The sequence below is a fragment of the Papio anubis genome, chromosome 1 (assembly GCF_008728515.1).
Source record: "Papio anubis isolate 15944 chromosome 1, Panubis1.0, whole genome shotgun sequence".
Lineage (NCBI taxonomy): Eukaryota > Metazoa > Chordata > Mammalia > Primates > Cercopithecidae > Papio > Papio anubis.
In genome coordinates, this window is record NC_044976.1 from 191,534,741 (window position 1) to 191,656,636 (window position 121,896).

At 39.3% G+C, this 121,896-nt stretch overlaps 2 protein-coding genes and 1 long non-coding RNA gene across 3 annotated transcripts; 2 read left to right on the plus strand and 1 right to left on the minus strand.

Annotated features, from left to right (window-relative positions):
- The first annotated feature begins 3,185 nt into the window (after window positions 1-3,185).
- Window positions 3,186-46,413, plus strand: SELP (selectin P). The gene is made up of 17 exons (XM_003893533.4): window positions 3,186-4,646; window positions 15,567-15,657; window positions 17,375-17,761; window positions 21,070-21,177; window positions 21,649-21,834; window positions 22,365-22,550; window positions 23,097-23,282; window positions 25,050-25,235; window positions 27,613-27,798; window positions 31,550-31,735; window positions 37,800-37,985; window positions 38,841-39,050; window positions 40,095-40,280; window positions 41,247-41,366; window positions 43,510-43,540; window positions 44,792-44,847; window positions 45,433-46,413. Exons 1-16 carry the CDS (start codon window positions 4,644-4,646, stop codon window positions 44,844-44,846), a joined length of 2,493 nt encoding a protein of 830 aa, XP_003893582.2. The 5' UTR covers window positions 3,186-4,643; the 3' UTR covers window position 44,847; window positions 45,433-46,413.
- Window positions 46,414-48,434: 2,021 nt separating this feature from the next.
- F5 (coagulation factor V) lies at window positions 48,435-120,644 on the plus strand. Its single transcript, XM_021930714.2, has 25 exons — window positions 48,435-48,830; window positions 52,575-52,666; window positions 62,905-63,027; window positions 74,329-74,541; window positions 75,788-75,931; window positions 78,205-78,426; window positions 79,671-79,836; window positions 82,294-82,471; window positions 84,228-84,327; window positions 84,708-84,922; window positions 88,079-88,229; window positions 90,170-90,382; window positions 91,572-93,885; window positions 97,785-97,959; window positions 103,511-103,747; window positions 104,719-104,929; window positions 106,444-106,623; window positions 108,725-108,841; window positions 109,840-109,911; window positions 110,847-110,950; window positions 111,401-111,556; window positions 114,129-114,273; window positions 116,302-116,453; window positions 119,232-119,414; window positions 120,348-120,644. Exons 1-25 carry the CDS (start codon window positions 48,673-48,675, stop codon window positions 120,492-120,494), a joined length of 6,168 nt encoding a protein of 2,055 aa, XP_021786406.2. The 5' UTR covers window positions 48,435-48,672; the 3' UTR covers window positions 120,495-120,644.
- LOC110741892 lies at window positions 74,314-84,429 on the minus strand. Its single transcript, XR_002518894.2, has 3 exons — window positions 84,292-84,429; window positions 74,695-74,777; window positions 74,314-74,401 (listed from the first exon to the last, which is right to left on the minus strand). It is a non-coding gene; the product is annotated as an uncharacterized LOC110741892 (long non-coding RNA).
- Window positions 120,645-121,896: the final 1,252 nt, after the last annotated feature.

Below are 121,896 nucleotides of genomic sequence, written 5' to 3' on the forward strand. Positions count from 1 at the left end.
GCTGCCTCAGCCTCCCCAGTAGCTGGGATTACAGGCATGTGCCACTATCCCTGGCTAATTTTTTTGTATTTTTAGTAGAGATGGGGTTTCACCTATGTTTGTCAGGCTGGTGTCGACTCCTGACCTTAGGTGATCCACCCACCTTGGCCTCCCGAAGTGCTGGGATTATAAGCATGAGCCACTGTGCCTGGCTGAATGTTAGCTCTCTTTATGCTGTCCCATAAATCCTATAGGCTTTCATCATTTCTTTTCATTCTTTTTTTCTCCTCTCACTGTATATTTTCAAAAACCTGTCATCAGTTCACAGATTCTTTCTTCTGCTTGATCAAGTCTGCTATTGATGACTTCTACTGCATTTCTCACTTCATTCATTATATTTTTCAGCTCCAACTTTTTTTATGATTTTAATCTTTCTGTTACATTTCTTATGCTGTCCATTTATTGTTTCTCTGATTTCACCAAATTGTTTCTCTGTGTCTGCTTCAAAGTCACTGAGCTTCTTTAAAAGCAATTATTTTGAATCCCTTATCAGGCCATTTGTAGTACTCCATTTCTTTTGGGTCAGCTACTGGGAAATTATTGTGTTTCTTAGGTGGTGATATTTTAATTTGGGTTTTCATGTTTCTTGCTGCCTTACACTGATGTCTGAGCATCTGGTGGATCTGCCCCAATTTCAGGCTGTATGGGCTGACTTTGGTGGATAAATACCATCTTATGTAGGATAATGCAAGGATGCTGGCTGGGTGGGATGCAAAAGTTCTAACTTCAGTGGGGGCAAAGCTGTGTGGTCTCCATGCAGATCTGTCAGCTGAGGTTGGTGTCGGTGAACACTACAGGGATCCTTAGAAGCCAACACTGTGGGTATCTATAGTGGCAAAGAGGCTGTTGAGGTTTTCAGTGGTGACAAGTCCTCCGTATCTCTTTTTTTCCCCACGTGGGAAGTTGTGACTGAAGAAATTCCTCTTGGAACTAGGTCTAACTTGCAGGCCTGCTTATGGTGGTGGTGGCACTGGTGTCTGATGAATAGTGCCCATGGAGTGGTCAAGAGTCAAGGCCTGAAACATGGGCATGCATGGAGGGACCACAGCACCAGATTCAATGGTAGCAATGGCACCAGTGCCCAAGGCACAGGCATACTTACTATCACATTGACAATGGTGTGTAAAGTGCAGGTACATATAAAGCAACTGAGGAGCAAGGGACTTTACTGCACATATATGCAGAGCTACAGTGGCTCCAGGATCCAGGGTGTGGGTTAGCTCTCCTTGTTGGCTGAGCTGGTGACTGGAGCATGGACAGGCACAGAGAAACCTTGATTCTGGGACTGGGACCCAGGGTGTGTACTAGCTCACTGTAATGGTGGCTCTGGTGTTGGAGGTGTGGGTGTGTGTAGCGCAGCCTCAGAGCCAGGGTCTGGAGCACAGGCGTGCACATACTACAGTAGCTCTGGAGTCAAGAATAGGGGTTAGCTTTCTACAGTGGCTGAACTGGTGTCCGGAGCAAAGACTTTCACAGAGAGAACTTGGTTTGGGGTCCCACGGTGAGATCTAGTTCACAACAGCAGTGACTCCAGTGTCTGAGACATGAGTAGGTGCACTACAGCCACAGAGCCACAGTCCGGAGTGTGAATACCTGCAGAGCAGCCACAACTTTTGGGGATCAGGGAAACACATAGAGTTGCAAGAGGTGGCAACCCTGGCCCCAGTCCTGGGGCAGTACAATAGCTGCTTCTTGGTGAGGGGGTTTGGGGGGTGGTGCAACTGTGTCTCCCTTTCTAGCATCCTGCTGTGGGGATGGCTGTTGGTTACCTTAGTGACAAAAGATGCCAGTGTCCTCTGTGGAGCAGGACACTGGGGGCCACAGTGGCTCTTACCACATGACTGACACTGATAGCCTACAACTTTCTTTATTCCTAGATATCTCCTGGTGTCTCATATAGGCCAGTCTCACTAGTGATTCTTCTACATGGATATTGTTTTCTTTTCTCCATTTTGTTGTTCCAAATTCTTTAACAGGCTCTTGAGCCCCACCCCGCAACTCCCCACCCTCTTGAGGGCTATTTTGATTTGTGTATAGCTGTCTATATTTGTTTTTTCTTGGGGCATAAGGCTGACATCTCCTACTCCACTATCTTGCTAATGTCACCTCCATAGGAATCTTTTTTTTTTTTTTATATTCACTAAAATTTAACAACATCAACTTAAAAACATATTACCAGTTGCACTTATTAATATGAAACTTATTATCAACAAGAACCTATCAGGTTGGGCATGGGGGCGCATGCCTGTAATCCCAACATTTTGGGAGGCTGAGGTGAAAGGATCACTTGAGCCCAGGAATTCAAGACCAGCCTGGGAAATATAGTGAGACCCTATCTCTAGAGATTTTTTTTTTTAATTAGCCAGGAGTGATGGTACACATCTGTAGTCCCAGCTACTCAGGAGGCTGAGGTGGGAGAACTGCTTGAGCCCATGAGGTCAAGGCTGCAGAAAGCAGTTATCATGCCACTGCACTTCAGCCTAAGGACATAGAGTGAGACCCTGTCTGAAAGAAATTAAAAAAAAAAAAAGAGAACCTACTAGTCTACATACCACCCTTCCTCATCTCCATCTGAGACTATATATATATATATATATATATATATATTTTTTTTTTTAACATGAGGCAATGCCAAAAAGAGGGGCTGGTGAGTGAAAGTAAGAACAGAAAGACATGGAGGCAAGTCTTGTAGAATAATAGCCAACACTTAAACTTACACTTACAGCATGCTAAGTATTGTTCCAAACACTTTAAATTCATTTAATTGTCCTTACACGTCTATGTGTTTGGTGATTATTAACCTTATTATTCACATTGCTGAGTGTATTAGTCTGTTCTCATGCTGCTGATGAAGACATACCCAAGACTGGGTAATTTATTTAAAAAAAAGAGGTTTAATGGACTCACAGTTCCACATGGCTGGGGAGGCCTCACAATCATGGCAGAAAGCAAAAGATACGTCTTACATGACAGCAGGGAAGAGAGAGAAATGAGAACCAAACAAAAGGGGTTTCCCCTTATAAAACCATCAGATCTCGTGAGACTTATTCATTACCATGAGAACAGTATGAGGGAACCACCCCCATGATTCCATTATCTCCTACCAGGTCCCTCCCACAACCTGTGGGAATTATGGGAGCTACAATTCAAGATGAGATTTGGGTGGAGACACAGCAAAACCACATCACTGAGGAAACTGAGTCATAGGGAGATTAGTAACGCCCAACACAGCTGGTAGGTGGTGGAGCTAGGCAGTCTGACTCTGGCGTCTGGACTCTGAACTGCATCATGCTGCCAAGAAGTTCCTCAGTTTTTCATCTCTCTAAGCTTCCCTTATTCCCCTACAGTCATTCCTTCAACAGCATCTCCTTCACAATCTTTTCTACTTCTACTATATAATTAATTTCTTCTTCTTGGTACCAAATTCCAAAGTGCAAATGCAGCCTCACATGCCCTAATTCATCTTTACCTTTAGACTTTCTTCCAATGTTTCTACTTCATTCCCTTTTAAATTTATCCATGAGATGCCTATTTACAAGCTGTAACCATCATGAAGTGAATGAAGAATAATACCTACTACTACACAATAGAATTCCGAGAGTATAAATAGGAGTTATGGCTTTCTGACTTGATACTAAATACTTGATACTTGATTTTGCTGTCTGAGATCTAATCTGAAAAGTAGTAATAATCGCTAACATTTGTTGAGTGTCAATTGTGGGCCAGGTGTCATTTCAATCACTCTCTACATATTAACTAATTTGATTCTACAACAACCCGGTGAGACAAATTTTGTTATTCTATTTTACAGTTGAGGAAACAGAGGCATAGAGAGTTTAAGTAATTTGCCCAGTGGATAGCCAGAGGCGGAGCCAGGATGGGTCTCAGGCTGTTTAACAGCATAGCTCAAGTCTTAACTACTATGCCAACAGCTTTTTGGTCCTACATATTCCATGGGAAGAGGAAAATAAAAAGGTATCTATTTGTATACCTTTTTATTTCTGATATAAGAAGCAGAATTTCTTTCATGTGACCTATGTCTATTTAATACGTCATTTTGAAACTTACCAGTAAACGTCCCCAAGTGCCAGAAAACCGTTAGTGGCTTTTTCCTTTTCTCTCTAATTTTTATTGTGCTACTATTTTTGCTCCTTTCCCTCAGAAGGCTGCTGGAATAGTAAACATTCACTGACATTTCACGACAACTGGAAAATGGGCACTGGAAAATCACATTATGATTAATTCAAAGCATATTTTCCAAATGTACGACTTTAAATTGGGGCTTATATCATAATCAAAGGAAACCTTTGTGTATGTACTGTTACCATGTTGCTCAGCACAGGAGTGATTCACCTTGCCCTGTCTCCAGACCATCTCCCATGGAAGGGGGTGACCCCTTTGCCTCTTGGCAACCACTGTTTCTAAGCTGCCAACATCACCCTCGCATTATCAGCATTCTAACTTCATGGGAAGGGCTGTGGTGAGTTTCTGGAATGTGAATAGGAAGTTGTTTTTCTAAACAGCCTGACACTGAGGGGAGGCAGTGAGACTATAAGAAGTCCGGGTTGGGCGGAAGGCAGAAAACCAGCAGAGTCGCAGAGGAGATGGTGAGTTCATTTTTTTTTCTACATGGGAAGTGGTTGAAGTGAGTTGGAGTGGTTTGGGACTAAGTCAGGCAGGTAAAGTTTCAGAAAGTGAGGAACAGCGATAGCCATGGAGTTTTATGTTGAATTGCCTATTAGATTTTGTGAGTGCTTTTAAACTTGCTGTCCACTTTGACCCTCCCAACATCTTTGTGAGTTGAGGTTGCTATTTCTATTTTACAAATAAAGTCATTGTGGCTTACAGAGGCTGTGTTTTATCTAAGCTGCACTGTTAGGCTACATGATGTTGGGATCTGGGTCCTGTCCTCTGGCTCTGCAGCTGCTGTTCCTCCTACTGGAATCTACGGGGGCTCTCTGAGAGTAGATCATGGCAAACCTGTCACCCCATTTTCCAAGACTGCACTTCTGTCTGGGATAAATGATGGAATAAATGGAAGACTGGGCAACTGCCCTGGGACAAGCTTACAATGGAAGAGTTTCTCATCCCCATCCCTCCCATTTCTTTCTGTGAGCCTATGAATCTTCTGGGACTGATCTGGAATATACACATAGTTTCCATTTCTGCCCTAAGTCTCAATCTTGTTAATGACTCAGTTTCTTCTTTTATAAAATGGATATAGTAATAATACTCTATAGTTTTATCATGAGGATTAAATAAGATTTTGCTGAAAAGCATCCAGATCTGAGCCTGACACATAGTAAGTGATTAGTAAATGTTAGCCATTATTGTTACAAGAAAAAGAACAATCTTAGGAATGGTGGGGTTTAGGATTCAGGAAAGATCCAAGGATAGCTAGGCATTTTGAACTCAGCAATGTTATATGCACCTAGATAAAATGCATATGGTTAGGCTACTTCTAATTTTCCCCAGACTTTCCAAGAGTATCCCACGTAGTCCCAGGGTCTGAAATCCTGCAGTCTGTGGCTATGGAGGAAACAGGCAGCTCTCTTGTTTTTGAGCACCTTTCTGTGGGACTCCAGAAAAAAGTACCGCATACATCTGATTCATCCCACTTCTTTGCTTTACTATAGCACACTTTTCAAGTACTTATAATGTGGGGTTCCGTGTTGGGGAAAACAGGAATGAGAGTATGATAAAGAGAAGAGGAAGGAGTTTGAGCCTGTCCTAAGTTTGAACCACAATGACATAAGGATATGAGTTACTTTTGTCTTATCTTTTTGCATGTCATACTTCTGAATTGGTTAACTTAAATAAGCAGTTCTTCCTCTCTTCCTTCTACTCTCCTTGGTATCCTTCTGTATTTCAAAGGTATGAACTTATTGGATCATAGAGTTCTTTGAGATTTTGATGAAAGTTACAACTTGTCTTTCCCAGATGAAAGCAAAAACATCCACATAAACACCAACCTTTAGAGACAACCGCAGGAGGTTCCCAAACCTCCGTGTGGATCCCAGGATCAGAACCCTTCTCGATTGCCTCCTGTGCTCTGTGTTCAGAAGCCCCTCTGTCGGCACCCTGAAACTAGGCTTGAGCTCTACAATGAAGTGCTAAGACCCCAGCCCTGGAATTGTTTTTAGTATATCAAAGACAAGACCTCTTCCTTTCCCTCTGAGCACATTTGGCCCCAAAGATTCAGAAACCTCAAACTGCCAGTGTAAGTTTTGCTTCCAGTTCAGAGAGTGGCTTTAATTAACTTTTAGGACCTGAGAAAATGAGGATAAGGTTTTTCTGGTGGGGTGTTTTCAATCAGATAGATCTCAGAGGAGTAACACCTGACTGGGAACTTCTAGTTAAATTGCATTGATGTTTGTCAAAGTTTTAGCAGGCTACGGCTGGGCGCAGTGGCTCATGCCCGTAATCCCAGCACTTTGGGAGGCTGAGGTGCATGGGTCACTTGAAGTCGGGAGTTCAAGAGCAGCCTGGCCAACAGGGTGAAACACCATCTTTACTAAACGCACAAAAATTAGCTGGGCATGTTGGCATGCGCCTGTAATCCCAGCTACTCAGGAGGCTGAGGCAGGACAATCTCTTGAACCCAGGAGGTGGAGGTGGCGGTGAGCCGAGATCATGCCACTGCACTCCAGCCTGGGTGACAGAGCAAGACTCGTCTCCAAAACAAAACAAAAAGTTTTAGTGGGCTAAGGAGCAGGTCTGGATTATTTTCCATTTATACCTTTTAACCACCTTAGCTATGTGGCTTCTAGTCCTTACTCTTCTTTTCATTACCTGTTTTTCAAAATGCAACTAAAATAGTTCAGACTCTCCTGGGCTGGCCACCAGCTCTTAGAATGTGCATCTTCAGAGATCTTTAAGTAGAAGCTTATTAATCAAATCCTCGAAAATCAAAATGACTTACTACATAAAAAGCTGTGCTTAGAAAAAACCCTGGACCTAACCCTAGAGAGTAGGTACACAGTGGTTTTATAAATGACATTCGTTATATTGTCTTCAAGGTGTCTAATCTCTCTGATTGAAAAGTAAATCTGAAACTTTATGAAGTCAAATGCAGAGCAAATCCTTACTATTTGTAGAGATATAACTCATCTCCGATCCAATAGACTTTTTAAAAAATTTAAGTATGGTACTTTATTTTTAATGCTAATATTTTACTCAAAATAATGGCAATTAGTAGTCTAAATTAAGTATATGCTTGGATTCTAAATGTTGATGTCCTAGGTCCCTTCCTGTCTATATTCATAATTTGCTCTTTGGCTTAGAGACAACCTCTTTTCTCACTGTATTTCTTTTTCCACTCCTAAGCTGGGCTACTCGTATCTGTGCCACACCACTACCACAACCACCATCCAGAAACATAAGGGAACTAATGTATTAGCTGTAATAGCTTGTAACATCTGGGCTTTGCTACCAACAAGTTGTATAGTTCTGCGTCCTCCATGACTCTCATATTCACCTCCCCCATTTGCATTCCCACTGATGCCAGACCAAACCAGTCCCTCTTTAACTCTCACTGGACCATTGCAATAGCCTCTTCTTTTGCAGTGCAATCTCCCTGATTCTAACTCATTTAAAAAAAAAAAAATCGTACCACTCTCACTCCTATAATCTCAGCATTTTTGGAGGCCAACAAAAGAGTTTTGCTTGAGCCCAGGAGCTCCAGGCCAGCCTGGGCAATATAGTGAGACCTTATCTCTACAAAAAATTAGCCGAGTGCGGTGATGCATGCCTGTAGTCCCAGTTACTCAGGAGGCTGAGCTGGGAAGATCACTTGAGCCTGGGAGGTGGAGGTTTCAGTGAACCCAGATCATGCCACTGCATGTTATCCTGGGCAACAGAGCAAGACCCTATCCCCCAGCCCCCCAAAAAAAATCATACCACCATTAAGTGCATGTGTTCATGATACTTCTCTGTTCAGAACCCTGCAATTAGAGCCCTTCTGCCAACTGGTATTTGTGACCCACAAGATCTGGTTTCAAACTACATTTTCAATTAAACTGGAGGACCTCCCAATCTTCAGCAGGCTGGAGTGCAGTAGCGCCATCTCAGCTCACTGCAACCTCTGTCTCCTCGGTTCAAGTGATTCTCCTGTCTCGGCCTCCTGAGTAGCTGGGATTACAGGCATGTGCCACCATGCCCGGCTAATTTTTGTGTTTTTAGTGGAGATGGGGTTTCTCCATGTTGGTAAGGCTGGTCTTAAACTCCTGAACTCAAGTGATCTGCCTGCCTTGGCCTCACCAAGTGTTAGGATTACAGGTGTGAGCCACCCTGCCCAACCTCCCTTGGCTTATCATTGCACTTAGAATAAAATCTCATCCGCTTGTTTTGGATCCCAAAGCCCGATGTGATCTGTCACTACCCGCATCTCATATTTTTCTCTCCATTGCTCATTCCATTCTGGCCACACTAATGTCTTCATGTTCTTTGAACACACTGCAGTTTGCCTCCACCTTAAGGCCTTTGAAATAGCTTTTTCTTCTTCCTTTAATGCTCTTCTTTCTGATTCTCACTGACTGGTTTCTTGTGGTCATTCTTCTCTCCACTTAAACATTATCTCATTAAAGAGGTCTTCCCTGACGTTCCTGACCAACATAGTGACACAGTCATTCTATCACATAAGTTTCATTTCCTACCTAGCGCTTATGGCTATATTCTATTAATATTTTTCATGTTTACTTGCTTAGTACTATTGTGTAGTTATTAGTATTTATTTCATTGTCATATCTACCAATAAAATGTGCATTCTATGAGGACTGGAATTATGTCCGTCTTCACCATTTTATTTGTTCACTTAGATATTATCACTACTGTAAAAGTAATACACTCAGTTATAATTATTATGTATTTTTCCAACATTTTTCTATTTAACATATTTTTATCTTTCAGTCATTCCTCTGCCATTATTCATTCATTCATTTATCCATAAAATGTTTGTTAAGCATTGAGTATGTGCCCTACCATGGCTGGGGATTCAGACCTGAGTGAATAATGGTCCTTGCCCTTGAGAAGCCTCTGTCAGTAGCTTCCTCAGTTGTATACTCACATGTTTGTTGTGCATTTAAATTGTGGACCTTCTGCTCAAGCGAATATTCAGAAACGGAGATGTTGATTAGAGGACATTGGAAACAGATGACCATAAGGAGGTCATCTTTACTTCCCAGTAAAGCAGAAGAATGAGAAGAGAACAGGGCCATGGAAGTGGGAACCTAGAGAAACCCTTACCTCTGCAAGGGAAGGCAGAGGATTGAGGTAGATTCAGAAGACTCAGAAAAGTTTCTCAAACATTAGAGCAGAAGAACAACAGAAGAGCTAAGGGAAGCATTTTAGGCAAAAGGAAGTAGTGGTATTTATTGCTACAGAAAGGTCAAGGAAGATAAGGGTGGAAAGTCTTCATTTGGTTTGGTAATGAGGATGTCAGCAATGAAGTTTGCAGGAACACTTTGCTAGGATGGTGGGGCAGTGGGCTGGAGAGTAAAGGGGAGGCAAGGAAGTTAAGAAAGTTTAGCTATAGAGGAAGGGGAGAAATCGGGCTGATATGGGCAGGAGGACAAAAGGTTAAGGGAAGGACATTGTTTGATTCTGCCTTCTTAAAAGCACAAAACTGTAGTCTACAATGTAGACAAAGAGAACAGCATCTCGTTTCTGTGGCACTATTCTTGCCAACTTTGTAAGCCACCTGAAACGTGGCAAGCCATGGGACACCTACTAGCCTCTGGTACCTCCTTCTATGAAAAGTTAGGTCAAGGCATTTGCTTATTCCACTTTCTCTCTGCTTCTTTCTTTACCCTGCAATCATTATTAGTTTTTTTTGTTTGTTTTGTTTTGTTTTTTGAGAGTCTCACTCTGTCGCCGAGGCTGAAGTGTCTTGGCTCACTGCCACCTCCACCTTATGGGTTCAAGCGATTCTCTTGCCTCAGCCTTGCAAGTAGCTGGGACTACAGACATGCGCCACTATGTCCAACTAATTTTTGCATTTTCAGTGGAGATGAGGTTTTACCACGTTGCCAGGCTGTTCTCGAACTCCTGACCTCAAGCAATCTGCCCACCTTGGCCTCCTACAGTGCTGGGATTACAGGCCTGAGCCACCCCACCCAGCCTAGTTCTTTATTAAAGTAAAATTAAAGATAATCATGGTGCTTAATGAAGGCTTACAGAGGCACAGGATGTTATTCTAATGACCCAGTCTCTGACTCCTTTCCAGCAACTTCCAGTTGAACCAGGCTTCCAGAGCACATCAAAGACTAGCAGAGCATATGGATGCTTCTAGAGAGGAGTTTCCTCTTGTTTTGGTACTTAACTTGCTTAGTGACACAGGACAGAGCAGCATCCTGAAGACTATAATGCAGAGTAGGAGCAGGTGTGACAAGACCTGCCCACCCCAAGCAGGTTTTAGAGGAAGATTGTTACTTGAAGAAGATTTTTAAACATCATCCACTCTCCACACCTCCACACAAAATCCTTGTCAGTTGCCTTACAGTTAACACAGAATCTTGAACTCGGGCCCCATTATACATGGACAGATTTAGTAGGTCATGAACCATCTGAGATTGTCTAAAATACTGCAAGTATGCATATGTTTTGAAGAAGTCTGACCATGGCTTTTATCAGATTTTGAAAATGCATAAGCCCTGGAAGAATAAGAATTACTGTGTTAACCCCATGTACATTCAGGTGAGCAAGCTTGGGCAAATCATTTACACTCATTGAGTCTCAGCGGTGGGGAATGGTGGCCGCCCCATCTTAGGCATTCATGGTCTGAAGACTTACTGCAGAACAGCAGATAAATGCTAAGTTAGCTTGAAAGTGACCTTTATGGTCTCCCACAAGAGACCATAAGAGGTGAATCTTGGTATTTGGTGATGCAAAGAAACAGAAAACTATGTCAGATTAAAGCAGGGGATGCACACTGACTTGCATTTTCCTTTCTTAGATGTTGCGCCCTTATCGGAAGCACTGTACCAGTCCTCTAAAATTTTAAAATGTTTAAAACAAGTTCTCTCGCTCTCTCTCACTTTCTGTTTTGTCTCGTGTGGTACAGAATTTGCTGACGAAATTTTGCTTTAAAAAAGTGTAAACAAACGAACAAACAGGTTAAATGGGAAACATCTCTTTTTGGAAACTTTGTTTAAACCACATCTTATTTAAAAGTTTAAACAAACAAGCCAAAACAGGAAACAGTGGGTAGAGTTGACCACTGTGATGGGAGACTAGGAGACTCGCCGACTCCCTCGCCCCACACACTCTTGTGAGCTGGCTCCAAAGCCAGGGAAATCCCTAGAAATACTCTGTTCAGGGAGAAAACCACTTCCACAGGAAGAGTACCACTAAATTTAAAATCGTTGCACTTGTCCTGCAATCTGCCTGAGTAGAGGCAGAGCCCAGGTTCAGAGACAAGCACTTAGGTCCCTTCATGAAGCCTGCAGAGTTGTGCTCTTCAGCAGCAATATTTTTGCTCCTATACCTTCAAAAATATCCTGGAACACTACGTTACCTCTTACACCTTTCTAAGTGGAAAGCTACAATTTTTTATCCCAAATTTTAAAAGCAAAAGAAGATTGGATTTTCCAATGTATTACAAAAATTAGACTTTAAAAATAAAATTGTTACATAATTTCTTAAAGTTTATCCAATGGAATAAAGTACTAGCGTGATCTGCAATCCTCATCACTTAAAAGACCACAAGCAGGCTCTTAATAATAATAAATTTTATATTATTCATTTTTCTTTCCTTGAATACTTATTTCTATCCCACTTCTACATTATTTAGCCTAAGACAACCCATTTTAAGCTTAAAGTATTTTCTTGATTATTGTACTTCTTTGCACAATAAAAATATAATATAAAATTTTAATTTTCTACAACCATAAGTCTCTATGTGTTAAAATGTTTTTCTATTCTATTGAGTTAGCATGACAGCTACTTTTAGTACACAATTAAATAAACTAAGGTAAATATACTACAAGTTTTGACAAGTAATTTAAACCTTTGTATTTAAATTACTATTGAAGATTGGTCTCTAAGAGAGGAGGAGCTTTCTCGTATTTGTTCATATATCCATAAATGAATATTATTTATCAACAAAATCCGACAAGTTTAGCATCAATATTATTCCCATATTTCATTTTCAAGGATTTAAACACTGAGAAACTTCATTCATATGAATAAGTAAATGGAATTAGAAGTTCTATTGTAGCAATGTCTCAATTCCTTGAAGTCCTTCCAAGTTATATGCCCCAAATTACATAGTGATTTAACATCAAAATTTAGTCAAAGCTGACAACTTGAGTGCTCCCTCAAAGCTGATGAAAGGAAATAAATGGAAATCACCATACTTGAAAAAGGATTTGCTGCAATATCATTTAAAATATTCAAATTCTTAATACCTATACCAATAGTTTGAATCATCTTTGGCATACGAATGTATTTATATCCAAGGGCAAAGCTCTAGAATAAATAAGAAATTAGTAAAAGGTATAATGTTTCTCTTGTAAAGCAGGAGAAAGGTGTATTTTAGGCAAATTGTTTTTAAGAAAGTATATATGTGAAAGTTGAGAATCTGAATATAGATTTAATTAACATTCTCTTTGCTTGTGAAACCCTTGGGAAGTCAGCCTTATCCTGGTTTGAAGATTTCTGCTTCAGCATTTGGAATGGTGCACTTTGAAATGTGGTCGTAAGAACAGTTTGTGACACAATACAATTCAGAGAAAGCAGTGTGGTTAGTTTCGCACTAAGGGATTATCTGTCACTCTACTTTTTGTGCAAATAAACAGCACCATAAATCATAACGTTATGATACTCTCAGTGTTTAATCATAGGTCCTGCAGAGATCCGAAAGCGAAGAAACATAAGAACACAAAAGATGATAACCTATTTACCAAAAGCAAGATTCGAGTCCCAAGGATAGAAAGTTCTAGGGCTTATGAAGCCTGCTCCACTCCTCTCTGCATATCAAGCTATGGTTTGGAGTTAGGAGTTCTACTGAAATTATCTAGTCAGGCTGGTCAAGTGGCATGTTTACTTGATACACTGTCCAGCCATCTTCATCATCCATCATTTTGATGACACCCGCACGGCCCGCTCTCCATATACCATGCATCAATCCATCCACTGGGCACTTGACCCTTTACCGCCGCTTGCCTGGCTGCCATTAATCCGCTCGATCCCCGCGATGTAGCCACCTCTATCGATCAAATCCGCTGGATGAATGCCTTCGGTCATGCGCCATGCAGTCGTCCGATCGCGGATGAATACCGCCCGCCTGCTGCGCACCTGAAATTGCCGCGTCCGTTGCTGGACGTTGCGCTCCGCTGGAAGTCCAGTCCCCGGTCATTATAAATCGGTTTGTCGCCGGACGTTGTGCCGCAGGCTACTGCTGATCCCATGCTTTCAGTCTTTAAAATGGATGGTCGGCGTGCGCTGCGTTAAATCATAAGTTTGTGAATTGCGGACGCATCATTACCGGATCCGTCGTCGGCATCCTGCCGGACGAATCCCGCAAATCCAGCCCATAATCGTCATGCGGGTTTGTTGACCTGCCCACCACCTATTGGCAATCTGCGTATCCGTCAGGGCGTCAAATGATAGGGCGTGAACACGTCTGCCGTCCCGTGCGCACTCACGTCATCAAATCCGCTGGATGACCTGCCGCGCCTGCCTGCCGTACCACATTACCATCCGTGCCTAATCGTCCATCAGGTGAACCTGCGCTTCCACCACCTGACCATATCCCGTATTGCCTTCTCAGAATCAAATCACTGGATCATGACATCCTGCTGATAAATGCATTTCACGTCGTCGCAGATCGCAATTGGCTGTGAACCTGCCACCTGACCCGCAATCCCGTGCACTTTCTCAAATCCATCGGTGGGCGTGACGTGAACCTGACCCACTGCTGTCCGAATGCGCCTAAATCAAATCATGGGCATGACCATGCCACCGCCTGGCGCTGCAACCCATACCACATCGAAATCTGTCATGGGGCATGAGCCACAGAATTTCTGTACTAACTGCACAGTTCAGCGCACTACATCATCCTCACTGGTCTGGGCGACACCTTCTCGCCCGCGTATTACAGACCAAATTGTGGTCTATAGCAATGTGGGATTTCTTTACAGGAGAGATTTTAGGTAGCAGTCTGACTGGGATAGTGACAAAACTGCAAATGCATAGCAAATGCACTGTTTTTATGTCGATGGTAATGTTGGAGTGGCTTTGGAGGGGAACCAATGTAGCAGCTAGGCTTAGTCATGTCACACACTTTACCATCCACAACAGCAATGCAGCATGGATTTAGAAGCCTGGAGGTTAATGAAGGTTAAAAAAAAAAAAAAAAAAAAGAAGTAGAGTGGAAAGAGCTCTTGTTTCAAAGTCAGGCTCTGCTACTGTCATTCTGAATGTGTTATTTAGATGCTCCAAGCTTCAGTATTTTCAAGTGCAACATGAGGAAGTCGCAGAAGATAAGCATCACTAGAACTCAGTTGATATATCCAGGACCAATTTATCCAATAGGTACAGTAGACAGTTTTTTTTTTTTTTTTTTTTTTTTTGAGAAGGAGACTCGCACTGTCGCCCAGGGTGGAGTGCAGTGGTGTGATCTCCACTCACTGCAACCTCCACTTCCCCGGTTCAGGTGATTCTCCTGCCTCCACCTCCTGAGTAGCTGGGAATACAGGCACCCACCACCACATCTGGCTAATTTTTTAAAAATGTACTTTTAGTAGAGACAGGGTTTCACTATGTTGGCCATGCTGGTCTTGAACTCCTGACCTCATGATCCACCCACCTCAGCCTCCCAAAGTGCTGGGATTACAGGCATGAGCCACTGCGCCCGGCCCCAAAAACATTTTAAAAATATTCATAGATTTGATGAAAGCCCAACAGAAGAGAGTTCATGAGAAATAATAGTTGCTATAGATCCAAGGGGAATAAGTTTACTGCATATATTAAGAAATATTAAATATATACATATATATGTATATTAAACATTGAATAGTATTGTAGATGTGTGCAGAAATGAAAAAGCAAGAAGATAAAACAAAGATCAATAATACAAAATAGATGGCATAGCATAACACAATTAGTTGATGCTCTGGACCTCAAAGTATAGGTTAGACATTATTTGTGTGGGTCAGGAAGTTCTCATGTGACTTTCTATAATAATGTTTTATAATAATAATTACAGCCATATGAATGTGTTTAGCTTTCTTCCATACACATTAAAAATGTATCTTAAAATACAAATATTGGTGGCACAAGCTACTCAACAAATATTTGTTGAATGAATGAAGAAATGAACTCTGTCCCCAGCCTTGCTACAGTGTCCATCCAGGGTAGAACTTAGAAGCAGGGCAATGCGAAGCAAGAAGGAAGCAGAAGGCTTGAACCACTATTCCAATGGAAATTGGCACAATTATACTTCAACATAATGATTGTTAACTAGAATGATTTTTGGCCATGTTGGTGGTGTATGGATACTAAAAGGAAGTTTTCTCTTCTGGTTTCAGGCCAGCTGCCAAAAAGCAATCTCGTATCAGAGATTCCAGAGAGCGGTCTTTGGAATTGCCCGACTCCTTTGCTTCAGCGCCCTGATCTCTGGTAAACTTGATGCTAACTTTTTCCTTAGTCCCAAGTAATTAGGGTAGAGCCCAGAGCTATGTGTGAGAACTTTACGGATTGTAGCCAGTTGATTTGAGGCATGGGAAAACTGTCCAGGTGCCGATTGCTGGAAGACAAGTGTATCCAACACCATCAGATTGGTAGAAAGGGCACAGCAAAGAACTTAAAATGATATATCCAGGACCAATTTCTCCATTAGGCATAGTAGACACAGACCCACACAATTTTTAGAGACCCACAAATATGTTTGAATGTCTTTTAGAATTATTTTATTTGAAGTCAAAGAAAATGTTTTAATATATAGTGATATATTCATCTTTGTATCAGTGCAGTTGCAAAATAGAATTTTTAATATGTTAGCACGGAGAAAGAAGCCTACATAGGCAAAGTTGCCTAAAGTCTATGAAAGTCATAATGCAGCCCTGGCTATATTAGAATGAAGTTTTTAAGGCAAAACAATGTCCTGGAAATGTCAGCAAGGGAGGTACAAGCATGACTAACCCTCATGCAGGCAGCAGAGAAGAGGGTTGGATAGAAACAAGCCTCTAAATAAACAGGAAACAAACCCATTTCCAGGTCTGATTGATTGCTTGCTTTGTACACCTCTTCATGCGGGAACTGGCCTCTCCTGCCCCGGGTGGACTCCCACAGGCTATGGTAACAGTGCTGTAGTGCCTTTATACTTTTGAAAGGCACATTCTTTATTTCATTTGGTATCAAAAACACTTGTGAAAAAGGGCTGTTTTGAGCCCTATGTTAATAAGTCAGTATGCAGACATGGAGGAAGTAGAGTAGTTAATAAAAGAGAAACAGCCAAGAAGAATGGAACGACTATAAGACTGCAGATCAGGATATCTGATTTCCTACCCGGGCTCTGCCACAAACCTACTGTGTTTCACTCATTCAACACGTATTTATTGAAGGCCTGTTAAGTGCTAAACTCTAGGCTCAGTGCTAGGGATCCAAAGCTAAAAACAAAACACCATTGGAGATTTACAACCTGGCGGATGTAGGCTGTATCATAGAAACAGACATTACCATACATGGCAATGAGGGCAATGGAGGCAGGGATGAGGTGCTGTGCGAGCCTGGAGGAAGGAACACGGAGTCCATCTGGGAAAGCCATGGAGAGTAGGGGGAGTAAAGTTTACCAGACATAAGAAGAGAGAACAGCCAGGATAGTGGGGAGAACATGTGCAAATTCAAGGAAGTAGGAATTCTGTTTTTCTGAGAAAGTAAATATGGTGGGCAATGAGCCTGGACCAGCTGGTAGGCTCCAGGTCATAAAGCATGTTGTTTTCCACGTGAAGAGGTAGAGCCTGCCCTTAAGACATTTTTGTGTCATTTAATCTGAGCTTGGGCAAATTACTTATGTCTCCTTCTTTTATAAAAGGACAGGAGTAAATTAGATGACTTCCAGGGTCCCTCCCAACTTTGACATCTTATGATTCCAAATCTTTAACATCAAGGATCCTCAGAAGATGACATTTTCCTATTCTGACTTCATTCACACTTTTAAGCAAAAGGTGGAAACCACTCTTTTTCCTTCAAACAACTACATTAGACATAAACTAGTCATGTTTTGGGTATTCATGTTCTGGTCAGAAACACATCTGACTATGCAGAGGCATACTTGGGGTCACAGCTTCTTTTTGGTGAGGGTTGCTAACCTGGCACACACTCTCCTTTACTCTAGAACTAACAAACCAGAAAGAAGTGGCAGCGTGGACTTATCATTACAGCACAAAAGCATACTCATGGAATACTTCCCGCAAATACTGCCAGAATCGCTACACAGACTTAGTGGCCATCCAGAATAAAAAGGAAATTGATTACCTCAATGAGGTCCTACCCTACTACAGCACCTACTACTGGATTGGGATCCGAAAGAGCAATAAGACATGGACCTGGGTGGGAACCAAAAAGGCTCTCACTAAAGAGGCTGAAAACTGGGCTGATAATGAACCTAACAACAAAAGGAACAACGAGGACTGCGTGGAGATCTACATCAAGAGTCCGTCAGCCCCTGGCAAGTGGAATGATGAGCACTGCTTGAAGAAAAAGCATGCATTGTGTTACACAGGTAGGGCCTTCTCTACTTTGAAACTTTTCTGTTTAAAAAACCTGCCTTCTCCGGTTGGCCAAAGTAATCACTGAGTCAACACAAAGGTACAAAGGCAGGGCATGAAATCAAGGAGTGAACTGTTAGTCAGTCAGCATGATTGAGCACCTTGAAGAATATAAGATCAGCATTAGAGAAAACTGGCTGCTTAAAACTAGAGGGAAATTTTAGTATCATCCAGCTCACCTGTCTTATCTTATAACTGATGAAAAGGACACTCACGAGGTTTTAGTTTCTCAAGGCCGTGGAGCAGGACAGAAGCAAAGTGAGGACCTGAAACCAGTCTCCCAAATTTTAGGTCTAGAGCTTTTGTTCACCCCTGTGCCTGGTATAAGAGAGAGTATAAATTGGAAGGGAATTTAGTCCAGCCCCTAGGTGACACAGCTGTAACTAATGCCTACTGAATGTCAGTATGCTTTAGGCATTGTGTTATTAGTTTATTTAGTTCATGTGTCATTTGTTCATTTAATATTAGTCACATTTAGTCCTCATGACAACTCCATCAATCATTTTTCTATTACTCTTACTTTGCTGATGAGGGAAAGGCTCAGAGCTATTAAGTAATCTGCCCAAGTTTCTAAGCTACTTGATGGTGGAGCCAGTTTCACACTCATGCTAATTCCAAAGTTGGTGTTTTTTAGCCATATAAACTACCACATTCTTTGCTCTACATTTTTATGAGACAATTTGAGAATATAACCAAGGATTATAAATGCTTTACAGTTTCTCTTCAACAACAACATACCTTTAGATCCATTGAACTTTGGTGGGAGGGTAGTGCTGGGGAGTGGGCAGGAAAGAAAGAATTGAAGGTGAAATACTTCGAGTGTATTTTAATTGTCAACTTTCCCACTACCAGAGTAAGCAGACATTCCTGAAAGCTTGGTCTTCCTCTAGTCATGAGCCTAGTGTCAGAGCTGATTCCTTCTTTCTGACGTTGCTTCCCTGTCTAGAGGGGCCGGTTCTGTCCTTTGTAGCACATGAACACTGTGTCTAAGGATGGTGTGGACTGCCCTGAGCAGGAAGGTTCTAAGTACTCTGAAGCTTCTTCGATAAATCATCTGCCATACATATTCTGAATTCTTTAGATTTTAAACACCTCTCCCTCAGAAGCCCTCAACAGTACATGTATGGAACAGAATACATAGAATAAAGAAAACCTACATTGCCCGTTTTCTCCCCAAGCCTCCTAGCGGAGGCAAAACATATCCATGAATGCATTATCATATAATCAGATCTACTTTATAAACAATGCATTTATGTATAAATAAATTGATTAATGACCATATATTCATGGATCAGGATGGACATTACCAGGATATTAGCTCATCCTACTGCTCTCCCAGTCAGCTCTCTACCCCTTTCTGGGCTATGCCTCCCTAGAATTATCTCTTATCAGATAACCTAGACTGCCACTAGCTGTTTCAATATGCCACTACTTCCGCTTCTCACCCAGCCTTCAAGATCCATTTCTGCAAGACAGTCTTCCTCAATAAAGCTTACCAAAAAAATTGCAAGATAGAAACAAGATTGAAAATTACTGGCATAAATGATGCCACTCCTCTAACTCGCAACAGTGGTAGACATCACTAATTAATACAACTTTACCTGACACAGATGGGTTTTATGTCCACCAACACAGTACTCTATCTAAGCAGCCACTCCCATTGATGCCATTTTGCCATCTAAGATGTAAAGGATGCAGAGAAGCATCAGTTATCCGTGGGAGATGAGAAATACATATACTGTAATATGAAATTAAGTTTGATTGTTGGAATAATTCTCTACATGTCAGTAATTATTAGACCTCAAAGCATGCTATCAAAAAAAGATGTATTCATTGAATCATCATGAATAAATCATCTTCTCCCTGGAGATCCAAAGGAATAGATAAATTGCTAACCTGTCTATTCAGGAAACTCTGAAATGGGATAGAATACAGAGCATTGTCTGTTTTTTCCCCTGGAGTTCTGAGATCCCAAGGAAGCTATAATTGGGGAAACATTTGTATGCTCCAAGAACACAGGGCAGGCAAGGGTTGCTACTGTAAGGCATTAAGGCATTGGTGGGGTTAAGGTCAGGGAGCAAGGTGAATACGATGTGGACCAAACCTGTATCTATTTAGCTGCTATTACCTCCTACATATTCTCTTTATTTGAACCCTTCCCAGTGTCTCAGTGCAGCTTCACCAAATTCACTGACTGCCATAGGAACTTCTTCCTACAGAACCTTGCTTGGTTTATAGAATTTTAGTATCTCAGAATTGAGAGGAAACATAGAGATCATGTAGCACAGCATATCCACATATGACATGTGGATATCCTTTTGTAATATACTTCCAAGTGAACCAGCATGTGGACAGGGCTTAAGGCAGAGGAAATAATCACCAGAAAACAGTTCAGCCACAGACCTTGCCCCAAATATGACCTCATTAATAAAAACATTCTCAGTGCTTTCAAAGTATCAATTCTAATACTATTCTCATCAAGTGCACATACCCTCAAATACTTTCTTGCAGGAAAGAAACCCTGGCCCTGCTCTATTCTGTCACCTGAGTGGCACTGTCTTGGTGAGGAGGACATGGCAGGTCAGCCATAGTCAGCACTATCTTGGCCTGCTATATTTAGACTCATGAAACATCACCTCATAAGATTGTCGTTTACCATGAGTAGGTCTTAAATATCTCATTTGGCTCCTCCGTTTCTCCACTGTAGGTTTCTGGACATAGATTTGAAGCAAATGAAAGGTGAAAGGGTCTGGGCCCTAACCCTGGGCAAGCTGAGCTCAGAGAAGTAATTTGCCTAAGGTCACACAGCAAGTAGGCAGCATAGCCAGGATTCATATCATACCTGTGTGACCCCATGCCCCACATGTGGTGCCTAACCTCAATGCTGTAATATGTGACATTGGAGCTTCCATAATAAAACAATGCTTGGTTTGAAAACCACAACCCATTTTGTACCACATAGAGTTTCTCTGTCCACACATCTGTCAGTGGCTCCATTTGTCCCTCTGTGTCCACACACAGCAGTACCCTCCTTAGGAAACACTAAATGCCAGTATGAAATGGGAGCCATGCAATACTCCAGCAGACCCCTACAATGCTTTTCACAGGGAACATGTTGGCTCTCTAGAAGATACTGTGGTTCTCTCTTGTCTGGCTAGCTCAGTCCTACCTGAGAGGGGATGAGTCTATGGTCAAAATGAGAATTCAGCCTTTCCTCTCATCGGTGAATGTTCATGACTCTGACCTTTCCATATCTATGCAGCCTCCTGCCAGGACATGTCCTGCAGCAAACAAGGAGAGTGCCTCGAGACCATCGGGAACTACACCTGCTCCTGTTACCCTGGATTCTATGGGCCAGAATGTGAATATGGTGAGGCTTCTATTTTGTTGCTATTATTTTGGTTTTATGCTAGAGATGATGCCAAGAAGTAAATAAAGCATGTTGAAGGCTCTCCAGTGAGAATAGGATGGTACTAACCCCCCTCTATCATCTGTCTTCTCCGCTCAGTGTCCCTAGACATACACTCTAGGTAAAAACATTTTATTCTTGGGAGAAAACATTGACTCATACATCTCAAAAAAGAAAAGGGAAAGGGAAAGGAAGCAAAACCAACAGAACACTTTGAAGCTAATTTTACTTGTTTGAAGTAAAAACTTGTGAAAGAATGACTATTTCCCAAGACGCAGCCAACATAAAGGGACCAAATAGAGATGTATAGCTTGGGTTAGAAGTTTAGAAAATTAGCGTTGAGGGTTACATAAGTAGTTACAGCTTTCAGCAAACCCGACATTGCTGTTAATTCTACATGGAAAATAAAAATCACTATTTTGTCTCCTGCAGTGACAGAGTGTGGAGAACTTGAGCTCCCTCAACACGTGCTTATGAACTGCAGCCACCCTCTGGGAAACTTCTCTTTTAACTCGCAGTGCAGCTTCCACTGTGCTGACGGGTATCAAGTAAATGGGCCCAGCAAGCTGGAATGCTTGGCTTCTGGAATCTGGACACATAAGCCTCCGCAGTGTTTAGGTATGTAGACCTTATTCTTTTCATCCTCACTGACATAGAATTTTGGGGGAGAAGAGGATGGAATGAGCTTTCTTCATTAAAAAATGCGAGCTATAATGACCATCTATGTTAGATGGAAAATTCTGGTTATCACTGTTAACTGTCAACCAGAGTAACATTAATTTCGATTTTCATGGTATTTTTTTACGGGTAGAGTGACTTAGTCAGTTTAATTGTTGATTCTTAGGCCAAAACATTACAAAAGGACCCCTCCCCTTTCCCTTTGTTAATTGTAAAGTAAACAGAGTACAATGATGAGGACTTAGGGGTTCAGTATTATTAATTTGATAATTTTACCTAACTTCTCTACATGAAAAACAAGGGTGTTTAGATCTTTCCAAACAGCTATTGAAAATACCATTTAACCATTCTAGTGCATCACCCTGCCTGCCGCTTTGGGAAGGTGTGACTGCTGCAGAATTTGAAGGCTTCCAAGGTGATGGACAAAATTTGTCCAAGGATCCACCCTATTATTCTGTGGTTGTTTTTAGCTGCCCAGTGCCCACCCCTGAAGATTCCTGAAAGAGGAAACATGACCTGCCTTCATTCTGCAAAAGCATTCCAGCATCAGTCTAGCTGCGGCTTCAGTTGTGAAGAGGGATTTGCATTAGTTGGACCAGAAGTGGTGCAATGCACAGCCTCGGGGGTATGGACAGCCCCAGCCCCAGTGTGTAAAGGTGAGTTTCAGGTAGTTGGGATGTATAATGTCCATTGCACCCAGTCCTCACTTAGTGCATAGATGAAACTGACCAGCTTATGGAGAAGCTGGCCTGAATTGCCAAAATTTAATTCTCTTCCTACCTGCCATTCAGCTAGATTGGGTTCATCTGAGATGAGAAAGCAAAAAAAAAATTCCTTTCTTTCCCCAAACTCACAACCACAGGCAGTTTCAGAATGGCCTGATTCACAGTTTCCACATAAGATCAGAAAGGGTGGCCTCTACATCTGTAAGTGGACACTAGAAGACCTACTGAGACAGGTTGATAGAAGTATAGGGAATAGAGGACATTAAGAATACAGCTTGGAGGAATCTTTGTTTTTAACAGATGCAGGTCACCCTGGGAACCGGTAATCCAAGTCTGGACAAAGATCATTAGGGTCTCTTGACCTTCACATCTTGCTAGCTCCACCTCCATTTCAGAGGTGGTTCCACTATTGCTCTCTATCTGTGCCTTTTCTCCTTTCTCAGTACCTTTCTCTTTATCCTTGGTTATTGTCTCCAGCTGTGCAGTGTCAGCATCTGGAAGCCCCCAGCGAAGGAACCATGGACTGTATTCATCCACTCGCTGCTTTTGCATATGGCTCCAACTGTAAATTTGAGTGCCAGCTCGGCTACAGAGTGAGGGGCTTGGACACGCTCCGTTGCATTGGCTCTGGACACTGGTCTGCACCCTTGCCAACCTGTGAGGGTAGGATTTTTCATTAGCAACCTCCATTCCGTCCAAGAAGGAATCATGGCATGGTAGAGAGGCCAAGGGCTCTTAGTGTCAGGGTGATCTCTTCTAAGTTCTTGCACTGGAGCAAGCTCTTCAACCTCCAGGAACCACGGTTTTCTCATCTGTGAAATGGAGCTGAGAATTGCAAGGTGCTTGTGAGGATTAAGTACAATTAAATAGTATACAATTAAAAGTATACAATTAAATAGCATGTATAAAGTACCTAGCATAGAGCTTCTGCTCTACTGATATATCCGAGGTATAGGACCATGTCCTATACTTGAGAGGGAGTTGGGAGCAGTGGCTAAGGTGGCTAAAGAGAGTGATTCCCTATGTAGTCTTTGAAGGTAGCTTTTGACAAAGAAGCAAAGGAAGGAAAATTGCATTGAAAAAGAGTGTGTGATACAATCCCAGGCAATTACACAATTCCACCAAACAATTCTGTGCAATTGCCTCACACCTTCAGTTTATAAGGCGGACAGTGGTAATGGGAGAATAGGAAATTTATGATGGATTAGTGAATTCCCAGACCTAGATTACAAGCCCAACCCTGCTACTACCTAGTACTTAACACTTCTGAACCTCACTTTTCTTTCCTATAAGGTAAGAGAGAAGAGAGAAGCACTAGAGTTTTTTTTTTTTTTTTTTTTGTTTTTTTTTTGAGACAGAATCTCTCTGTTGCCCAGGCTGGAGTGCAGTGGCATGATCTCAGCTCACTGCAACCTCTGCCTCCCAGGTTCAAGCGATTCTCCTGCCTCAGCCTCCCAAGTAGCTAGGATTACAGGCAAATTTTTGTATTTTTAATAGAGACTAGGGTTTCACCATGTTGGCCAGGTTGGTCTCAAACTCCTGACCGCAAGTGATTCACTCACATCAGCCTCTCAAAGTGCTGGGATTACAGATGTGAGCCACTGTGCCCAGCCAGATTTTTGGTTCTTAAATGCTCTGATTCTGTAAAAACCAGAGGTCAAAGCCCAGAGCAAAGAGGTGGTCTTTACACTTTGAAAAGCCTCGAGAATAGCCTGGAGATAAAATGCTTTATCAAGGAGGAGCATGAGGAAACCAATCTTTATCAGAACTGAGGTCACTCAGGGCTTAATTGTGCTCAGGAATTCACTTTGGCTGCACTCGCTTGGCAACTGAAGTCTGATTACGATGACATCCTGTGTTCTAGAGACAAAGTCCGGTCGCGATCATTTCATAGGACTAGGTAACAGTGTCAACAATAAGCTATGCTAGTCCAGCTTTTTCCTACAAGTCCAGCATTTTCCTGTATATGCTCTTTTCAGATTCAATTTCACAGATAATGTCAATATTTAATGAGCACTTTCAATATACAAAACACTCTGCTCAGCTCCAGAATAAACCTACGAATGACTGAGCCCAACCTCGAGGAGACCATGGTATGATGGGGAAGAATGACAATCATGTATGAACAGCACAAGAACAGAGGCTGTGGGAGCACATTGCAGGGGCTCCTACCCTTGGTTAAGGTGGGAAGGGAGGCCTTCCTAAGGAAAGGGAAGTCTAAGCCAAGACCTGAAGGGCAGGTGAGAGTGAGTCAAGCAAAGAGGAGCATGGGAAGGTGTTCCAGGCAGTCTCTCTTTTGGAAAATGGAGGTTTTAGGGTTCTGAACATACCGAAAATGTGGACAGGAAAGATGTAGCATCCAGAAATTTTTTCTGAGGAAGAACCCAGCTCTTCCATTACCCGGCTTTAGAAGGTATCTTTTCCACTTAGCTATTTCGTGTGAGCCGCTGGAGAGTCCTGTCCACGGAAGCATGGATTGCTCTCCATCCTTGAGAGCGTTTCAGTATGATACCAACTGTAGCTTCCGCTGTGCTGAAGGTTTCATGCTGAGAGGAGCTGATATAGTTCGGTGTGATAACTTGGGACAGTGGACAGCGCCAGCCCCAGTCTGTCAAGGTACTGTAACAGTGGTAACGTTTTTCTGTGTGTCTCAGCTCACTCGAGGCATCAGCATCTGCACTGAGCACTGGCATGCCTTTCTTTATCAGATATTCACTGAGAACCTACTATGTGCCGTGTCCTTTGTGCTTGGGACCAGAGATGAGATGAAATGGTGAGCGAAGTCAGTCTTAGGCACAACATGTCCACTATAGTATAATCAAAGTGAGGGTTGCACTGATTGACACATATAGGGTGCATTGGAATGAAGAAGATGGGACTTGGGGGAAGAAATCATGCATGAGGAATAGCATGGAATGAGGAAGGGTAATGGACAAGTTGTTTAGTTCAGTCCTGTCACTTCCTGTCCTTAAGCTAGTGGTTTAGACTCTCTGAGGCTTAGTATCTTCTGTAAAATTGGGCTACTATTATCTGCTTTACCTACCTGCCTCACTAGTAGTTGTGAATTAGTGTGTGTAAATGCAACTTTAAAACTCTTGTAAGATTTATAGGGAAAATGAATATGATGATATGTTACCTTATAAATCATATGTCTATGGTCTGATTTGACAAAATGATCCTCTTTCAATATGTTAGGTTTCTAATAGTTTGCTCTTATATTAAGGCACTCATGTGGGGGTGGGGTGGTTCACAGAATTATTATTTTTTTATGAGGAGTACCTCACACTAAAGTCATGTTCCAGAAGTGTAATATTGGCATTTTGTGTTTTCATTTACTGAGATATCTGAGCAATTTATGTGACTCCCCTGGGTCTAAGTATACCTTGATTTTAAAATGAGGCAATGGTTTGAAAGCAGGTCTTGAAGAGATGTTTGTGCACCCATGTTCATAGCAGCATTAATCACAACAGTTAAAATGTGGAAGCAACGAAAACGCCCATCAATAGATGAATGGATAAGTGAAAAGTATTCCACATACTTACAATGGAATATTATTCAACCTTAAAAAGGAAGTAAATTCTGACATATACCACAAACATGAATGAACCTTGAAGACATTATGCTAAGTGAAATAAGCCATTACAAAAGGACAAATACTGTATGATTCCACTCATATGAGGAACTTAGAGTGGTCAAAGTTATAGAGACACAAAGTAGAATGGTGGTTGCTAAGGGCTCAGGGGGAGAGGGAAATAGGGAATTGTGGTTTAATGGATATTGAGTTTCAGTTTGAGACGATGAAAAGAGTTTTGGAGATGGATAATGGTGATGGTGGCACAATAATATGAATGTACTTAATACCACTGAGCTGTACACTTAATGTTGGTGACAAGGTAAATGGTAAATTTCATGCTATGTAAATTTTACTGTAATAAAAAAATTGAAAAGCAAAAAAATTAAAAAACAAAAAAAATAAGAAGGCAATAGAATAGATGGCTGTGCACCATGATGCTGAGACCTAGTCTGAGTTATGGAATGCATTGTATATGTCATCTGGGAGAAAAAGACACAGTGAGCTCTTTGACACACTTAAAAGGGATCATAAGGGATTATTCAAGCCATTGTTGTCTCCAGGAAGGTAAATGTCTAATCAAGTAAAGATAGTTGGATATTCTCTTAAGTATCCAGAGATTTGGTCTCAGTAACTCCCTTCATAGGCCTTCTGAATGTTTACCACCCCTGAACTCAGGGTCTGCATGTGATGCAAAGCCTTAATGATATTACTATCTATTACTACTGCTGCTACTATTACCACTGCTACTAATAATAGCAGCTAATGTTCATTGAGCACTTTCCATGATCTCAGTCTAACCCTACGAGGTAGTTACAATTATTACTACCATTTTAAAGACGAGAAGAGACAATGCATGGAATACATGTGCTCTCTTCATATATGGTTATTTATTTTACATCTTTGAGATCACGGTGTATATTACAATTTTTATTCTGCTTCTTTATTTAACATCATACATTGAGACTTCTCTCCTATCTTTCAAGTTAAAGTGTATTATTTTTAGTGACCTTTAACATTTTTTTCATGGATCCACCATCATTAATTTTCCACCCCCAATTAATGGCATTTGTGTTTGTTTTCAATATTCCGCTCTTACAAATAATGTCGTCATAAAAATCTCTGAATAGACTGTTTGGTATGCATCGTGATTACACACTTAGCATAAATCCTTGGGTCCAAAAGCATTATAGCTTAAAAATTATTGATACATGTTGCCAAGATGCTTAACAAAGGTTTAGCATTTCCTACTAAAATCCTTCATGTGCCATTATAATTAAATGACAGTTTTTCTTGTCTTCTATGTTAAACAAGCCCAATTCAGGAATCCCTGTTCTTGACACTAGAAAGAGTTAATGGCTCAAAAATCAATGCGTACATGTGTATTACTGTTTCTTTATTCCTTACTTCCTCACCCCTTAGCTTTGCAGTGCCAGGATCTCCCAGTTCCAAATGAGGCTCAGGTGAACTGCTCCCACCCCTTTGGTGCCTTTAGGTACCAGTCAGTCTGCAGCTTCACCTGCAATGAAGACTTACTCCTGGTGGGAGCGAGTGTGCTACAGTGCTTGGCTACTGGAAACTGGAATTCTGTTCCTCCAGAATGCCAAGGTAAGAATATATTCTTTCTAACATCTTGGAAATCAATTGTAGGCAGTATTTTTAAAGGCTGGATTTTAGAGGTGACAACTATGTAAGATCCACCTTGAAATGGACTGGAAAATTAATAAATACTCTCATCGTCTTGTCCTGTAACCCAAGGATCCCAAATGCAAATGCCTCTGGGGGCTAGGCAGATAACACAAGTGTCAGGATGTCTGGCCATAGGCAGTAGGGCATGGCCCTTGCTGACTCTTTGTCAGGGTCTTTACCCAGACCTGAAGGCTCCTGTCACAAACCAGGTGAACTCTTCTTACCGGGCCAAAAATGGTATCTGGAAAGAAGACCAAGTGGGAAAAAAATTGCTTCAGCGTGGTTGCCCCAAGGCTGGTCTGGCACTTCTAGGGACCACAGGGCATAATGGTAAAATGGGAGGGATAGAATTTATAAGTACCCAGTTGCAAACACTCCAAGACCTGTATAAAATTGGAGAAATATACTTAGAATAGGTGAAGAGTGATAGAAAAAAGAGAAAAACTAATCTGTGTACTGGAGGTTACAGGATTCTCAGAAGAAAGAAATGTGTGGATTCAGTATAAATATTCTATCTGCTTTGTACTTGATATATATATGTATATATATTTCTATAATGTAGAAATTTTGAAATATATATAATGTGTATATATTATTTATATGATGTATAAATATATATTTATATAATGTATATATATTTATATGATGTGTATATATATATATTTTTATATATATATTTTTTGAGACAGAGTCTCACTCTGTCACCCAGGCTGGAGTGCAATGGCACAATCTCGGCCCACTGCAGCCTCTGCCTTCCTGGTTCAAGCAATTCTTCTGTCTCAGCCTCCCGAGTAGCTGGGACTACAGGCGCCTGCCACCATGCCCAGCTAATTTTTGTAGTTTTGGCAGAGATGAGGTTTCACCATGTTAGCTAGGCTGGTCTTGAACTCCTGAGCTCAGGTGATCCGCCTGCCTCGGCCTCCCAGAGTGCTGGGATTACAGGTGCGAGCCACCATGCCCGGACTTGCACTTGCTCTTTAACAAGCCAGTGTGCTCTGTCAGTGTTGCGACATCTTGTATGAACTGGAACCGGTTCTAGTCATCCATGTTTGTGGCTATTGAAGGATAGATGTATATTTTTTATATTCTCCAATCTTCCCTCCAATGTATTCAACTCCTTAGTTAACTTTTGTAGAAAAGGCTGCTTTTTAAACGCAAGATTTTCATTTATAAAAAATCTGCAGAAATATAATAAAGAAATGAAAAAATATCCTCTTAAATACTCCTACCCTAAAATAGACACTGTTACGCTTCTGGTATGAATACTTCCAATATTTTCTCCATCTACTTTTCCCCCTATGCAATTAATATTTTTATGATGTATATACAGTTTTAACAATCAAGTTAAATGGGTAAAAGACTAGACAGTTCTACATTATTTGCCATACCTTTCACTTTGTATATACTTTCAACGTTTGAGTGAAAGCAGGCAGATACACATTTTTTATGAAAAGGAAACCACTCGCTATTCAGGTCACACAAAAGCATAAACACGTACACATACACACACACACACCCCACTGTTAAGCTAGGTCAACAGTAAATGAATGAATGAATGAATAAGTGAACAAACAAATAAACAGCAGAATTGAATGTCCTCCATCCCCAGGCACCAGAGAGGATGGTAAGCCCCTAGACTTAGGGTTGGGTGCACCTTCAGAGCTGGGTCTGGAGAGAACAAGGTGGGGCTGTGACCTTGCCCCTTAAGTGCTCATCCTGGCTATGTTGAAGTCTGGACATATCACAAAGTCCACACAACTTTGGGAAGTTGTGGGAAGAACTGGGAATCCCTGAGGACAGTGATCACAGTGACTGAAACTCTTCCAGGCAAGCCTGGGTGGTGCAGGGCACAGATTACAGTTCATTGCTCCATACTGTCCTGCCTCCGGGTGTTTCACAGCAAGGAGGTTGCCACTCACCGCGGCTTCCTGTGACCTTCCAGTTCCCTTCTGCTTTTAGTTCTTTGTTTACTCTGAACTTTCTCCTCTTGTTGCCGGGTGCACATCAAGTGAAATACCCAAATGTGGGCTGAGCAGGAAGGTACCATGCGGTGTGCAATCCACTAACTGTTGTAATTCTTATCAGACAATTTCCCTTTTTAATGTCCTCCCACCCCTCCACATCTACCCCTGCTGTCAGAACGCAAAGCCACAAAAAGCTGGAAATGGGCTCTGTGGTACCAGCGTCCTCACCCACACCCTTTCCCCCATAAGTCCTTGCAGTTTATAGGCTTGTTGAGTTGTGTTCTCTCCAGCCCCACATACGCGCTTACTACAGAAATACTTTTCAAGTAGAAGAAAAGAACCAGATCTTTGGAGAAGTTGATCAGATTGAAAGGAATGTAGCTAGAGAGGGGAAGGAATGAAGGGAAGAGAAAGGTATAGAAAGTGTTCTTGAAACCTCATGCTGTTTAAGTCAGTGGCTGAAAAATGACCCTAGGACAGCCATACCCCAACTATCTCTGGTATAAAGCCATACACTGCTCAACCAGGTCAAATAGCGACGGAGAAATACCCTAAGGCGTGTGTTCACTTAGTCTTCACTTTTTAATGTCAACACATTGACACATTGAATCTAGGCTTTATTGTTTCAATCACTGGCAGAGGAACATCTTGACAGCTATTAACATTTGCACATGTACCTGTACCCCTGAACCTAAAATGAAAGTTAAAAGAAAAAAAAAATTTCATACAGTGTTTTCATTGTTGATTCTAGTAAAAATCCTGGGAGCTATGTAACGTTATCTTCCTATCTTAAAGGTGAGGCTACTGAGGTTCAGAGAGGTTGAGTGACTTACCAAAAGTTACAGAGCATGACCTCCAATCCAAGCACATCCTCTAGCACCTCAAACTCTATGTGCATAAACTTTGGCAAAGAACTATGAGACCTAATTTAACTGTTTGTAAGTGAATAAGTAGAGTTATTTGTGGCTGGCCACTGTAGGACAAGACTATTGGGAAGAAGTAGAAATTAGCACTTACAAAAAGCCAGTCACATTGTATACCTATTATATGTCCATGATTTTTTCTTTTATTTTAAGTGTAATTTTTGTATCTGATTTAATTAACGATTTTAACTAAGGATTGCTACTGGCAAGGATTATCCTTTTTCCCATTTAGAAGATAAAGCAACTGAGGCTCAGAAAAGTTATTGTATAGTAACAGATTGCTAGTAAGTAACAGAGCTAAAATTTGGACCCAGATTCCACCACTTAGTTGGGAAAGGGGAAGAAAGTATTTTCCTCCATTTCTATGTTTCTACTCACTTGTCATTGTTTTCTGGAAAGGTCATTAGGGGTGTTTCTGAAGAAGGTATCAAGGGAGCAACCACTTCCACTCCTGTCTAGAAGCAACCAAAATGAGTTGCACCACTATCTTCCCAAACAGAGCACCAGCTTCCTTTAAAAATCACCTCTAAAGCTGTCTGTGATTGAGCACTTCAGGATGTCAATCAATCAACTGTAAGCTGCAGCCATTTTACACCTCCGCAACCTCTAACTGGTGATAAAGCATCATGAAATTCAAACAATCACTTTTAGCCAACTACCATTGTTGTATATTAATCACACACACACACACACACATACACACACACACACAGAGTTACAGAGTTCAGGTTGCTGAATTATAAAACGAATCTCTTCTTTTCTCCTCTGCCATGCCCATGATAGCCATTCCCTGCACACCTTTGCTAAGCCCTCAGAATGGAACAATGACCTGTGTCCAACCTCTTGGAAGTTCCAGTTATAAATCCACCTGTCACTTCAACTGTGATGAGGGATTTTCTTTGTCTGGACCAGAAAGATTGGATTGTACTCGATCGGGACGCTGGACAGACTCCCCACCAACGTGTGAAGGTAGGCTGTGGGCCTGTCCTTTCTTATGGCTTTTAAGATGACATCAGAGAATGGAGAATCATCAGGGATTTATATAAAAGTGTTCTTGAGCTGAAGCAAACAACACTCTCCACAACAATGGTAATCTAGATTAAAAAGTTCTCCCTCTCTTGAAATAATATTTTAATAGCTTTAGTTAAATATTGCACAGTTTCAAGAACATCCTGGCCAACATGGTGAAATCCCGTTTCTACTAAAAATACAAAAATTAGCTGGGTGTGGTGGTGCGCGCCTGTAGTCCCAGCTACTCGGGAGGCTGAGGCAGGAGAATCGCTTGAACCTGGAAGGTGGAGGTTGCAGTGAGCTGAGATTGCGCCACTGCACTCCAGCCTGGTGACAGAGCGAGACTCGTCTCAAAAAAAAAAAAAAAAATTGCACACTTTCAGGAAGTGCTTTCATGTCATCATAGCATTTCTGTTTACCACAATTCTAACATGAGGAAAGGCAGTATCATCTCATTTTATAGGTAAGGAAGAGACACAGGGTTAAAGAGGTTAAATAACTCGTCCAGGGTCACACTGTTAGTAAGTGAAAAGGCTCAGCATTATGTCACTGAAAGTTTTACTTCCTTACCGAGTCTTCTTCAGCTACATTCTTCATTTCTTCATTCCTACACTCACCTTCCACTGAGCACTACTAAATCCCAGCCGCAGACCTTATTCAGGGATGGGTGAGATTTAACCCTAGCATAACTATGTGTGCACTTCCCTCCTCTCTCCACTTCTATATTGAATATAAGCTTCTTGAAGGCAGGAGCTGTGCCTTCTTCATCTTTATACCCCCTGCAGCAGCTAGGCAGAATAATAATGGGTGTGTGTGAAAAATGTCTGTTGCATTGAAGCTGATCATTTACCAGTAAAATTTACTCAAATACAAGCTTTGGTAATTTAGTGGAATTCTCAAAGGCAGGGGCCAGATCTTATCTGTCTTTAATTCCCCTGAGATATCTGGCTGGCAAAGTATCTAGTATATTTTATGTTCTAAAATAGAAGTGCACTGAATTAATTAATTCATAGCTCCTGTTTAGTTGCAAAAGGTACTATTGTTCTAATGTATTGTTCAGTGTAGAGTTAGTAATAATGAGACCAGCAATAATTGCTAATAATTATTGCTTAATGTACTACCACCTATTTCGTAAGCATCATCACATTCAATCCACACAAACAACCCTTAAGTTGGTTATTACTATGCCCATTTTAAAGGTGAAGAAACTGAGGCTTTGAGAGGTTAAGTAGCTGGCAAAGGTCTTAAAGCTAGAAGTATGGAGATAGGATGCAAACCCAGGCCTAGTCTGATTATAGGGATAGTGTTTTGACCACTGACCTACACTATCACCCAAGGGCAGAGCTTCTGAACCTGGGGTAAGTCACTTGTGAATTTACTCTTTTCCACTCCACAGATTGCAGCTATAACTGCTGAATGAACTTTAGAAATGGCAGTGCCTGGTGATCAGATGAGACAATATGTTGGTAGAAATCTATTAGTGTTACGTGAAAACAGCTAAAATATTATTTATTCCTTCCTGTGGAATGAGCACTAGATTAATTTCCAAAGACTTGTATTGCTTTCTCTCCAAGTCATGTGCCATTAGGAAAGTCTTGTCACACCCTTAGGCTCCCGTTTTCTCAATTCCAAAAGGAGAGGAGTGGAGAAGACCATCTTTGAGCTTCCTGGCCAAGAATTCTGTAGGGTGAAAGACATAAAATGCTACCATCTGCTGTCAAAAAGATATACTACAAGTTCCCTTATTCCTGAACATTCATAGAGGTTAGCATTTAGGCTTGTGCTTTTTCACTTATTCATTTATTCCTCACTCTCTTATTCATTTATTCCATTGACATTTGTCATAAGTTCTATTTTCCCACATTTTAAAGCTAAAGAATATATTTAAAAACCTTAAAAAATCTCATTCACATTTTAAATCATGTATGCAACCAACAAGGCTGCTAAATCTGTAATCTCTAAAGCCCTTGCTTCCCCCTCACTCCTTTCCAGCCCCTTTTCTCTGCAGGAGGAGGCATTTGCCTCCCACCTTGTGGGCCCAGTCCCCACTCGCTGTCAAGACCCAACCCTGACCATGAACAGCAGCTTTAACCCAGTATGGCCCTCGGAATTATCAACCTTGACTGATCCTGATCTTGAGCCCTGGTTTTTGCACTTGTGTTTCTACTTCATTCTCCAAATTTATGCTCTAAATTTAGGCAAATGGTTCCTCTTATTTTCCTATATGCCCGAATCCATTAATTTTTAACCCTCAACACTGCCCCCTAGAACCCCAATTTTCACAGAGTGTTTTGCAGAGTTCTAGGATACATCAGATGGACTCAGGGGCCTCCAAGTAAGCAGAGGCAGTGTGGCAGGTGGAGTTCTCAAGCTGTCTCTTCAGAGTGCAATGTGAGATTTCATTTTGGGGGATGGTTCTACAGAGAGTTCCACTTTAGTTAGAACACCAGTTCCCTGGGCCCTCTGGGATGTGGCCTCTGCCTAGTTGTTCCTTAGTATCTGCAGGGGGAATTGGTTCCAGGACCCCCTGCAGATACCAGACTCCTCAGATGCTCAAGTCACTTATATAAAATGGCATAATATTTGCATACAACCTACATACATTCTCCTTTATACTTTTAAATCATCTCTAGGTTACTTATAACACCCGATGCAAAGCCTACACATCACTTCTTCGGCATGGATTCAACATACTCAGCACATGGCAAATTCAAGTTTTGCTTTTTGGAACTTTATAGAATTTATCTTTTTCTGAATGTTTTTGATACACGATGAGTTGAATCCATAGATGCAAAATCCTTGGATCCGGAGGGTCGATTATTTTTCAGCCTTGCCTCTGCCTTTGCCCTTTAGGACCTGAAGTCCTTTTCATGAGCCTAAGCAGTGCTTGAGGTTCTTGTACCAACTTTGATGATGCCACCTGCATGACGGATTGCTTGTACACAGTTTCTGTATCCCTCCTGTCCCTGCCTGTTGGACCACTTTCATGATACAGACTGCTGAAGTCCTAACCCCTTCACACTGTCTGTCATGGACCCTCTGGTGACCATGTTTGGCTGTTGAACTCCTAATGTCTGTTTTCACTGTGTGGGGAGGGGTCCTGGTCCCAAGTCCCAACCTCAGCTCTGCTCTTCTGCCTTGTGCCTGCTTAGTCATGTCCTAAAATATGGTGAACTGGTGCCCCCTAAAACTCTGGCCCAGCTGACATCTCCATTTTTTCTTCATTCCCCCAACATTTCTCTGACTCCATGGGGCTTCCTAGTTTTCTTTCTTTCTTTCTTTTTTTTTTTTTTTGAGACAGAGTCTTGCTCTGTGGCCCAGGCTGGAGTGCAGTGGCCGGATTGCCTCAGCCTCCTGAGTAGCTGGGACTACAGGCGCCCGCCACCTCGCCCGGCTAGTTTTTTTTTTGTATTTTTTTAGTAGAGACGGGGTTTCACTGTGTTAGCCAGGATGGTCTCGATCTCCTGACCTCGTGACCCGCCCGTCTCGGCCCCTAGTTTTATTTCTAAAGTTTGAGTTTACAATATTCAACTCAGTTACATTTATTATTTATACTATATCTTCTTTCCAGAAAATTATTGAGAAAACTCTATCAAACTCAAGAAAAATGATATAATAAAAGGAAATAGAGAATTTACTAAATCTATTTGAAATAATATAAATCAATATGTTTATGAATTCAGATACAATCATGTATACCTACTTGATGGACTATAGGAAAACACCAATGAATATCCATATGTAATAGAACTGCCTTGGTAGTCAGCGAAAATCGAGCATTAAGCATGCAATAAATGCAGCCCTTATCTGTTTTCTATTTTTGTAATTACTCAGGAGTTTTTTTTTTTTTGCCAAAGTTTTAGAGTAGGCTTAAGAATATGACCACTTCTCAAAGTTATGCACAAAGGTCATTCCTAGTTATAACCCTTTTCCTCTGCATCTGCACTAATCTCCATTCCAGTAGCATCCTTGATAACTCCACAAATGTCATTCACCCCATGTTTGCTGAGTGCCTACCATATGCCGGATCTGGGTTAGGCTTCCATGTAACTCATCTAGGCTGCCCCTCAAACAGGCAAAACCGCTTCTTTACGTGATCCAGAGCCAAATTCTTAGTATGTAAGGGTCAAGGTTAATTTTTACCTAAGAGGGTTCAGAGACTTTTATAAATACAAAAGTCTGGATATGTAACCTTGGCTGAGCATGACTGACAAGACTGAAACCAAAGCACTATCCCCCAAATGAATTTAATGCTGTAGTAATTCTCATTTTATACTAGGGCCCCCTTCAGTGAATTTTTAAAAACAGTAATTCCTCTTGTTTCTTTTCAAACCAGGTAGGAATACCTTTTAGAATGCATTTAAATTAAATTGTATTCATTACTGTATTCATTCATTTCATAAGTATTTGTAGAACCCCTCCTATGTGTCAGGACCTGTTCTCTGGGATACAGTGTTTCAAGAACTGACAAGGTCCCTGCTTTCCTGCAGCTGACATTATACATATTCTTCAGTTTAAAGTTGTAATTCTGGGAGATTATGAGAAAACTATTTTTGTGAAAACGTTCACAGATGACTTCATGTCTAGGACTTACATCAATAGACATGTTTCAAAAATGTTTAGTAAATTGACTTGACATGTCAGATATGAAGTTGTTAATTACTCAATGATTTGAGAGTACTGAACTGAAATTCACTATGTTACTTTGGCTATTTGAATGGATTCATGCAATAAGAATCCATAATCCTTCAATGAAAAGTACATGGACCAGTATATAAAAGCCAAATACTGTACATCGGTTTTCCATGAGGGAGCACATAGGTCTTGAAGAGGTTTATAAAAATCAAACTAGCTAAGTAAATGAGACTTATCTGACCAAGGTATTGTGTTCAGAATAGCCTTAGATTTAAAGAAAGAATAGTCACTTCATTTGTCAATAACCCAACATTTACTGATAAATAATAGTCTTATGTTAGAGAATCTAATGGGGAGAAAGGAATAATGCTAAGAAAATATGTAACTGCAATAATTTGTAAAAATACTTTTGGGGGGAAATTGTGAATTAAAATTTAATTTCATTTATTCATTCACTTGGCAAGTGGTTACTGAGCACTGCCTCTTGAGATCCTGAGATGGGAATTATGGAAGGCTCAAGGATGAATGATTCTTGGGTTTTAGACACTTTCCATCCAGTAGAAGAGGGAGAGTATGACATGTGACATGGCAGCACATGAGTTCAGACAAAAAGCTGAATAATTCAGAGGAGAAGAGTTCAGGCTGTGGTGATCAGCAGAGTCTTCAGAGAGGTTACGAGTTAAATCCTGGAGGATTAGTGGGATTTTATCCCATGGAAATGGAAAAATTCTCAGGGGAATGTGAGCCAAGAACCAGAAGCAATAACACACAAAGTCACTTCAGGGAATTCCCAGAAACTAATCAATCTTGACCAGGAGGTTTTGAGCTTTCCTGTGTTATCTGGATGGGTGGTATTAAAATACAATAACAAAATAAACCAAAAAAGAATTAGCGAGGAGATTCAAACGGAAGAAATAGTTCGAGGCAGAAAGCAATCATTGCAGTTTTAGGTGTGTTGAATTTGAGGAGATGGCATGATATATGGGAGTAAGTAGTCTCAGGCAAGAGGAAGGGCGGAAATGAAATCCTGGATTGCACCCATTCAAATAAGATAGTGGGAGCTGCGGCAGGCTACAAGATCTCTGAAGCAGAGGGTGTAGAGAAAACAGGGTAACACTGTAAGTTCTTGAGTATTGCTGCCTAAATCTTTGACTTCCTTGTCTTCATGACTTGTACCTATACTCCTCTCTGTAAGCTCACCATCCTCCCACTGCCCTTTGCAACAAATAACCTACAGTATATGTTGTGGAATGCTGCTGCCTAGCAGAACATCTGGAATATAGGTGCTCAATAAATATTTTTTGAATATATAAGTGAATGAACTTTGTGTAACACAGAACTTCTGAATAAACTTGGAGATTGTGACATTCTTAATTTGATACTCTAGCCATCAAGTGCCCAGAACTCTTCGCCCCAGAGCAGGGCAGCCTGGATTGTTCTGACACTCATAGAGGATTCAATGTTGGCTCCACCTGCCATTTCTCTTGTAACAAGGGCTTTAAGCTGGAGGGGCCCAATAATGTGAAATGCACAACTTCTGGAAGATGGTCAGCTACTCCACCAGCCTGCAAAGGTAATAATATGTACTTACTGAGACAGTTCTACTTTTGGAAATTTATTCCACAACCACAAACAATTATCTAGTTCTGATATGTGAACTAGATAATTGTACATATTACCACTATTTGGATTTAGCAAACAGCTGAAGGATTTTAAAACGTCTAAGGAGTGACAGGATATTTTTATGTTCGTGAATAAAAGATACATTGATTCTTAAGCAGGAATTTTGTTTCATGGCTTCTTTTTTTGAAAGAGCTTTGTTGAGCGAACTGAATGGTCTCCATTAATTTATTGCTGAGAGAAACAGAGATAATACTGGGGTAGAGTCACTGGTCCAGTTTTTCAAATTTAGGAATTGAGGCCCAGAAAGGTCAATCATCATCTTCCTGCCACATGGCAAGTTAATGACAAAGCTGGTGGGATCATTCAAATGGAAGAAATAGTTTGAGATAGAAAGCAATCATTGCAGTAAATTTCAACTTTCACATTGACCTTTAGTGAGAGAACAGTACCACTTCCCAGTAAAGCAGGGTTGGGCAGGCAGTTGGCCCATGTATATTTGGCTTTCTGCTGAATTTCTTACATTTCTGTACCATTTTTTGCTTCTTTTTAAAATAGCAATAACAATGACTCCCCTAATTTCTTCTCTTGGCCAGGAGAATGATCTCCTCAAGGATGCTTTTTAATAATTTTCCTCATCTGGTTTTCTATATCTGACACTGATAGTTTTTCTTAACTTCTTTAATAGCTCTTGCTAGAACCTCCCTTGTTATGAAGGGAGTGAAAAGCAGTTATTCCAGATTAGCCTTAACTCTTTACACTTCTTTTAATTGGGAGCTCTCTGAATTGAAACGTTTTCTCACAACAGGCATAGCATCACTTCCTAGTCCAGGGGTGCAATGCCCAGCCCTCACCACACCTGGACAGGGAACCATGCACTGTAGGCATCATCCGGGAACCTTTGGTTTTAATACCACTTGTTACTTTGGCTGCAATGCTGGATTCACACTCATAGGAGACAGCATTCTCAGCTGCAGACCTTCAGGACAATGGACAGCAGTAACTCCAACATGCAGAGGTAAGATGAAAAGGAGAAGGCAATTCTGATGCTGCCTTCCTGCAAGTACTCAAGCTAGCCATTGTGCCTGTATGTTGAAGTCTCACCCAACCACAACCACTACTTCCAAGTGTCATCTCCCCTGTGAAATCCACACCAATCCCAATTAAAAGTAATGTGTCACAGGCACATCACTTCTGCCCTTCCTCATGTCACAAGCTAAAGCTAATACGCAAATACTCAGAGACTTGAAGAAACATTTGCAGATGTCCGAGATGTGTTAGAAAAATAGGTATATTAAATGTAAAACCTGCTATAGAAATTGGTAAATTAAAAGTTGCATATTACATGACCATATAAACATTCCATAGTTTCATAATAATTTGAACCTAAATAAAAATTAAGACATACGTGATATTTCCTGAAGAGCTATCACCCTATACATAAAGCATTGAGACCTATGTTTCTTTCATTTTTGTATCCCCCAAAAAACATAGCACGGTGCTTTGCAAATGACACTACTGATCAATAACATTTATTTGAATTAAATCTAATTTCCTGACCTTTAATTTCCTATTCATAAATTAGAAAGAATAACCTGAAGTTCCCTGAAAATGTAGTTTAAGGAGGATGACAGTCTACTTCTTTCAAACTTCCAGTGTCCAGATATGCTGAACACTTATTAAGTATTTTAATAAACATATACTGACATGCCAGTTGATCGCAAATGTAGTAATAACATTTAGACCAGTAGTATTTTTAAGAACCAAAATTTTGTAAATAGTATATTTGGAGGCAAGATTTATCAGTGCATTAGCAGGTATTTATCAGATGCTACTACGTATCCATCTTTCCATCTTGGTTCTTTGGCTATCACCCTTTGGGAGAATATTTTCATGTATGTGCTGTTAGAAGAGCTACTGTGAATATTGGAAGTGGCTCATATCCTTTCTGACCTTTTACATTCTGCCTCATTTATTGGCACTGTTAGGTTACAAAATAAACTATAATCTCTTTCACCTCCAATCCACATGTTGTTTCTCTTCCATTCTTTCTTTTCTGCAGCTGTGAAATGCCCAGAACTGCATGTTAATAAGCCAATAGTGATGAACTGCTCCAACCTCTGGGGAAACTTCAGTTATGGATCAATCTGCTCTTTCCATTGTCTAGAGGGCCAGTTACTTAATGGTTCAGCACAAACAGCATGCCAGGAGAATGGCCACTGGTCAACTACCATGCCAACCTGCCAAGGTACAATTTTCATGTGGGTTAAGAAGTCACTGTGATGTGGAAAATAACAAAATCAGTGTTTCTTCTGTGTCTTTCTCATAGTGGTCTTGCTTTCCATCACTGGGTTTCCCCCTGCTTAATAAGTTTTTCACAATGAATCAGGCAGAATCTCCTTACCTTATAGAGTGGTGGAAATTCAATCCAGTGACTGTAGGTAATCACCCCTCCTTTTCAGTGTTCAATTTGTGAAGTGAAACCTTTCCCTTCATTATAATCTCTGTTTAACAGACCTTGAAGTTTCAAAATGTTTTAAACTGGGAGTTATTTCATGCAGATTTCTAATTTATTATATCAGAAGACCTTTGCTTACCACTTAACACTAAAAATACCCTAGCAGATCTTCCTCAATTAAGTTCTATCTGTTTGCAAAAACTTATTTGGGCTTGTATTTCAGCCCCTTATTTTTTCCCCTCATGGCTTGTCCTGACTACCTTTTGTTACATAACTGAATCTTTGCCAAAAAAATTACCCACAGTTTATTTTATTTGCCTAAACTTACATGTGTAGGCTTCTTATGTTTACAGTTTATTTTACTGGGTCCTTACCTTAATTTTCTTGGAAATTACAGTTTATATTTAAGCCTTAGGAATACAATAAGGCCCCACTTTTATTTTATCTGCCCAAACTTACATGTATAGGCTTCTTGTGTCTACAATTTCTTTTATTGGGTCCTCACCCTGATTCCTTTGGATATTACGGTTTATATTTAAGCCTTGGAATAAAATAAGGCCCCACTTCCCATTTTGTTGCAGTGGATTTATGAATTCCAGATCTTCTTTCATGTTAGCTTGTCAGCATTGCCAGGACCTTTGGTGATCCTACTTGATCTCACATCTTAGAGTTCTCGGAAACTTTCTGAGAGAGAAAGATTATTTGTTTGCATAATACGCTTCTTATGTCTTGCATGTGTGCGTGTTTGTTTTGCAGCAGGACCACTGACTATTCAGGAAGCCCTGACTTACTTTGGTGGAGCGGTGGCTTCTACAACAGGTCTGATAATGGGTGGGACGCTCCTGGCTTTGCTAAGAAAGCGTTTCAGACAAAAAGGTAAATAGGAAAGAGTCTTCTCTTTGCTTTTTTCTTTCACATAATTTAGGGTGGGGAAGTAGAACCATAACTTCAGTAGTTCATGTTGGAAAATATTTGCATTAAAAGAAAAAAAAAAGCCAAGATAAGTGATCTTGAGAACTGACTGTCCATTAGAATCACCTAGGGAACTTCATAAAAATATAGATCCTTCTATGGGGAGACTTGGGAGTGGCTGCAGAAATCTGAATTTTTCAAAACCCCTCTCCCAAAATTCAAATGAGGTTACTTTGCAGTTTGGCATTTGGGGCCTCTGGTCTAAGTACCCTAGGCTACCACTAAAACTAATTAGAAAGGTGTTATGCTTCCTTACTTCACTCATTTCTTCACGTAGCAGTCATTTATTCATCATCTCTGTTAAGAGTGTGAGACTCATAATGATGGTTTCTGATATTAAAGAAGGAATAATCCAGGAGGGGAGACTGGTGAAATCAATGCTGGTAGTGAAGTGTGGTAAGTGTGTTAGGACACAAATACAACCTAGGTATTATTAGAACATAGACTAGGGATGCCTTAACCAGACTGTCAGGTGAGAAAGCCTTTTTCAAGCTTAACTTTGAAGAATGAGTGGCATTTAGCCCAGGGGAAAATGGAAATAGAGTTCCATTAGAGAAAATGGCATGTAGAAAGACATGAAAGTGTGAAATCATTGAGAAGATGGTATGTTTCACAGTTAAGTGCATCTGAATCAAAAGGGGATTATGGAGGAGGCAGGAGATGAAGTTAGGGGCAGAAGAAGCTGCCCCTGTATTGGTGACCTGGTGTGATAAGCGAAGAGATTTACTTTTTCTCCTGAAAACTTGTAAAGTTGATGCAGGATTTAAACAGAGAAGACCAAATAGATGAAAACTCTCTGTAAGGGAAACTGTGTTCATCAGATTGTTCATCAGAAAAATAACTTTAGTCTAGGAATTAAAGATGGGAACATCCCATCTCTTAAGGTTTAAAACATCCTTTCTCAATCTTCTCCACTTAGCCTGTGTATAAGTTCATAAAGTTTTGTTTATAACCTAATGGGGCTCTTCTTCATCACTCCTCATAGAAAGTAACTAGGGGCATCAGAGAGACCATTAGTGCTCAAATCAAGGTAATTGAAAGTGGCTATGTGAAAAAATCTGAAAGAGTTCTCATTGAATTTCTCTATTATTGACATAGGTCTCAACACCTATTCTTAACTGCTCAGAGGCAAAACCACGTGTTCCCTACTCTTATTCTTTCTCCATTTACAATGCTACCAAAACATTGAGGCTGTTTTTCCAAATCTTCATATATTCTCCTGTGAGTGGCCAAGACAATAGACAAAGGTCAATACTCTGCTTCAATACCAAAGAGAGGTACTGAGAGCTACAGTGAATCCCTCCATGCAAAATGTGTGCTTGCTCAACCAAACCCAGGACCCAGAAGGCAGAGGCAAAAGCTCCTAGGCCTTAATCTCTATGATCATGTAGGAATCACTCTAATCTTGATGTTTCCGCCAAGTCCTTTCTTTGACTTTGAGACATTTCCACGGTACCCTGTAACAGTGCAGAAGGACAAATAGCTACCCATGTTCCAATATTTTTAATAATAAATACATTCATTTGTTGGGGATGGGAGCTTTTTTTCCTGGGCTTCTCCCAATTTGATTTTAGGCTTTCAAGTTTTCTATGGCCAAATAAGAGGAAAATGCTGCAGCCATAGCTGAAAATTCAACTATGAGAGTCTGTCATTTGGATAAAAATATGCTACCTGGGAGGAAAAACATCCACTGTTCTGTTGGTTTGGATTTATGTATGTGATTAGCTTGCCCAGCTAAGGACTGAGGGCAAGTGACACAAGATGCCCTGAAAAGAAATTGAGTTATGTATATACTGAAAGGAAGGAGGAAGAAAGTGAGAGGACTCTGGAGTTAAATATTGTCAAATGTTCAATTTAGCCTAAAACACTTTCTACCTTTCAGGGAGAGACTGTTCCCAATATTCCCCTTTTAATGAGCTGACCTGAAAATCAGTCTACTGGTTTTCCCCAATAATTTCTATCCTTAATGACCCTCTCTTTCATCTTGTTTTTTTTTTGTTTGTTTGTTTTTTTAAATCAATCATTCTTATCTTCTCGCTTATTTTAGATGATGGAAAATGCCCCTTGAATCCTCACAGGTAAGGTAGAAATGTTTTATGATTGAGTAAATTTTGCTAGCTTGACTTTATAATTCACTGTAATATGTCAGAATGATTACATGCAATGCCTGCCTCCTTTTTACAATGTCTTTTAAAATGTCTTCTTTTCTATTCTGAAGTAAAATACACAGATAACAAATATTCTCATTATAACATAAAGTAGAAATAAAACGAAAAGTAATTTATAATAAAAACACGATGCAAAAACTTAGGCGCTGTGCCAGCAGATGCAATGAGGTCATCAGAAACATGCACCTTCCAGCAGAATCACTAGGAAAGCAGCAGCCATGCAGGTGGACTGATGGGGGAATGTTGTATTAGTGACTCAAAGAGCATTAGAGCTGTGGCCAACACTAATCTAATTTTTCAAAATGGTGAACAACTCTGGTAAAGAGTCCTAAAACCTGTGATAATTGTCCCTTGATTCATATAGCAATTACACTTTTTAAAGATGCAAAAAATACTTAATATTTACATGTAAAGCGCTTGCGTTCCAGGCTCAGAGATTTTTAACCTGTATGAATATTGAGCAGATATTCCAAAGTTATGTGGGGTGTTGGACAATTCTTTTGTGTCCTGTACCCCCTGCTGTTTATAATCTAGCAAGAGTTTTCAAAAAGGGACAGTATGCCTCCAAGGGTATTTCTTTTGATTTTTGCAACGAACAAGAGCTCTACTGACATTGAGTGGGCAGGAGGCAGGGGTGCTGGATATCTTTTAAAGACATTTCCATCCTGGAGGAAATAGAAATCCTTATATGAACCCTATTGTCACAGACATCCAGCACCCTTGCCCCATACCTACTCAATATCAGTAGAACTCTTGATGGTTATAAAAATCAAAAAACACCCCTAGGGGGCACACTGCCCCTTTTGAAAACTACCGTTAGATTATCATAAACTACCGTTAGATTATCAAGTGTTAATGCCAAGAATTTTGTAACTACTTCTTCTCACCTAGAAGAGGTTGCAGCACCTTAGAGGGTATAACAGGTATTCAGTAGGTAAAACATCAACAATAACTTAGTGCGGGTACAAAATACAATGTAAATTACCCAGAGCTGTTAAGTGGGATATCGAATATTTCTTTGGCCTTTATTTTTCTTTCCTTTCTAAAGCAGAATTCCAGGGGTGGATGGTAATTTATGGTTTCTGGAAATACTATGTGTTGGACTGTGTTGTTGACAACTAAGCAGTATATGGTGGTCACCCTTGTGTTTCTGTTTTTTAGCCACCTAGGAACATATGGAGTTTTTACAAATGCTGCATTTGACCCGAGTTCTTAAGGTAACATACCTATGAAGATATTTTTGAAGGAAATAGAACAATAGGGAAAAAGGAAGACTATAAAGCTTAACTTTTCTTTATGTCATCATGTATTACGTTTTAAGTATGTATTAGATTTTCAGGCATGAAGGAAATTGTGTTGGCAGTAGGACACAGGTATGACAACGGAATGACAATAGAGTTCACATAAGGATTTCCATTTCCTCCAGGACAGAAATGTCCTAACAAGACATAACTTATTTCAGGATGTGTGACATTTCCATTATTGGCTGCTAGGTGGTGATGACGTGACCTTTCCTGCAAAGCAGAAGTCAAGACTGCTGAAAAATGTTTTCGAACTGTTATGGAGTCAATTCCCTATGCTACCTGCTGGAAAAACAAAAATAATCTGATGCTATCCCTCTCCCAAAAAATTCAGTGGGTAGCTGAGTGTCCTACAAAAAACCTGAATGGCAGAATATTCAAAATCTAGAAAGAAAAGATTATGCTGAGCCTCAGGGGGTAGATATGATGAGCAATTTTTTTCTTTCCTTTTTTTTTTTAAGGAAATGATAATTATTTAAATTTCTTTGGTCTCATTTTCAGAGACCTGTCCTTTTCCTGGTCACCTCATTCAGCTCCATATGATCCTGTTGTGAATATCAAGTTTCCTGCTAGACTTGACTTAACTATAATGCATTTGCTGCAGTTTTCCATAAACACCTGTGAATCAAAGACATGGAATTACCTTAGATTAGCTCTGGACCAGCCTGTTGGACCAGCTCTGGACCAACCCTGTTTCCTGAGTTTGGGATTGTGGTACAATCTCAAATTCTCAACCTACCACCCCTTCCTGCCCCACCTCTTCTCTTCCTGTAATACAAGCCACAGAAGCCAGGAGCAAATGTTTCTGCAGTAGTCTCTGTGCTTTGACTCACCTGTCACTTGAACTACCAGTGAACCAAAGAGACTGGAGCATCTGACTCACAAGAAGACCAGACTGTGGAGAAACAAAAATACCTCTTTATTTTTTGATTGAAGGAAGGCTTTCTCTACTTCGTTGGAAAGCAGGTGGCATCTCTAACTGGAAGCAATTCCTGTAGCATCTTCTGGAGTCTCCAGTGGTTGCGGTTGATGAGGCCTCTTGGACCTCTGCTCTGAGGCTTCCAGAGAGTCCTCTGGATGGCACCAGAGGCTGCAGAAGGCCAAGAATCAAGCCAGGAGGATACATGTCACTGTGGACCTTCCTGCCACCAGTCACTGTCCCTCAAAGGACCCAAAGACTAATATTCAAATGTATAATTAAAAGAATTTTCCCCAAATGCCATGTTCCTCTATTTGATGGTTCGTTCAGTAAGGTCTGTGTATATCACATTGTTTACCATCAGTGTAATAACACATAATTATGGTTGTCCTGTTTACACCTCAACCATTCAGTCAGCCAGCAAATTTGTATCACACACCCTCCACTCAGAAAATCAGAGAAATGGAAAAATTCTTCATCACCTTAATGTTTTACAGGGAAGAACAAATGTGTTTTACATGTTCTTTAAATCCCATGTTTAATAAATAGGTCATTGAAAGTTATACAGTGTTTATCTGGAACTGATGTTAAAAAAAATAGAGAGCCAAACATTATAGTAGTCATCTTGTCTCTGTAAAATGTAATGCAATAAACATGTCATGTACACTGTATATACATAAGCAAACATCCAAGTAAAAAAAGCAGCCTACTCAAAGGTTACAGTAATGTTGCAACAATGTTGGTAGTAACCTTGGGATTTAGGGACACAGTGCTTTCAAAACGTTTCTCTGATACACTGCCAGTAGCATCTCTGACTGCTTATTTATACGTCAATCAATAGGCTAGATGTTCTAGGACTTTGGTCTCAGCCCTATTTCCTGAGTCAGAATCTACATTTTGTAAAAGTTCCCCTGGGAATTCTGATGGGCTACCAACTTTGGGAGACACTGATAACATTGTAGATAAAGAAGTGTAAGCAACTGTTCAGTCAGGGAGACAATAGATACCTACATGGAATAACCAAAGGTAATTAACATGATTATACAATTTGAATAGTGTTATAATAGTTCATAAAATGGAAAAGTCCATTGGAGCCCAGAATCTGGGAGACAGGCAGAACCCTGCACTGTAAAGAATGACCCAGCAAAGAGGAAGAAAATGGGCATTCTAAGTTGGTAGAATAATATCAGCACAGGAGGAAAGACAGAACACTGAGGGGAGTGGGGAGGGGGGAAAAGGCTGTTGATGAGCCTGATATCATTAACAGAGACCTCATGTGAGGTGCCAGATTACAATTTATTGAATGTACTGAATGCATAAAGCATGACAGAAACTTGGAGCCATGCAGATACAGGGAACCCAGGACAAGTCATTATGATGTCTCAGACGATATAATTCTCAGATTCTCTATCAACAGCAAAGTAAGATTTAAGGTGGTGTGAAACAACTAGATCCTTCAAGAAATACAAGAATACAAGGGGTCCTAGAGACAGGAAAATATGATCATAGTAACAAATGTGTGACTTACTTTCTTTCTTTCTTTCTTTCTTTCTTTCTTTCTTTCTTTCTTTCTCTCTCTCTCTCTCTCTCTCTTTCTTTCTTTCTTTCTTTCTTTCTTTTCTTTCTTTTTTTTTTTTTTATGGAGTTTTGTTCTTGTAGCCTAGGCTGGAGTAAGATGGCACGTTATCAGCTCACTGCAACCTCCACTTTCCGGGTTCAAGCAATTCTCTTGCCTCAATCTCTTGAGTAGGTGGGATTACAGGTGTCCATCACAACTCCTGGCTAATTTTTTTGTATTTTTAGTAGAGACAGGGTTTCACCATGTTGACTAGGCTGGTCTTGAGCTCCTGACCTCAGGTGATTCACTCTCCTTGGCCTCCCAAAGTGCTGCGATTACAGGTGTGAGCCACTGCGCCTAGCCGCTGTGTGCTAAGTGCTGGAACTATAGTTTACAGTAGCATTTTGTCCTCCCAACATACCCTATCAGGAAAAACCATTATTGTCATCCTTATTTCACAGATATCAAAACTGAACAGAGAGGTACAGTAACTTGCCCAAGACAACACAGCTAGTAAGTGAAACTGAAAACTGGACAACTGATTTTTTTTTCAGCCAAGTTCTTTAAGCCCTCTGCTATGCTGCAGCTTAGCTAGCTACAGGCCCTTATCAAGGCAGAACTGTGCCTTGATAGAGACCAGGAAGGCGATTCAGAGCAGTAGGCCTTGTCCATGTGTTTGTTCCCTTCTTCTCCACCACTTGAAAATAGTGTTTCAGTGCCGGGTAGCAGGGCACAATACTCTTTTCCTCAGATCAAAAGGCGAGCCATCTGCTTAAGGTGGTTGGGTACCACTGCACTGCACAGAAGGTTCTCCAAGTGTGAGCTTGGACCTAGGCAGGCCTCAGGTCAGTGGTAAGGGACGACTGCTTCCGTGCTGTTGGCCGGTGGAAATGGAGGGATACAGTTTTGTCCGGCTCATGAATCCCTGGGCATTGTCCCGCCTGCTAGAGTCTCTGATCTCTGCCCCTTCTTCACCTGTAGTAAAACAGTCACTAGTTTGGTTGCTCTCCCTAATACCTCTGGTCGCTGGGAGCTGTGATCTCACCAAACCCCTGCCAGGAAAAGCCCCAGAAAAAGGGGAGGGAGGGAGAGCCAGAGGCTGCCGCTGCAGTTTGTAAGAACCGCAGGGGAGAAGGAAGCTGCCACCCACAGCCTTCAGAGCTCATTGCAGCTGGGACAGCCAGGAGCGGGGTTAGTCAGCAGCTCGACGAGCGGCTGCCCAGGTCCTGGGGTGGTGGCAGCCAGCGGGAGCAGGAAAGGAAGCATGTTACCACGCTGCCCACGCCTCTGGGTCCTGGTGGTCTTGGGCACCAGCTGGGTAGGCTGGGGGAGACAAGGGACAGAAGCGGTACAGCTAAGGCAGTTCTACGTGGCTGCTCAGGGCATCAGTTGGAGCTACCGACCTGAGTCCACAAACTCAAGGTAACTCAGGTGTGGATCTGGGTGGGCTTCTCTAGAGAGGAAAATCTATTTCTTTTAGACAACATTTTCTTTGCAATGTCATGGCTTTTTTTTTTTTTTTTTTAACTTCAGGTAAGTAAATATAACTAATAGGAGAGTACACTGAATTAAATAAACTGGGCGAATGCTAATTTTGCCTCCAATAATGTAGTTTATCATTCTGAGGGTATAGAAAGCATTCCATTTGATTGGTTAGATGATGCTTTCTGTTCAAGTTTATTTTCAATACAGTTTTGTTAGTATGTTTGTGTTGGCTTATATATTGGTGAATTCAAAGGCACCAGGGATTGCTTCCTCATTAGTGCTTTCTGGAAATTCCTGTTCCAGATATTTAGTTGTATAGTATTTTTATAAGACTCCTATTTACATATTATTTATTCCCTTGTCTACATAGCTTCATCTTCTAAAACTAAAAATGAACACCTTGTGCTTTTTGTCATATAATTTTATTGCTGCCTTATAAATGATTTTCAAAATATCATCAGTTCTTGTATGTTTTTGTACTTTCACCTTTTTTCTGCTTCATATTTGACTTACTTATCCTACTGAATGTGACTCTTCATTTTTTTCTCTCTGTTAATCATGTCCTGGGGTATGACTTATTTATCCTGTTGAATGTGACTCTTCATTTTTTTCTCTCTGTTAATCATGTCCTGGGATATGGTATGTAACTGAGAGGAGGTTTAATTCATATAAAATACTACCCTTGAGTTGCAAACTATTTTTTCTAATTGAAATGTTAAAAATAAGACTTCTCAGAAATTAACTAAATCATAGAGTCTATTCAATATTTCCAGTTAGTTATTTTTTAAATGGTAAACCTGCTAGTGTGACTCACTTTTTTCCCTAACATCACAGTTTATTATGAAAGATGTGTTCCTCTTTTACAATTACAAAACCAAAGCAATCTGCCAAAAACTAATGTAATATTTTAGATCTTTTAGTGTATGATATTAACCTTTTAAAAACTCTCATTGTAACTGGGTTATTTTGCAGGGTATTACACATGATCTTGGTCTTATAATAAGAAGAGATCCCTCCTTTTCAAAAATAATCATTTTAAATATTGTACTTCAAAGTGACAATCTAGGTCACACCCACACCCTTCGGTAAGCTAAAACCCCAAGGAAAATAACAGTCCTTCTAACACTAATCTTGCCTGCTCATGAGTAGAATGCAAACTTGGTTGTTGGCTTTCTTATAGCATGCTGGGTTTACGCTTGGGAGTTTTTTCTCTTGTCTGTAGTTAGCATTGAAAATAGCAAGCAAAATGCTGGAGGCAGAATCACATAGGGCAAAGGTCTGATTCACAAGGTGAGTACACAGGGAACCACGACTGGTCATTCTGTCCCCTCACCCTGTGGATAAGTTTCCAAAGTTCTGGAGAGTCATTTCTCTGGTAGCAATTGTTGAGTCAAAACCATAGAAACATAACCCAAGCAAACTGTCATATTGTTTAACCCTAAATCATATCACTTCTCTCTAGCATTTTCTTATGAAAAATCTAATCCATATATCCGGCTGCTTACACTAAGAACTTGTTCTAACTTGTCCTGCCCCTAGAGCTATGATACTCACTAGATGAATATCAACGTAGACAACTCCATCTTTTGGCAAAGTGTATTTTAGCACAAAGCAGAAATCCGTCTACTTATTTCATATAATATTAGCAGGACAATGCCTTGTAAAGGTAAAATGTACGTATTATTCTTGCTCCAAGTCTGAGATGAACACTTTCAAAAATTTCCTTAGAAACCTTGTTTAGTCACTCACATAATACAAAGAGATATTGAAGAAAAGATACACATACATTTTCCTCCTAGGGTTCTAGCTTTATATGATTTTGTGACTATGAACAAATCATCTTTAAACAATCCTTATAAATGAAAAACTCATTGTACACATTGTTTGAATTCATATCATCTGTAACTTTTTAATCAGATAGATTATTTTCCAATAGAAATTGTTCAGATTAAAATAGACATACCTCAGTATAAATACACAGCATACATAGTAAAACTTGTTAGAAAACCTCTCTCTGTTGAAATTACTCCACATAAGAGACTGATATTTTTTAGTAAAGATTTTATACCATCATCTACATTTCTGTATCAAAGATCTGGGGCAGGGGAGGACAATAACTTTTCAATTGTACTAAAAAAATAAATAAAAATGGACTTCCACATTAGGGACATTAGTATATAGAATCTTAGAATTCTTAAGTTATAAGAACGCTAAGAGGTCATTTAATTCATATTCAAACATATTAAGGTGTTTTAACCTTCTACTTTTTCCCCTGCCCTCAGCACCGATGACCTTACCAAGTAGTTGTCTAATTTCTACTTGAATACTGCCAGTGATGGAGAATCCACTACCTTCTCTATCTAGCCATTCTAAAAGTACTTACATGCCTCCTTTAATCCTGCCCCCACATATTAACACAGTTCCTGTATTCCACATATTAAAATTTGTGAGCATTACTATAACTACAGATTTGTTTTTGCTTTCTGTGAAAACCTGAAGGCTAAAGACTAACTCTAATTATATTTACAAAATATTACTAGCTAACATGGATTAAGTATTTCTAGTGTGCCAGTTCTGTGCCTTTTGTACATATCAACTTATTTAAAATTATACAACAATTCTGTGAGGGAGATTTCAGTATTAATCTCATCTTATAGTTGTAGAAACTGAGGCACAAATGAATTAAGTAAACTTTTCAAGATAAAACAATAAGAGGTAGATGTAGTCTTCAAGTCCAGAGATACTGAATTCACAGCCTGCACCCTAGCCACCATGCTGTATAGAAGGCATGGCATATGTGGGTGCTGTTATGTCTTGATTATGGCTGGGCCACTGTCCCCACATTAGAAAGCAAAACAAAGCCACTCTGATCAACTGATTGAGACATTTGTAAGGTATTTTCTCTGAATTCTCTTTCCTTTTACCCTCATCTTTGAGTTTAAGACAAGGATAAGAATGATGTGTCTTTAGAGGTACAGAACAATAACAACAACAACAACAGCAACAACAGGAAAGTAACTCACCACTCACGACTCTCCCTGTTGTCTGTCCTCTCTCTAATATTTTTTTAAATCATGAATGCGGTGGTTTCACATTTTTTAATATTGGTTCTGCCACTTATCAACTGTGTCTCTTGGACAAGTTACTGACTGTTTCCAAAACAGTTTTTTCATTTGTTTGTTTCCAATATGAATCCCAGGGCTTTTATCCCATTAGCCATCTCTCACCTCTCAACTAGAAATAAATTCCACCAAATCAATACTTTTTCACGATGTTCCCCAGTAGATTAAAACTATTTTTGATTGATCAGTTGAAAAACAGCTCATATATTTATTCATAAAGGATTTGGTCATATTTTAATCATGTAAAATCTAAACCTACAGTTTGGGTTTATACTATGATATTGGGTTCTTTTTAGAAAATTGATTCTGAGGAATGATATTAGGGTAGATTAACTTGTGAACAAATAGTTATCACAACAGGATATTTTTGAAGAGACCAATAATTATTTCATTAACTTTATTTATTGATCATATTTATAAAACTATGGGCTTCTGAAATGCAATAAAGATACTGGTATTCTACTAGAAGTCTGAAGATATGAGAGATCTACTTTTTTTGTGATGTGAGAAATAGATGTTGAATATGCCTTGCAAATTAGTTTTTGTATTTTATTTCCAGTTTGAATCTTTCTGCAACTTCCTTTAAGAAAATTGTCTACAGAGAGTATGAACCATATTTTAAGAAAGAAAAACCACAATCTAGCATTTCAGGTAAGCCTGAAATATACTTTTTTAATTTTAAAGATAAATTTCTATGGGTAATTTGGCATTCACATGCATCTAAAGTATCCATTTACTTGGAAATTTGTAGAAATATGTGTTTTCTTTTTTAACAAGTACTGGCTGCATAATATGTGGGGCCCCTTGTTCATATTACTGAACATTTCAAAGTAGTGACTGCAAAGTATTAAACCAAACCAGGGGCCCTTCGGGGCATGGGGCCCTGTGAAACTGCCCAGGTCACAAACCCATGAAACTGGCTCTGTTTTTAACCTTGATTAAAATAGCTAAATAAAACTTATAAGTGTTTGAATTTTTATTCATTCATCTAAAAAACTGTTATTGAGTACCTGGTATGGGCTGGGCATTGAAATAGGTAGGCACTGTGGATGCAACAGTGGACAAGACAGGCTCATATCCTGGGTTCATGGAGATTATGGTCTAGTTTAATGAGCACAGATGTGCCTCTGCAGAATGATTGTTTGCTTCCATTTGGCTCCCTAGATTCATTCAAAGGTACTATGTATGGCTGACTCTTTTGCGTCTCCTATTTATCTAGTGTGATACATACCATAGCCATAATTTTTAAAGAAAATCTCTTCTTTTTTCCTCATCTCTTCCTTTATCAAGAAGACTGGGTTGAATAGGGTTCCAGTATCTTAACTATGATACCATATTCTACAGAGATGATACAGACCATCAAGGGAGCACTTCCTCCAGTTGAGTCCCCTTGTCAGTAATTCACCTGTCCCTTTCCCCAATCAGATGAAGACCTGCTGTCTTTCCGAGAATCATCCTAGTCTGTCCTGCCTCTTCTGATCTCTCTTAATCTTCAATATTTACTCAATGGGAGTCTTCCTTTTTGTTAAAAATCAACAACCAAACCAAAACCAAACCAAACCATGTCCAGGCTAACTCCTATCTAGAAAAAGAAAAAAAAAAAAAAATCTCCCCGTGACCCTGCCTGCCTTTTCCTTTTCTCTCCTTTCCTTCACTTCAGTTTTTGTATGACGACTCTGTATCACTCTCTACATTTCTTCGCCTATATTCTTTTCCTAGTCTGCTTTAGTATGAATGAGTCTACTAAAATTACTCTCACAAAAGGGCACTCAGGACTTGAGGTGCCAGAGCCTGTTTTCTTTTACTACTAGACATTACTAGGATATTTAACATTCTTCCTTTTTGAAGCTCTCTCTTTACCTGGTTTTTCTATTGTCACTTCCCCTGGGTTTTCTGACTTCTCTTACCACTCCTGCTCAGTATCCCCACCAGATATTCTCCCCTAGGGTTCCAATCTCACCCAAAACCAAGGCTTTCACTACTATCTACCCAGAAGCCACTTTTCCTCTGAAGCTACACTGACACCCCCTCAATATCAGCAGAATTAAATCTTCCCTTTTCTACACACCCCCAGAACCTTGAATTAATCCCTACCTTCTAAATATATTATAGGGATCAATTCAGTTCATAAGTACAAAGTATTTATAATGATGCTGACACATAATATGCACTCAGTAGAAGTTAGCTACATTATTGTTATTGTTGCTGCTATTATTAATCATAACTTAGATCATATATGTCATAGTATTATGGATATCTATATATCTATATTTCTCCACTCATTTATATATCCTTCATATGTGTTCATTTATATATTTATTTAATTTTAAACAAATCTGCATTTAAATATTCTTTTATTTTAAAATAATTGTGTATTGAGTCCGGGCACAGTGGCTCATGCACTTTGGGAGGCCAAGGCAGATGGATCACTTGAGGTCAGGAGTTCCAGACCAGCCTGGCCCACATGGTGAAACCCTGTCTCTACTGAAAATACAAAAATTAGTTGCACATGGTGGTGTGTGCCTGTAGCCCCAGCTACTCAGGAGGCTGAGACATGAGAATCACTTGAACCCAGGAGGTGGAGGCTGCAGTGAGCCAAGATCGCATCATTTCACTCCAGCCTGGGTGACAGAGCGAGGCTCTATCTCAAAAAAAAAAAAAAAAAAAAAAAAAAAAAAAAAAAAAATTGTGTATTGAGAACCTACCACATTCCAGGTTCTGGGATTAAGTGAATAAGACATGGATCTTGACTTCCAGGAGTCAACCAGCTACTGGGGATAACCTATAGGTAGACAAGCAATAACAGTAGAGCAATAAGGAAGAACTATGATGAGGATTCTGTAGTAGGACATAGGAGACCTATCTCCAGTCTGGTGGGCAGGAAAGTACTTCTCTTTCTAGGTTGATAGCTGAAAAAAGAGTAGGATCTTGGAAATCCAAGTGGGGAGGCAAGGCATTGGAGGGTAGATGCATTTTAAACCAAGGCACAGAATGTTTCAAAGTTTGGAGGTGAGAGTATGGTATGTTTGTGGAACCATAACTGAATCAGCACAGCTGGAGCACAAACTTCAGGGAAGGAATTAACAAGAGATGCAACTAGATGGAGATCAGGCATCCATGCTAGGCTTTATAGTGAGAGGAATAGGGACTCCCTAATAGGAATTCAGCAGGAGAAAGATTTGTCCTTTAGAAAGACGATTCTCTCCAATTATAGAGAATGGATTGGAGGAAGACCAGAGTCCAGAGCCAGAGAAACCAGTTATGGGACTGTTGTATCAATCCAGATAGCAGAGAAGCTGAGATGGGGAAAATGATTTAGGAGCTAAAATCAATTAAACTTGGTGACTCATTAGATATGGATAATGAGGAAGAAAAGGGAATTATTATGGACTTCAAGGTTCTGGCTTGAACAGCAGAGTGGATAGGGTGCCATTCAGTAAGAAAGAAAATTTAAGAAAAGGAGATAGTTTGTGAGGGAAGGTGATAAGTATAGATTTGGAGTCTGTCTATAGAATGTCTGCCTAGAGATGTTAAATGAGCAGATCGGTGTAGAAGTTTGGCCCTCAAAAGAGAGAACTGAGCTAGCTGTAAACATTTGGGAGACATCAGAACAAAGATGGTAATTGAAGCATTTAGAGGGTGCAAACTTACCAGGGAGGATGTGATGAGAAGAGAAGGCTGCAGACAGAGCTCAAAGTAGCAGCAAAGTCCAAGGGATGAGCCAAGAAAGAAAAGTTTACCAAGGAGCTTGAGAAAGCCTGTTCAGGGAGGGGAGAAGAAATCTAGAGAATGTGGTATCCCGGAAGCAAAGGGTCAAATGCTATGAAGAGTTATTAATATAAGGGCCAAAATATGGTCCTTTTATTATGGAATAGTGGGGCAAGTCCAGATGGCAGGATGAGGAGTGAATGGAAGGCAAGGAAACTGAAGCAGAAGGGTCTTACAGATAACTCTTCCCTGAAACTTGGTTCCAGATGGGAGGAGAGACAGTGTAGTTCTGAGGCAGACTCAGGAGCTTCAGGATATTTGAGAATTTTATAAAAAGGAATACAGAGACTTAAAATATTTAAGGGAAGACTCCATAGAAATGCCACAAAGTCCTTTCCAATAGAAAACGAGGGGATAAAAACATCTGAGAGAGAAGACTTGGAAGAAGCAGGAAGCATTGGGATTCAAACCTTGGGCCGGCTTGGCCTTAGGTAGAATGGCTACTACCTTCATTGGGGGCCCGGAAAGCAGAAGATAACGTTGCCAATAAAATTAAGTTTGTAGTTGTGAGCAGGAAGTTGAAGGATGTCCTGTCCTATATCACAGAGTCTATTCATTTTCAGAGCTCCAGCTCCAAGCTTAGCATATACAATAGATACTTAAGAACTGTTTAATTAAATTAAATTGTAGGTAGATGAAGGGAATATGAGGTGGGAAACATACTCATTAGGGCCAGGAAAAGAGGAATTGGCAGGTATTTAAAGGTGTACCTTTTGTGGCTTTTGCCAAGCTAAGCAAATTTTAATCCCTTTGCTGTGTAAGACATTGTGCTGAATGCCGTAAGAGATGGAAAGGACTAATTCCAGGCTGAAGATTTTTAAACAATAAAAAGGCATGGATAGTTTTTGAAGAAAAGGGTACTATGATCAAAGTCCTTTCAGGTGATTATGTTTTGTAGTGATTTCCTGCTTTAACCTTAGTAGAGCCAGACTCTGACAGTTGGTGAGAACAGTTTCCAATTTATGTGTAAGGCCTTTGCACCTTTCTGTCAACCCCTGTGTATCTCAGAATATATTTGTTTTTTGTGAACAAAGGCATTTTGACGTCCATTTTAATGTAATCACTTCCTGAACGTCCAAAGTTGCTTAACTATGAACTTCTGAAGTGCAGGAGTGGTATCTTATTCACCTTTGTATCTCTATAGTAGTTGATACAAGGAGGCAAATCTGGCATGAAGGAAAAGCCTTTTATTTTGACTGAGATCTGGATTTGAACACTGCCATTAACTATGTGGCTTCTCCCATTCCCCAGACTAGTCCTGTGTCATTTGTTCCTTTCCCCTATGTCCTGCTCCACTCATCTGCTGGCTATGATTCTAGCTGAGCCCTGAACAAATCATGAGCCTCACTCCTGCAGCATGAACTAGTATTGCTGTTAGTTATTGTAATTGCAGGGGGCTGGGCTGCAGGATTGGAGGTCTGAAGATGTCCAATAAAGTTTATGGACATTTGGGCAGGTGAAGGAGTATGGCTGGGGTCATTTTTAGGAATTCTGTCTTGGGCTTTAAAATGGCTAGTTTTGGCTGGGCATAGTGGCTCACGCCTATAATCCCAGCACTTTGGGAGGCCAAGGTGGGAGGATTGCTTGAGGCCAGGAGTATGAGACCAATCTGAGCAATGTAGTAAGACCCTGTTTCTATTTAAAAATATATACTTTTTTTAATTAGTCAGGCATGGTGGTACATGCCTGTAGTTTCAGCTACTGGGGGTGCTAAGGCAAGAGGGTCATTTAAGACAAGAGCATCACTTGAGCCCAGGAGTTTGAGGCTGCAATGAGTTATGATCACACCACTGCACTCCAGCCTGGGTGACAAAGTACGGCCTCACCTCTAAATAAATAAGTAATTAATTAAATTGGCTAGTTTTGAGTCTCCCCATTTTTCAGGGACAAATTATAAAATGTTTGTCCCTGAAGGAGTTTTGAAATAGCTGCAACAATCACTACCTTGTGTTATGTAATGCCTTGTTCACCTAAGAGCAGGGGATTGGATTAGCTGACCTTCTGCAGTCAGTCCTTTTCCAGTTCCACAACTGCACTAAATTGGGTACATGCTGTGCTGGCTTCCCCAAGCCCTGAAGTAGGCCACTCCTTTCCCCCATCCAGCTTTGGGCACTGAGGAGAGGGTGAGAAGGGTCTTAGGCCATCTGGCTGATGGAGGAGCTGAAGAGCAGCTGGAAAACCATTTAGCCATGTGTTTTCCTACATGCTTGAAAGTATTCCGTATGCATTTATGAAAACATCCTTTTGTTTTGCCTTAATTCTGAAGAAGTAGGAGGGGAGGTTGAGTAAATACTCCAAACTGTCCACTGAAGTAATAGGTCTTATTAGGTTAAATAACTTAATAGACTTTCTCTGGGCATCTGGTATTTGCAGCCATGTGATGCCAATAAACAAACCAACCAAGCAAGAGAACCATGGCAACTAAATGCGGTACATAATTGGCAGCATAGTCAGCACCCTGTTGGGCTCACTGGCAGCCAGGTTAGGTGGGAATAGTCAGTGGAAACTTCCATCAGGAGCCAAGACAGAGGGTAGCAGCTGGAAGAGAGGGGTCAGTCAGTGGAGTCAGACATGTCAGGAGTCAAAAGAGGTGTAGACATCTGGACTGTTCTATAAAGATGGGGGCGTGAGCCCTGGCTCAGGAGTCCAGAGATCTGAGTTCTGATCCCAGCAATGCTACCAGATCACTGACTGACCTTGGGCAAGTCATCCTTGTCCCCCTATTCCTACCTCCCAGGCTTTGTTAACTAAAATAAGGACTGAACTTTGTGACCTCCACAGTCCTGTGTAAAGCCAACATAAAAACAAACAAAAAGCTTCAGGCACAAGATCAGAATAAATTCCAGGACTAGGAGTTCAAGGAAATGAATAGGACAACCATGGGTGGCAAGACAGGGGTAGGGAAAGATAGGATCTCTGTCCCAGAGATCAGAGTTTACCATTGCTTTGGTAACCAGTTACTGCAAACTTAGTGGCTAAAACAACACAAATTTATTCTTTTATGATTATATTTCTGCAGATCAGAAGTCCAAAATGGGTTTTATTGGGCTAAAATCAATGTGCTGGCAGAGCTGCATTCCTTCTGGAGGCTCTGGGGGAGAATTGTTTCTTTGTCTTTTCCAGTTACTGGAAGCTGCCTACACTCATGGGCTCATGGCCCCTTCCTCCATCTTCAAAACCAGCTGAGTAGCATCCCAAGCTGTTCCTAACTCAGATTCTCCTGCATCCCTCTTATAAGGACCTTTGGGATTACATGGGATCCACCTGGACAGCCCAGAAAAATCTCATCTCAAGATCCTTAATCATAGATACACAGTCCCTTTTGCCATATAAAGTAGCATATTTCCAGGTCCCAGAGATTAGGACATGGACATCTCAGCAGGGGCACATTATTCTGCCTACTACACCCACCAAACAAAGCTCTCCCATGGTGTCCTCCCTCTCAGAGAATGGCACCCTCCTCCACCCAGCTCCCCAAACCAGAACCTCATCAGCCATCCATGGAAACTGATGTCCTTCATTCTCTACCCCATATCCAATCCATCTTCAAGTTCCAACTATTTTATCTTCTAAATAGATCAGTAATATATTCTCTCCTCATCATCTCATCATAATCTCAGTCACCACTGTCTCTCCTGGAGCCAAATCTGTTCTCACAACTGTTCTCCACTCGGTTTCCTCCCAGATCATCCTCCACAAATGCAGCCAGAGATTTTAAAACCAAAATCTGGTCCATGTTGCACCCTGATGAAAACTCTTTAATGGCTTCCAGATACTCTTAGGCTAAAGGGAAAACTCAAAGAGGCTTACAAAGCCCTGCATGATGGGACTCTCAGAATGCCTTCAGCTTCACTTTCTGCTCCTTCCTTTCACATACTAAGCTCCACCTCCCCACTGGCTGTCAGTTCTCTGAAAAGACCACATTTTCTGGCACCTCAGGGCCTTTGTGCATACTACTCTCACTTTTTAGAATGTCTTTGGCCATCCCTTTGCCTCTCTGCCTTTGGACCTCAGTTAAAGGATTAATTCCTCAGAAAAGAATTCCCCAACTTACCTCCTATTGGACTAGATTCCCCTGTCAAATACTTTTCAGAGTATTCCATTCTTTTCTGTCATAATGTTTACCATAGGTTTAAATTCAATGTTTTTGGATCACGAGGTCAGGAGATCGAGACCATCCTGGTTAACACGGTGAAACCCCGTCTCTACTAAAAAAAAAACAAAAAAACTAGCCAGGCGAGGTGGCGGGCACCTGTAGTCCCAGCTACTCGGGAGGCTGAGGCAGGAGAATGGCGTAAACCCGGGAGGCGGAGCTTGCAGTGAGCTGAGATCCAGCCACTGCACTCCAGCCTGGGCGACAGAGCGAGACTCCATCTCAAAAAAAAAATAAAATAAAATAAATGAATAAATAAATGGAATGTTTGTGTGATCATTTGTTTAAAATCTGTCTTTCCTACTATAAAAACTTATAAAGTTATAGAACTATAAAAATGTTCGACTTTTTATAAACTCTATGAAGGCAGGGAGTGGGTGTATCTATTTTACTTCTTTATGCCCCATTGCAATTCTGATGCCTAGGATAATATAGGCACTCGATATTCATTGAATAAATAAAGGAATGAATACAAGGTGGAGGTGTAGTTTAAAGAAGTGGTTTAAAAGTCATGATCTAGAGACAGACATATTAAACTTTAAATCATGATGCTGTGCGATTTTAGGCAAGATATTTAAACTCTCTGAGGCTCAGTTTCCTCAGCTATAAAATGAAGATCTTAATATCTACCTTAAAAACGTGTGAGGATTAAGGTAGGGACTTACAGTACTTGAATGTATCAAGGGAAACAGTACAGGAAAGCCCTATTATAATTATCGTCACCAGTGCAAACAAATGGTGGCTGAGCTCCATGAGTGCTGTGACTTCCTTCTCCTGCTTCTAGGATGCCTAATGGCGAGAAGCCAATCCCATGACACTTGTGGATGGCTCAGAAATGACAGTAGTTGATTTCTGTCACTTGTCTGGAATGGCTCTTTTGGTCATAGATTCTCAAGATTTCAAAGACATCAAGATCACCAAGGAGCACATGTTAAAGTCCAGATTCCCAAGTTTCACCTCCAGAGCTCAGATTCATTGAGGCTGAGGTGACATTTGGAAATCTGCCTCTTAGTAAGACCCTAGGTGATTCTGATGCAGAGACTCCAAGGACTACACTTTGGAAATTCTAGTACGGTCATCCCTTGGCATCCACATGGGATTGGTTCCAGAACTACTCACAGATACCAAAATTTGCAGATGCTCAAGTCCCTTATATAAAATGTCATAGTATTTGCAATAACCTATGCACATGCTCTCATATACTTTAAATCATCTCTAAATTAGTTATAATACTGAATGCAATGTATATACTATATAAATTGCTATTATGTTATAGTTTTATTTGTATTGTTTTTATTGTTGTGTTATTTTTATTGTTGTTTTTAAAATATTTTTGATCCAAAATTGGTTGACTCCATGGATGTGTAACCATGAATATGAACCATGGTCATGGAGGGCTGACTATATATAATTCCTTGAATTCTGACTCAGCCATCAACTTTTTCCCTAACTCCCCAGACAGAATCTGTGCTTCATCCTCTCTTCTTCTGTGGTATTTTGCCCATATCTCAGCAGTCGCTCCTATCATACATCTATCTCCAAATTAGCTTGTGAGCTCCTCAGGACAGGGACTGTATTTGATCCACGTTGCCAGAAACTTTCTAACACAGTGCCTGGCATGTAGAAAGTAAAACCTTATTCTTGATTTCTGCACCCATAACCTCCTGTCCCTGCTGTGTTCTCCCATTGCAGTAACTAATAACATCATTTACCCAGTTGTTCTGATAAAACACCTTGAGGTCATCCTTGACTTCTGTCTCTCACAAGCCACATGCAATCCATCAGCAAGTCTCGTTTGTCTTACCTACACAAATGTCCAGAATCCAACCACTACTCATCACGTCCTGCTACATGTGCTGGCCCAGTACACTGCAGTCTCTTTCCTATTCTGCCTAAGCTCTCTGCTTCCATTCTTGTCCCTACACAGACTATTCTCTACACAGCAGCTATGACGAACTTTTTGTTTTAGGATGAACTTTTAATACACATTATGCTATGTCTCTGCTGTACAAAGTGGTTTTTCATTTTACTTAGAAATGCTCCATTTCACTTAGACGAGGCATGGTGGCTCGTGCCTGTAATCCCAGCACTTTGGGAGGCTGAGGCAGGTGGATCACCTGAAGTCAGGAGTTCGAGACCAGCCTGGCCAACATGGTGAAAAGTCATCTCTACTAAAAATACAAAAATTAGTTGGGTATGGTGGTGCATGCCTGTAATCCCAGCTACTTGGGAGGCTGAGGTAGGAGAATTGGTTGAACCCAGGAGGTGGAGGTTGCAGTGGGTCCTGAGATTATACCACTGCACTCCAGCCTAGGAGACACAGCGAGACTCCATCTCAAAAAAAAAAAAAAAAAAAAAAAAAAAAATGCTCCAGTGATGTCCCATTTTACTTAGAAGAAAATTCGAGTTCTTACCATAGCCCATAGGGCCTCCCTTGTTCTGCACACCCACCATCCACCTCATCTCTTCTTTCTTCCCATACTGTTTTTCTTACTGTTCCTTAGATACATCAAGCCTACTCCCGCCTCAGAGCCAGAGAGCTGCGTGATTTGGTTCCTCAATTCATGTAGGTCTCTGAGCACTCCCACATCAGAGAAATCTAAAGTAACTACTCTGTCGCATCACCCTCTGTAATTGAAATGAACATCTTTCTTAAGCAAAGACAGTTATCTCTAAGGAATGACAGTGGGTCAAAGTGGGCGGGACTTGGTCAGAACTATTTCTCCTGCTCTGTTGACTTCTTTTAGGTCCAGGACAAGTGTTTCTACCATTCTGTTTGATCTGCGTACATGTAATGTTGAGTTAATGAGCTGCTAAAACCTTCTAGATTGAAGATAAGCCGGTCAGCCTCAGGACCAGGAGGAATGGTAGCAATCACTTTTGGTATCATCTGTTTGCTTTTCTTGCTTAGCAACTCTGCCTTTGGTGACCCTGAACACAGACATAGTTTAAATATTTGTTTTCACAGGACTTCTTGGGCCTACTTTATATGCTGAAGTCGGAGACACCATAAAAGTTCACTTTAAGAATAAGGCAGATAAGCCCTTAAGCATCCATCCTCAAGGAATTAGGTACAGTAAATTATCAGAAGGTAAGATAAATTTAATATTTTTCTGAAAAGGGAAAATGTCTAAGTCTTTAATACCAGCATCAACATTTAAAACTATATTGTTAACCACGTGCTGTTAGGGAAATCTCTTGCAACTGGTAATTATAAAAATTGTTGCTGTTGTAAGTTTCGAGAGAAGACAAGGAAAAGGTTTTGGAGTCCCCTAGACCTGCATTTTTCACTGGGTTCTTACTCTTTAATATTTGGGAGGGCAAGTTATCTAATTTCTCTGAATTCTCATATGTTCATCTTAAAATGGGAATAATAATACATACATTGAAAGATGGTTTAAGGCGGGGGTCAGTAAATTTTTCTGTAAAGGGTCAGATAGTAAGTTTGTTTGGCTTTGCAGGCCGTAAGATCTCTGTTGCAAGTACTCAACTCTGCCTTTTAGTACAAAAGCAGCCATAGATGATACTTTCTTTTTATGGCTTTGGTTACAGATGCCAGAACTAATTAACGTTATTACCTTATTCTTTCCCTCAAGTCATACACCAGAGTAAAACTGCCTCTGACAATACAATTTTATTTACAAAAACAGGCAACTGGTTGGAATTGGCCCATGAGCCACTGACACAGTGACATAGAACTAGCCTGATATAGGCTTCCTGGCACATAGATGACACTCAGTAAGTGGTGTTTGGTGGTGGTGAGACTAGAAGTATTAATAGTATTAGACTTTTGGACATACTGAAGTGGTTAAGAAAGTAAGCTTCAAAGGCAGACAAGTTAAAATTCTAGCTTTATCATTTCTGATTCTACGACTTTAGCAGCTCTGAGCCTCAGTTTTCTCATCTATAAAATGGAAATGATTATAACCACCCATAAGATTGCCTGAAATTTAAATGAGATCACTTAGGTAGAGAACTAAACATGGCTCCTGGGATCTGATAAGCTCTCAATAAATAATGATGACAATGATGGCAATGATCATAAAGACAATAGCGATGCAAGTTATTGTATCAGCTGCTGAATAGTAAGTACCTGATGTTAATATGGTTCTAATTATCCCATTATGCTGATGTTTGGATCATTGTAAGCATTGTAGAGTTCCATCCGACACTGGTATGAAAAACTGTATGCAAATTGTAATAGTTGTTGGTATAATAACATTTTAAAATAATTTCAGACTTTTCATGTTTCACAAATATCTTTCCTTCTCCCGCATGTTCCAGCCATCATACCTTTGAGAGAAGAATTGAGTAGGAGAGTGGTTTACGTACAGGTTTTAGAACTAGACTAATAAGTACAAATCCTGGCTCAGTGACTTTTATAAAGTTATTTAACCTCTGTGTGCCTCATCTTTCTCATCTGTAAAATGGGAATAATAATCATATCTCTGTCATACAAGTTTGTTGTCATGAAATCTTAGAATAATGACTAGCATATAACAGACACTCAATAAATATTACCTATGATAATAAAGATAATTCTTCAATTAAAATGTGTTCAAATAATTTAGTATTTATCTGAAAACTCGTTAGTTTCAGAAAAAAATCAGAAAGTAATTTTTAAATTTATTAATTTCTATATAAACTGTTGTCAAACTCATTCCCACTAAGGTGTAAGTGACTGATAATAAGTCAATGAACTACCTTCCTTAGGAGTACTTGCATTAGCACTTAATCTTTGGCTTGAGGAAAAACAATGACGCATTAACTGTGGCATTGAGATTTCTTTCAAAGTGAATTTGGCAAGACTCTGGGTGAGGTAGTGTGCACAGGAGTTTCTCCTATGTTCTTAAAATCACACAATGACATACATGAAATCAGTCATGCAGTGACATAGTGAACAACCACCTCACCTACTTATGAGGCTTCCAGATGACTGCATCAGGAGTTCAGCAATGTAAAGAAGAAGGGGGAGAAACCTCAAAATATCAAAATGTCACATGCAGGTTTCATTTCAAATAAGGGAGGAGGTAAGAATTGTAGACTTTGTACCCTACCTGGGCTGTTTGCACAGTGAACGAACCTTGCAACATTATCCCTCTTCCTTTACTGTCTGTTTGTCCCTATATTCCCCAGAGCCAGCAATTATTTATGAGCAATTGTTTAAAATGCTCCCACAACTTTCACTGGAGACATGATTATTGCTGTATATTGCCTCTGGTCCTATGAATCTAAGAAAGGTAAATATATATTGGTGGGGAAAGTAAAATTTTACCTTGGAAATGAGATGCAAATATAATAAACAGATAGTATCTTTTATGGTAAGAGACAAGCCTTCTAAGTTGATTTTATTATGCCCTCTGCATTAAAATAAAGCATCTCCTTCTCCATGTCTGACACTCAGCCTCACCTATAGCCTCCCTCTGTGGTTTGAGCTACTTTTTTTAGGAGTGGGGATAAACTAACTGCATGCTGAGCCAGTTACATGAGAATTCAGATTCCTCTATCTCAGAGGTAGATATTTGAGAGATGGGTGGTAGTGAGGGGTTAAGATAGTATCACATTGGCTTGAGAAACCACAACAGAACATAAGGCAACTCTGGATAACCCTTTTTGACAGAATGGACAAACAGTGATTTGTAAAAATGCTTATAAGGACATTTCCTTTAATAATGTATTCAATAAGACTGTTTTAGATCAGGGAATAAAATATCTGCAACTGTAACTAATCACTTAAAAACTATCACTAAAGGGTTTCAATATGAGGTTACATTTTCAGAAACTCTATAACTAGCATGCAACAAATTGACTCTAATGCTGCACCTTTGAGCAAAGTTTGTTGTTCAGTAAAATTTTCAAAATTGTTTTGGTCAATTACCTTTAAAAAGCTTGTTTCATAGAGAATTTAATATTATTATTTTCTTTTAGTTATATTCTCATATTTTAAATGTATGAGTTGCATATGAATGTCATGTCACAAAATTAGTTCTATAATAGATGACCATCTGCTGATAAGCCAGCTCTCCATCTGCCAGACGTTGTTCCTTGTATCCAAGTGTTGCCAAATTCTCTATACAAAAAGTTACTCTTCTAGGTTGTTCCAAAACATTCCAATGCTCGACTTAATGTAGGTGATTACATTTTTTCACTTTTCATCTGAATATTTTGGCCTTATGTAGATACTTCCTTGAGTATATGATAAACACCTGAAACAAACTATAATGGCTATGGTTTGTATATTTAATAAATCACAAAAATGTGGATCCCTTTTCCAAAGAGACTTGCACGTCCTGTGCAATGAAATCAGCTCTTTATAAAACATCAGCATTGATTTGCCCATTGCCTACATTATAGCTTCTAAAAGAATGTTCTGAATCTTTGAATGCATTGAAGCGTTCACTAAGTTTATTAACTTAGGAGAGGAAGAGTTGTTCACAACATAAATAACAAGGGAGAAGCTACTGAGTGAGCACCCTAATGGGTAACCAAAAAGGCTCTTTATGTAACTTCACTTTCCCAAAGCTTGTATGCACCATTTTTCATTTTAAAAAAATACTGGGAGCCTTTGGCAAGTAATTAGTACATCATGACGAGTAAACGCAATATAAAGCTGACTATCGACTGAGCAGGAAATGAACAGAACTGAGTAAATATAAAGGAAGAGCTTCCCTTGTGTAAAGATTTTATTCTAGCAAGCAGCTGAACAAGGACTTTCTGTGCTCTAGCACAATAGTTGTTCCTGTCCATTTCTCTTTTCAGTTTAGAGCTTTACTTTTTAAATTTTGATTACAAAGTCAAAATCACATTCACCAAAACTGCATCTCACAAACGCTTCCTCTAAATAGCTGTTTGTATTTTATACTTTATATTAATGTATGTTGCAAAACTAAAGATACAACAAACCTGTTTTATTCTAGGCTAAACGTAAACTAATTTGAAGTTAAAAGAATAAACGCATTGAAAAAATTATACCCCAGTGATCTCATTAGCAGTTCTCACTCAGTGTAATTACAGAATATATCCTATATGCAAGTCTATATTGTTCACTATTTGATTCAAGATGCTCATAAGTCAACTTTTGGTAGTATACTAAATTAACATCATTCATTTAATTATTTGAAATTAATCTTATATTTAACTGACAAGTGAATGTGAAATTCTGAGTAATTTAGTTTGGTCAATTAGACAGACATTAATTTGTGTGACTAGAGTAACCTCTCATTATCTATCTCAAAATATCATGTACACAAATATATACAATAATTTTTTAAGCCCAGTATGTGTTAAAATAAATCTAGGTGTGAAACACTGATCGTTTATAAACAGGTTCAATATTGTTAGAAAATCAGTTACCCTGCTATACCTAGCACAAATGTTATAGCTTCTTAGGCAATTTTTAGATACTTACATTGGTTGGTTCTCATTCCAGATTGACAGTGTGTTCTAATTGTAGCCCTAGAAGAAATCTAGAGGTCAAACCTATCACAATTAGGGCACCAACATGTACCCTAGAGTTAACTAGCATGAGCCCCTCAGGGGCCCAGGCCCTGTCTTCTTTACATTTTTACTCTGGCATTTAGCACAGAGCCTGGAACCTAGTGGATGTTGATGGTCAAATCATGATGATATTAATCATTACTGAACTAAACTGAGGGACTGAGGACTGATTAGAAAGTAGGGACTATGCATTATTTTCCACTTGCTTAAAAATTATTGATTTTGCTGATAATTTTGAGTAGGTACCTTGTCTTACTTATTACCAAAAAAAAAAAAGTATTTTTACCAAAAAAGTCTTACTTACTTTTATCACCTTTGGAATAAATATATCACGGCAATGGACTGGATGTTTGTGTCCTCCCAAAACTGATGTGTTGAAATCTAACCCCCAGTGTGATGGCATTAGGAGGTGGGGCCTTTGGGAGATTTTTAGGTAATGAAAATGGAGCCCTCATGATGAGATTAGTGCCCTTATAAAAGGGACCCTCTCACTCACCCTCTTTCTACCATGTGAGGACACAAGGAGAAGATGGCAGTCTACAACCTGGAAGAGACCCTGTGCCAGAGCCCAACCATGCTGGCACCCTGATTTTAAACTTCCAGCCTCCAGAACTGTGAGAAAGACGTGCCCGTTGTTTATAAGCCACCCAGTCCAGGGTACTTTGTTACAGCAACCCAAACTAAGAAAATCACCGGTTTCTATCTTACTCACATGTGTTGCCAGAACTCAAGGACACTTAAGATATATCTTATCTAAAGTAGAACATAAAGGAAAGAGGCTGTATTAATTGCAACATGGCTGGGAAAGAAAATACTTAACCAACATGTAAACATGTATTCCCACAGGCTACCAGAGCATTTATTAGGAGCCAGAAATTTTACAAATATTTTCCAGTCCTCATAACCCATCAAAAAGGATAAAGTTATCTCTAGAAAAAGGATTATATTATCTTAAATTATAAATGAAAAAACTGAGGCTAAAAGGGACTTCAAGAAACCTTCCCAAGTTCACACAGTTAGCAAATGATACAACAACCAAGATATTTCAACTCTGACCCTAAAGTTCCAGTGCTTTCTCCCACTATCTAGCAGGAGAAAGTATCATTAACCATATAATCTCACAAATACTGAAGTTCAAATGGCGATGAGTGCTGTTAAAAAACCAACAACAAACAAACATGTATCACAATCAGAGATCAAGAAGGCTGTAAGAAGATATCTGATCTGACATCTGAAGAATAAGCACACATTTACCCTGAAGAAGAAAGGGAGGAAGAACTTCAAAAGTTATCTCCTACCCTGCAAAGAATATAATGCTTTGTCCTTAGGGGAGCTTGTGAAAGCAGTGGAAAGAATATCATTTTCTACTATAGAAACATCCTGTGATGTTTTAACCATTTAAAACAGTGGAAGCTGCCTGTCCAGAAACATCATTTTTCAACTTTATGAGGCCATGTAGCAAGAAGCATTGAAGAAGGGCTGTCATGCTTGATTCAAGATAGATAGTGCAACTCATCAACTAGCCATCCTAATTTCAGTTAATACACAAGGTCTGACCTGAGAGGGCAACTCTCCTTATCAGTCCTGTTTGTGCTTTGCTATCAAAGCTCTTTTGTAATCTTTCACAGATAATGCTTCCTGCTTATCAGTGGAGACTTTCTCCATAAACATTTTTTCTTTTATAGACTAGAATTATGTTATAACTTACAGGAAGTGACTTAAGCTTTTATCATTTCTCAGCTCTTGACAGTTTTATTACCAAAGTGAAAGTACAGCCTATAGTAAATATTAGTTATTAGTGTCAAGCTATGCTTCGGGTTGTGTTGGGGGAAGACACAACAAAGTCCACTTTACGCTAGCACAAAGTTCACAAACTCAGCTGCCTATAGTAGCCAGATGAGTAGTTCAGTGAACAAAATTGGTCCAGTAAGGACTGATAATCAAAAAGCAGAAGAGGGCAGCTAAGATCCAGGTCCAACCAAATTCTGTGCAGGAGTTTGGTCCTGTTGTTAACCAGATCTCCAGGTTTTTGTTTTTTAGAGAGAAACCAGATTCTTATATAATTACTCCAGATTTTAAATGTTGGCATTTAATCTATTTTAACATTATGCAATCCTAACAACACACAGCCATGAGCTTTGACTTGTTGACCTAGGCTCTAGCCCATAGGACCTTACATTTTAGAAGTTTAATAAATATTCACTGAGCATCTTCTTCATGTTCATGTTCCATGCTCCTCCAGGTACCTATGGAAGGTACCAGAGACACTAAGATAAATACAATCCAGCAGTTTTCCTTGAGGAGCTCACACTTGAGTGACCAAAATGTGCAGGACACAAATACTTATGATCTAGTAGAAGAAAATGGAATTAGTCATGTAATCTCACAGGCATTTAATTACAAATTGTGATGAGTGCTGTAGAAGGAAAATAATGTGTATCAGAATTGGAGATAAAGGTAGAAGTGAACTGATATTCAAGGTGACGTCTGAAGGATGAACACATATTTATCAAAAGGAAGAAGGGAGGAAGAGCATTCTAGGCAGAGGGAATGGCATCTGCAAAGACCCTGAGGTAGGATAGAAGTTGGATGTCTGGGGAACTGACAGGGGACCCAGGGGACAAGGAGCCCACAGTTAACAAGGGAAAAGACATATGATAAGACTGAAGAGAGAAGTAGAGGTAAATCATACATGGACTTGTGGTCCACATTAAAGACTTTATGCAAGAAGTAAATCTAGATATACCTACTCAACTTATGGTTTCCATGCTCAGAACCTCATGAGGTACATTGCACATCACTGTAGTACCTGAATCCTTCATTGCTAATGAATGGATGTGCCTTATTTTCCACTCCCACCTGGAGAATCCAAACATATGCTGATGCCATGAAAACTCATGCAAAGTGTTTTGACTGGAATAGATTTTCCACAGTTGGGATGGGGAAAGGTACAGTTAAAGAAGAGAAGCTGACATTGCTGAAATGTAAAAAATATTTTATATGGAAATTTAGCATCTCAGACTTTGGCTTCTGAACATAAGGAACCAGATTTACCTTTTTTCTTAACAACTAGATAGGCAGACAAAACATATAAAACAGAAGTTTTCAGACATCAAATGACAGACAACTCAAGACAGTGAAAGAAGAATAACAAACCAGGTGTGCCCTATGAGTGCCTAAGCTTACTGCCTGAAGAGAGTTTCCAGGGAACAGCACAAGCAGGGAGAACCCAGATAGAGTCTCTATGGGTGAGCAAACAGAGTTTGGACTTCAGAGAAGCCTAAGTGACTGAATTTGTGATTTGTAGGGCAGAGTCCTGGAGAGGACAGTATAATCACAGAGAAAGAGCTCTTGAGAATCTACAGAGAGGTTTTGTCAAGTTGAATACTGATCTGCACATACATGTGAGGAAAGTACTGAGGGTAAGAAAAATGTCATTTGAAAGGAACAGTTGGAACAGTCCCTGGACCTTACGCAGGGCCAGTAACCATTTATGTTCCTACCATCAAACACAGAAAGACTTCCTAATAAATGAGCAGTGGATAGAATTCTCAGAAGGATTTAGAAAGAGTAGGTGGATAAAATTAGACTACAGGCTGCTGAGGAGGCAACGGAATAAAAAATAAGATTTGAAAGAATCAAGTTGATTTCAAGTATCTTAACTGTGAATAAAACTCAATACTAGTTAACAAGAATGCAACAAACAACAATGTAAATTCGCAATGTTAATAAAAATAAACAAGTATTAGAAGAAGCAGAAAGAGATGACTCATAACCAAGAAAAAACAGATTTAGAAGTGAAAGAGAAAATAGAAGCAGCAGGCAGAGACAGTAGGACAGCTATCATAAATCTTCCCAATATGTTCCAGAAAACAGAGAAAAGCATGAGCATGATGAAGAGATAGAGAATATAAATATGCATACACAGAACTTCTGTAGATGAATACAATTGCTGACATGAAAAGTAAAACAATAAAGGATAGAAAATAAAGGTAAAAAATAAAGGATAAAAAATTATATATTGTAAACTGAAGGACAACACTAATACAACAAACACTGAATGAAATTAATAGCACATTAGACACTGTGAAAGGAAATGGTAGAAAATATTAACACATCGCAATAGAAACTGTGCAAAATGAAATACGGAGAGTAAAAAGGCTGAAGAAAGTGAACAGAGCATCAGTGAACTGTGGGACCACATCAAGTGATCTAACATATGTGTAATTGGATCTCAGAAGTAGCAGGAACAGAAAAAGTATTTGAAGAAATAATGACTGAAAACTGCCCAAATGTAATGAAAACTACAAACCAACAGATTCAAGAGGTTTGACAAAACTAAGAAGGAACATGAAGAAAACCACATCAAGCCACATCACAATCAAGTTGCTGGAAACCAGTGATAAAGAGAAAATATTAGAAGCAGTGAGAGATAAAAAGACACATCATATACAGGGGAACAAAATGAAGAAATGATAGCAGACTTATCATTAGAAACTATGCAAACCAGAAGACAATTAGGGACATCTTTAAAGTGTTGGGAGGGTGGAGGATAGGGGAATCTGTCTATTTAGTATTCTATACCAAGCAAAAAAACCTTTTTAACATGAAGAGTGCTTTAGACATACAAATGCAGAAATAATTTCTCACTAGTACAGCTGAAAAAAAATGCTAAAGGAACTCCTTTAGATAGAAGAAATATTATATCAGAGAGACATTTAGATTCATAAGAAGGAATGAAAAGTTCCAGAAGTTGATAAATATAGAGAAATTTTTTTCTCATTTTAATCTATTAAAAAGGCAATTGATTATCTAAACGTTAAAGCAAAAATAGTAACAATTAATTGTGGGGCATATTATGTATATATAAATAAAATGTATGACAATAGCACAAAGGATAGGAGGGAAGAAATGGAAATATAGTATTGCAAAGTTCTTACAAGTGAAATAGTATAATATTATTTGAAGGAAGTCTGTAACAAGTTAAAAATGTATTATATATTGTAAACTGAAGGGCAGCACTAAGAAAACAAAGCTAATAAGTCAACAATGGAGATTAAACATCATTAAATATACTCAATCCAAAAGAAAATAGAAAGGAAGGGGAAAAGGAATAAAGACCAGGTAGACAAATAGAAAATAAATTAAATCCAACTATATAATCAATTACATTAAAAGCAAATGGAAAGAACACTACAAGTAAGAAACAAATAAGATTAAATAAAAAGGAATGCTAAACAGTATGCAGAATTTAAGAAATCCACTTTAAATGAGAGAGACAAAGATAGGTAAAAAATAAAGGATAGAAAATTATATACCATACCAGTTAACACTAATCCAACACAAAAGGGTATATAATGATGATTCCATTGATATGACATTACAGAAAAGCCAAATCACAGTGAAATAAAGCAGATTAGTAGTTGTCTGGGCCCGGAGGGCATTGGCTACAAATGGCATGAGGAAATGTTTTGGAATGATGGAACTCTTTTCTATCTTGATTGGGACTATAGCTATAAGACTGTGTAATTTTTTAAATCAAACCTCAGCAAATATTATACTTAAAACTGGTAAATGTTATTATATGCAAATTATACCTCAATAAAGATAATGAAAGGAAGAAAAGAGGGAAGGAGAATGGGGAAGAGGGAAGGAAGAAGACAAAGAAAGGAAGAAAGGAGAAAAGAAAAGAAACTAGGAAAGTAAAAAGAAAAGAAAGGGAAGAGAAAGGAAGGGGAGGGAAGGCGAGGAAAGGATTAATCATTTCAGTTTTAAAAAATTATAGTTGCTTCAGTAAGAGTAGTTTTTATTGGCCTTTTACGCCATCATGTAAAACATTTCAGGCGTTTTTTGTTTGTTTTTTTTCCCCAGATCCTTGTTGTCTGCCTATATCCACACTGATGTTCTCACCTTCTTCCTTTAAAGAATTTATCAAGTTATTGTACCAAACAAAAATAACTGTATCCCAAAGAGAAATTCTGGCACCAGCTGATGATAGGGAATCTTTCACCTAATTAAATGAGGAATTCCTCAGGTAGAGGAAACTGTCCATTCCACTTGGTGATCTATGGCACTCACCTCTCTCCTTCCTGACCTCACTTGCTCCGTTTTATTATTGAAAACCTCACTCAACCCTCTACACTTCTTTTAATATTGAGCATCTCAGTTCCCTGTCTTCAGTAAGGAAGACCAATTTCTTCATCCTCTCCCTCTCCTATCAGTAGGGAAAGTCCAGTATACATGGAGGTGTTAATGATGGGTCTTTGGGGGCACAAAGTACAAAGTAAGACTTGTAAGTTTCAGAGGATGGACACATTTCATATTCATACAAACAACGAGTCTGCATATGGGAGTTAGACGCTGTGGCTCGGGGGAAAAAAATGAGATAATCGATAGCTAAGATGAAATAAAGAGATAAAACAGAGCTGAGGGTCACAGCAGTCGGAAAGAAGATCTGAAATAACAAAACAAAACAATATATAAACAACTCTGACTATCCTCCCATCTCATGTTAATAGGCTAAGTATGTCTTGTTAAACACCACAAAGAAGATATCACCCATTCTTATATTCTGAGATGTTTTACTGATCAAAGGTGATTCAATTCTCTGATAATATTTAAATAATAATTGTTCAGGTACCCTGGAAAATTAACTTGCTTATCTTTAATTTACAAATAACATTTGTTATTCTTAAGATCACCATGGTAGCAAAGCCTTTGTAACTACATGAGCATAGAAATGGGCATACGTGAATCTTTCCAAATAATAAAAGTTCACTATTGAAGGACATATGCATCTCCAGAGTGCTCATCTTAGCTATCCCCAGATTTGAGAGTGGTGAAAATGCAATCCTCAGAAACTGCCCACATGTCTTGATGGCTCTTACTCCTCCAGGTGCTTCTTACCTTGACCACACTTTCCCTGTGGAGAAGATGGATGATGCTGTGGCTCCAGGCCGAGAATACACCTATGAATGGAGTATCAGTGAGGACAGTGGGCCCACCCATGATGACCCTCCATGCCTCACACACATCTATTACTCCCATGAAAATCTAATCGAGGATTTCAACTCTGGACTGATTGGGCCCCTGCTTATCTGTAAAAAAGGTAAGAACACTCCCACCAAAAGTTTCAACAACCAAATGTTGGAATGGTCAGGAGTTCTGTCATGGGACAAAGCTTGGGAACATCTCGGTAACTTCATGTACATCAAGCAGAGGAAGAGGGCACGGATCATTGTTTGACAAGAGAAAAAAATACCTGCTATTTCAGGGTGTGGATCCACCTCTGTTTCTTCTCATTTCTCCTTCATCTCAGTCCTTAAGATTCTCCCAAGCAAATTCCTGTTTGAGAATGTGTTCTGATGTCATGCTTGTATGATCTGTGACATTTACCTCAAGGCCAAAGTCTTTTAGAAAGTATACAGCAGCCTATACTCTGCTTAAAGAGCTCTTGGAAAGAATATTGGCTAACATATTTGACATATCCAAAATTTGGGCTGGTAATTTGTTCTATAAACATGTTAAATGCCAGCTTCCTTTCTTACAAACAAGTTGAACACTTTGAGTGGTAGGTTTCAAACACACTCAAATGACTACAAGAAATTTTATTGGCTGGGCTTCTTAGGAGCAAGATTGGATTTTCATTTTATCCCATGAGAATCCAGCCCATCTTTCATTAAAACAAGCAAACAATCACAGCGAGCCACAGCACGGGAAACAATGTGATGGACTCACCATCTGCCTATACATACACTCAGACCACACCTACATAGCTTCCCAATGTATTTACTCATTATACAAATACTTGTTTTTCATTTCCTAGTATATATAAGATACTGTGATGGTACTGAAAAAAACCTTAAGACTTACGAAAGACTCTTCTTTCATTTTACCATCAGCAGCATGTTTTTCTCATAGTGAGAATGGATTAATGCTGATACTTCCAACCAGTTATCGAATGCCCCCTTTCATATACAAATAAGATGACAGCATTAAACTTGGGGCATGGTGCTTTTACCAACTGAGCTAACGTATCTATATACTGTTCTGTTGAGACTGGAGGAAATGGATACTTGTAGAGAGTCTTGAGAGTCATCAAATGTTTTCTTCCCAAGCTGGACGAAATAAAGCCTGTTCCCCAAAGCAACAAGGTGTCAAAGAAGACAGTGTGGCACCAGATTTTTAATAACCCTAGAACCACTATTACTTAATATGCTATTTTAAAAAGTAAGAATTTCTTCAAGTTGCTGTCATTATGGTTGATCGCTTGCCCTAAACTCTTTGCTATCCAGGAAAGCTAATGAGAGTGTTCTGTCTGCAGTGCTACTGAAAACATGTCTTTCCTTTTACAGGGATCCTAACTGAGGATGGGAAACAGAAGACGTTTGACAAGCAAATCGTGCTACTGTTTGCTGTGTTTGATGAAAGCAAGAGCTGGAGCCAGTCATCATCCCTAATGTACACAGTCAATGGATACGTGAATGGGACAATGCCAGGTAACACGAGGGCTGTGCACCATTGAACAACAGGAAAATCATCAGTAATTTTTCAGTCCTGTTGTTTTCTTCAAAGCACTAGAGAAGTTGACCATACTCACTGTTTTGCAACTCCCTATCAAGAGGGAAATATTTTCTCATCTGTCTTTAAAAAACAGGAAATAGAAGAGACAAATTAGAAGCTAGAGAAGAAATGTGCAGCCTTGTTAGGTATAGTGACCTGAGTAGGTTTCACCTTGGCCTGCACTTTGAAAAAGACCTTCAGGGTATCAGCTCAGTCTCTCTCTCCGAGTTCTGCAGTTCCTGCTATGTATGTCCTTCAGGGACAAGCCCTAGCAGGAAAAGTCAGCAGGAAGATTGCAGTAAAGATGAACAGATTAGGAGTAATCCCCAACACACACACAGAAAAAAGACCAGCATTTCAAAAGGCGACAGAAGAGTAATATTCAACGGCGTCTAGAATATTTTCTCTTTCCATTTGCATTTGGGCTCTTATGAGAAGGCAAAATCATAGCAATCATTAAGAGAAAAAATAACTGACTCCCTCTTAGACCACATATCTTCTATTTCTCTCTGGTAGAACTGACCTACAACTAAAGATCCAGGGTATATGATACTAGCCTGAGGGAAAAACATTAAAAATTAAAATGCCGCTTTACTAAATAAACCATATTTCAAAACACTAAACTTCTTAGAGGTTATTCTGTAATGCCATCTAAAAATCACAAATGGCTTCACTTACTAAAACATAAATATTGTTAAGAGTTGAGATCTGGGTAGTGTTTTTAAATGGTATTCTATTTCATTTGACTATATTTTCCACTTGGTTTTCTGAAAATATACTCATATGACTCTCAGTGTTGATCCTGAGTTCCAATACTAGGAGCTTGTAAAAACTGAAGCTTAGTTAACTGACCTCGACCTTAGATAACCTGAGTTCAGACCTCACTCGCTTCTCTACCTTCTGTGGCCCTGGACAATTAGCTGTCTCAATGTGCTTACTTACAAAAGTGGACTAACTATTTATCCTAATATTTATTTCCTGGCAGAGTGAACAATCTGTGTAAGTATAAGGATGCCAAAAAAAGCAAAACCATATGCACAAAAATAAAAATAAATTGATCTGAGCTTAGAGTTTATGAATTTATAGTTCCCAAAAGAATAATTGGGGGTAAATGGGACAGGGTAGGGAAAGACCATCAGTAGAAACTAAGAATAGTAAACATTTGTAAAACTCTCTGCCTTATAAAGCAGAATAAATTGAATACATATGATAAATGCTAACACAGATATGTTAATTGCTGAACTCAATATGAGCATTTATTTGGCATGGATAAATGCTTCTGCCAAAGCCTCCTAGTGATGCAAGGAATCCCAGCTTTGTTGCAATGGTCTCCTAAAAAAGACAAGCCTTTGTGTGGGTGAGGAACTGATTCTCAGCCCCGATTTCTAGTATCTAGTAATTATGTATCTGAGATGTAAAACAGAAACCTAAAAGCCAAGGATGGAGTCTCCCCACAGAGCAAATGAGCATTTCCCCAGTGACTGTAGGAGCAAAGAAGGAGCAAAACTAAGTTTTTCTATTCAGTTATCATTACTCCTTCCATGAAAAGCTCCCAGTGGCCCAACATAATGAAGACTTTTACACTGCATTTTAAGGAGAGTATGCAACCCACAAAGTGATTTTGTTGACTTGTCATTAAAACAATCAAAAAGTGAATAAAAATAACAATTGAAAATCCTCACATCATCTTCACATCTTCTTCCCTTCGGCAGAGCTTTGACCACTAGAGCTAGAGAGCTGAGAGGATTAAGTGCTTGAACTCAGCCCTATTGGAGGTTCCGGTGATTTGACTCCCTCCAGCCGAGATCAGATTGGGGTGACCAAACATTCCATTTGCCATGGACTTTTTACCAGCTCTAATAGTGAAAGTCCTAAACCTTGAGAAATCCCTCAGAGCAGGACAGTCGGTTACCTTCTTGGCCTAATCCTTTAGCAATCCCTGTGTTTCTGAGTTAACACTCGCCATCTCTAGGCTCTGTTGTTACCTGTATAATGCCATTTATCACAATGAGTTGTGACTGCTTGTTTGCTGGTCACTCAGATGTCTGCTTTTGCAGGGCACAAACTACAACTGGAGTGTCTGTTCCCTTGAAGCTTTATTCAATGCCTGACACACAGCAGGTGCTCAATACATTTGGTGAGTGAATGTTTGATCACAGAATACTTGACTGAATGCTTATTTTGGCCTGCGTCTCTCCCTCTCTCTCAGATATAACAGTTTGTGCCCATGACCACATCAGCTGGCATCTGCTGGGAATGAGCTCGGGGCCAGAATTGTTCTCCATTCATTTCAATGGCCAGGTCCTGGAGCAGAACCATCATAAGGTCTCAGCCATCACCCTTGTCAGTGCTACATCCACTACCGCAAATATGACCGTGGGCCCAGAGGGAAAGTGGATCATATCTTCTCTCACCCCAAAACATTTGCAAGGCAAGAAACTCTACTGACAGTCTTGCTTCTGAATGCAGAATGCTTTCTTCCCAGCACTAACTCTCTCTTTCTCCTTGCCCTTGCAAGCCACCTGCACCCCAGAAAAACTTGCTTTGGTTCCTAACAACCAAATTTAGATACTTTGCTCTTAGATTTATAACTCGCTGTTTGGGGATGGAGAAAGTGAAGGAATTGACAAAGTTTTTTTTTTTTTTTTTTTTTTTTTTTTTTAATTAAACAAAAGCTGAAGAGGTCTCTAACTTCCTCGAAAGAAGAAAAGAGGAAGGAAACAAAAGCATACATAAAGATATTCTTTCTTGGGGTTACTTCATATGCAGCCAGAGAAAAAGACCTAGATGCTAGCACAAGATAAACTGCAAATTTACAGAAGCACTAAGTTGTAGAAAGTGTAAAAGGTTAGCATGAAAACATTAACCTTTACAGTGGGATGAACACAAAGTCTAGCATGGAGAGGAACTCAATGAATGTGTGTTGAATGGATCATACACGGCATATAAACAGCTGAAGGGTAAGCTCCAAAGAACACCGGTGAATTCAAGTGGGAAAATAAATCAACCCAGGTTATGTGGTATCGTGTAAACAGAATAATGGATTGTTGTACTACACATTTTTGCTTTAAAACTGTTGAGAGGAAGGTTCATATAAACAGAGACTAAAATCTAAGGAGATAATATCACTATAGGAAATCATTTTGTTACCAAAATAATATATAAGAAACATACATAAGGAAGAGATACTTCATGAGATCATTTCTGTTTCTTTTCACACGCAAAGAAACTGTTGTTTCTTTGTTGAAGATAAGTGCATTATGTATTGTTATTAATATTTAATATTTAACAACAATTTGATTAAGTACTGGTGCTATCTTCATTTTACAGATTAAGGGACAGATGACAGAAAAAATGAGAATTTAACAAGACATAATTCATAGGATTTTAAGAAGTTAAAAATTATAAGAAATTTGCCAGCTCAAGAAGAAATCAAGGGAACCTTTCCATGTTTTTTCCCTAACCCCTCCTCCTTTTCCCCCTTTTAAAAGTCTTGCCTTTTCTGGATGCCACTGAAAGAGTTCCAAACTAAAATGTTCAAAAGTTGCCTGAGCATTACGTTCACTGTTATTATATTAATATAAACCTTATACAAGTTGATTTAAAGGATATGTATTTCCATCAACCATAATTTCTTCTCTCGAGTTATTTCGTTCTCTTTCTGCCCTAACTCAGCTGGGATGCAGGCTTACATTGACATTAAAAACTGCCCAAAGAAAACCAGGAATCCTAAGAAAATAACTCGTGAGCAGAGGCGGCACATGAAAAGGTGGGAATACTTCATTGCTGCAGAGGAAGTCATTTGGGACTATGCACCTGTAATACCAGCGAATATGGACAAGTGAGTTGTTGGGGTTCATACCATTGGGCAAAGGTTCAAGATACATTCCATAGGGTCCTAGATGTTTGGGGATGAAATGTTGTAAGTTGACAGCTCTCAAGGGGGCACATGTATTGGTTTCTATTCATGTCTTTTTGTAAAGATTAATCTTCAGTTACTCCCAAATCACCAAAGAAATTCAGCCTAATAACAACAGCAGCCACCTCTTGCTGAGTGCTCGCCATTGCCAAGTACTGTATTATCCCCTTCTGAGAGCTTCACTTCAACTCTACAAACTAGACACGGCTCTTATTTCTTTTTATAGATGACGAAATGGGTCAGAGAGATTAAGAGATTTGGACATTCAAATAGTGCTTAAACCCTTGAAAAGGTATTCAAATTCACTCATAATAAGAGAAATGCAAATTAAACTTCATGGGAATACTACTTTTATCTATCAGATTCACAAGTCCAGATGACATCATCTGTTGACAAGGCTGTGAGAAATAAGAACTATCATATATTGCTGGTGGAAGATTAAATTGGTAAAGGGATTCTGAAGAATAACTTGGCAATATGTATCAGAGTTCTAAATGCATATACCCTTTGACTCAGCTGTCTCACTCTGGAAATCTAACTATACAGATATACTTGTTCACAGGTGAAATGATGTATGTACAACATATTCACTGTTGCAATGTTAGTAGTAGTAAGACTGGAAACAACTCAAAATGTCCATCAGTAGGAAACTAGTTTAATAAATTATGATACATTCATACAATGGAATACTAGGCATCAAAAAACAGGATGCAAACACTCTCTATGTCCTAACAAAAAAAGTTCTCCAAGCTATGTTATTAAATTACAAAGCCAGGATGTAGTATAGCGTGTATATATAACTGCCTTTTGTTAAAGGAGTGAAAAGGATAAGAATATTTATATTTTCTTATTTTAAGACATATTTGCATATGTGTACATAAAAGTATTCTGGAATTATACACATGAAATTAGTATGTGGCTACCTAGAAAATTCAGGGAGGGTAGGGAGGTCCATTGAGGGTTATCAGAGAAAAGTGAGAGTTTTCACTGTAATAAAAATTATGTGAATGTGTTTTCTATTAAAAAGAATTAAACTAGGAAAAAGAACCAAAAAAAATTTGGCCAAGATTATAGAATTGGTGCCAGAACTGAGATAGAAATCCAGGAGTGTTTGGCAACAGTCAGTGCTTTCCACTGGGCAAAATAAATTCATAAAATGATACTCTATCTTAAAGGATTGCTGGGTTAAATGATATTTCTGACTTTAGGTCTTTGAGGAACTGCCATACTGTCTTCCACAATGGTTGGATTAATTTACATTCCACCAAGAGTGTATAAGTGTTCCTTTTTCTCCATAACCTTGCCAGCATCTGTTGTTTCTTGACTTTTCAACCATCGCCATTCTGACTGTCATGAGATGGCATCTCATTGTGGGTTTTTTTGTTTGTTTGTTTTGTTTGAGACGGAGTCTCGCTCTGCCGCCCAGGCTGGAGTGCAGTGGCGCCATCTCGGCTCACTGCAGACTCCGCCTCCCAGGTTCACACCATTCTCCTTCCTCACCCTCCCGAGTAGCTGGGACTACAGGTGCCCGCCACCAGGCCCGACTAATTTTTTGTATTTTTAGTAGAGACGGGGTTTCACCATGTTAGCCAGGATGATCTGGATCTCCTGACCTCGTGATCCGCCCGCCTTGGCCTCCCAAAGTGCTGGGATTAAAGCGTGAGCCACCGCACCCGGCCGCATTGTGGTTTTGATTTGCATTTCTCTAATGATCACTGATGCTGAGCTTTTTAAAATATGCTTTTTGGCCGCATGTAGTTGCTTTTGCAAACTAAGGCAATAAAGTTGGCAGGGGAAAAGTGGTTCATGTTGCTGCTCCCAAAGTATTTATCCCAGTAGCTACAAAAGATGGGTGAAGGAGGTTGCTTTTCTGTCATCTCCAAGGATTGGCTATATGGTGGAAGAGATAGCCCAATAGCACAAAACTATGATTAATAATGCTAGTAAATGTTTCTTGGGGTGGGAAGGTGCTTTTAGGGTTTAAGAAATACCTTTAAAACCAAAAAGGCTATCATAGAATAAGTGATAGGAGAGACTTTAGAAAAATTCCTAGTATTTTTTCCAGCCAGTATAGGCCTTTTCCCAGAGATATCAAAGGTCTGCTGTAGTAATGAGAATGACAGGAAGCTCTATGTAGCTGCTTTTAACCAGTTACCTATGATATTTATCAGTGATGCAGGAGACAACTCAGAAGTTTCCATTTTCCAACTAGACAGAAAACATCAGGACTTTGCAAGCTACACTAAGAAATTTTTAGAGAACTAGCATTTTAGCTAATGTAAGAGCAGAACGTCTAAGCACGAGGGTTTCTCCATCCTACCGAGATCTCTATTTGAGAAAGTGGTTTAATTTTTTTTTTAATTTTTATTTCGCTTTAAGAAAATACAGGTCTCAGCATTTGGATAATTTCTCAAACCAAATTGGAAAACTTTATAAGAAAGTCATGTACACACAGTACGAAGATGAGTCCTTCACCAAACGTACAGTGAATCCCAATATGAAAGAAGATGGGATTTTGGGTCCTATTATCAGAGCCCAGGTCAGAGACACACTCAAAGTAAGTAACACAAATGCAGAATCATGGGAGAAATTAAATAGTAAAATATTATGGAGTACCTGGTTGGTTTTTAATTTTAAAACAAAAAGGTGCTCATATAATTTTAAATTCAAATGCAACTTTTAGTTTTTATTTAGTATTTGCATTTATTTACAGCCTACTCAATAATACAAAGGATCTGAGACAGTTTCTCAAATTATAAAGGCATAAAACAAAGAGCCTATGTAACTGGGATAGAATATGGGGACAAAGAAAATAAAGCCACAGATAAGTAGATATCATGTGACCCTGTAAGGCTGTCTTCAAATTTTGTCCTAAGCTTTACGGCAGTCAGTGTGAAAAAGGAAATATGTCAGGGTGAAGTTTACATCATCTACGAAAAGAAAGTACCATTTATCCTGATATTGAGATCTAAGAGGAACTTCTTTAATGAGTTCTACAAAAGAGAGTGCTGAGTGATACAGTAGATGGCATCCTTGATAAAATTCTTATAACCAGCATAATACATTAAAAGTTGCATTAAAAATGTTTCTCATTATAGCTAAGATATAATAGTAAACACAATTGAATAGAAACAATTGTTACTCAGACATTTTTTAATATAGTCTAGGTATGCAGCTGTCTAATGAAGGTAAACTGCGTGTATCGAGAGCATGGAGTTTTCCTCAGACAGTTCTCCTTAAATGTCACGTCACTTCACCAAGATAGATAAGAATTGGACAGCAGAGAATTAAAGGCTGCAATCTTTGACAAAATCCTAGAATGCAGATAATCTGCAGACAAAGGATGATCCAAAGGCTTTGACAATCAACCAAATAGAAGATTTAAGATTAAGGTTCTCTTTTGCAGATTAAAGAGCCTAACTAGGACTCCTGTGTGCTTCATGCACCTGACAAGGTCTATTCTGTTCATTTAAAATAGCCAAGGGACAAAAGCAGTTTTTTCCTCCATGCCTCTTTCCCTTCTTCCATTTCAGATCCCTTTTATGTGCTCTCAGCAAGTGTAGACATACCTTATTAAAAGTTCAGGATCCGGCTATTTGTTTGTGCCTCTCAAGAAGGTGGCTTCTTTCCCTCCTAAGGGTCTTACTCTGTCACCCAGGCTGGAGTGCAGTGGTGTGGTCACGGCTCACTGCAACCTCCACTTCCTGGGCTCAGGCGATTCTCCCACCTCAGCCTCTCAAGTAGCTGGGACTACAGGCACACGCCCCAACGCCTGGCTAATTTTTGTATTTTTTTTGCAGTGATGAGGTTTCACCATGTTGCCCAGGCTGGTCTTGAACTCCTGAGCTCCAGTGATCCACCTGCTTCAGCCTCCCAAAGTGCTGGGGTTACAGGTTTGAGCCACTGCACCTAGCTGAGAAGATGACTTCAAAGACAGTGTCCTAAAAAAATCTACCAGGCAGGGGAAGGGGATCATGGTCTAGAGATGAGAAGCAGATTCAAAATGAGATGTGACCCAAGCTGGAAAGAGAAGGGCAGGGGAAGGAGGACTTGCTTGGAGACAGTGATACTATGAGGAAAACTTTACTTCTCCTAACTTATCCTCTAAAGTCAGACTTCTCTTTCCATTTTCCACCTTCGTGTATGAGTGAAACACTCTCTCCAATGCTCCTCCAAAGTGATGCGGGGAGATTACTGATCAGATAAACAGATCTAATTTTCCCATCCAAAAGGTGAAGATGCAAAGCTAGTATCTTATATTATTTGTCATGATCAACCTGAAATCCTAGAATAAATTTGATTTGACTTTGTAGATCGTGTTCAAAAATATGGCCAGCCGCCCCTATAGCATTTACCCTCATGGAGTGACCTTCTCACCTTATGAAGATGAAGTCAACTCTACTTTCACCTCAGGTTTGAATCTTTCACTTCTACTGAATCCAACTAGTGACTTCTGAGAGGCCGCCACGTTTTCCTGCTATTCTCCTTGCCCAGTGGTGTCACTGCTGCAGTCAGGTAGTATACGTGTAGGAGTATCCTAAAAATCACAGCCAAACCCTTCTCACTTTAGGAGTTTGTCTCCTAGTGGTAACAAAATATGGTGTCTTTTGTTAGTGTCATAGTGGCCTCTAGTGGAACAGTATCTAATGGCTCTATGCTATCCGGGTTCCAAGTAGAATATTTAAAGAATTCCTTTTGCAATATTAATTGGTTCTAACAAAAGCTTGTTTATTTATTTATTATCATGAAATAACTTTGCAAATGAAAACAATTTTGAATGTATTTTCTTTCAGGCAGGAACAACACCATGATCAGAGCAGTTCAACCAGGGGAAATCTATACTTATAAGTGGAACATCTTAGAGTTCGATGAACCCACAGAAAACGATGCCCAGTGCTTAACAAGACCATACTACAGTGACGTGGACATCATGAGAGACATCGCCTCTGGGCTAATAGGACTACTTCTAATCTGTAAGAGCAGATCCCTGGACAGGCGAGGAATACAGGTATTTTGTCCTTGAAGTAACTTTTCAGAAATTCTGGGAGTTTCTTCTGGCTAGAACGTGTTAGGTCTCCTGGCTAAATAATGGGGCTTTTCCTTCAAGAGAACAGTAATTGTCAAGTAGTCCTTTTTAGCACCAGTGTGATAACATTTATTCTTTTTTTTTTTTTTGTCTTGTCTATTTTTATCAGTACCATCACTGCAGAAGGCAAGTCTAGAGTGTGATAACATATTTTGTCTTAGTTTCAAATTCCAGGTCTGTTGGTATTGGATGTGTTGAACAAGTTGATTAGCCTCTCCTAATTTCTTCCTTTTATCAAATGGGTTGATACCCCTCCTAAAAATGTTACAGGTCTGTTTGGGGTTTAGTGAGATACCATCTGGTAAAAGTATAAAGCTCTTTACCAGTCTCTGTTATTTTTAGAGAACTGCAATAGGGAGAGAGAGGAGAGATTCTCTGAAAGCAACCATTTAGAAACATAGTTACTAGTGAAATCCGACCGAGATAATGGCCCATCTCTGTTGAGACTAAAGTATACAGGGGAATGTGAACAAAGATACCGAATTTCTGAGTTCGTCTTCATTGAAGAATTACAGTCTCATGTGATTAAACTAAAATTCCCAATTATGCTAAACTATAACCAAAGAGGTCTTATCTCAAGGCATACAAGATAAACATATGCCTAGAAAATGAATTTCTGGACATATGGAAGATCCTGATTTATTGAACCAGGAAAGGAAACAGATAGTAGAAGCATAAGGCTTTGCTGTTGCAACCTTCTGTTTTATCCTTTGCACTCACTCATAGCATATTCAGTCAATCATTCATGTTGAAAGGTGTGCAGTTACAGAGATAGACAGACTTTCAGCTGCCATAGTGAAATTTTTCTTCTGGGATTTGTTTTTTTTTTTCTTTTGAGGCAGAGTCTCACTCTGTCACCCAGGCTGGAGAGCAGTGGCACCATTTTAGATCACTGCAACCTCTGCCTCCTGGGTTCAAGTGATTTCTCCTGCCTCAGCCTCTTGAGTAGCTGGGATTACAGGCACCCGCCACCACCGCCATGTAATTTTTGTATTTTAGTAGAGACAGGGTTTCACCATGTTGGCTAGGCTTGTCTTGAACTCCTGACCTAAGGTGTTCCACCTGCCTCACCCTCCCAAAGTGCTGGGATTACAGGTGTGAGCCAATGCGCCCGGCTCTTTTGGGATATTTTAATTTCTGAATTTTCTTATCTGTTCTGTTTGCTTTTGCATATTACCTTTAACTCTAACAAGTGCTGTGTATGCAATGGACTCTCATAAATGCCTGAATTATATGGCTTCAGTAGTTCCAAGAACTGTGTCACTTTGGTTTCTGAGAATTCAGTGGTGTAGATAATTTGCTGGAACATTAATGACTGAATACAGCACTTTTTTTTTTTTTTTACTTTTAAGTTCAGGAGTACGTGTGCAGGATGTGCAGGTTTGTTACGTGGGTAAACATGTGTCATGGAGGTCTGTTGTACTTATTATTTCATCACCCAGGTATTAAGCTTAGTATCTGTTGGTTACTTTTCCTGATCCTCTCCCCCCTTCCACCCTCTGTCCTCTGATAGGCCCCAGTGTGTATTGTTCCCTTCTATGTGTCCATGTGTTCTCATCATTTAGCTCTCACTTGTAAGTGAGAACATGCAGTATGTGGTTTTCTGTTCTCGTGTTAGCCTGCTTAGGATAATGGCTTCCAGCTCCATCCATGTCCCTGCAAAGGACATAATCTTGTTCTTTTTGGTGGTCACATAGTATTCCATGGTGTATATGTACCACATTTTCTTCATCCAGTCTATCATTGATGGGCATTTGGGTGGATTTCATGTCTTTGCTATTGTGAAGAGTGCTAAAATGAACATACGCATGCATGCGTCTTTATTATAGAATGATTTATATTCCTTTGGGTACATACCAAGTAATGGAATTGCTGGGTTCAAAGGTATTTCTGACTTTAGGTCTTTGAGGACTCACCATGGTGTCTTTCACAATGATTGAACTAATTACACTCCCACCAAGAGTGTATAAGTGTTCCTTTTTCTCCACAACTTTGCCAGCATCTGTTAGTTTTTGACTTTTTATTTATAGCCATTCTTATTGGTGTGAGATGGTATCTCATTGTGGTTTTGATTTGCATTTCTCTAATGATCAGTGATGTTGAGCGTTTTTTTCATATAGTCCTTGGCCACATGTATGTCTTCTTTTGAAAAATGTCTGTTCATGTCCTTTGCCTACTTTTTAATGGGGCTGTTTATTTTTTTCTCGTAAATTTAAGTTCCTTGTAAATGCTAGATATTAGACCTTTGCCAGATGCATAGTTTGCAAAAATTTTCTGCCATTCTGTAGGTTGCCTGTTTATTCTCTTGATAGTTTATTTTGCTGTGCAGGAGCTCTTTGTTTCAATTACATCCCATGTGCCAATTTTTGCTTTTGTTGCTATTGTTTTTGGCATGTTCGTCATGAAAGCTTTGCCCATGCCTATGTCCCAAATAATATTGCCTAGGTTGTCTTCCAGGGTTTTTGTAGTTTGGGGTTTTATGTTTAAGTGTTTTGTTGTTGTTGTTTGTTTGTTTGTTTTTGTTATCTTTGAGACAGAGTCTCGCTCTGTTGCCCAGGCTGGAGTGCAGTGGTACAATCTCAGCTCACTGCAACCTCTGCCTCCCAGGTTCAGGTGATTCTCCTGCCTCGGCCTCCTGAGGATTACAGGCATATGCCACGATACCTGGCTAATTTTTTTTTTTTTTTTTTTTGGTAGTAGAGATGGGTTTTGCCATGTTGACCAGACTGGTCTTGAACTCCTGACCTCAGGTGATCCACCCACCTTGGCCTCCCAAAGTGCTGGTATTACAGGCATGAGCCACCGCGCCAGGCCTACATTTAAGTCTTTAATCCATCATGAGTTAATTTTTGTATATGGTGTAAGGAAGGGGTCCAGTTTCAATTTTCCGCCTACGGCTAGCCAGTTTTCCCAGAACCATTTATGGAATAGAGAATCGTTTTCCCATTGCTTGTTTTTGTCACGTTTGTCAAGGATCAGATAGTTGTAGGTGGGCAGCCTTATTTCTGAGTTCTCTATTCTGCTCCATTGGTCTATGTGTCTGTTCTTGTACCAGTACTATACTGTTTTGTCCTCCAGAGGGCAGCAGACATCGAACAGCAGGCTGTGTTTGCTGTGTTTGATGAGAACAAAAGTTGGTACCTTGAGGACAACATCAACAAGTTTTGTGAAAATCCTGATGAGGTGAAACGTGATGACCCCAAGTTTTATGAATCAAACATCATGAGCAGTAAGTCAGAGTACTGTTTTTGCTCATCGGTTTTTCATTCCTGTGGTTGAAATATGACTGTGCCTAGAGTCAGAGACATGGATTAGAATCCACTTGCTAAGGAGCATCTCCAATCCTCACTTCCAGTCCAAAGACTTGGTGATGAAATCCGTAGGTAACATCATAGCAACATTTTTAAGCAAGAGGTCAAAGGCTTGCTATCCTTAGAAATGCACTTGATCTTCTATTCCAAGCGTGCGTGTGTGTGTGTGTGTGTGTGTGTGTACACAGACGTACTCTGAATGGTGAGGAACAGGGTGAGGGGGTAGGACTAATGGAAGGTGTTACAGGCCATGTCAATAGTATCCTAGACTGAGTTCAGGGTGAATATATGGCCAGGACAGAAACAAGGCAAGTAATTCAAAGATGAATTGACACATTAAAGTAGAGCAAAATGAGTATAGGGACCCAAGAGTCTTGGAAAGGCAATGTATGAAGAAGTTTAAAGTGATCAGTAAGACATTCAGAACAAAAGGAATTCCCTGAATGAGGTTTCTGGCATTTGCCGCAGTTCTAAAGTTCAGTAGCCAAAAGCACTGCCATGGCGTCTGAGAGAAATGTCACTGAGCCAGCTGGAAGTAAACTTCTCCACAACAGCCAGAGTCCCCCCTACTGATCCTCAGAGTCTAGAATCATGGTAATCACCTTCTCTAGTAGGTAATCACACACGTGAGGATGATTTCTCCATGTTCTGTTCATATAGCTTCAGATGACTGACAGCTAGGGATTATCAGAGCTGACAGGTGCCAGGTCAAATAATTCAAACAGAAAATTACTCTCAGTTTTCTTTGCATAAGTTCCTTTTGGCAGTGAATCTATCATAGTTCTAGACCAGTGCTGTCCGGTAGGAGCTACGTATGAGCTACATGTGTGATTTAAAATTTTCTGATAGCAACATTAAAAAGTAAAGAGAAATAGGTGACATTAATTTTAGTAGTATGTTTTACTTAACTCAGTATATCCTAAATATTATCATTGCAACATGTAATCAATATAAAAATTAATGAGACTTACTTCATTACTAAGTCTTTGAAATTCAATGTATATCTTATACTCACAGCATATCTCAGTCCAGTCTACCCACATTTCAAGTGCTCAATAGCCACTTGTAGCCAGTGGCTACCATATTGAACAATGCAATTATAGACGATTTAGAGAAACATCTCGAATGAGGTATAAACTAATAATGTATCATGTAAATTATTAAAGTCACTTTAGTGATTTAAGTAGGTATTTAAATATTTGTTAATGCCAGTCATTATACTGGTACTAAGGCTAAGAGTGGTAATCAAGATAGACATGAGCCCCGCCCTCATAGAAATCATACCTTTGATTTTTACTATGCTTAGTACATAAGTAAATAGAAATATTGCCTACAGCAGTGTCCCTTTTAACAATTATGGAAATGTATGAACTGGATACTCAAATGGAAACTGTGAATACTATATAGATTATAAGACAGCAATAAAAACTATAAAATATGCTAAATGGGCTTTATTTTTTGGGACATTACTTCTTACCCAATGACTAGTACATCAAAAAATGAATTTCTTATATTATGCTTTTCCTCCAAGTGGAATTATTAGAATATCTTTAAAGGCAGAGAATGGAGCACAAAATATTTACTATACATTTGACAAATGAATGACTAAATCAATGTAAATGGAAGGCTTTATCTTTTTCCTGAGATTTCTCCTTTGGCTAATTTAGGAGAATAATCTCTCACTGGAAAATTCTGAGTTTGATCTTCTAGTCACATGTTAGACTAGATAAAGCTTATCTTGGATAATCACTGCTTTGACACAACCAAATTAACATGGAGACATTTATCTTAGGTATAATTAGACACATGCCCTTTCGTTGGCATAGACCTGGAATTTTAACAGATTTTACACTTTCAGCTATCAATGGCTATGTGCCCGAGAGCATAACTACTCTTGGATTCTGCTTTGATGACACTGTCCAGTGGCACTTCTGTAGTGTGGGGACCCAGAATGAAATTTTGACCATCCACTTCACTGGGCACTCATTCATCTATGGAAAGAGGCATGAGGACACCTTGACCCTCTTCCCCATGCGTGGAGAATCTGTGACGGTCACAATGGATAATGTTGGTGAGTAAGAGCCTGGGCACTCAGAGAGGAAGCTTGCTTTGAATTTCTGGTCTATAAAGGTCTGCTACAGCTCTCCAGGCTACCAGTGCTCCTCTATTTATCTCCCTGATCCCCTGCAGACTTTCCTTTCAATGTTTCTCATGGTTTCTCTTCGAGAAATTAATGACTTCAATGGATCCAGTTCTTTAGTGTAGGTTATATTTTTCCTTCTCTGGGCAAATTAGGAAGATATACAATAGCAGAAAAATAAGGCATAACTTTGAGGACGAAGCATAAATATTTTGCCCACAAAAGAGCATTTCTTTTATCAAAATGCCCTTTTCAGTTTTTTGCGACAGCCATCTTCAATCATCAGGTACAGTGCCTTAGAAGCTGCTTCAGAAACAGCTTTGGAGTTTGTCAGACTGGAATGCAAGTCGTGATCTGCCACTCAATCGCTGTGTAACCTCACACAAGTTACTTGGCCTCACTGAGCCACAGATCATTTATCTGGAAAACAGTGTAATCACATCTCACAGAGTTACTTTGACCATTAAAATAGTAATACGTGCCAAGTGCCAAGTGCCTAGCACTCAGTAGACACCAACAATGGTAACTATTAGAGACTCACCAAGAAATCTTTAATGTGCCAGCAATGCATGCCATTTCAGAGATTCAGAACTGTCCCCCTGAATTATTACTTAGAAACATCTAAATGTCTCTTATTTGTGAGGATAGAGCTCATCATCAGCCCTTTAACTCTAATTCTAAGACAAGATGTGCTGTTAAGATATTTATGATATTAAAAGTCCATTTTATTCTTGATTCATCCCTTTCTTAATATATTTTAAAATAGTGAGTAACTATCTATGCTGGAAGACCATTTTTCCCCTCTAATCTCCACTAAGCAATACTTTTGGTTTTTATTCTGTTAAGCGAGATAAATGCACTGGTCATGTGCTTAGAGTCACAGCAATGTCAAATTGCTTTAGAAAAGAAAAAGTTTATTAAATATTTCATTCTCATTTTTCTCTCCTTATGTTATTTTGACCCAGTAATCAATAGTTCACAGACAAGCAGTGGTCCACAGCCCATACTTGAGTATTCCTGTCTAAAGTTTATTAGAAATTACCTGCCACAATGGATTACTGTGTTTTCATGTCTTTTCCCAGACTTCCAGATATCTCTTCTCTCTATCTCTCTTCTGTAGGAACTTGGATGTTAACTTCCATGAATTCTAGTCCAAGAAGCAAAAAGCTGAGGCTGAAATTCAGGGATGTTAAATGTATTACAGATGATGATGAAGACTCATATGAGATTTTTGAACCTCCAGAATCTACAGTCATAGCTACACGGAAAATGCACGATCGTTTAGAAACTGAAGATGAAGAGGGTGACACTGACTATGATTACCAGAGCAGACTGGCTGCAGCATTAGGAATTAGGTCATTCAGAAACTCATCATTGAATCAGGAAGAAGAAGAGTACAATCTTACTGCCCTAGTTCTGGAGAATGGCACTGAATTCATTTCTTCGAACACAGATATAATTGTTGGTTCAAATTATTCTTCCCCAAATAATATTAGTAGGCTCACTGTCAATAACTTTGCAGAACCTCAGAAAACCCCTTCTCACCGACAAGCCACCACAGCTGGTTCCCCACTGAGACACCTCACTGGCAAGAACTCAGTTCTCAATTCTTCCACAGCAGAGCATTCCAGCCCTTATTCTGAAGACCCTATAGAGGATCCTCTACAGCCAGATGTCACAGGGATACATCTACTTTCACTTGGTGCTAGAGAATTAAAAAATCAAGAACATGCTAAACATAAGGGACCCAAGGTAGAAAGAGACCAAGCAGCAAAGCACAGGTTCTCCCGGATGAAATTACTAGCACATAAAGTTGGGAGACACCTAAGCCGAGACACTGGTTCTCCCTCCAGAGTGAGGCCCTGGGAGGACCTTCCTAGTGATCTGTTACTCTTAAAACAAAATAACTCATCTAAGATTTTGGTTGGGAGATGGCATTTGGCTTCTGAGAAAGGTAGCTATGAAATAATCCAAGATACTGATGAAGACACAGCTGTTAACAATCGACTGATCAGCCCCCAGAATGCCTCACGTGCTTGGGGAGAAAGCACCCCTCTTGCCAACAAGCCTGGAAAGCAGAGTGGCCACCCAAGGTTTCCTAGAGTTAGACATAAATCTCTGCAAGTAAGACAGGATGGAGGAAAGAGTGAACTAAAGAAAAGTCAGTTTCTCATTAAGACACGAAAAAAGAAAAAAGAGAAGCGTACACACCATGCTCCTTTATCTCCAAGGACCTTTCACCCTCTAAGAACTGAAGCCTACAACACATTTTCAGAAAGAAGACTTAACCATTCATTGTTGCTTCATAAATCCAGTGAAACATCTCTTCCCAAAGACCTCAATCAGACATTGCCCTCTATGGATTTTAGCTGGATAGCCTCACTTCCTGACCATAATCAGAATTCCTCGAATGATACTGGTCAGACAAGCTCTCCTCCAGGTCTTTATCAGACAGTGCCCCCAGAGGAACACTATGAAACATTCCCCATTCAAGACCCTGATGAAATGCACTCTACTTCAGACCCCAGTCACAGATCCTCTGCTCCAGAGCTCAGTGAGATGCTTGAGTATGACCGAAGTCACAAGTCCTTCCCCACTGATATAAGTAAAATGTCCCCTTCCTCAGAACGTGAAGTCTGGCAGACAGTCACCTCTCCAGACCTCAGCCAGGTGACCCTTTCTCCACAACTCAGCCAAACAAACTTCTCGCCAGACCTCAGCCACACGACTGTCTCTCCAGAACTCAGTCAGACAAACCTTTCCCCAGCCCTCGGTCAGATGCCCATGTCTCCAGACCTCAGCCATACAACCCTTTCTCCAGACCTCAGTCATACAACCCTTTCTCCAGACCTCAGCCAGACAAACCTCTCTCCAGACCTCAGTCATACAAACCTTTCCCCAGCCCTCGGTCAGATGCCCCTTTCTCCAGACCTCAGCCAGGTGACTGTCTCTCCAGACATCAGTGAGACCACCCTTCTCCCTGATCTCAGCCAGATATCACCTCCTCCAGACCTTGATCAGACATTCTACCCTTCTGAATCTAGTCAGTCATTGCATCTTCCAGAATTTAATGAGACTTTTCCTTATCCAGACCTTGGTCAGATGCCATCTCCTTCATCTCCTACTCTCAATGATACTTTTCTATCAAAGGAATTTAATCCACTGGTTATAGTGGGCCTCAGTAAAGATGGTACAGATTACATTGAGATTATTCCAAAGGAAGAGGTCCAGAGCAGTGAAGATGACTATGCTGAAATTGATTATGTGCCCTATGATGACCCCTACAAAACTGATGTTAGGACAAACATCAACTCCTCCAGAAATCCTGACAACATTGCAGCATGGTACCTCCTCCGCAGCAACAACGGAAACAGAAGAAATTATTACATTGCTGCTGAAGAAATATCCTGGGATTATTCAGAATTTGTACAAAGGTTTGGCCAGTTTTCTCCTTTTTTATTCTCATTTTTCCATTACTCCTGAAAAAAGTAGCTACTACAATTCAGGGGGATAATTGTGGGCAAATTCTACTAAGAACAGTGTGGTTCCCCTATTGCAAGTTGGTCTGTTCTATTTCCTTTGTCAATTCCAAAACTGCTTCTTTACCTTCGATGACCCCTGGACAATATAAGAATAATCATTGGGAGAACTCTATAATATTCTGTAATTAGGCCTTTTTCTGTGTCCTCTCCTCTTACTACCCTTGTTTCTACTGACTCTTATTGCTCCAGGCAGAGCCCAACCTATCCATAGCTATATGCTAATCAATATGATTTAATTGAAGTTAGCCTCAAATCCAAAACCAAATATGATGTAGAAATCTCCTTTTTGCATTTACTTGTTTAGATCAGAATTTCTAAGAGATCCAAATCACTTTTTTTTAAAGATAATTTACAATTCAGTTTTGCTTAGGGGTAGAAAGCCTTGTTGAACTGGGTTCTTTGTTCTGGGATGAAGATACAGAAAGAGAAGGAAAGGAGCAAGGCTTAGTCAACTACAAATTCTCAGGGACATAGCATGATGACTGCGCATCAACTGTCTAGACATAGCCCACAGCTTTTACTAAAACTGTTACATTAATCACTTAAAAAACCAAAGTGTAATTACAGTAGGCAAACACAATGTATGGTGTGACTTACGCAAATGACTTCATTAATCTGATGCCTGACATTTCCACATTAGAACTCTGTTTAAAACACTTTTTCCTATGACTTCCTATTTAAATGTTGCACTCAATACCATATGAGAACAACTAGCTATCTAAGCATTTCTAAGCAAGGCCTGAGGGAGTAAGATGTAGGGCCTGTCCAGAGTAAATAGGGATGGAACCACCTTCAAAATCTTGTATTCCATTCAAGGCTCACGACCCACTTTAATGGCAGTCAAAGTTGCTTTACCCACTCCCTTGTGTTCTGTGAGTTTGCATGTTATGCTCAGAGTCTGGAAAGATGGGATTAGTAGGGGAGGTAGACCAGAAGAAAGGCAGAATGAGATTCTCTGTTGATGGCTCATGGTATATAGCAAATATTATGGGTGTGATGAGTGAGTGTTTGGCTTGTTTCCACAGGCTTGGGAAATGTGAGAGCCAGTGGGAAAATACGACATGCTTCAGTCCTAGACTGAGACAATGAACTAGATGGAAATAATGTGCTTTATTTAATTAAACTTTTTATTTTGGAATAAAAATAAAATAGATTCACATACAGTCAAGAGAAATAATACGGAGAGATTATTTGAGTATCTTGAGTATTCTTTACCCAGTTTCTCCCAGGGGTAACATTTTGCAAATCTATAATACTGTATCACACCCAGCATACTGACATTGATACTGTCAAGATAAGGGATGTTTACCATCACCTTAAAAATCCCTCTCTTTACCCCTTTATACTCATATCGACCTTGCTCCCACCATACCCCTTCCTTATTCCCTGGCAACCAGTAGTCTGATCTCCATTTCTATAATTTTGTCATTTCAAGAATATTACATAAATGGAATCAGGCAACATGTAACCTTTGGGGACTGGTATTTTTTCACTCAGTAAAATTCTCTGGAGATTTGTCAGGTTATTGCATGTACTCCATTACATGGGTGTACCACAGTTTTTTTTTGTTTTTTGTTTTTTTTTGGTCATTGTTTTATACATATTTATGGTGCAAACATGATGTTTTCATATATTTATAAACTGTGAATTGACAAAATCAAGCTAATTAGCCTATGTATTACCTCACATACTTTTTTGTGGTTAGAACACTTAAAATGTACTCAGCAATGTTAAAAAATTCAGTGTGTTGTTATTAACTACAGTCACCATCTTATACAACAGATCTTCTAAATTTATTTCTTCTAATAGAATTTTATCTTTTGACCATTTTCTCAATGCTTCACCTCTGTATTCCTTTGTTAACCACGGTTGTACCTTCTGCTTCTATGAGCTCAATGTTTTCAGTTTCCACATTATAAGTGAGATCCTGCAGTACTTGTCTTTCTGTGCCTGGCTTATTTTATGTAACATAACGACCTCCTGGTTCAGTCATGTTGTCGCAGATGACATTTCTTCATTTTCTTTCTTTTTTTTTTTTGAGACAGAGTCTCGCTGTGTCTCCCAGACTGGAGTGCAGTGGTGTGATCTCGGCTCATTACAAGCTCCGCCTCCCGGGTTCACGCCATTCTCCTGCCTCAGCCTCCCGAGTAGCTGGGACTACAGGCGCCTGCCACCACGCCCAGCTAATTTTTTTTGTATTTTTAGTAGAGACAGGGTTTCACCGTGTTAGCCTGGATGGTCTCGATCTCCTGACCTCAAGATCCACCCGCCTCGGCCTCCCAAAGTACGGGGATTACAGGTGTGAGCCACCACGCCCGGACCATTTTCTTTTTTTTCAATGCTAAATAGTATTTCATTGTTTATGCAGATCACATTTAAGAAATCCATTCATTTTTTGATAGACATTTGGGTTGCTTCCCTATCTTGGCTAATGTGGCTAATGCTGCAGTGAACGTGGGAGAGCAGATATCTCTTCAACATACTGATTTCATTTTCTGTGGGTATATACCCAAAAATGGGATGAATGAATCATATGGTAATTCTATTTTTAATTTTTGAAGGAACCTCCCATACTGTTTTCCATAATGGCTGTACTAATTTACATTCTCACCAAGATGTACAAGAGTTCCCTTTTCTTCACATCCTTGCCAACATTTATCTCTTGTCATTTTTATAATACAATCCTGACGGTGTGAGGTGAGCCCTCATTGTGATTTTAAATTGCATTTCTCTGATTATTAGTAATGTTGAGCATCTTTTCACATATTTGCTGGTCATTTGTATGTCTTCTTTTACGAAATGTCTATTCAAGTCTTTTGCTCATTTTTTAATCAGGCTATTTGGGTTTTTGCTGAATTGAGTTCCTTATACTTTTAATTTTAATTCCTTATCAGATATTTGGTTTTCAAGAATATTTTCCCATTCCACAGGTTGTCTCTTCACTCTGTCATTTCCTTTGCTGTGCATGAACTTTTGAGTTTGGTGGCAATCCCATTTGTCTATTTCTGCTTTTGTTGCCTTTGCTTTTGAGGTCATATCCAAAAAATCTTTGTCCACACCAGTGTCAAGAAGCTTGAGAATAATGGACATTAGCAAAAAAATGTGAGAAGAGTGGCTACTTTCAGGGTACAAAACATTCATCCATCCAGTGACTTTCATAAGTATGACCTTCTAATTAATCTGACCATTGTCACCTGATAGCCCCAAGCTCTGGCGCTGTCCCATTACATGGCTTTGTCTGCCTTTGATCTTAAAATTTAGAACATATGATTGTATTTGTGCATTCATTTATATGTTTGACAAAAATTTATTAAGCTCCTACTGTGTGCCAGATAATGTGCTTACCACTGGAGAGAGTATTATGAGCAAACTAGGCACAATGGCTGACCTCATGGTACTTATACCCAGTGAGAGTCAGATATTAATAGATAATCTCACAAATAAATTATATATAATATACCGTATATACTATAGAAATAGTATAAGAATACTACAGGAATTTACTATGTATACTATAATAATACTATAGAAATATAAGGAATTGATATAGAGACTTGACCTAGTCTGAAAGGTCATAGGAAGACTTACCTATGAAATAATATCTGAGTTAGGAATTGAAAGATATTTACTGGCTTTTGTTTTTATTCACTTTTACATTTACTCATTTGTCCATCAAATATTTATTAAAGACCTTCTCTATGCTAGATGCTATATTTAGAAAGAGACAATTTCCTAAAGTCTTTGAACAGTCTTTAATTTCTTCTTTTACACAATTAGTATTATTATTTCAGGGAAACAGATATTGAAGACTCTGATGATGTTCCAGAAGACACCGTATATAAGAAAGTAGTTTTTCGAAAGTACCTCGACAGCACTTTTACCAAACGTGATCCTCGAGGGGAGTATGAAGAGCATCTCGGAATTCTTGGTCCTATTATCAGAGCTGAAGTGGATGATGTTATCCAAGTAAGTCTTTTGAGCACTGCTAAGATCATCAGAGGAATTTTCACAAGCACCAGAGGGTTGTAAAGGTGCAGGTGGCAAGAGAGCTATAAGTGATTTGTTTATTTTCCAGGATTAATGAATAATTACATTTCTTTTCAAAGACTCCTTGTCAAACAATTTGGCAATCTTCAAGACTAAAAAAAAAAGATCTCACTTTTTTTAAACGCTGAAAACTATATAATCTGTAGAAAATCTCTCTGTAATTTCTATCTAAAACTAACCTATCTAAAGTTAACATAGAAAATTAATATATTCAAGAGCAATTGCATTCGGCTTCATAATAGTGGTGGTGGTGGTGGCAGTAGTAGTGCTAGTAGTAATAGCAATTTAGAAATATCTCCTGATGTTTTCCTAAAAAAATAAATAAAGTGAAGTTAAATAAAATGAGTAAGGAAAGTAAAGATGTCTCTGTGCCCTCCAAAAGTGAGCAAGTTTCTTCAGTGTCTTCCTAGTTCTCGTCATTTCTTTCAAAATCTTGTGTCCAGACCCAGGATTATAACTTGCTTTTATAGCAAAGTTTACTTCCGTCATTTTTGCTAACCTCTCACGTTCAAAAACCCAGAAAGAACCCTGATTCTAAAGTAGGCTATCCTAGATTTTAAAATATAATCTACTATACCTGTGTAAGCATTCACTACATTTTCAGTGACCATTTGCTCTTTTTAAAAATGTAAACAAGTACACAAGGATATAAGAATCTTAATTATTCTAAATTTTCCATGAAACTATGGAAGGCAATATTCTCTCTTATGATTAGGGGATCCTTTTTCAAGATGAATGATAATTTAACACAATATTTTAAAAACCTATTCTAAGTGAAGTAACTCAGGAATCAAAAACCAGACGCTGTATGTTCTTACTTATAAATGGGAGCTAAACTATGGGTATGCAAAGGCAGATAGATTGGTATAATGGACATTGGAAATTCAAAAGGGAATGGGGGGACGGATGAAAAGCTACCTCCTGGGTGCAGGGTACACTACTCAGGTGACAGGTACAACTAATATCCTAGACTTCACCACTATACAATTCATCCATGTAACCAAAAACCACTTGCATCCCTAAAGCAACTGAAGTTTTTTTAAAAATTTAAAAATCAAAATAAACACACAAAAGTCACAATTAACAAAACATCACAATTGTGAATAAAGACAGGATCAGTAACAATGTTGCATTGAGTCATACTGGAGCCTTAGGCAAAAGGAAAAAAATCAAATACTGAATCTTTGTTTTAGCCCTGGATTTCACGAGATAAAAATAACTTCATTTGTGTATTTAAAAATAATTTTAACTTTTATTTTAGATTCAGGGGGCATATGTGCAGGTTTGTTATCTGGGTATATTATGTGATGCTGATGTTTAGGGTATGATTGATCCCATCATCCAAGTAGTGTGCATAGTACCCAATAGTTTTTCAGCCCTTGCTCATCTCCCTCCTCCCACCCTGCTCTAGTGGTCCCCAGTGTTTATTGCCATTATGTTTGTAAGTACCCAATGTTTAGCTCCCACTTATAAGTGAGAACATGTGGTATTTGGTTTTCTGTTTCTATATTAATTCACTTAGCATAACAGCCTCCAGCTGGCATCCATGTTGTTGTAAAGGACATGATTGCTGTCTTTTTTATGGCTGCGTAGTATTCCATGGTGCATTTATACCATATTTTCTTTATCTAGTCCACCACTGATGGGCACCTAGGTTGATTCCATGTCTTTGCTACTGTGAATAATGCTGTGATGAACATCCTAGTACATGTGTCTTTTTGGTAGAACAATGTATTTTCTTTTTCTTTTTTTTTTTGAGATGGAGTCTCACTCTGTCGCCCAGGCTGGAGTACAGAGGTATGATCTCAACTCATTGCAACATCTGCCTCCAAGGTTCAAGCAATTCTCCTGCCTCAGCCTCCCGAGTAGCTGGGATTACAGGTGCCCACCACCAGGCCCAGCTAATTTTTGTATTTTTAGTAGAGACAGGGTTTTACCATATTGGCCAGGCTGGTCTCAAACTCCTGACCTCAGGTAATCTGCCTGCCTCAGCTTCCCAAAGTGCTGGGATTACAGGCATGAGCCACTGTGCCCGACTGAACAGTTTTATTTTCTTTTTTGGCTATATACTCAGTAATAGAATTGCTAGGTCAAATTGTAGCAGGACAAGCCTCAGACAAAACCCCTCAGACACCGAGTTAAAGAAGGAAGGGCTTTATTCAGCCAGGAGCTTTGGCAACACTCATGTCTCCAACAACCGAGCTCCCCAAGTGAGCAATTCCTGTCCCTTTTAAGGGCTCACAACTCTAAGAGGGTCCGTGTGAAAGGGTCATGATCCATTGAGCAAGCAGGGGGTACATGACTGGGGGCTGCACGCACCGGTAATTAGAACAGAACAGGACAGGACAGGGATTTTCACAGTCCTTTTCTATACAATGTCTGTAATCTATAGATAACATAACCAATTAGGTCAGGGGTCGATCTTTAACTACCAGGCCCACGGTGTGATGCCGGGCTGTCTGCTTGTAGATTTCATTTCTGCCTTTTAGTTTTTACTTCTTCTTTCTTTGGAGGCAGAAATTGGGCATAAGACAATATGAGGAGTGGTCTCCTCACTTAAAATAGTAGTTCTGTTTTAAGTTCTTTGAGAAATCCCCAAACGTCTTTCCACAGTGGCTAATTCACATTCTAAGCAGCAGTGTATAAGCATTCCCTTTTCTTCACAGCCTCACCAGCATCTATTTTTTGGATTTTACTAATAGCCATTCTGACTGGTGTGAGATGGTATTTCACTGTAGTATTGATTTGCATTTCTCTGATGATTAGTGATGTTGAGCATTTTTTTTCATGTTTGTTGGCTATTCGTATGTCTTCTTTTGAGAAGTATCTGTTCATGTCTTTTGCCCATCTTTTAATGGGGTTATTTGTATTTCGCTTGTTCAATTGTTTAACTATCTTATAGTTTCTGGATATTAGACCTTTGTCAGATACATACTTTGTGAATATTTTTTCCATTCTGTGTCTGTTCACTTTGTAGGTAGCTTCTTTTGCTGAGAAAAAGCTCTTTAGTTTGTCAATTTTTGCTTTTGTTGAAATGCTTTTGAGGAATTAGTCATAAATTCTTTCCCAAGGCTGATATCCAGAATGGTGTTTCCTAAGTTTTCTTCTAGGATTCTTAAAGCTTGAGGTCTTACATTTAAATCTTTAATCCATTTTTTTAAAAATTATACTTTATGTCCTAGGGTACATCTGTAATCCATCTTGAGTTAATTTTTGTATATGATTAATCCAGTTTCATTGGATTCATTGGGGTCCAGTTTCATTCTTTCACATATGGGTAGCCAGCTATTCCAGCACCATTTATTAAATACGAGTTCTTTTCCCCTTGTTTTTTTTTTGTTGTTGTTGTTGTTGTTGACGACTTTGTCAAATTTCAGGTGGTTGTAAGTGTGTGGCTTTATTTCTGGGTTCTTTATTCTGTTCCATTGGCCTATGTGTCTATTTTTGTATCAGTATCATGCTATTTTGGTTATTGCAGCTTTATAGTATAGTTTCAAGTCAGGTACTGTGATACCTCCAGATTTGTTCCTTTTGCGTAGGATTGCTTTGGCTATTCAGGCTCTTTTTTGACTCCATATGAATTTTAGAATAGCTTCGTCTAATCCTGAGGAAAATGATTCCAGTAGTTCATTAAAAATAGTGTTGAATCTGTAGATTGCTTGGGGCACAATGGCTATTTTAACAATACTGATTCTTTCAATACATGAGCATACAATGTTTTTCCGTTTGTTTGTGTTACCTATGATTTCTTTCGTCAGTGTTTTGTAATTCTCCTTACAGAGATCTTTCACCACTTTGGTTAGATGTTTTCCTAGGTATTTTGTGTGTGTGTGTGTGTGTGTGTGTGTGTGTGTGTGTGTCTATTTCTAATGGGATTGTGTTCTTGATTTCGCTCTCAGTTTGAACATTACTGATGTATAGAAATGCTACTTTGTACATTGTACATTGTATTTTGTATAATTGATTTTGTACATTAATCTTGCATACTGAACCTTTACTGAAGTCATTTATCAGTTCCTGGAGCCTTTTTGTGGAGTCTTTAGGGTTTTCTAGGTACAGAATCATATTGTCAATGAAGAGAGATAGTTTAACTTCTTTTCTTCTTTGATTGCCTTTTATTTCTTTCTCTTGCTTGATTGCTGTGACTAGAATTTCCAGTACTGTGTTGAATATGAGTGATGAGAGTGGGCATCCATGTCTTGTTCCAGTTCTCACAGGGAAGGCTTTCAGCTTTTGCTCATTCAGTATGATGTTGACTGTGGGTTTGTCATAGATGGCTCCTATTATTTTGAAGTATGTTCCTTCAATGCCTAGTTTGTTGAGGGTTTTTATCATGAAGGGATGTTAGGTTTTATCAAAAGCTTTTTCCATGTTTATTGAGATGATGATACTGTTTTTGTTTTTAATTTGGTTTATGTGGTGAATCACATTTATTGATTTGCATACATTGAGCCACTTTGCATCCTAGGAATGAAGCCTATGTGATTGTGATGAATTAATTTTTAATTTGCTGCTGGATTTGGTTTGCCAGTATTTTGTTGAAGATTTTTGTATCTATGTACATCAGAGATATTGGCCGGTGGTTTTCATGATTCATTGTGTCTTTGCCAGGTTTTGTTATTAGGGTGATGCTGGCTTTGTAGAATAAAATAAGGAAGAGACAATTAGGGGGTCTTTAATCACTAGAAGTTATAGAAGGGCCGGGAGGAGCTTCACGAGTCTGACTGCTGGGGTGTGAAGACTTCCCATATGGCATTTAAGTCCTTTACCATCTGGCTCCAACCTGGTCCTTTTCCAGCCTCATTTCTCACCAGGTTCCACCTGTCCCTGTGCATTTCACAGCCCAGCTCCATCCAGATCCTTCCTTGCTATTCCCCAAACTCTTCCTTTACTCCCCTGCTCACAGGCATCCTTCTGCCCTTCCAAGAGTCTGAAATGTCTTTCTAGCTCCTGTTCATTCTACGATGGCCAATTCCATTTCCTCCAAGAAACTTACCTTAATTCTTCCAACCTCTCCTAAATACTCAACCAAATCGTTCCTCCAGGGCATCATCATCTGAACCCACTTAGACTTTGTATATAGCACCTGTTGTCTCCAGATTTGTCGTGTGGATGCCCATGTGCATGTTGTTTTCATCAGAAGCTTAAAAGCTTCTTATGAACAAGAATCAAGCCTCTTTCATCTTCATATCTTCACTACCTATCACTCTCATTTCATTAGTAGATAATGTCAGTACTTTGGCCTTGAGCCTAAGAACACATATCTTTTGGTATTTCTGGAGAAAACTACTTGGGCCATATCTCACAGGATGGTTGTGAAAATTAAATGAAATAATATACGTAAGTTATTTTATACCTTATATCTTAGCTCCGATTTTATAACCAGTCACTTTGGCCTATAATGCTGACATTTTTGTGGTTTAGATTTTTGTTAAGCTTAAGCACATTTGTGGATCATTCCTTTCTCTAGGTTCGTTTTAAAAATTTAGCATCCAGACCATATTCTCTACATGCCCATGGACTTTCCTATGAAAAATCATCAGAGGGAAAGACTTATGAAGATGACTCTCCTGAATGGTTTAAGGAAGACAATGCTGTTCAGCCAAATAGCAGTTATACCTACGTATGGCATGCCACTGAACGATCAGGGCCAGAAAGTCCTGGCTCTGCCTGTCGGGCTTGGGCCTACTACTCAGCTGTGAACCCAGTAGGTACTTTCATTGAAAGTTTTTCTCATTCCCCTAACCTCGTAATCTGAGTCCACCAAATGGAAGAGTGGGGGTTATTTCTTGTCAAGTGTCTGTCTTGCTTTTCATGAGGAATGCATAAGAGTGTGGTTAACAGTCTACATTTATCATAACCAGGGACTCTCCATGCAGCTCTTCAGATGACAGAGAGAGAAACATTCCTTCAGTGGAGAGGAGGGAAGATTACTTGAATGATTGGCCATGAATTAGAATGCCTACATTTACAGAAGATGGCATTTATATGAAATTTTCTTCAACAAATATTAGCTATGTTCTGCTCTTTCTTTATAGAAAAAAACTACAAAGTCAAGACTCCCTTATCTATCATTCTGCAATGTATATATACTTCAAAACAATATGTTGTACACAGTATATACATACAATTTTATTTGTCAATTAAAAAGAGAAGCAACTCCTTCATTTAATGCATAGTGGAAAGAGCACAGACTCAGATTTAAATTTTTACCCTGTCAGGTAATGCATAATCCTAGGAAATTCCTTGACCTCTCTTAGCCTGGTATCAGAAGTTAAAAATGAGGTAATAGTACACAGTGCATGGTAAGCACTTGGTAAATACTTGTTCAATGAATGAATTTATATTTATCATATAAGATAGTTGTCACAATTAAATGAGAGATTGCAGGCAAATCATTTAATATTCTGGTAGATTCCCAATAAATAGTATCCCTTATATTATCAATTTATTATTATCATCATTGTTACTGGGATAAAGATCAACTAGAGGAAGGAGGATTATGAATACAACAGAATTAGGTGATAAATATCCAGGCTTATTACGCCATTCATTTATAATCTTCATCTTCAAATTCAGAGCCTGTCAGAAAGTTTCCTTTTTTATATGATGAGTGACTATCAGAAGAGCAAAGAAATTCCTGGGAAAGAGACAATACAATTTACTCTCTTTTTCCAGGAAAAAGATATTCACTCAGGCTTGATAGGTCCCCTCCTAATCTGCCAAAAAGGAATACTACATAAGGACAGCAACATGCCTGTGGACATGAGAGAATTTGTCTTACTATTTATGACCTTTGATGAAAAGAAGAGCTGGTACTATGAAAAGAAGTCCCGAAGTTCTTGGAGAGTCACATCCTCAGAAGTGAAAAAATCCCATGAGTTTCACGGTATTTTCCTCTGACTTTGATCTAATCTAATTAAATCACACTGGGTCACAGTGATTCCTGCCCTTAGAGCTTCACAAGATTAGACATGAGATGCTTCTGAGACAACCAGAGCTACAACTAAAACCGGTTCCTTAACATTCCAGAGGGCTGATGTAATCTGGCAGGTAACACTGTGGGTGAGGCAAAAAGAGAAAGTCTGAAAGATAGTGCAGAGAAGCTGCTGTAAAACAAACGAACGGAAAACCACCACAACAAAAAGCCAGTGTGCTTCAGCTGGTAACACACATTGAAAAGGAATTAACATTGTTCTGCAATTTAAAAAGTTAATAAGCTTGTTTCTGGATCTCTAAAGGCACAAGTGTTTATATAAAAGAAATGATCACCTCTGTGTCTTTTCTAAAATAAGAATGATTCTAACAGTTTTAGCTCTCAGCAGCTACCAGGTGGCACCCAAAGCATATGAGAACAAAATGAGAGAAGAAACTAGGTACCCAGGTAATGGGAGAATAGTGGCAAGAGAGCATGTGGGTGGTCACACTGGGAAAAGTGTGCCTACTTGGAAATTCACTCAGAAATTCGGCCTGTAAGCTAGTAACTGAAACAGAAACTGAGACGAGAAAGGTACGAGCTTGTGTTATGAATATGTAGACAGGTGTTCTCATGCCTGATGTCATTTTAAGGATGCCCAAATGATCTCAACCCGTCCCTCTCCAAAAATTCGCTTGCCTGGTTTCTGAAATTTCACAGCAGTTCCTCTAACTTAAGAAGAAGGAAACAAAGCACTTCCCTCACTTTGGTTTCAGTTAAATGTTTGGTAACACTAAACTTTATCTTTAAAATTTTGTGTTACATTTTTAAGGTGATCATGTTTCTCAGGGACTTTTAAAAAAAAATCCACATATTTTACTACAGGGAGAGTAGATAAAGCCTGAGAACCCGAGACACCTAATCTGAGAAGTGGGCAGAGGAGTTATTGTACCAATGAAAGAATAAATGTGACTTGCTATGGTTGCTGGATACACCAACAATAAACTCCTCATATTATAAACTCCTAGACTTCCCAATTTGCCTGAAACTTTCTCTAAATTTAGAAGGCCTTAAGGTGACATGCTGCATGTCTCCTTGTTGACTCTAACCCCTGGAGTTTACTTTGTCTGCCTATATTTGTGTTTATCTTTTTGTAGTTAAGGAAAATTAAGACTGTTAATGGAAAGGATACATGGGTAAAGCACAGAAGTGTAAAAGCTGGGGAAAAGAGTGATACACGGCTTGGAAAGGGAGATACCCCCGCCTTCTGCTGTAGGCTGGTGTGAATGATATGAGAAGGACTAGTGGTTCTGCTTCAGCCTCTCACTAATATGACATACAAGAGGGCCCTTTCCATGGCTAGGTAGGCCTGGGAATGCAGAATCATGAGGAAGATGGGTGTTGAGTGAGTTGCCCCATATTTCCTTACCAGTCGCCCTCTCTGTGTCAACAGATTTTTAATTGATTTCAACTCTTTGTCCTTTCAGCCATTAATGGGATGATCTACAGCTTGCCTGGCCTGAGAATGTACGAGCAAGAGTGGGTGAGGTTACACCTGCTGAACATAGGCGGCTCCCAAGACATTCACGTGGTTCACTTTCATGGCCAGACCTTGCTGGAAAATGGCAATAAACAGCACCAGTTAGGGGTCTGGGCCCTTCTGCCTGGTAAAGACTTGGGAAATGGAAAGAGGTCCCTGCTAAGAAATACAGGGAAAAGGCAATCATAGCATCTGTTACTCCTTCTTATTTCTTCCTTGTGCATATACTTCCTAAGGAGTCAGAACATAGGGTTCTGGCTTAGAGCCTAGGCAAACTCATAGACCCAAAGTATGTATGGAGTGCAAAAATGTCACCTAATTTATGAACTATTTGCAGCACCACATAGGCTAAATGTGTGACCCAACTCAGTTGCTACATAACATGCAGTTTCTCCCGAGCCACTGTGTGTCATATAGATGAGGTCTCAAGCAGATAAAAAAATGAATCCCACAGGGCTCAGGCAGCTACAGTTATCTCTGCTGGGAGGGTTTCCAGATTCTTCAGTTCTGCTCCTCCTCTAGGCTCTAGCACCCTAATATCTTTGGGCAAGTGACTCCAGGAATCATATTTTTAAACTGACTTATAGACTGTTTGAAGGGGAAAACATTTTTTAAAAATAGTTACAAAAGTTAAAGAATAACAAAGGTATTTAGAGCTTTTCATGTGCAAAATAAAGATAAATGTAGATTTAAACAATCTACAATTATACAGAAGGGATATTTCTGTGCCAATGAGTTGCTTGTACGTGTATCTACTTATGCAGCAGGTGTGTGGGTGGGGCTGTGATGCCAGATGCCAAATTCTCAAACTCTGAAAGTGGATGGCACAAAACCTGTGTCGCTAAAATGTGATGTGGAAGCAGATGGGATTCCCGGAGCTCTAGAGATCTTAAGATAGATCTTCTAAAGCAGAACTCCCGGAGTTCCGGTGCAATTTCAATGCTGTCTCCCATTCTATCTTCCATTAAAAGCACCGGCAAAACCGCAAATCTATAGCCTGTAACTAACCCAACACACGCCGGGCCCTGAGGATCTAGTGAAGGCAGTCCCCTCACAGCACTTTGAGCAGAGGCTGTGGACCTGCCTTTAGATGCAGGGCTAGGAAGTCTAAATGGACTGGGCTCTGACTACATATGCAAGAGGGTTCTGCTACCTTCAGCATGCCAGCAACTCACTACATCTAGAGAGAGACACCATAATTGTACTACTACTAATACAACAATCAATAGATAATTAATCTATCGTATTAAAATCAGAGATAAATATGATCCAACAAAAGTCCCCATCCTCTACCCATACTGTAAAGACCAACCATCCCTCCCACATGCTCCCAGAGACAGACTGAGAAGCTTAGATTACAGCATCTCTAAATCAAACTAAATACTTGCATTGAGAGAGAAAACTGAGATCTTTTCAGTGGCCTGAGGAAGATAAACTGTGATTCCATTCATTTTCACCTACAAACCAAGAGCCTCGCAAACCATAGCCAAACCAGAATTTAAATATTAACTGCCAGGGGGTAATGTTAAATACCAGAATGGATAGCCAGAGGCTCTGAGAAATCCTGCCTTTCCAGTGTTTTTCTTGAACAAATTCTATGTAAATCCTAGTAATATATGTGTTTCTTTATGGAAACTGAAAATATGTAGGGAGGTGCAAGATTTATTTTGATTTTCTTTGGCGGGCGCCTGTGGTCCCAGGCCACTCGGGAGGCTGAGGGTGGTGAGAATGTATGGAACCTGAGGCGGAGCTTGCAGGAGCTGAGATCCGCCACTGCGACTCCAGCCCACGGGCAGAGCCAGACCTGGGGTCCCAAAAAAAAAAAAAAAAAAAAAAAAAAGAGGAAAAGTAAAATGTAAGAGGAGAGAAAAGGGAAACATGCATGATATTTTGAGGCCTAATGGATATTGGGTCTGAGGTCACTTTGATACTTAGGACTGTGAAGCCATACTGTATGGAGTTAACTTGTAAATACCTATATTTAGATAAGTGAAAGTTTCTTCTAGGAGGCATGGTAGAGATTTAAAAATTTCTTTAGTTATCTCTGTGTGTGTGTTGTTATTGTTTTGTTTTTATCTGTTATACTTGTAGTCCTACCTAAAGAAAAATGGTTAAATTCTATTTGAAAGTCTCTTGTGAAGCAGGAATTTTAGGATTCGTAGAGAACTATCAACCACAATATTTACTTATTAATTTTTGCAAATGTAATGTTGTTCTTTTTATTTTAGGTTCATTTAAAACTCTTGAAATGAAGGCATCAAAACCTGGCTGGTGGCTCCTAAACACAGAGGTTGGAGAAAACCAGAGAGCAGGGATGCAAACGCCATTTCTTATTATGGACAGAGGTATCACGAGAGCCATGTGATATTTGGTTTAGCAGGAGAGTGCCTATTACTAGAGTATTACCAACTTTTAGATTGGAAATATTCAACTCTAAGAACTCTGATGTGACAAAGGCATAATTTGTAGCCATAGTTGCTTTTATTCTGGTCCATGGTCTGATTGCATTGAAAACACGGCAGTCAGATCAAAAGCATTCCTCTCAAATGGGAAACCTACGTAAAGCATCCTTCTTCATGATTTGTGATCCATGGGCAAGTGCATGTAAGAAATTCTCCAGGTTCCAAGAGTTGAAGAGGGAAAAGGTCACAGGAATTTAACAATGACTGAGTCACTAAACTTGACATTTCAGCATTTAGGAAACACAGTTTTCATCTGTCCATCCATTCATCCATTCTTTAAGTCATTACTAAGCACCGTTGAGTATGAAGCACTGTGCTAACATCCAGGTAACACAGTGGCTGGTATCCCTTCCTTAATCAGGATATAAATAATCTTGTAACTTTGAGGTCAACTTTTGAGAACATAGTCTCATGAGGGCTAGAACTTTTTTTTTCATATTTTTGTATTTTGTATTTTAATTTTTTTGTAGAGAAGAGGTTGCCCAAGATGGTGTCAAACTCCTGGCCTCAAGTAATCCTCCCCCTCGGCCTCCCAGAGTGCTAGGATTACAGGCATGAGCCACTGCACCTAGCCATGGATAGTACTTAATGTTGTAAAATAGCAAAATTAAGATAAAAGCAGAAGAAAATCAGTTTAAAACATGATTGCATTTCAGGATTTCAGTTGTTTTCTTCTGGGATGCCACTATATCTATTAAAGCACCAGTCTTGTTAGTGCATTTACCATTTTATAATCAGATATATTTAAGTCAGGGTCACGCAAGGTAGGTAAAAATATCTAATTACTGACCTGTCAGAAACATAATCCCTAACCATGGAGTTTTACTTTATTATATACATTTTCTAAGCAAAAATTATTCATTTTTTCCTGTTTTTCCTAGACTGTAAGATGCCAATGGGACTAAGCACTGGTATCATATCTGATTCACAGATCAAGGCTTCAGAATTTCTGGGTAAGTTGTAGCACCATGGTCTGTGAATGGAACCTCCTACAGTTGTGCAGCATGCAGCCTATGAAACCATACATGACAACCTATCTATGAATCAGTTCTTCTCTTTATGCTTTTCTCTACTACAATATAGTGACACAGCTCCATTTGGGGTACACATATGGTAAAGGAAGGAACACTGTGACAGGAGCTAAAGGCCTGTTAGCGTGCTCTTAACACTGCCACCCCTTCTGGTGTGTAATGTTCCCAAAGAGTCTTTTCCGGGAGAAACCAATAGCTGGGGGTCATTGAGTTCTCTACATAAAGAGCCCAGCCTCTCTGCAGGGATTTGGCAAGGATCAGATAGCTTACTCTTATGACCACGTGCTCATTTCCAAACTCTCCTCAGTCACCCTTTTCTGGGTTTGACCACACATGTAGTATTTCAGCCAGATTCACAGGGTCTCATCAGCTAAGCATTATAGTCCTCATTAATATGGCCCTTTGCCTGTGGCAACCATTCATCTATTCAGAAAACTTTGTTGAACCTCCACTATGTGGCAGGAACTCCTCCAAAGTTTTCTCACACTGCCTGTAAGCCCTTTCCGAGATCAAGAGGTCATGATCAAGAGGATGATCAGGCTCCCATATACCCCTTCCATGTCTTCCTGTTAGGCAGGCACATTCAGCTTTAGGAACATCAACATAACAGAAAAAAAAACCAAACATGACCTGTGTGCAAGAAAGGGGATAGGTGGTGGTTGGCAGCTGACCAAACACAGACCCGAAGCCCAGATTTCATCATCAAGGACTGACTTAGTAGCTGAGGCCCATGCCTAGACTTCTGACTACAACACAGGTCCTCCAAGGATCTGGTTTTCCAGTGGATTAAACTCACTTGAGAAATTGCTGAGTTTTGAAAAAATTCAGAATAAATATTTTTCTTCCCTTGAGTTTAGGTTACTGGGAGCCCAGATTAGCAAGACTAAACAATGGTGGATCTTATAATGCTTGGAGTGTAGAAAAACTTGCAGCAGAATTGGCCTCTAAACCTTGGATCCAGGTTTGTTTAATAGACTGATAATATTTACTGCTATTGTAATAATAAAAATGAAAGTGATTTAGTAATTCCTTCTTGTTATTTTTCTTGCAATGTTGTCAGGGGAAATAGCAAGTACTAAGTGCGAGGCACCGTTCTAAGTACTTTATGTCCTTAAAATCAACCCTCTGAGGTTGGTTCTAATAATATCTTGTTTTATAGATTAAAAAACAAAAGGCACAGAGATACTAAGTGCCTTCCCAAAGTAACTCATAGCTAATTAGTCATTGAGTTGGGATTCAAACCTAGGTACTCTGTGCACAAATATGGATTACATGTAGTCATTGTATCAGTTTGCTAAGATCTTATGTGCTAGCTCTTTCGTTCTGGAGAAAGCTGATTGTATAATGAATTTAGGCAGTGTGTGACTTGTTGACAAGGACAGTTCTTTTTACTGGCTTTCCTATATTGCAGGTGGACATGCAAAAGGAAGTCGTAATCACAGGGATCCAGACCCAAGGTGCCAAACACTACCTGAAGTCCTGCTATACCACAGAGTTCTATGTAGCTTACAGTTCCAACCAGATCAACTGGCAGATCTTCAAAGGGAACAGCACAAGGAATGTGATGGTTTGTGTGCCTATGTCTATCTGAATCTCTAGACTCAGTCTAGGAGTATTATGACTATGCCTAATGATTATGTATTTTAAAAAATACCTTTCTGGGTATTACAAATGTGAATGGCTTTCTAAGGGTCATATGGAGAAAAGCAGTAATATGATGGGTCTGTGTCTTACAAATTAAAGAGAGAAGCAGGGTTACTGAAACTTCAAAACCCCACAAAACTTTAAAAAACCATTTTATCATCAAATAAAATACCCAGATTTCTCAGACTGGCCGATGGTGTATGGCAGAGTAGAATATCTGGTCTTGTGTCTCGAGGAGCTCATGCTAAAAAGTGGCTACCAACACTTTTGATTTTACTATTGCAGTTTGTTTTGTTCTTTATTTCAGTGTACCTGAAGTAAATCATAGTGTTAATGCTAGTAAGCCTCCAAGGCAGTGTGATTCTCAGACTTTTTGGGGGGCCACGCCTGAAGAATGGCATCCTCCTTCTTGCTCTTCCAGGGGCTCAGCCAGAAGCCCTAACTCTTCTCCCCGTCTCTATTCCTTTCCCCAAAGAAACCTACCTGAATGCAAGGAGTCTGCCTGCCATTATTATACCGATAATCTCGAGTCTGTTTCTGCTCATATTTTATGTAAAATTGTTTACTGTTTATTAGTTACCTATTTTTAATAATTATTTGTAATATGTCTCAGCACCATTGAAATCCTAAATTGTGGTTCTTACTAATGAGTATTATGAGAGAAAACACAGATTGCAGTTGAGTCCATAGCATAAAGATTTTGTCATCTATATTCATGAGAGGATATTGGTATGTAGTTTTATTTTTTTTAATTGTCTTTTGATACCACAGTTATACTAGCTTCATAAAATTGGTAAGCATGCTCTTCTGTTCTATATTCTGGCTTCATAAAATTGGTAAGCTTGTCTTTTCTACATTCTAGGAGAAAATGTCTGCAGTTGGTATTAATTCTTTAAATATTTGGTAGGAATCACCAGTGAAACCATCTGGGCCTGCAGATTTCTTTTTGGGCAGTTTTAAAGTTATGAATTCTATGTTCTAAATAGTTACAGGGCTATTCAAATTATCTATGTCATATTAGGTGACTTGAAATACTTTGTATATTTCAATTAATTGGTCAATTCCCTCTGTGTTGTTAAGTTTATGTGTGTAGAGTTGTTTGTATATTCCCTTATCCTTTTTCATGTTTGTAGTGATTTTGCCTGTTTCATCTCTGATATTGTCAACTGCATCTCCTTTTTTTTTTTTTTTTTTTTTTTTTTTTTGTGAATCTTGCTAGAGATTTGTCGATTTAAAAAAAATCTTCTTGGCCAGGTGCAGTGGCTCACGCCTGTAATCCCAGCACTTTGGGAGGCTGAGGCAGGCAGATCACGAGGTCAAGCGATCAAGATCATTCTGACCAACATGGTGAAACCCTCTACTAAAAATATTTTAAAACATTAGGCATGGTGGCACACAACTGTAATCCCAGCTACTTGGGAGGCTGAAGCAGAAGTATTGCTTGAATCTGGGAGGCAGAGGTTGCAGTGAGCCAAGATCTCACCACTGCACTCCAGCCTGGTGGCAGAGTGAGACTCTGTCTCAAAAAAAAAAAATCTTCTCAGCCCTGTTTTGTTGATTTTTCTCTATTGTTTTTCTGTTTTCAATATTACCAATACCTGCTCCAATCTTCTGTTTTAAAAAGTTGGCTTTGTCCGACATTACTCTGTCAGGAAAAGGGATAGGGCACAGCCTGGTTACTGCCAAGTGGGGGTCAAAGTCCAGTTTCCCCACTCCACTGCCACCTAAGAAGGGATTGTTCCTTGGTGACTGGGTGGGAACAGGAGTTCCCCATTTGGCCTCCGCTGATACTCAGGGGCAGGAGCTTTATTAGGGGCTGGAGATGAATACCCTAAATCCTTACATGGCCTTTTCTGACACAACCCCAGTAAGAGTGTTGGGGTGCCTCTTTAGCCTCATGAGCATGGAAGTCTAGGCTTCCCATTCAGCCTTTGCTGTTCTGGGTTGGGGAGGGGCCTCAGGTTTTTCTGTGGTGTTTGGCTAAAGGAGAGAAGTCAGTATCCACAAGTTTTCTATTATATCTTGCTAGGCTTCCCTTTACTGGTACTTTGGTTAGAGAAAGCAGATTTTATTTGGGCTTTTTCAGTCTGTACTCATTGGTGTTTCCAGGTTCCTGGTTTCTTCATCTCTAAGTCTGGGATGTATGAGGCAAAAAGAAAATTCAGGACACTCACCACCATTTTGTTTCTTCCAGGAACCCTAGTCAGTCTGTCTTCTGAGCTCTTTTCCCCTGAAAAGATGTTTCCCCTTCTTAGGTTTCTCTTAGCTATAATGTCCAAAGTTTTTAGTTGTACTTACCAGGAGTAATAGGGCAAAGTACATATATACAATATTCCTGGAAGTGGAATTATCCCCATGTATATTTTATAACCAAATGGATTTAGTTCAGGCCCCATGAAAATATAGTATTACAATATTAAAGTAGATGAAAATTTTATTATAAAGTCACTTTATAGATCACTGTTACATAACTAAACTTTCCTCTTTTCTTCTAGTATTTTAATGGCAATTCAGATGCCTCTACAATAAAAGAGAATCAGTTTGACCCACCTATTGTGGCTAGATATATTAGGATCTCTCCAACTCGAGCCTATAACAGACCTACCCTTCGATTGGAGTTGCAAGGTTGTGAGGTAAATGGTAAGGTACAAAGATGCATTATTTTCTCACTGTCACACAAAGAATCAAGATTTGGGAGGTATAGGAGATTGAGTAAAATTTTTAGTTCTCTTCAGTGATTTAGGCTCCTAGGAAAACCTTTATGAAACAGAGGTTCTACTCGGGTAAACTCTCGGTGTGATCTAGACCAAGAATGGTTCTGCCAATCAGAGGGCCAACAGCATCTCTCTGAAGAAAGTGCCTGGATTATGTAGACACATCACAACTCTCCAAGGAAGGGCTCTAATTTGGAATTATCTCCATCAGTCCATTTTCAATATGACCTACCTGAGATTCAAACTAGGCCTGACTCTTCCAAAGTCCTCCAGGTCACTCAGACTTCAAAGTCATGACAGCATCTGGCAACATCACTGCCATATATGTGGTGTTCAATGAGTGTTTTTGAAATCTGAATCGGCTTCCCAACTTCCTGAAACCACGATTCATCTTTATATTTTCTTTAATACCCTGTGTAGGTACTCAAGTCTTTTCTATGTCAGCTGCTATTTCATAGGGGCTGTAATGTGACCTGTGGTATAAATAAATCCAGGTAATCATAAATAGTCATATTAAAATTCTGCTATATGTAACAAGGATGTTTAAGAGTCTTAACTGTTCTTGGATTCTTCAAGCAGTGCTTTCCAATATTTTTTACTTCAAACCACACAAAGAAAATAATATCTGCCTGGCATTCTGAGGTAAAAGAATGAAGTAATAATCCTAAGGCTTGACTGATCCAGGCCCCACTTGGCTGTTCAAGGGCTGGAGGTGGGAAGAGGGATAAATAAACTGGCACACTAGACACCTGCTGTGGCACACCTGTCGGGAGTTGCCGTACTTCCCTTTGGGTGGAGAGAAGAAGCCATGATTTACACTGGAGAAAGTAGAGGAACCCTGGAATCGGTTTCTTATTGAAGCAGATAATGGCACAGTATACCCTTGGATGGATAAGGGTATTTTGCTGATGTCCAGATAGCAGTAGTCTATAACATCTCCCAAATAAAACACAAATCTTGTATCAGCAGGACCACCCCTTGAAACAGTTCCATAAGTCATTGTGTTTTTTTTTCTTTCCATATGGTATAAATAGATTTGTTCAGATCCTAATAAACTACCCTAAAATGTGACATTCAACTCAGCTGATTTATTTAAAATATCTATTTTTTATACAAGAAGCATTATTTTCTTTTTATTCATTTTCTTGATACTTAGGTAATTATTAGCAGCGGGTATTATTTTTAGGGCTCTTTTTTTTTTTTTTTTTTTTTTTTTTGGGTAATTAAGGGATTTGTTTATTAATTTTTTGGTTTTTTTTTTTTTTTTTTTTTTTTCATGGAGTAAGTAAGGCATTACTTCAAGAAAATTTCTGCATGATTTACCAACAAGAACAAGGTGTCACAGAGATGATGGGCAGTCAGCCAGGTTCACTCACTAGCTGTGTTTCTTACAGTCACAGGTCTGCCTTGCTGCCTATGATATTCAAATTACACCTTGGAAAAATTCCAAAGAGTACATAACTTGAATTACCCTCTAAGGGTTGAAACAGAAAATATTAAATAGTGAATGAGGGTCCATTGCATCTTCTTTGTAGCTTTTGTTAGAAGAAACAGCGTGTTTTTATATATAGATAGTTTAGGATTATTGTCACCTCAAAGCAAAGACCAAAGTTTCCATGACTCTCAGAAGGAGGAAATGAGTTTAAATGTTTAGAACATGGTGTTTGGTATCAGATTGTCTGAGCTCAGTTCAGTTTCTGATTCTTCTGGCTGTGTTACCTTAGACAAATTACTGTGTTTTGCTGTACTAAAATGGAGATATTTATGAGCATTAAATAATACATGTAAATCCTGAGAACAGTATTTGGCACTTGGATTCAATGAATCTTCATTTTTGTGATTATTGTTTTTGTCATTCGTTGGTAGTAATATTATTTGTTATCTCCTCTGCAGTGCAAAATGCCATGCAGGGAATATTGGTGTATAATTAATCACATTACTTTTCTTTTGATAGGATGTTCCACACCGCTGGGTATGGAAAATGGAAAGATAGGAAACAAGCAAATCACAGCTTCTTCGTTTAAAAAATCTTGGTGGGGAGATTACTGGGAACCCTTCCGTGCCCGTCTGAATGCCCAGGGACGTGTGAATGCCTGGCAAGCCAAGGTGAAGTATACTCTATGCATGGTGTTCTCTTAGCACTCCAAAAGAATGCAAAGGCCCTCACTACCACGAACATGAGGATCTTGGAAGCAGGAGTATTTTAATCTGTTTCTGCAGATTAAAATCCTAGGTCCAAGAGTCTAGGATGTCTGTGGACTTGATAGCTTCGACTATAACTCTGGCTCAGAGAAAAGTCATCTATCATCTCTGTGGGTTTTGGTCTAGTCTTGATTTAAACCAATAATAAGCAAATTTATTTTGCTGCAAAGGGATAGATAGTAAATATTTTAGTCTTTGTGGGCCATACATTCTCTGCCATAACTACTCAACTCTGCCATTGTAGCAGGAAAGTAGCCACAAACAACATGTAAATGAATGAGCTGGCTGTGTTCTAATAAAACTTTGTTTACAAAAAAACAGGCAGTGGGCCAAATTTGACCCATGGATCATAGTTTGCCAACTCCTCATTTAGACAGCTTACATTAGTGATAAACAAATGATTTATATTTGCAACATCATCTCTTATTTTTTTCTTTACAATTTAGCAATATGTTTTCATTGTCTTAAATGAAATGTCATTTAAACTTTATTCTCTTCCCCACCCTCCTTATTTTAAGAGCTTTGTGATATTTATTGAGACAACTAGAAGCATAGTAAAATGTTGCAAAACCAGAGTTATAAAATCAGTGATCTAAGTTAAACAAATACCTTCCAGAGAGTTATAGTACCCCTGATATTAGCCCACTGAGTAATTCAGGTGATTTAATTTTGGGGTAACTCTTAGTAGTTGACTCATTTTTATTAATTCTTTAAATGACCTGAGATATCAGAATGGCATGGATAACTTGATGATCCCTTCAGCCAACTAAATCCAGATTCCCTACTTTCTACCCTCATATCTCCCTCCCTTAAGATACCTACACTCCAATTTCCTGACTTTCTATAGAATTCTAAGACCTATCCTTAAATTAGGCCACCAGAAAGGAAAAAAGAATTGTGGTGCTAGTGGGGTAAATAGAAAAGATTGGATTCCACACAGTCTTGGGAACTGATATCTGTGTCTTGAAACTCATTCTGGAATCACGGAATCACAGAATGTTACAGTAGCAAGGAGCAAAGCATCTGGTCTAGATTTTTCCTTTTAAGTCTAAATACACAGGAGATTAAATAATTTTAGCTTAGTTTGGTAGCAGAATCAGGACTAGAATCCCATTCTCCCAGTAAACAGGCCATGCGCCTTCCACCATTTGTAGCAGCCCAAATACCTCATTTTGCAATTTTGTAGAGGGCAAAGCTGATACCCAGAGAAGTTAAAATAATAAAAATAGTGTTATATTACATTATATTTATATAATTTACATAGCAATATAAATAATAATTAAAGAGATGTTATCCAGTTCTTTTTCAGATGACTCTTTAGACTTGTTCATGGTTTAACCTTGTCACCCCATACTTCATTTTACAATCTTTTAAAAACATTTGCACTCTCTATAATTTGCTCTTAGTCTTTGTAATATAACAAAGGCCTCAAAGATAAAATGCTAATTTTTAATGCTGTTATTTCAAAGTTAGAATTCGGGATCAGAAATACGTGTTTTACTTAACCCCCTTCCACTCACGTGAAATGTCTTTATATGGTCTCTTTGGAGAGGTTGAAAATCAAAGCTGGACATACGCAGGGATGCACACAGATGCTGTTCTCTCTGTAACTAAAATGTCTCTACCTCTTTTATGCCTGTGAAAACTTCTAGCTGGTTATACTCTGTATCACTGGTACAACCTTGATTTGAAGACACACTAAAATATCACCCAGATGTCGCTAGAGGATGTTATAGACTTAAAAGTTTTCTCATATAATCATTCTAATTCAACTAATTTGCTTTTAAAATACATATAGCATGTGCATTTTTGTATATACACATACACATATATATACACATACACCTAAGTATGTGTGAGTGATGTTGAAGAAACATATCAATATTATTTCCTTTATAATTGAATGAGGCTATGTTAGATGACAAATCTCCCAAAGGTAAAAATTTATCTCAGATTACTCTAAAACTCAGTTTAGACCTTTTGATCTTTCTCCAAACGCATATCACCAACCATGTGATTAGGCATTTTGTTAGGCCGGAGACAGGACAATAACTGTACTGTGTATCAAGCTCTACTTATTGTTTTATCAGGTCTCTCAAATATTACATTTATTTGAAATATCAGAAGAAATTGAACTGTTTCTGCTATTTGACATTAACAGGGGAAAAGAGAAGTTGGGTTTTGTAAAATAGATGAAATAGAGAGAGGATGCTATCCAATTATTTCCCAGATAACCCTGTAGCAATATTACCAGAGTATTTGAATAAATTTGCTTAAGAAAATAATATTTACAGATAACCTAGAAATTTAATAATTTTTCCAAATAAAACTCATGTATTCATTCATTTATTCAACAACTATTTATTGAACACCAACTGGGTATCTTAACATTGTGGTGAGTAACAGGAAACAAAATTAAATAAGCCTCTACCCTCAAGCAGTAAGGAATACTAAGAAGGAAACAATTATAGTACAATATGTGAAATACTTCAATAGAAATTTATACACATATTGTGGCAACAAAGAAGAAAGAGGGAAAGCTTCTAGGAGACAGTGAATCCTAAGGGATAAGATCGAACAAAATCCTTTTGAGCTCTGTGCTTTTATGCATATCTTGGTCAAAAAAAAAAAAGCAAAGGTTTTAACATCTTCCTTATTTATGTGTTTTTGTCATTTTCATAGGCAAACAACAACAAGCAGTGGCTAGAAATTGATCTACTCAAGATCAAGAAGATAACAGCAATTACAACACAGGGCTGCAAGTCTCTGTCCTCTGAAATGTATGTAAAGAGCTATACCATCCACTACAGTGACCAGGGAGTGGAATGGAAACCGTACAGGCTGAAATCCTCCATGGTGGACAAGGTAGAGTGGCATCTGACATGTACCACCTCTTTAAGTCTTCTGAATCTTAGTTCTTCAGGTGCCTGTTGTCAGACAATCTCCTGGTTGTCTGTTTTGGTTTGTTTTATTTCTCACTACACCAGGTTGCCCCCATAGGAGGATAAATATCATTGTCATAAAAAAATAGAGATTTCATTTCTGGTGTATGTAAACCTTGGAGAACTTGCTGATGATGGAGGAGGAGAAATTATACAATTTAGTTGAGGATATAAGGTACATGCCAACAAGGATAAATAAGTTAAAATGCCTGGTCAAATTTTAAATGTTAGCAATAGTTAACCATTTATTGGTGGCCACTTCCTGGCACTTACTATGCACTTACCTTTACATATATTTTTAAATCTTTGCAATGACTTCTGTGAGGTGAAATTTTATTATCCTTACTCTGCTGATAAGGAAATGAAGAATCAGAAAACAAGTAACTTGTTCAGTCATACAGCTAATACAAAGGGGCTGAAGGCAGAAATGGTTTTGCAGCTGCTCCACAGCACCACGTGAGACTTGTTGATTTTTCCCCAATTTAATTCAGAGCACTGGTGAGATGAAATCTATCTGGCATGTGATTTCATAACTGATGGAGGATCATCTCTGTGATAGTGTTCTATGTGTTCTTTGATATGCTCATTTTGAGCTAATAGGATAAAAAATTATCCGGGTTGGGCGTGATGGCTCATGCCTGCAATGCCAACACTTTGGAAGGCTGAGGAGAGAGGATTACTTGAGCCCAGGAGTTCAAGGCTGCAGTGAGCCATGATTGTGTGAGCCATGATTGTGCCACTGGACTCAAGCCTGGGCAACAGAATAAGACCTTGTCTAAAAAAAACCAAACTTATCTGTAAGATTTTTATTTCCATTTATGCTGTCATTAAAGATTTTCTCTTATTTTGCTTTCAGATTTTTGAAGGAAATACTAATACCAAAGGACATGTGAAGAACTTTTTCAACCCCCCAATCATTTCCAGGTTTATCCGTGTCATTCCTAAAACATGGAATCAAAGTATTGCACTTCGCCTGGAACTCTTTGGCTGTGATGTTTACTAGAACTGAATATTCAAAAACCCCTGCAAGAGGCTCTTTAAGACCTCAAACCATTTAGAATGGGCAATGTATTTACACTGTGTTAAATGTTAACAGTTTTCCACTATTTCTCTTTTTTTCTATTAGTGAATAAAATTTTATACAAGAAGCTTTTATAATGTGTCTCCTTGCTACCAGTAAGTAAGATAATGGCTATTAGATCTGCATTAATTTGAATACAGATAGGAAAATATCAAGAACCAACAAGAAAAGGGGCTTATCTTTCTTATTTATTAAAAATGCTATGAAGTAATATTTATATGGTTAAAATGCTTCATTATAACTCTTTTAAATCCTATACACATTAATAAAACAGATATTACTTTAAATAATAATTGATAGACCTGGATAACTTTCATTTCTACATTTTTCTTTAACTATGATTTAACAGCAAAGGAAACAAAGACATGATTTTTTAATGGTTTTTCTTGACAGTGAAGAGAAAAACAATATTATCAAATGAAATAGGTACTTAAAATATCCTGTCTTTCCTACATAACAATGCTTTTTTCTGACTTTCCATGAGGAAGGAAATAGCCAAGCATGTTTCCAGTAGCCCAATTGAAATTGTGAATCTGTCCTGTTCTCCCTAGGGACTGCACACATTGATATTCAAGGTTGGTGGTCATTATATATGGAGCAGAACTAAAATAACCATGGTAGAACTGAATGTGTAATGTTGGCTTTATTCTAGCTGGTACTACATGGCACACAGTTTCAAAACATAAGTTCACTTACGGGAAAGCTCAGACCTGTAAAACAGAGCATGGGAACTGCTGGTCTAAACGCAGTTGTTCCTGCTGGAACAGACCTCTGGTCAAACTGGCAAGCAGTTAACATTTTCTTTCAGGGCCCTCCTTTCTATGGCCTCAACTTCCTCCTCTCTCTTCCAGCAACTTCCCCTTTCATCATTCCTTTCCCTGGGGACTTGGCATTCAGTGATCCTGTAGATATTGCACAACTGGAGAACCTTTAGACATCCTTAAAGTCACATGAGATAGACAGTCATTGATGAGGCTGTCTGAACTAAAACACCCCAAAACTTAGTGTTAAAAGAGCAACCAAAAAAAATTTATGTGAGATTATGGATATGTTACTTAGCTTGATTTAGTCATCCCATAATGTGTACATATATCAAAATGTTATGTATACCATAAACATATACAATTTTATCAGTGGAATTCATAACAATCTCTCAGACCACAGTGCAATCAAATTAGAACTCAGGATTAAGAAACTCACTCAAAACCACACAACTACATGGAAACTGAACAACCTGCTCCTGAATGACTTCTGGGTAAATAATGAAATTAAGGCAGAAATAAATAAGTTCTGTAAAACCAATGAGAACAAAGAGACAACGTGC

What these genes read in the sequence shown, in the direction of transcription:
- SELP (XM_003893533.4), top strand. An exon ending in GCATGCATTGTGTTACACAG is followed by an intron (nt 17,762 to 21,069) that starts GTAGGGCCTTCT and finishes ATATCTATGCAG; the next exon opens with CCTCCTGCCAGGACATGTCC. An exon ending in ACCCTTGCCAACCTGTGAGG is followed by an intron (nt 23,283 to 25,049) that starts GTAGGATTTTTC and finishes TTTTCCACTTAG; the next exon opens with CTATTTCGTGTGAGCCGCTG.
- F5 (XM_021930714.2), top strand. Translation starts at nt 48,673, where the DNA reads ATGTTACCACGCTGCCCACGCCTCTGGGTCCTGGTGGTCTTGGGCACC. An exon ending in CCTGCTTATCTGTAAAAAAG is followed by an intron (nt 74,542 to 75,787) that starts GTAAGAACACTC and finishes TTCCTTTTACAG; the next exon opens with GGATCCTAACTGAGGATGGG. An exon ending in CCTCTAAACCTTGGATCCAG is followed by an intron (nt 110,951 to 111,400) that starts GTTTGTTTAATA and finishes CCTATATTGCAG; the next exon opens with GTGGACATGCAAAAGGAAGT.